This window comes from Anomaloglossus baeobatrachus, chromosome 1 (assembly GCF_048569485.1).
Source record: "Anomaloglossus baeobatrachus isolate aAnoBae1 chromosome 1, aAnoBae1.hap1, whole genome shotgun sequence".
Taxonomy (NCBI): Eukaryota; Metazoa; Chordata; class Amphibia; order Anura; family Aromobatidae; genus Anomaloglossus; species Anomaloglossus baeobatrachus.
The window spans coordinates 973,306,710-973,445,649 of NC_134353.1; the positions used below are offsets into that span (position 1 = coordinate 973,306,710).

Here is a 138,940-nt window from a genome sequence, read left to right on the forward strand (position 1 = left end):
ATGTGCTTGATGCAAATCAAAACATCCTGTTTGCAACTAGGGCACAAGTGCTGCCACTGATAAGGTGTCTGTGTGGCCCAATTTTTGGAAAAAAGGGAGACTCCGCTTGGAGTAACCCTTGCTTGCTGTGTTTTTAAAAGAAGCCAAGATGAACAGAGCTGGGATCAGGAAAGACTTTGCTACCTACCCCGGTGTCATCCTGGGGACGGATAAGAATAGCGTATTTTTGAATGTGCTTGATGCAAATGTAGCTGTGAAGTGTACAACTGGGGCACAAGTGCTGCCACTGAAGGGGTGGGTGTGTGTGGGGCCCAATTTTTGGAAAAAAGGGAGACTCCGCTTGGAGTAACCCTTGCTTGCTGTGTTTTTAAAAGAAGCCAAGATGAACAGAGCTGGGATCAGGAAAGACTTTGCTACCTACCCCGGTGTCATCCTGGGGACGGATAAGAATGGCGTATTTTTGAATGTGCTTGATGCAAATGTAGCTGTGAATTGTACAACTGGGGCTCAACTGCTGCCACTGAATGGGTGGGTGTGTGTGGGGCCCAATTTTTGGAAAAAAAGGGAGACTACGCTTGGAGTCACCTTGCGGTGTTTTATATTATTTTAGAAGGGCGTGCCATGCCTATATCTGTGTGTCCTCCTCTTTTTCCTTGTCCAGCTGTTTTGTTTTCGCATGAGTATATGTCCTTGTCACTTTCCCATGTGTTTCAGTTGTTTGTCACCTTTTGGACACCTTTGAGGGTGTTTTCTAGGTGTTTTTCTGTGTTTGTGATTGCCTGCCATTGTTTCCTATGCAGTTCGAGTTCGGTTCGTCGAACGTTCGACGAGCCGAACTCGAACGGGACCTCCGTTCGGCGAACCGACCTCGAGCCGAACCGGGACCGGTTCGCTCATCTCTAATCTTCACATCTTATCAATGATTGTGCAAACATTTGGGTGAAACAATTGAGTGACAAAGGTATTCCAGAACCTGCTGAAGTCATTGCTCGAGGAGCAGACAATGTGCTGACAGTTATGAAACAAGAAAAGTGGGAATACATCCCAACTGACAGATGAGTAATATGTGTATTTTTGTCCCTTTAGATCAAACTCTGGAAATGTTGCATCATTGGCGCCACCATGGGCATGGATCTACTTCCGTCAGAAGCCAGGCAACCTTCAGACCGAAAACACAGAGACCAACCGTGGAAAATGTGGCCTTATTGAAAACCAAACAGAATCTATGGGTTTACCTGGCTCAGCTGATGAATACGAGCCATTTTTGTATAACAAAGACTACCAGTGATGACAATATATGAGAAACTTGTATCGAGGCGCTACTGACCCCTTTACATAAATGAAGACCTAGAAGAAGAAGATGTGACCCAAAACTTCATCTCCAATCTGTATTGTGCCTATATGAACTGCACTGGGGAACATTCTCTAACAGAAGAGATGATTGCCCTAAGGACTCAAAGGGTTACATGAGCTGATCTATCAGAGGACTTGTTAAAGCAAAATAGGCAGATGTCAACAATTAAAAATACAGAATAAGACAGGGCATAAACAGATTGCTATTATTTGTGTCTCTCATACAAAAAGAAAATGCAAACGTATGAGGGCAGGAAATAATATGAGATTAACAAGATAATGACTGTTTCATTATATAGAAAAAATGTAAAATTGTTAACGAAATCATAGATACAAGGATTATCTATAATAATTGTAGGAACACTCACTGTAGCAGCATATGCAGCTAAAGCAATAGGACGATTCTCTTGTTTGGTGGCTATATTTATCACAAGTAGAGATGGATTTATACTAGATTAATTACATTACACAAGATAATGGTAGATGGTGGGAATGTGTATTTTCTTAGTTACCTGATTTTTGGATATATGCATTATATATATTAGGAATAATTTTTGCTATTGTGCATGCATTGCTTTGTGTTGTTGTATCATCCACTAAAACTATGCCGTTAGGGTATGGGACATTGTATAAATAATGTATAACTCAAAATAGCCAAGGGTGGAATGTATTGCAAATATAAAAATGGCTATTTTTGAGTTTATAAATTATGTTATACTATAACATTGATTAATCAGACAGACAAAGTGTACATGGTTACAAAATCTTGTATATACTTAAGGATTTCTGTGTGTTTGTCTTGAATATGCAGACAAACAATATATCCATTTACCTAGCTCAAATACCTGATGTGTATTCTTGGGAGACTTGAATGCTGTGGGTTTATTACCCCATTGTCTGATGTGTGGTGTATCTCTGGTTCATCTATGCCCAATGACTGGCCATCAAAGGGCATGGATCAATAAGACTACAACACATTAACTTTAAGGCTTGTAATATTGTTCAAGCCTCTATAAGATCAGATGAAGTATAGCACAGACAGAAGCTCGTGTTACCTGTACCGAGATGTCCGGTCAGTGTTGGGATTTCCAGGAGTCCTCTGTCTATGTCATGCTTCTCTGATTCTTAATATTCCAGACAGATGATGTTCAAAGCTCCTTGGTGATGTAAGTATTTAACTGTACTTAACCTTTGTATGTTGATTATACAAAAGTGTACGCAATATCATACTTTTCCTTTAAGTTTGTATTTCATATTAACCTTTATAATAAAATTACTTATTTGCCTTCTTTAAAGCCATATCTGAACCTTAGTGTTAAAAATATAGCAAAACAGATGGAGAAGGAATTAGAGAAATGTGGTGACTCCCAGATGTCCCACAATAATCCGGTAAAGGTCTGTGTGGCACCATGTTGTTCTGTGAGCTGAATCCATATCTCGGATGTAGGAATGTCTATACCCAGGGCCAGCGTCAGCACCCGGCACACCCGGTCAAATGCCAGGGCCCTGGGCTGCCGGGGGGCCCACTTGCGGTGACAGGAGTGGCGTACCGCTACTCAGGGGGGTCCGGTGCCCGCGCTGTCACTGGCCTCCCCCTCACCGAGGATCACGCTTTCAATTGTATCGGCATCGCAGTTGCCGATGCAATTTAGGGCAGTGATGAGATGGAGCGGCGCGCTCCCTCTCTCATCATTCTCACCGCTGCGTCTCACAGAGCAGCAGCGAAGCGCGGTGATGTCATCACTGTGCACCTGCAGTGAGGTCAGAACAACAGCAGTGGATGCATTGAGGAGACCAGAGAGCAGCGGAGGAAAGAGGAGAAGTGAATATGTACAATCACTGTGGCCAGGCGACCATGGGGGTGCATTAAATTATATGGCGGCTGTATACTACATGAGGGTGTCTAATGCTATCTGGGTCTGCACTGCGCTATATAGGGGCTGTGTACTACAGGAGGGTGCCTAATGCTATCTTGGTCTGCACTGTGCTATATAACGGCTGTATACAACGTAAGGATTACTAATACTATCTGAGTCTGCACTGTACTATATAGGGGCTGTGTACAACGTGAGGATGCCTAATGCTATCTGGGTCTGCACTGTGCTATATAGGGGCTGTGTACTATGTGAGGATGCCTAATGCTATCTGGGTCTGCACTGTCCTATATATCGGCTGTTTACTACATGAGGGTGCCTAATGCTATCTGGCTCTTCACTGTGTTATATATCGGCTGTTTACTACATGAGGATGTCTAATGCTATCTGGCTCTGCACTGTGCTATATACGGGCTGTTTACTACATGAGGGTGCCTAAAGCTATCTGGCTCTGCTCTGTGCTGTATATTGGTTGTTTTCTACATGAGGGTGCCTAATGCTATCTGGCTCTGCACTGTGCTATATACGGGCTGTTTACTACATGAGGGTGCTTAATGCTATCTGGCTCTGCACTGTGCTATATATCAGCTGTCTACAACATGAGGGTGCCTAATGCTATCTGGCTCTACACTCTGCTATATGCAGGCTGTATACTACATGAGGGTGCCTAATGCTATCTGGATCTGCACTGTGCTATATGCGGGCTGTATACTACATGACGGTGCCTAATGGTATCTGGATCTTCATTGTGCTATATGGGGGCTGTATACTATATGAGGATGCCTAATGCTATCTGGGTCTGCACTGTGCTATATATCGGCTGTTTACTACATGAGGGTGCCTAATGCTGTCTGGGTCTGCACTGTGCTATATAGGGGCTGTATACTACATGAGGATGCCTAATGCTATCTGGGTCTGCACTGTGCTATATAGGGGCTGTTTACTACAAGGGTGCCTAATGCTATCTGGGACTGTATTGTGCTATATGTGGGCTGTATACTACATGAGGGTGCCTAATGCTATCTGGGTATGCACTGTGCTATATGCGGGTGTCGCGGGCGGAGGAGGTGCACAGCGCTCACCCACTGCTCGGGTCCGGCTGCTGCTGCTACTGCTGCTCGGTGGTGGCTCGAGCGGTGGGCCGGATCCCGGGGACTTGAGCGGCGCTCCTTGCCCGTGAGTGAAAAGGGGAATTGGTTGTGGGGATTTGATTGTCCGTGACGCCACCCACGGTTGTGATGAGATTGGTGACACCACCGCTGCTCTGGACAGGGATCCCGGGAGCGATGACAGGGAGCAGCTTGGATGTTGGTTCTCCCCTCCGTGGGTAGGGGGGTTGGTTGTCCCGGGGCCCGGTGAGGGTTAGGGATGGCAGGCGGGTTACGGGGCCTGGTGAGGTGCAGGGTCGCGGGGGCAGCGCGGTGCCGCACGGCACGGTAGTACTCACTCAGCCAATGACGAAGACAAAGTCGTTGGTAAAACACATGGCTGGAAGGACGGGGCCCACTGACGGCTGCGGTGGTTTCTGCTCCTGGTAGGTTGATGGTGACTACCTTTCCCTGCACCTGTGTTGTGTTACAGTTCCAATGACTTCCCACCGGTAACCCGCTCCCCAGCTTGGATGGATGCTGGGGGAGCCCCTTTTGCCCGCAGGCTCTGGCCCTGGGAACTGTAGCCTTGGCGGTGACTATGTTTCCCTTCACGGTTTGAGCTGTCGCCTTCAATCGGGACTTGACTGTTGGGAAACCCCGGAGGTTCCCTTCGCTAACGGATTTGACAATTTGGACGGTGACTCCTTGCCTTGTTGGGGTCCGTAAACCCTGCCGAATAGTGCTGGCTTCTCTTTGCTCGCCGGTCCGGTACCGCCGGGCCACCTTCCGTCCACTGTCCTTTCGGTTCGCTCCAATCGGCCTCTCCTGCAGACGGTCACCACCGTCTGCCAACCTTGCTGTACCGTACGGGCCACACACCCGGACACGGTCAGACAGTTGCTCCTCTACCACTTCACCCCTCACTCCTCCAACTCCAAAACTCATCTGCCCTTCTTCCCGCCTCCAGGACTGTGAACTCCTCGGTGGGCGGGACCAACCGCCTGGCCCACCCCCTGGTGTGGACATCAGCCCCTGGAGGAAGGCAACAAGGATTTTGTGTTTGACTTAGATGTGCCTAACCGGGTTGTGGGGTGTGTTGGTTTAGCTTTGTGACGACCTGGCTTGTCCAGGGCGCCACACAGGCTGTATACTATATGAGGGTGCCTAATGCTATCTGGATCTGCATTGTGCTATATGGGGGCTGTATACTATATGAGGGTGCCTAATGCTATATGGGTCTGCATTGTGCTATATGGGGGCTGCTTAATGTTATATGGGGGTTGCATAGTGCAATATGGGGGCTGCATAGTGCAATATGGGGGCTGCATAATACTATATGGAGGACTATGGGGGCTTCATAACACTATATCGAGGAATATGGGAGCTGCATAATACTATATCCCCAGAGTTGTTGTCGCCTCCACCCCGGTGCTGTATACCCTCTCAGAGCTGTATGTCCTTCCACCCCAGTGCTGTATACCCCCAGAGCTGTATGTCCCCCCCCCACCCCAAAGCTGTATACCCCAGAGCTACATGTCACCCCCCCTCAGGGCTGTTTGTCCTCCCACCTCAGAGCCACTGCCCCCCTCTATGGCTGTATGCCCCCCATTGCTGTATACCCATTTCCTCAGTAATATGTATGTCCCCCAGTAATGTGTATGTCCCCAGCCTCTCTTGTGATGTATATACAGTAGTGTTAGTGTGCTCTATGTGCGGCCATGTCTGTTAGTGACTGCCACCAATCTAGGAGGAGCTGGATGGAGACAAGCGGGGGTGGTGAATGAGGCTGTAGCCGGCTTCCCAATATTAGAAATATATATATAAAAATATAAAAAAATAATGTGTCTGTATGTGCATGTATGATGTATGTCAGTGTATATGACTGTGTCTAGATTTATGTCTATTTATATGTGTTTTTGTGAATTTCTCTTTAAATATATGTGTACGTATGCCTGTATGTGTATATCTGTGCATTTCTATGTGTGCATGGGGCACACTGAGACTCTTTTTCCCAGGGCCCACAAGCACCTGGAGCCGGCCCTGTCTATACCCCACCCGGGCCCCCAGAATAAACACCACACAATGCAGTCAAACATTTTATTATATCACTGGATGAAGAAACAAAATCACAATTATGAAATCTTCATTCTGCTCAGAGTATATAATGATCAAGAATGAAAACGGTGCCTTACACATTATAAACGGATTTATCATTACAGAAAGCCGGATATTATAAAGGTATAATAGGAGAATCTCTGCTCCACACAGCTGTACACAGAGGTAATGTATGGAGACGCCATGGACACTGCACACAGTAATGTGCAGGCCAGGAGATGGCGCAGAACAGATTGTGCCAGAACCGTCCTTATAGAATCAGATATCATGGCAGAAAGGGACATCGGGGACACAGACGTCTCTCCTTCATCACATACTACTGTCCTCATAGAATTGGATATTGTGTCAAAGAGGGACATCGGTGACACAGACGTCTCTCCTCCATCACATAGTACCGTCCTCATAGAATCAGATATCATGCCAGAGATGGACATCGGGGACACAGAAGTCTCTCCTCCATCACATAGTACTGTCCTCATAGAATCAGATATTGTGGCAGAAAGGGACATCGGGGACACAGAAGTCTCTCCTCCATCACATAGTACCGTCCTCATAGAATCAGATATCATGGCAGAAAGGGACATCGGGGACACAGAAGTCTCTCCTCCATCACATAGTACCGTCCTCATAGAATTGGATATTGTGTCAAAGAGGGACATCGGGGACACAGAAGTCTCTCCTCCATCACATAGTACTGTCCTCATAGAATTGGATATTGTGTCAAAGAGGGACATCAGGGTCACAGAAGTCTCTCCTTCATCACATAGTACTGTCCTCATAGAATCAGATATTGTGGCAGAAAGGGACATCGGTGACACAGAAGTCTCTCCTCCATCACATAGTACCGTCCTCATAGAATCAGATATCATGGCAGAAAGGGACATCAGGGACACAGAAGTCTCTCCTCCATCACATAGTATCAGATATTGTGGCACAGATGGACATCGGTGACACAGAAGTCTCTCCTCCATCACATAGTACCGTCCTCATAGAATCAGATATCATGGCAGAAAGGGACATCAGGGACACAGAAGTCTCTCCTCCATCACATAGTATCAGATATTGTAGCACAGATGGACATCGGGGACACAGAAGTCTCTCCTTCATCACATAGTACCATCCTCATAGAATTAGATATTATGGCACAGAGGGACATTGGGGGACACAGACGTCTCTGTTGTATCACATAGTGTGGTCTGTGGCACAGATTATGTGACCATACAACATGGTGGATGAAATGTCCCATAAACATGAAGCAGATCTGCAGTGAAATCATCGTCATTATCATGTAGTGAATGATCAGAGCTACGATTAGTAAGGAGTCAGCAATCATCAGAATGGCACCGCACCGACTTACGGAAAAGACTGTAAAGTCTCACTCACAGACTTCAGCTTCAAGGACATCAGATTCTGCCTTTGGTGTGAGGGGCTTCAGGGACCTCGCTTTGTATGGCCATCCACAGCAAGAGAAAAGTGGTATATATTCTCCGGCCACAGCGATCATCCTGTCACCCTTGAAATATTCTTCAGAGTACAGGATCCAGGCTCCGCTCTTCACCGTCAGGGATGAGGCCACACCATTGAATCCATAGGGTTGCAGTGAAGTGGCAGCCTTTTCCAGGTCCACTGCTCTTCCATTATAGTAGATGTTCTCATACAGTGTTATATTGGGCTGATAAAGGCCATCTTTAACCCTGCGGGCGGAGGTGATCTTCTTAGCCAAACTTGGAATTGAGCTGTAGTCTCCTTCGGAGAAGCATTTGAACAGTCCCCAGTAATAGGTGTCTGTGAACACAACCCAAGGATCTCCGTGAACTTTCAGGGACTGAGCTTTCTTGTTGAATCCAACAATGGTGAGGTCTGCATTATCACCGTCCAAAGACACCGAGTCTCCAGTGAAGTTTGGAAACTCAAATAGCTCGATTGTGTTCATGATGGTTGCCCTTGTGTAGGAGGTGCACCGTCGTCTGAAGTCTCAGAGTCTTTCTTCCCTGTGGATCTCTTACACATTATATAGGCTACAACTTGGGTGTTTCCCGGTAAATTTCTCAGGGATTAATTTCCTTTTCTTCAGAATTTCTCAAGAAACTGCTGATTAGTTCTTGGCTCATCACAAGGTGATGATACTTTATAATCTTTTCAATAGTTGACAAGACTTATAAGGTTCTTTATTTTGTAAAAAAAAAAACAAACATAAAAAGTCTACGTGCAGTGCTGTAGGTTTCCTGATGTGCGCCAGACTCAATCAATCAATGTATCAATGACTTCTATTCTATATCACGCTCCTCACATCAAATCCTCTTTTATTCTCCATTACTAATACCTGTTGTCCAGTATTAGCGATGAGCGAGTGTAATTGTGCCTCCCCCATGCCAGCAGCCGGTGCTGCTCGGATCCGGATCCACGGTACGGATCGAGGGGTTCTCTGGACCCGGGGGTCGCGCAGACACCACGAATAAAAGGGGGGCGTATTTGTACGGGATTGGTTGTAAAATGTCTGTGACGCCACCCACGGTATGTGGTGAGATGTAACACCGCTGCTGCCGTTGCAGGGCTCCCGGGGACGTTGGGCTGGCATCTAGCTGTTAACCCCTCCGTGGGTAGGGATGGATGTCCAGGGGCCCAGTGTCTCTATGCTTAGGATGGTGATTGCAGGGGCCGGCGCACCCGGTCAGGCCGCGGGTGTTACTCACGTTCGAATAAAGCACATAAGTCCGGTGGTAAACAAAGGTGATGGTGGCCGGCTACTGCAGATGGGCGTATCTGATCCCACACCCAGATTGGTAGTCAAAGTCTCTCTCCTCTGCACTCAGTGTGTTGTAGGTAGGACTTCCCGGTGTGAAACACGGGAGTCTGCTCCCGGTCCTTTGGTCCTGACGCTGACCCTTTGGATCTACGGGCCCTGGTGGTTGCCCTATCCCTGTCGGTGGGTGGTTGTCTACTTTTCGGGACTTAGGTTGGAACAGGACCTAAAATCCTGCCCTCGATTTGTTAATTTGCTAGGCCGTCGGTGCCGGTCCTGGCTTCAGGGTCCAAGTACCCCCTCTGTGCACACGGTTTCCGGGTCGGTTCTCCGGTGTCGGTACCGGCCGGCTACAATCCTGCCCCGGTCCACCTCGGATCTCCGGCAGCCGTCTTCCCATGTCCTGCAGACTTTGGCTACCGTCTGCCACCTAGCCAGCTCGTCAGGGCTCCATCCCTGACGCCGGTCAGTTTTCACCTCCTCACTCCAAACTTAAACTCGACTGACTGTTTTCCCGCCCCGAGTTCTCTAGACCCCTAGGTGGGCGTTCCCTAACCACCTGGTCCCGCCCACTGGTGTGTCTGTCCTACCCTAATGGGGAGTGACTAGGGTTTTAGGTCGGCTGATTTAACCCTATGTGGGATTGGTGTTATGCAGGGGCCTATGTGTGTATCTACCTGGTTTTCCAGGGCGTCACTGTTAAAAATATACTCTTAAAATATATTTTTCTTCAAATACGTGATAAGACGCATGAATGATGGACTTCAAAATGTGTAAGAAATAAATGTATTTTATATCTGATAAAAATGGTTGGCTTATTATAAAGTTGCAGTTCAGTTACATTAAAGAAAAATATACTTCATTAGTAAAAGAGATTCAATTAGTCTATATTAATCAATAGAAATCTTCATTCATCTTTCTTGAGTTCTTGAATAGGCTCATGCTGGAGGCCTGACAGCATATGTCTTGCTTCGTTGAGGCCTGGATGGATGGATGGAGGGATGGATCCAGCTTCCAGCAGGCTGGTGACATATGTGAGAGTGAGCGAGAGCGAGAGCCCCCTCCCACCGGGTGGTATATATGGCAACTGTCCAACCCATATAGGGAGATTTTAACACATGAGGTCATTCACTAGCAGCATGCAAAGAGCCTATATATATGTACCATGCTATGTCAGCATCTATCCATATTCAATACAGATACCTTAATATTTATTCCTTATAAGAACTTTATCAATAAGCTTGGCCCTCCAACATAAACAGAACTGTGAACATATATAATGTCCTATTATTAAGTGTTTGATAACTAGATGTATTAATTTTAATGTTTTTACAGTCACTTAATCGTTACTTTTCCCTACTCGCACGGATAGTACGGTATTCAGGTTACTCGTTATATTGCAAGTTTTTGTGTATTCGCCTCCAGATAGTCGTATGTCCCGCCCAGCAGGTTTGGCGCCTGATTTGCATCCACTAAACATGCTGGACTTCTTAACCAATCACAGTAATGCAGCAGCCATCTTGTTTGTGGCATTACTGTGATTGGGTGGCCGTGCTTCATACTTACCTATCACCGCCGTGGCCGGGAGCGCAGGCGGGGAGCGGAGCAGAGAGAGAGAGAAAGAGAGAGAGAATTCTCCAGGCTCTCCCCATTCAGTTTTATCACTTTCCCATCTGTGATGGTGGGATGTGGTGTACTGTGTATCATGTTGTGTAGGTTTGTATTTTACTTTGGTTCACTGTCCATTATTTGTATTGCTTGTGTGTACATTGTTTTGTCTGTAGGTAATCACCCCCTGTATTGTTGGTGTCCCTAAGTATGGGAAAAGCCTGGGATCTACCTAAACTCTCTGTTTACCTGGGTGATTTGTGATGCCGGGTTACACTCACAAGAGAGAAGAAGCACTGAGTCTGGCTGAGCAGGAGAAGAGAGAAGCAGTCTGTTTGAGAACTTGAGAGAAGGATGAAGAGTGATCCTCTGGGCTGAAGGTGCGGCTCCCCAGAGAGACCTGGACATTTATTTATCGCTTTCTAGACTATATTCTTTTTTCTTTACTATTTTTACCCTCTGTATGGTGGATTATGTTATGGACCATTTGATTTGTTTGGAATAAATGCTCTTTGGATTGTACAGCCATCTCTCGCTCTGTTGATTGTGTGATATTGGAGAAGGAACCCGTCACACCATCCATTTCAGCCTTTTCCTCAGGCTCCCAGATCTTGTTGTTGGGTCCAACAGAAAATTACTCGCATTTCCCATTGACTTGCATTGTACTCGCTATTCGGAATGAATGTGCGAGTATTACAAAGTACTCATTGTAGCGAATAGGAATATTCCGGTACTCGCTCATCTCCATCCAATGGGTCCCGTTCTGCCGATATCACATCAGTTCCATCACATGACTGCATGCTCCATGTTTTACACATTTCTGTTTGTGTTTTCTCAGACGCCTATCCTACAACTATAGATTTGTTATTGTCTCACATCACAAAGTGAGTAGAACAGGACTGAAGGGCTGAAAGATTAAGGGTATCTGGCTGCATGTAAGAGGGTAACAAATGGGCAATGTTTTACAAATAGTAAGGACTTATTCTATAAGAACCTCACTGTCGTGTTCTACAGCACAGGGGGTCCCCAACCCTTCTTACTGTGCCCGTCACAATTCAGCCCCAAGAGACGGTCGTCATGACTCGCCCACCCCAGGGCTATGGTACACCCGGTGCCGGGCCGGACTAGTCCAGGGGTCGTCAGTGGTGGCGGGGCCCGGCTCCGTGGCCCTGGTGGGTGTCAATTAATATGGCTGGTGACTTGGGGTGAATAAAGTTTATATTTGTCGTGACGCCACCTGTGGTTTGCGGCTATTAAGCCGCTGCTGCTGTATGAGGCCCCCGGGGTGATGGAATAGCAGCAATAGTGGTACTGCTCCCCACAGGTGGGGCGGTGCCCCGGGGACACTGTTGGTGCTCGTGAGTCTATGGTGTAAGATGTAGTGCAGGGCCGACAGGCGGTGAAAGGACCGGACACAAACAACAGTCTCTTTACCTTCTCCTCTTTTACTTCCCAAACGGTTAGTCCTGGGAAACCGTCACAGGTGGTAGAGGGCTCCGGCCGGCCTGGAAGTAACTGAGGTATCTTTTTGGCCAGATGAGTATGAGGCCTACTCCTGTTCTTTCCTTACTGTTATAGGACCCTGCTCTCTGGATTGGCAATGGCCCTCTTGCTGCTGGGACCGGTGGTTCGTCCCTTTTTCTGTGTGGTAGGCTGCGCAGGCCCTCTCTGGTGCTTCTCTGCTGGAGTCCACACCGGGCCCTTGAGATGCAGCTGTACCTTCAGATTGCTTCTGGGCCAGGTGCTTGCAGCTCTCCTGCCCTCCGGATTCGGCTACCAGGGAAGGATTTTACACCCTGGCAACCACAGACTCCGATGTCCGAGTCTCTTCTGTGCCTCTCTGCTCCTCCTGCTTCACTGGGCCAAGCTACTCCAGCTCCAGGCCCCAGTCCACAGGACAGCACTACTCTGCGTCTGCTCTCTCTCCTTTCTCTCTCCAGACTGAACACTAACTCCTCCCTCAGGTCAGACTTAAGGAATGCTCCCTGGAACTCTAGGTTCAGAGCTCCCTCTGCTGGCCTGAGGGAGAAACTGCGTTGGATGTTAACCTTACTGGCCAATAGACCTCCCAATTACCTCCAGGCTCAGCATTAACCCTTTGGAGGGGCAATGCTTTTGTGGCAACCAGGTCCTCGGGCGCCATAGTCAGACACATGAACCGCGCACGTGTAATGGTAGAAACACCACAATTCTAATGTGCTCATATATTACAGCCGAGGGGTTGTGCTGTGGTCTATTGAGATGCCTAATGACAAAGTGGGGTCACAAGGAGAAATCACCCCATAAAAGCCCCACATGATAACATGAAAGAGCATAAAAGGTTCTTCACTCCCATTAACAAAAGTCAGACACCTGCAAAGTGTAATAGTAATGGAAAGTGATGGCACCTTCTGCTGCAGACTGGGGAGGGGAGAAGAACAGTGCGAGGATGGCGGTAAGGGCATTACAGTAATGGAGAGTGATGGCGCCTTCTGCTGCAGATGGGGGAGGGGAGAAGAACAGTGCGGAGATGCCGGTAAGGGTGTTACAGTAACGTAGAGTGATGGCATCTTCTGCTGCAGACTGGGGAGGGGAGAAGAACAATGCGGAGATGCCGGTAAGGGCGTTACAGTAACGTAGAGTGATGGCGCCTTCTGCTGCAGACGGGGGAGGGGACACAGGTAAGGGTGTTACAGTAATGGAGAGTGATGGCACCTTCTGCTGCAGATGGGGAGGGAAGAAGAACAGTGCGAGGATGGCAGTAACGGCATTACAGTAATGGAGAGTGATGGCGCCTTCTGCTGCAGACGGGGGAGGGGAGCAGGACAGTGCGGGGACGCTGGTAAGGGCGTTACAGTAACGTAGAGTGATGGCGCCTTCTGCTGCAGACGGGGGAGGGGAGCAGGACAGTGCGGGGACACAGGTAAGGGCATTATGTGAGGCCCTGGACTAGCCAGGTAGTCACAGACATAACACCACACACTCCCCCTCCCCTGGATTGTTCACATCAGTCAAACAAAACCCTTGTTGCCTCCCTCCAGGGTCAGGAGCCAGGCGGTTGGCCCCACCCACCGAGGAGTTCACAGGCCTGGAGGCGGGAAAAGTGACAGATTGGAGTTGGAGTTGAAAGTGAGAGGACAGAAACTGCTAGTGTCTTGGTCGGAGCCCAGGCACTGTCAGCAAGGTTGGCAGATGGTGGTGGCCGTCTGCAGGAGTTAGTGGATCTCTGCGGAACCGTAGGACCGGGGTCGGGTGACTCGACAGAAGGCAACAGTCCACACCGTGAGGATACACAGCCACCGCCATAGGCTAGAGATCCAAGGGCCAGCGCCTGCGGGCAAAACGGGCTCCTTCGGTACCTATACGCCGGGGAGCAGACTACCGGTGGGCAACCACAGGAGTCAGAACATTCAAACAAGGTGCAGGGAAAGACAGCCACCATCACCCTGTCCAGGGAGAGCACAAACACTGCAGCCGGCTGTGGGACCCATCCATCCGGCCGTTTGGTTTACCAGAGACTCTGTCATTGACTACCTGAGTGAGTACACCAGTGCCGTCCGGCACCGCGCTGCCCCTGCAACCCTGCACCCCGGCCTTCCTGCCTCTCCGTATCACCCACCGGGCCCCGGGATCAACAACCCCTACCCATGGAGGGGACAACATCCTAGCTGCTCCCTACCATCGCTCCCAGGATCCCCGTCATCAGCAGCGGTGGTGCTCATTATCACCACGACCCGTGGGTGGCGTCACGAACTATCTCCCAAAACCAAGCACCCCCTTTTCACTCGTGGGCGAGGAGCGCTGCTCGAGTTCCCGGGTCCGGCCTACCGCTCGAGCCACCAAGCAGCAGCAAAAGTCCCCGAACCGAGCGTAGCGAGTGCGGCCCCTCTGCCCGCGACAACTTGGCGTCACGAACAGGATAGAACCAATCTACCTACCGGTAGAAGTGCACCTTGCAGTCCCCGCCGGCGGCGTCCGGCCGAAAAATTTGAAGTGCCGCCATCTTTGGCGCGAAGATTTCCCGCTCGAGCGTCTTCCCCAAGCAGGGAAGGCGCGAAAGTGAAGCCCTGCCCCCAAAGAGGAAGTCCTAGAAAGAACCAAGGGGGGTGAAGGCCTGCCTCATGTAAACGAGGGTATAAAGAGCAGGGACGCCAGGACTCTGCGATACATCCGGTTCCTGGAAACACAAGCGCTAACATGTCCGTCCCGTCCGGCAACGCTGAGATCCCGGAGCCCACGCCAGGAACAGCGGCGTGGGTGGACGCCCGGACCACGCAAATGTGCTGCCGCCTGCAGGCCCAGGTCCGATTCCTAATGGAGCGGTGGGTGGCCGAAATGGATTAGGTAGCGGCGGCCGTGCGGAGACGCGAGGTGGAGACAGTGCTGGAGGAGCGGGTAAGCGACCCACGCCCCTGTGTCCCTGAAGGACCGATCGCTGCGGCTGATGGGCCCGGTCTGCGCCCGTTCACCCTGCAGCCTCCCCCGCCATCCGCACCTGCTGTTGCTGCCCCGCCACTAGGCCCGCTGCCCCCGACACCAGTAGCGGAGTTCAGCCCGTCCGCCCTGGAGGACCAGCCTGTAGGCGTTACTCGTGAACGGCCCGCACCCCTCCCGCTGCCATGGAAGATCCAGCGTGAGGGGCCCATCCGCGAAAAGAAGCCGTCGGCCCCAGAAGTAGCCGCACCCGAGACCGTCCCGGCTTCGGCAGTCCGTCCGGCTACTGGAGAGATGGAAGCCGTGAACCGGAAGGCCCACCATGTGAGGTCTGCTGTCCCTACATCCCACGCCTCAGCTGAGGCTGCGCCGGGTCGCCGCTGCAAAGTAGCAGCCCAGGCCGCATCACCGCAGGACCCCCAAAAGAGAGTACCGGTTGTGGCCGGTGTGGGGGAAGTCCAGCGGGGCCCGACCCGCGCGCAGGGGCACGCAAACGCCCCTTATTGGGACAGAGAGCCGAGCCAGCTGGGCCGTGAAATTGCCGCCAGAGAGCAGCAGAGGGCCGAAGTGCTGTCACGCATCATAAAAGAGAAAGACAATCTCCGCAACGCCACCTTTCGGGGGCCAAGTGAGGCGGTTTGATCCTCAGCGGGGATACGGCTTTGTCTACGAACCGGGCCTGGAGGCCGAGATATTTGTGGCCCGCCGTGATGTGAACTCCCAGTTACCAACGGGTCATCCTGGTCGCGACCTACAACCGGGCGACCTAGTGACCTACACCCGACATTGCGGGGAGAGGGGCTGGTTTGCCCTGGATGTGAAGCAGAGGGAAGGCCACAGTGTCCAAAGGCGGTCCCAGTCCCCTCCCCCACCATGCCGTCCAGATGTCGAGTTGGAGGAGGCATATGAGGAAGGTGACCTCAAATAATGGCAGCGGTCCTCCGTTGCACAACAGTTGGACTGGTTGGGACCCTCAGCACTTTGTTTCAGTTGAATGAATACTAATTAATCCGAAGACTTACCTGATTACCGTCCGTGAAGGAGAAAGTTGTCCCCGTTGGGACCATCAGTATGTTTACTTCGAAACAGCCCACATGAGAAACTACTCATGAACAAGGCCGAGAACTTGCAGGCCAACCACGAACTTGTGGCCTTGTAAATAAGCTGTGGGCTGTAGTCCATTGCCGCCTCCGGAGAGGCAGATTGGAGGGAGGACCCGCAGCAGAGTAGGCTGGGGTCTGGCCACCACCAGGACCGGTGTCCATCCTCCAGGGATCAGGGGTCCCCCTGGACGTGGGGTCCCCTGAGGTGAAAGCCGGGTGCGAGACACCGTACCCGTTCCCGCTCGGGTAACCTAGACCAGGACTGGGGTAAAGGGGTGCTGCCCGCTTCTTAGGGGCAGCATCAAGGTGTAGGTTGCTTGGGTGGGGGAGCGGAAGTACATGAACCCGTCCGTTAGTAATAAAAATGTTATTATTAATGTTTGTAATGTTGAAGCACCATGCCTCCCGCAAGGGAAGATCTGAATATGCATACTGTTCTTTGTTATTTATCTATTCAGAAAAATAAAACCGGTGATGGACGGGCAGCCCGCGGACGGTCTGCATTTCACCAAGGGGGAATGTGATGCCCTGGACTAGCCAGGTAGTCACAAACATAAGACCACACACACCCCCTCCCCTGGATTGTTCACATCAGTCAAACAAAACCCTTGTTGCCTCCCTCCAGGGTCTGATGTCCACACCAGGTGGGGCGGAGCCAGGCGGTTGGCCCCACCCACCGAGGAGTTCACAGGCCTGGAGGCGGGAAGTGTGACAGATTGGAGTTGGAGTTGAAAGTGAGAGGACAGAAACTGCTAGTGTCTGGGTCGGAGCCCAGGCACTGTCAGCAATGTTGGCAGACGGTGGTGGCCGTCTGCAGGAGTTAGTGGATCTCTGCGGAACCGTAGGACCGGGGTCAGGCGGTGGCCCGCAGGTACCGAACCATGGAAGTGGAGGGAAGCTAAGCACACAGGCAGGGCCATCGGACCCCGACTAGGCTTGGAGCCACCGACAACGGTCAAATCCGAAAGTGACCGGAACCCCAGGGGTTTCCTAACACCCAAGACCCGACAGAAGGCAACTGTCCACACCGTGAGGATACACAGCCACCGCCATAGGCTAGAGATCCAAGGGCTAGCTCCTGGGGGCAAAACGGGCTCCTTCGGTACCTATACGCCGGGGAGCGGAATTCCGGTGGGCAACCACAGGAGTCAGAACATTCAAACAAGGTGCAGGGAAAGACAGCCACCATCACCCTGTCCGGGGAGAGCACAAACACTGCAGCCGGCTGCGGGAGGGAGGGATGAGGGATGAGGGAGGGGAAAAGAACACTGCGGGGACGCTGGTAAGGACATTACAGTAATGGAGCGTGATGGTGCCTTCTGCTGTAGACGGGGGAGAGGACAAGGACAATGCAGGAATGGTGGTAAGGGCTATAAAGTAATGGAGAGTGATGGCACCTTTTGCTGCAGATGGGGGAGGGGAGCAGGACAGTGCGGGGACGCTGGTAAGGGCATTACAGTAATAGAGAGTGATGGCGCCTTCTGCTGCAGATGGGGGAGGGGAGCAGGACAGTGCGGGGACGCCGGTAAGGGCATTACAGTAATGGAGAGTGATGGCGCCTTCTGCTGCAGATGGGGGAGGGGAGCAGGACAGTGCGGGGACGCCGGTAAGGGCATTACAGTAATAGAGAGTGATGGTGCTTCTGCTGCAGATGGGGGAGGGGAGCAGGACAGTGCGGAGATGCCGGTAAGGGCATTACAGTAATGGGGAGTTATGGCGCCTTCTGCTGCAGATGGGGGAGGGGATCAGGGCAGTGCGGAGATGCCGGTAAGGGCATTACAGTAATGGAGAGTGATGGCGCCTTCTGCTGCAGACGGGGGAGGGGAGCAGGACAGTGTGGAGATGCCGGTAAGGGCATTACAGTAATGGAGAGTGATGGCGCCTTTTGCTTCAGATGGGGGAAGGGAGCAGGACAGTGCGGGGACGCCGGTAAGGGCATTACAGTAATGGGCAGTGATGGTGCCTTCTGCTGCAGACGGGGGAGGGGAGCAGGACAGTGCGGGGACGCTGGTAAGGGCATTACAGTAATGGGGAGTATTGGCGCTTTCTGCTGCAGACGGGGGAGGGGAGCAGGACAGTGTAGAGACGCTGGTAAGGGCATTACAGTAATGGAGAGTGATGGCGCCTTCTGCTGCAGACAGAGGTAAGGAGCAGGACAGTGACCCAATACCCAGTGATTTTAGCACTGCAGTATAATCACCACCTGTAATCACCGCTCACCAGTCCTGCACCGCGTCTTCACCAACCACATTACAATATATTTATTACACAGGATCTGGGATCGGCACCATCGAGGTTCACCATGGGGCGAACAGGTAACACAGGTTTAGAGGGGGCCATCACCTTCGGGCTGGGGTTCTCACCAAAGAAGACCCCAGTATTATAAATGCACATGGTACGTGTGGTCTGTGGACCGCGAGAACTGACCCGTGGGATCTTAGCAGGCAATTGTGGAGCCCTATCCCCCTCGTTGGGCTTCCGTCTTGCTCTCTGGGCTTGCTGGTGGGACAAGATGTGGAATCTTGTCCCCTGCTGGCTAATTGACAAGGGGCTTGAAGCAGTCCTCACCCTAGGGTCCAGGCACCCCGACTGTGCACGGCCTCCGGACTGGATTCCCGCTGTCGGCACTGGCGGGCTACAACTCTGCCCCGGTCCACTTAAGGTCTCCCGCGACTGGATCTCTGTCGCCTGTGGTCCTGTCTGCCGACTGCCACCTAGTCAGTAGACCAGTAGTCCAGGGGCTCCAACCCCTGACTACCTTGTCACTTCACTCCTTTCACTTTCTCTGTCAGCACTCCACTCCACTGTTCCCTCCCAGAACACCTCAGAACCCCTACGTGGGCGTCACCATCTGCTTGGTCCCGCCCACTGGTGTGTCCCTATTGTCATGGGGAGGTGACTAGGCTTTGCTGGCTGATGTTGTGTACCTGGGTGTGGGTTTGGTTGGTATGCCAAGGAGCATGGAGTCCTGCACCTGGAAGATCTGTGCAGTCTCTGTGACAACCTGGTTTTGCCAGGGCGTCACACACAGATTAGGACTAGAGTTGAGCGCGGTTCGAGGTTCTCCAGTTCGCAGCTCGAGTGATTTTGGGGGCTGTTCTAGATCGAACTAGAACTCGAGCTTTTTGCTAAAGCTCGATAGTTCTAGATACGTTCGAGAACGGTTCTAGCAGCAAAAAGCAGGGCTTTTTACAGCTACAGTGTGCAGGAGCCATCGCTGGCAGCCTGCCACAAGCTGGTAACCAAGATAAACATCGGGTATCCAAGCAAACCGCTTTGGTTAGTAACCCGATGTTTATCCTAGATACGTGCAGGAAGCCCACACTTCCCCGCTCAGCTCACTCCGCCCCCTCCTGCACGCGGCATGTACACACACACACACACACACACTCACACTCACCTGTCCCCAGCCAAGCAGTCCACGACACTGACGTCCTCAGCGCCACCCACTTCGCACTCCGCCGCCAGCACACATGGCTCCGCTCACCTGCACTCTGCACACATGGTCCCGCTCGGCTTACCTGCGGTGATGAAGTCCCGCCATCCCGACCTCAGCGCTGTCACTGTCCTCCATGGCCGCCGCTTGTCACATCACCTTCTCTCGCTTCCGACCCGAGACTGACTAGCGGTGACGTCACGGGCCTCTCGCGATACTTGAGGGGAAGGCGCCGGTCATTGACCTCAGTGACAGGGGCTGTCAGTGTGCTGGAGATCAGCGCAGGTAATGTACCTCGCTGACAGCAGCACTTGTCATCCCCTGCAGTGACCTGGACTGACCCATTGATGTTAGCTCAGGTCACTGCATTGCTCTCCCAGCCAATGGGGAACATCCTGCTCTTCATTGACTGGGACAGTGTGGATCGTCATGGCAACCCCTTGGATTACACCAGACCTGGATTTGTTTTTCTTTCTAATAAATTGGTTAAAGAGGGAATGTTTTGGGGAGTGTTTTTTCAAATAAAAATGTGTTTGTCGTCTATTTTTTTTATTACTGATTGGGTTGGTGATGTCGGGTATCTGATAGACGCCTGACCTCACCAACCCCAGGGCTTGATGCCAGGTGACATCACACATCTGGTATTAACCCCATATATTACCCCGTTTGCCACCGCACCAGGGCGCGGGATGAGCTGGGGCGAAGCACCAGGATTGGCACATCTAATGGATGCGCCACTTCTGTTTTTTTTTTTTAATTATTTATTTCATTTAAAATAACAGCGTGGGGTGCCCTCAGTTTTGGATTACCAGCCAAGGTGAGGTTGCCAGCTGTGGTCTGCAGGCTGCAGCTGTCTGCTTTACCCTAGCTGGCTACAAAAATATGGGGAACCCTACGTCATTTTTTTTTTCATTTTTTTGGCTAAATACAAAGCTAAGCACCCCTTAGTGCCATATGAAAGGCACCAAAGGGTGCAAAATTACAAAATGCAGGAGAGTGGGACATTATGTGTCTTTCTGCCATTATAATGACAGAAAAGACTGATATGAAGTGTACAAGCACAGGAAAATCACCAGAGCGCTCTACGCTGTGAAAAGCAGTAGAAAATGGCACTGGAGTGAACATGTGACCGCCTCATGTAGGATGAAGCTATGGATCCTGGGTAAATTTATGCATTTTCTCTCCTTCAGTTTTTTTGCAGTACACAAAAAAAACGGAAGGCACACGGATGACAAACAGATGACATACGGACCGTCTACGGAACGGAAACGGATGCCACACGGATGCACCCGTGAAAAAAAACGGACTGTTTTTTGCAGACCGCAAAAATGGATCGGTCGTGTGAATGTAGCCTTATTCTGATCTGCCGTTTATAAACAGCAGGCAGAAATAAGTGAATAGCGCCCCCCAGCGTCAGAAAATCTCCGGGGTTTCAGGGCTAGCTGAGACCCTGGAGATCATGTTTCAGGACGGTTTTTCCGGTCCCCGCTCACGTGATCACAGGTATACACCGTATACCGATGATCACGTTAGAGTAAATGACAGCGCCGGTAAAAAATTATTTATCTCCCATCTGGCATGAACAAACATGATAAATCTCCTCCCCGGTCCCCCGGTGTCGCCAAAGTGCCCCCCTGATGCCCTCCCAGAAATCCAAGATGGCCGCGCGCACAGCAGCGCGCCGGCCGCATTCACCCTACTCCTCTGATTTCTATCACATGTGCCATGACACATGCGACAGAAAACTCCTCCCCAGGCCCTGCCAGGTCACCCCCTATAACCCCACCGGTGTTCCCCGGTGTCCCACGGTACCTGTGCAGCGTTGATCCCCCGCGGCCCTCTCCTTCACAATAGACGCTGCCGCATGCACAGAGCGGCTGTCAGCTCAGCTTCCTGTGTTCAGACACAGTGAGTGGTGGTTATGCATCTGTAAGCTAAATGGGTGGCACGGTGGCTCAGTGGTTAGCACTGCAGTCTTGCAGCGCTGAGGTCCTGGGTTCAATTCTCACCAAGGGCACCATCTTCAAGGAGCTTTTATGTTCTCCCCGTGTTTGCTTGGGTTTCCTCCAGGTACTCCGGTTTCCTCCCACACTCCAAAGACATACAGCGCTATGGAATTAATAACGCTATATACAGTTAGGTCCAGAAATGTTTGGACAGTGACACAAGTTTTGTTATTTTAGCTGTTTACAAAAACATGTTCAGAAATACAATTCTATATATAATATGGGCTGAAAGTGCACACTCCCAGCTGCAATATGAGAGTTTCCACATCCAAATCGGAGAAAGGGTTTAGGAATCATAGCTCTGTAATGCATAGCCTCCTCTTTTTCAAGGGACCAAAAGTAATTGGACAAGGGAAGGAGTCTTGCGAGAATAATTTGCATATTCCCAGTGCCTTCTGGGATAAGTGAAGAGTCACCGCGAGCTCAAGGAGAACCGGGTTTTGGCCGTTACAGCCGGAAGGAAGACTTCTGAAAGCCAGGGAAGGAGTCTTGCGAGCATAATTTGCATATTCCCAGTGCCTTCTGGGATAAGTGAAGAGTCACCGCGAGCTCAAGAAGAACCGGGTTATGGCCGTTACAGCCGGAAGGAAGACTTCTGAAAACCGCGCGCCGCTAGGCGCGTGAATTTTAGCCTGTCTTCTTCATTGTGAGTGTGAGTGAGCAAAGTGTGAGCAAAAGTAAGTGTGAGTAGAATTGTTTGTATTTAGTTGTTTAATTACTTAACATTTGTTTAGTGCTATCCCCATTAGAAAATGTGCTCCACTATTGCTAATGCGATCCAGTGTACATCTTGTCTCATGTATGCAGTCCTTGAAAAGCCGTTCGAGGGTGCATACTGTTGTTGGAGGGTGCATACTGCTGTTGGAGGGTGCATACTGTTGTTGGAGGGTGCATACTGTTGTTGGAGGGTGCATACTGTTCGAGATGTGCGCAAGTTGCACATTTGGAAGCCCAGATACTGGATGTAAATGAGCAGCTGGCAACTCTGAGATGCATTAGCAATATGGAAAGGAGTGTGCTGCTCACTGAGCAGCAGCTTGCTGGGTCAGATGTGGGGGAGGATCGTAGTAGGGAGCGGCAGGACGGTGAGGTAGGTGGCTGGGTGACAGTTAGAAAGGGGGGTAAAGGGAAAAGTGCTAGGAAGGCTAGTCCTGAACTGACACACCCCAATAGGTTTGCAAACTTGGCAGATGAGGGGGATGTCATTACAGGGGTAGCATTGCTGCAGCAAGGCATGACCTCTGAACGCCAGAGGAGTGTCTGCTCCAGTAAGGGGGGGAATAGGAGTGCAGGGCAGGCAAGACAGGTACTTGTAGTGGGGGACTCAATTATTAGGGGGACAGATAGGGCAATCTGTCACAAAGACAGGGATCGCGGAACAGTGTGTTGTCTTCCTGGCGCTCGAGTTCGGCACATCGCTGATCGGGTTGACAGATTACTGGGAGGGGCTGGGGAGGACCCAGCGGTCATTGTACACATTGGCACAAATGACAAAGTTAGAGGTAGGTGGAAGGTCCTTAAAGATGATTTCAGGGAATTAGGTTGTAAGCTTAAAGCATGGACCTCCAAGGTGGTATTTTCGGAAATACTACCTGTGCCACAAGCCACACCAGAGAGGCAAAGGGAGATCAGGGAGGTTAACAGGTGGCTCAGGAATTGGTGTAGGAAAGAGGGTTTTGGGTTCCTGGAGAATTGGGCCGACTTTTCAGTTGGCTACAGATTCTATGCTAGGGATGGGCTGCATCTTAATGGGGAGGGTGCAGCTCTGCTGGGGCAGAAAATGGCTAGAAGGTTGGAGGAGTGTTTAAACTAGGAATGGGGGGCGAGGGTATTCACTTTATAGAAGGGGAATGTAGTGCAGATAGTGACCAGGGCACAAGTAATGAAATTGGGGGTGGTACGGGGGGAAGGGTTAGGACAGTTAATACAGTAAGCAGGAATACAGGTACAGAGTCATACGTAACGTGCATGTACACTAATGCCCGAAGCCTCACAAATAAGGTGGAGGAATTAGAATTAATATTGTTGGAAGAAAATGATGATATAGTGGGGATATCAGAGACATGGCTGGATGAGAGCTATGACTGGGCTGTTAATTTACAGGGTTATAGCCTATTCAGGAATGACCGTACAAATAAGCGAGGGGGAGGTGTGTGTCTATATGTAAAATCATCCTTAAAACCCATCCTGCGTGACAACATATGTGAGGGTACTGAGAATGTAGAGTCCCTATGGGTGGAGATAAGGGGGGGGAGAATGAATAATAAAATACTGATAGGGGTGTGTTATAAGACGCCGAATATTATGGAAGAGGTAGAGAATCTCCTCATAAAGCAAATTGATAAAGCAGCTAGTCTCGGAGAGGTAATTATTATGGGGGACTTTAACTATCCTGATATAAATTGGGGAACAGAAACTTGCAGTTCCAGCAAAGGAACTTACGTCCCTGTATCGATTACCGGGGACTGAACCAGATCACCGTGAAAAACAAATACCCCCTGCCTCTCATCCCTGAACTCTTCGATCGGCTCAGAGGGGCCCGTATATTCACCAAATTGGATCTCCGTGGGGCCTACAACCTGGTTCGCATACGCTCCGGGGATGAGTGGAAGACTGCCTTCAACACCCGGGACGGGCACTATGAGTATTGTGTGATGCCCTTCGGTCTTTGCAACGCCCCGGCTGTCTTCCAAGAGCTGGTGAATATATATATATATAGAAAAGGGAAAACGGGTTTTAGCCGCGCTAAAAAACCACTGGTGCAGGATTAATAAAGAAGTTTCTTTTTTATTTCAGCATTCCAACGCGTTTCAGAGACAAGGACCGTCTCCTTCCTCAGGGAAAAAAGAAATCCTGGTGAATGACGTGTTCAGGGACCTCCTCTACGTCTGTGTAGTCGTATACCTGGACGACATCTTAATCTACTCCCTGGACCTACTGACCCACAGAGAGAACGTGCAGCTGGTGCTACAGAGGCTGAGGAAGAATCGCTTATACGCCAAATATGAGAAGTGTGTGTTCGAACAATCGTCTCTTCCCTTTCTGGGCTATGTGATATCTGACACCGGTTTGCAGATGGACCCCAAGAAGGTTTCTGCCATCCTCGACTGGCCTCCTCCTTCGGGACTGCAAAGGAAATAGATTTTTGATAACAATGAAAGATAATTACCTTTCACAAATGGTACAGGACCCCACAAGAGGGGGAGCACTACTAGACCTTGTACTAACCAATAGGCCAGACCGCATATCAAATATACAAGTTGGGGGTTACTTGGGGAATAGTGATCACAAAATAATAAGTTTTCATGTATTCTTTAGTAAGATGTATAGTAGAGGGGCTACAAGGACACTAAACTTCAGGAAAGCAAATTTTAAACGGTTGAGAGATGATCTTAGTGCAATAAACTGGGATGATGTACTAAGTAATAAAAGTACACAAAACAAATGGGAGACTTTTATGAGCATCCTGAATAGGGCTTGTGCAGAAAATATACCCTATGGGAACAAAGATTCTAGAAATAGGAGGAAACCCCTATGGCTAAATAGAGCTGTAAGGGAAGCAATAAAAGAAAAACAGAAAGCCTTAAAAGAATTAAAGAGGGTAGGTAGTGATGAGGCATTATATAATTATAGAAAATTAAATAAAATATGTAAAAAGCAAATTAAGTTAGCTAAGTTTGAGACAGAGAGACTCATTGCGAGAGAAAGTAAAAATAATCCTAAAATATTCTTTAACTACATAAACAGTAAAAAACTGAAAAGCGATAGTGTTGGCCCCCTTAAAAATAGTCTTGGTGAAATGGTGGAAGGGGATGAGGGTAAAGCCAACCTGCTGAATGACTTTTTTTCTACGGATTTTATACAAGAAAATGCCATGGCAGATGACATGACCAGTGATGCCATAAATTGACCCTTGACTATTACCTGCTTAACCCAGCAGGAAGTACGCCGCCGCCTCGAAATCACTAAGGGTGACAAATCTCCGGGCCCGGATGGCTACACCCCAGAGTACTACAGGATTTGAGTTCTGTGATAGATAGACCATTATTTTTAATCTTCTCAGATTCCTTAATAACAGGGTCGGTACCGCAGGACTGGCGCATAGCAAATGTGGTGCCAATATTCAAAAAGGGGACAAAAACTGAGCCGGGAAATTATAGGCCGGTAAGTTTAACCTCTACGGTTGGTAAAATCCTTGAGGGTTTCTTGAGAGATGCTATACTGGAGTATCTCAAGAAAAATAACCTTATGACAGAGTATCAACATGGGTTTATGAGGGATCGATCCTGTCAAACTAATTTGATCGGCTTCTATGAAGAGGTAAGTTCAAGTCTGGACCAGGGAAATGCAGTGGATGTTGTGTATATGGACTTTTCAAAAGCTTTTGATACGGTGCCACACAAAAGGCTGGTACATAAAATGAGAATAATGGGGATAGGGGAAAATATGTGTAACTGGGTTAAAAACTGGCTCAGTGATAGGAAACAAAGGGTGGTTATTAATGGTACGAACTCGGACTGGGTCTCAGTTCATAGTGGGGTACCACAGGGGTCAGTATTGGGCCCGCTTCTTTTCAACATATTTATAAATGACCTTGTTGGGGGCATGCGGAGTAGAATTTCAATATTTGCAGATTATACTAAACTCTGCAGGGTAATCAATACAGAGGAGGATAATTTTATATTACAGGGAGATTTATGTAAATTGGAGGATTGGGCTGAGAAGTGGCAATTGAAGTTTAATGTAGATAAATATAAGGTCATGCACTTGGGTAGAGAAAATAACATTTATGATTATGTACTTAATTGTAGAACACTGGGTAAAACAGACACAGAAAAAGACTTGGGTGTATGGGGGGATGGTAAACTTCACTTTAGTGGCCAGTGTCAGGCAGCTGCTGCCAGGGCTAATAAAATAATGGGATGTATTAAAAGAGGTATAAGTGTTCATGAAAAAAATATAGTTCTACCTCTGTACAAGTCACTAGTGCGACCGCACTTATATACTGTGTACAATTCTGGTCACCGATATATAAGAAGGACATAGCTGAACTGGAGAGGGTGCAGAGAAGACCACCAAGATTATTAGAGGAATGGGGGGGCTGCAATACCAAGACAGGAAAAACGAAGGCTTAGGGGGGATCTAATCACAATGTATAAATATATGAGGGGACAGTACAGAGACCTTTCCAAAGATCTATTTACACCTAGGCCTGCGACTGGAACACGGGGGCATCCGCTACGTCTTGAGGAAAGAAGGTTTAATCATAATCATAGACGAGGATTCTTTACTGTACGAGCAGTGAGACTATGGAACTCTCTGCCGCATGATGTTGTAATGAGTGATTCACTACTAACATTTAAGCAGAGCCTGGATGCCTTTCTTGAAAAATTTAATATAACCAGTTATGTATATTAGATTTTATGACAGGGTATTGATCCAGGGAACTAGTCTGATTGCCGGATGTGGAGTCAGGAAGGAAATTTTTTCCCCATTGGAACTTGTTTGCCACATTGGGGTTGACTATGATACTATGATACTATGACTGAAGGCCATCCAACACTTCCTCGGCTTTGCTAACTACTACCGCCAGTTCATCCCCCACTTCTCGACTTTGATGGCCCCTCTCTCCGCCCTGACCAGGAAGGGGGCCAATCCAAAGGCCTGGACACCCAAGACCGATTCCGCCTTCTGCTCGCTGAAGCGGTCCTTTGCTTCCTCTCCCATTCTTCACCGACCAGAGTTAAACCGCCAATTCACCTTGGAGGTTGATGCCTCCTCCGCCAGGGCCGTACTTATGCAGAAGTCCTCCACCAGGAAGATGGTCACCTGCGGCTTCTTCTCCAGGACCTTTTCGGCTCCTGAACGCAATTATACCATTGGCGATCGAGAACTCCTGGCTGTCAAGATGGCGTTGGAGGAATGGCGATATCTCTTGGAGGGAGCGGTTTAACCGGTGATCATCTATACTGACCACAAAAACCTGGAATATTTACGCACCGCTCAAAGGCTGAACCCGCACCAAGCTTGTTGGTCTCTCTTCTTTGCCAGGTTTGACTTCCAGCTACACTTCCGACCCGCGGACAAGAACGTGCGGGCGGATGCCTTGTCCCATTCCTTCGTTCCGGTGGAGCAAGAGGAAGAGCCAAACCAGTCCATCATCTCTTCTAGCAAGATCATTCCGGTGGCCCCTGTCACTCTTGCACAGATACCCCCTGGGAAGACTTACGTCACAGAGACCGACAGACTCAAGGTCCTCCAATGGGGACATTCGTCGAAAGTGGCCGGACACACCGGTCAGAAGAAAACCTGGGGTGCTATCGTCCGTCATTATTGGTGGCCGTCTCTTCGTAACGATGTCACCGCCTTCGTCTCTGCTTGTTCCTCCTGTGCCCGGAACAAGATGCCTAAGCACCTGCCCTATGGTCATCTCCTGCCACTACCGACTCCTTCAGTTCCGTGGCAACACATTGCCATGGACTATGTCACGGACTTGCCCTTGTCCTCCGGTCATACGGTTATCTGGGTCGTTTTAGAGCATTTCTCGAAAATGGTCCATTTCATTCCCATGCCTCAAGAGCTCGCGGATGCCTTCATACAGCATATCTTCTGCCTACACTGCTTCCCTGCTCATATTGTGTCCGACAGAGGAACCCAGTTCACTTCACGCTTTTGGAGGGCTCTCTGCGAACACCTGGGTGTGTCTCTAGACTTTTCCTCTGCCTACCACCCTCAGTCGAACGGACAAGTGGAACGTGTTAACCAGATCATGACTAACTTCCTATGTTAATGCTGGCCATAAATTTACTGTGATGCAATCTAATAATCGTGCATCTACCTTAAACTGTCTGCAGTCCAAATTATGAGTCAATTGTGGTAGCATGCATACCACTCTCTTTCATACACACCAGAGACGTACTCGGATATGAATAGAAAGTAAGACTGATTTAATACGGAAGTGGAAAATACATTTAAAGGGAATTATTGGCTAGCAGCCAATAATACTTAACACGTCTCCTATTGGATAAAGTAGAACAGCTTATTCTGTGATATACAATATACTGTAATGTGCTTGCTTCCTCATTTATATTAAGCAATGTCAGCATGATTCACTCATCACATGAAAAGTCCAGACTGTCTGAGTCTTATGTCTGAATGCAGAACTAGGTGTGGTACACAGTCTCAAACAGCATCTTAAATCCTGGTTTTTGGATATCTTCATATATACTCCTAATAGTTCATAATCTTGTCCTTAACACCTACGCCACTACGTCAACGCCCATCAGGACAACTGGTCCACGCTGCTTCCTTGGGCTGAGTTCTCTCACAACTACCAGGTCAGCGAATCCACCTCCAGCTCTCCCTTCTATGTCGTCTATGGCCTCCAGCCTTCTGTGCCGTTGCCTGTATCCCCAGCCTCCGATGTACCTGCTGCAGACGCCCTAGCCAGAGAATTCTCCGCTATATGGGCCTCCGCCAAGGCCTCTCTTTGTCGAGCTGCTGCACGGATGAAGAGACATGCAGACAAGAGGCGCCTTGACCCTCTTCGCTTCTCTCCGGGGGCTTGGTCTGGCTTGCCTCCAAGTACGTCCGACTCAAATTTCCATCGTACAAGCTGGATCCAACTCCTTCCATGTGTCCTTGTTGAAGCCTGTTTTCCTTGGTTCCTTCTCCGCTGATGCCAGTCCTCCTCCTCCTCCCATTGCTGATGATGACATCTATGCGGTAAGAGATATCGTGGCCATGAGGACCGTCAGAGGTAGGCAGTACTTCCTGGTCGACTGGGCGGGTTACGGCCCCGAGGATAGGTCCTGGGAACCCTGGGAGAACGTGGGTACTCCTCTGATACGTGACTTCTTGTCCCGGCTGCGGGGAGGGAGGCGTGGGGGGCTACTGTCACGCTCCCCGGGTCTCGACGCCATTCCTCACACACCGCTCCGGTCCCCGGATCACCTGCCTCAGTCACACGTCCTCCTCAGCACCCTCCAGTCTCCCGGTCTTCCGCTCCCGGCGCTCCCCTGCGACCCTGGAAACCTTGCTTGGCTCCCCTGCTTCCTCGACACTGCTCCCTGCTCGGGCCTCCGGCACTCGGGCATCGCGCATGCGCATTAGGGCGTGCGCGCGGTCATTGACCTCCTCTTAAAGGGCCAGCACTCCTGAAACAGGATATTGCCTAAATCAGGACTAGAGTATTTAAGGAGCTCCCTGCCTTGAGGGCGTCGTCTGTTCTACAAGTTCTCTAGCTAGGAGTCCAGGTCCCTCTTGCTGTGTCTCGTTCCAACATTGTGTACTCCACAGAACCAGTCTTACTTAAGCTACACCTGGAACTGCTGACAACCTGTCCAAGAGGTTCTGCGGGGACTGTCCTGTCAAGCATACCGGGTCCTGATCGCAACCTGTCCGAGTGGTCCTCCGGGGATTGTCTGCTGTGACACTACCATCTGCTCCAGTCTGAACCCATCTCTTGACCTCAGCTTTTCCTGGCAACCTCTACCTCCTCTACCGGTTGGACTCTGCTCTTGTATCTTGTACCGCTTCGTGCTCCGGCAACCGTGCATCCAGGCCCTCTGGTGGGGTGACCGGACAGTCCCTGTATAGGGGTTAGCTCTGAGTTGCTCCACTGGGGGAGTCCGGTGCACGGCCCAGAGGATCCACCCCCCGGGCGTAACAGTAGCATAGATAAAGAGATCTACAGAGAAAACATTTCTAAAGATCGTTTATCTTATGCTATTGAGCACGAGGACTAGTCCCAAGGCGTTATATCCCCCGACTAGTCCACCATGTTATCATGTTATTATACCCACAGGGACGTGTCGCGGGCAGAGGAGGGGACGCTGCGCTCACCCACTGCTCGGGTCCGGCTGCTGCTGCTCAGTGGTGGCTCGAGTTGTGGGCCGGATCCCGGGGACTCGAGCAGCGTTCCTCGCCCGTGAGTGAAAGGGGGTGGTTTGGGTTTAGGGATATTGTCCGTGACGCCACCCACGGTTGTGGTGAGGTTGTGACACCACCGCTGCTCTGGACGGGGATCCCGGGAGCAGTGACAGGGAGCAGCTTGGATGATGGTTCTCCCCTCCGTGGGTAGGGGGGTTGGTTGTCCCGGGGCCCGGTGAGGGGTAGGGATGGATGGCAGGCGGGTTACGGGGCCTGGTGAGGTGCAGGGTCGCGGGGGCAGCGCTGTGCCGCACGGCACGGTGGTACTCACTCAGCCAATGATGAATGCAAAGTCTCCGGTAAAACAAACGGCTGGATGGACGGATGTTCCGTTGGAGCTGGAAGGTATCAGAGAAGTGCAATAGTAAACCCAGGTGGCGGACCACAGCGCCAAGCACCTCGACGCCCGTTTCGCCTCTTGCTTCGTCAGGAGGTCTCCTGACGAAGCGAGAGGCGAAACGCGCGTCGAGGTGCTGGGCGCTGTGGTCCGCCACCTGGGTTTACTATTGCACTTCTCTGATACCTTCCAGCTCCAGCGGAAGCTCAATTCTCCTGGCATTAGGTTGATATACATTCTTTTGAATGCTGTGATCCCTTTCCTTGAATGATACATTGTTGTAAATATTGGGAAATGTATTACCCTTATGATTGTGTTTACTCATATGTTTTGGGTTGCAGACCTGTTTACAATATGGTCCAAGGTGAATGTATAATCCTTTGAGCTGCATTTGCACTTTACTTTAGCGTTGTGATATTATCAGATTTGTTTATATTTATTGACACCCAGGAATCCATACACATATATGGCGTACTAATAACTAAATTGAGATTATGGCTGTTCCACAGCGCACCAGTTTTTTCTGTGAATGTTTTTATGGGGTAGGGTTCTTTTAAAATTCTGTGTGCACCAGCATTCAATAAACTTTGTACTGTAAATATGATGGAATACAATTTTGATAAATTCTCTAACTATGATGGATGCTTTATGGATTATTGAATATTCATACTTGCAGAATACCCCTTTTTTCGGTTCTATATATGCTTAATATGGTGGGATCTGCGCTTTTCAGTGTTTAGCCAGACAGATATGGCTCTCTATCCTCTTTTTTGGTTTAATATCCCTAACTGAACTGAACTGCTTTTCCCGCCTCCAGGACTGTGAACTCCTTGGTGGGCGGGATCAACCGCCTGGCCCACCCCCTGGTGTGGACATCAGCCCCTGGAGGAAGGAAACAAGGATTTTTGTGTTTGACTTCAGTGTGCCTAACCGGGGTGTGGGGTGTGTTGGTGTAGTTCTGTGACAACCTGGCTTGTCCAGGGCGCCACATTCCCCTTAGTAAAATGCAGACCGTCCGCGGGCTGCCCGTCCATCACCGGTTTTATTTTTGTTTCTGTAGAAAAGGGTAAAACATATAAAACATATAAACATTGGAACATAACTATTTTCATGAATCTTCCCATAATGGGAGGTATGGTACTTAAACATTGCACACGGTAACGGCTTCCGCTCTTCTCCCACCCAAACAACCTGGCCCTGATGCTGCCCCTAAGAAGTGGGCAGCACCCCTTGCCGCAGTCCATCACCAGGCTGCCCGAGCGGGTTCTGTCTCTTTCAGGGGACCCACGTCCATGGGGAACCCCTGAACCCCCGGAGGATCGCCACCAGTTTCGGTAGTGGCGGGCCTGGGCCATCACTTTCCTCCAGGCCCATCCTCCCAAATCAGACTCTCCGGAGGCGGTAACAGTTTCAAGCCAACAACATTTTTATTTACATTCCACTAAGTTTGTGGTTGCCCTGCAAGTTCTCGGCGCTTGTCCGTAAGCAGTTCCTTACGCAAGGATTGCAGAAAGTCCCTACGGGGACAACAGTGCTTCGTAGCCAACGGGCTACCACAAACAAAACTGTAGGGTCCCAACGGAGACTTGCCGTAGGGTCCCAACGGGGACTGTCAGCTGGGTCCCAGGGGCCATCCACAACACCTGGCTCCGGTACAGCTTCCTCCTGCAGCTTTCCCACAGTCCACCATCGAACAGCACGAGTCCCCAACGCCACCCTCACACAGGGGTGACACTGTCCCATAGGACTCCATTTTCAATTGCCGATGATGCGGGTACGACTGCTCCTCCAACCGGACTCCTTAGCCTTGAGGGCCATCTGGAACGTCAGCAGAGTCCCAATGGGGACTGACAGCAAGGTAACCGGGAACCGCTACCATGCTCCAACTTTTCTTTCTTAATCAGCAATCTCGCGGCGCAGCTGCCTTTGCTGCCGCTCCCGATGCGGAGCACTTTCTGCTTGCTCCGGTTCAGGCGGGGTGGGGGATGGGCCCAGCCGGAGTCCCCCCGTGCCGGCTACGACCGGTACCTTCGGTAATGAGGGACCCCGCTGTGACATGGCCTGCTCTGCCTCCTGGCAGCTGCATCCCCGCCGTGCCTCAGCCAAGGCCGGGTGTCTGGGAGCGGTCAGCGGGACTCGCGGTGCTGGCTTCTGGGCGAGGGTCGCCTCCGTTGCGGCCGGGCGGGCTGCCAGGGCCGTCGTCCTCTCTGTTGCGGCTGGGATGGAAGCCGGGACGGGTGCCAGGGCGTTGGTAAAGGTAGGGCCCGGGGGCCGCAGATCTGGGCCCTCTCCCACAGACACTGCGGGCTTCGCTACCGGTGGCAGGGCTAACGGGTCGGTCGGGGCGTCGGCCGCGGGCATGGGCAGTGAGGGAGGTAGCGTGGTGGACGGCAGCAGGCCGGGCCCCTCAGCCGTATCGACCGATCCTTTGGGGACATAGGGGCGTGGGTCGCTTACCCGCTCCTCTGAGACCATCTCCACTTCGGATGCCCAAACGGTTGCGGCCAGGCCCTTCATCTCCGACGTTCACTTCGCCAGCATGAAGTGGACTTGGGCCGGGAGCTCCTGGCACATCTTGCTTCTGGATCCAGGAACGTGTTTCAGCAGAGTCCTGGAGTCCCTGCACGCTGCAGCACTAGTTACATGCGGCTGTGACCACCGCTCCTCCAGCGGCTCCGTCGGGCGCAGACATCTTGTTTCCGTCCCCCTTAGTTTTTTTCCGGCTCCTCCTCTACAGGGGCGGGGTTTCGGGTTTCACGCCTCCACTGCTCGGGAAGACGCTCGAGCGGGGACTTTTCGCGCCCAAAATGGCGGCTTCTCAAAATTTTCGGCCGGACACCTCCGGCGGTCACATGGCGCATCTCTACCAGACGGCAGAGCGGTAAGATCCTGTTCGTGACGCCAAGTTGTCGCGGGCGGGGGAGGGGACGCTGCGCTCACCCACTGCTCGGGTCCAGCTGCTGCTGCTCGGTGGTGGCTCGAGCGGTGGGCCAGATCCTGGGGACTCGAGCGGCGTTCCTCGCCCGTGAGTGAAAGGGGTTGGTTTGGGTTTAGGGATATTGCCCGTGACGCCACCCACGGTTGTGGTGAGGTTGTGACACTACCGCTGCTCTGGACGGGGATCTCGGGAGCGGTGACAGGGAGCAGCTTGGATGTTGGTTCTCCCCTCCGTGGGTAGGGGGGTTGGTTGTCCCGGGGCCCGGTGAGGGGTAGGGATGTATGGCAGGCGGGTTACGGGGCCTGGTGAGGTGCAGGGTCGCCGGGGCAGCGCTGTGCCGCCAATGATGAATGCAAAGTCTCCGGTAAAACAAACGGCTGGATGGACGGGTCCCACAGACGGCTGCGGTTGTTCTCCTCCCGGTAGGTTGATGGTGACTGCCTTTCCCTGCACCTGTGTTGTGTTTACGGTTCCAATGGCTTCCCACCGGTAACCCGCTCCCCAGCTTGGATGGATGCTGAAGGAGCCCCTTTTGCCCACAGGGGAACTGTAGCCTTGGCGGTGACTGTGTTTCCCTTTATGGTGTGAGCTGTTGCCTTCAATCGGGTCTTGACTGCTGGGAAATCCCGGAGGTTCCCTTCGCTAACGGATTTGACCAGTTTTACGGCGACTCCTAGCCTGGTTGGCGTCCGTAAGCCCTGCCGGATGGTGCTGGCTTCTTTTTGCTTTCCGATCCGGTACCGTCGGGCCACCGCTCGTCCACGGTCCTTACGGTTCACTCCAATCAGCCTCTCCTGCAGACGGTCACCACCGTCTGCCAACCTTGCTGTATGTGCCCGGGCCACACACCCAGACACGGTCAGTCTCCTCTACTACCACTTCACTCTCCAACTCCCTAACTGATCTGAACTGCTTTTCCCGCCTCCAGGACTGTGAACTCCTTGGTGGGCAGGACCAACCGCCTGGCCCACCCCCTGGTGTGGACATCAGCCCCTGGAGGAAGGCAACAAGGATTTTTGTGTTTGACTTCGGTGTGCCTAACCTGGGTGTGGGGTGTGTTGGTGTAGTTCTGTGATGACCTGGTTTGTCCAGGGCGCCACAGACGTACAAAAATGTTATTCAATGCACATGGCCCAGCGTTTTCATTGGCAGTGACGCAAGTACCTGTGTCCGTTCTCACCGCTTTAGAATGCCAGGCTTAGGGTCTCTGCACATGATCAGAAGTCCTGCACACTGGACCTCTCTGAAGCCAGAGACGTGTACACCCAGCTTCACAGTGCACATGACCGGAAGTGCCAAGACTTTTGATCATGCGCAGTGACCCTAAACCCGGCATGCTGAAGCAGTGAGAACGATCACAGGTATGTGCGTCACTGCTGATGACGCTGGGGAATGGGCATTGAATAGCATGTTAGTATGGCGCTCCTGCGGCCTCAGGCGCCACAGGGTACTGCACCTCACCTGAGGTGCAGTATTCATCACAGATACGGAGGAGGTCGTCACCGGTAACAATCACAACCATACTCAAGCAACACATAGCATAAAGGTTGTGTCACTGGGACCAGGCTAGGGTAGGTGCTGGGGTGGTCATCACGAGGTATGGCATCTCATGCCCACTAGTTCAGGGACCCGGGAGGCGAGGCACCCACAGGGGAAGTGAGGATCCATCTGACACACAACAGGCAGATAGCACCAAATGGTGTCCGAGTCAGGTGAGACTCCGGAACAGACAAGCAAGCAATGACACGTAAAGTTTGGGGCCCGTGATCTGGAGCTCGACCCAATTTCATATTACTAATGTAACGCCCATATCGCACGTCATAAACAAGAGGCGGAGCGAAGATAGGGCCGTCCATATGACAAGCAGGGCACCGTTTACCTCCGCATTATGTGCTGAAGGGGGCATTACAGGCGGTCACATGATGCGTCATATGGCAACACATCATCGCCACATGACTCAAAGCGCCGGCCATCATATCACAGCAGTCCTGTACCACTGAGTATTGCTGTATCTTACAAAACGCCCACATTACATTCAGACCGGGGGCAGAACCTATGCAATATCAGCCATATTCTTAAGTGGATGATATACACTTCCGAATTACGTGCGGAGGGGGTCGTTACAAACGGCCACGTGACTGGTTACGTAGTGACGCATCATCATCACGTGACCTCAGGCATCATCCATCACGTCATGTACTGCTGGGCGTTCCTATTTCTCGTAAGACGCCCACCTTTTCAGATCACAGGCAGGGGGCGGAGCTCCTACGGTGCCATCCAAATGCCAGGCAACCATATACTTCCGCGTTACGTGTGGAGGGGGGGGCGCTACGAGCAGCCACGTGACCAGTCACATGGCAACATATAAAGAAACCAGGTATCGCTGGGCATTGTTGCTACTTATGTGACCCGTCACCTGACCTTGCATTACAGATACGTCTCCCCACACTCCATCCTGTCAGCATTACTTTGCTAAGCAAAAGAAAAATAATCTCCAAAAGAAACAGCATGACGTCCTTAATTATATAAATCCATTATGCCTGGATCAATTTATATGGGTAACAGCCCAGTGTGCAATAGGTTACAAGAAACCGCATTCAGGGTGGTAAAGATTATAAGGTCTCACATAGTGATCGGGATTAACTATATGACGGGGTTCACTGTCTCACCAGCTGTTCCTGATAGGAAACAGAATATCTTATTGGTATTTTTTGGCGCGATCCTACAGGGACTGGCGTAACAGAGAAAAACCGAGTATAGGGAACCGTCTTATTTAGGGCAAAGATAGAGCTGGAAGGTTCTCTAATCAGAAGGACAATGAGTTCGGGATCTGGCGGTCTCATAAAACATGCCTCAATAGCCCTTACTCCATACTAGAGACTTACCCTTCCTGTTACGGGGGGGCTGTCTGATAATAAACCTAAAGGAATGTCAGACAGTCAGGGTCCACCGTGCAAAGACTCTGCTGCAGACTATGGCAGAGGATAAGGGGTATATAAGTGTGCCACTGTAAATAGTAGTAGCACAAGTGCAGAGTGCAATACCTCTGTTAAACTCACAGAGGAATATAATTAGAAAATAAAGCAATTCCTCCCTTACTTGGAGGGCGTGTGGAATGGTCTCTGTTAAAGATCACAGAGACAAAAGCAGTGAGTGTGAAATGGCACCTACCTAGGTCCGTTCCTCTAGTGGTGCCAGGAGACGGACAGCAGCGTAAGCCGCACAAAGCTCCTACCTGCGTTCGCTCCACTAGTGTGCGAGGACACGAACCACTAGATATGGCACCTGCCTAGGTCCGCTCTTCTAGTGGTGCAAAAGAGACGGACAGCAGCGTAAGCCGCACAAAGCTCCTACCTGCGTTCGCGCCACTAGTGTGCGAAGATACGAACAACTGCCAGACGCAGTATAAGGAACGTTACCCTAGCGGCAACGTCCACCTACTAGTAGAATCACAAGACCCAGCCGGACCATGTGCCTCAGGCACCTGCCTATGTCCACTCCACTAAGAGGTAAGGATACGGACTGCAGCCGAAGCTGTAAGGTATAAGAACGCAACCCTGCCGGTAGCGCTCACCTAACATAGACAGAGAGATGGCTAGAGGGACGTGCACAGGGCGTCTACCCTCATGCATGAACCAAGAGGACTGAGCGCCGGGCAGCGTGCGTCAGGGTCTTATATAGACTCTGTGCCTCATCCAAGATGGAGGACAGCAGAGCCAATCCGCTGCCAGAATGACAGCAATGACGTCACGCTGGCCTATCACCGAGCAAAGCGTCACAAGCACATGACCAGCGACCAATCGGCATAGAAGGTGTCAGAGACATGTGACCACGTGCCACAAGCACATGACCAGCGGCCAATCAGCTTAGAAGGTGTCAGAGACATGTGACTTTGTGTCAGCGATGATGTCACCAGCACATGTGCAATGGCTCCAAGATAGGACTTAGTCTCCAGCGCTTGCACATGTGCAGTAGCAAGAAATCCGGACATAGTCTCCAGAGCCACAGCAACCGTAACAGTACCTCCCCCTCAAGAGCCCCCCTCCCGGCGACGCAGGTAATCGGCAACTAAGTCGGGAGCATGGACAGCCTCCTCAGGCTCCCAAGAGCGATGTTCCGGGCCATAGCCCTCCCAATCTATCAAGAAGAACCTGCGCCCTCTAACCACCTTAGAACCAACTATGGCTCGTACCTCATAGCTAGAGCGAGAGGAATCAGAGGCAGGAGAGTGCGCTTCATGAGCGTGAGGTAAAATAGCCGGCTTTAGCAGTGAAACATGGAATTTGTCATGGATCCTAAGATGGACGGGTAACTTCAATTGGTAGACTACAGGATTTACCTGTCGAAGAACCTCATAAGGACCCAGGAAGCGAGGAGCAAATTTGACAGAGCTCACTCTAAGTTTCACGTGTTTTGCAGAGAGCCACACAAAATCCCCTGGAGAAAAGACAGGAGCCGGGCGACGAAACCGATCGGACACCATCTTCATACGGTCCTTAGCTGCTTCGATCGACTCTTGAGTCCGATCCCAAACCTCTCTGGCATTAGTTGCCCAGTCGGCCACAAGAGGAGAAGGTTCAGCAGCGGGAAACGGTACCGGTACCCTAGGGTGTTGCCCATTATTGAGTACGAATGGTGTCTGCCCAGTGGCCTCAGCCAGCGAATTGTTAAGGGCAAATTCTGCCCAGGGTAGGAGGGAGGACCAGTTATCGTGGTTCTCAGCAACAAAGTGTCGAAGGTATATAATCATGGATTGATTGGTACGCTCAACCAAACCATTGGTCTCCGGATGGTATGCCGAAGAGAGATTCAACTCAATTTGCAGAAGGCTACAAAGATCTCGCCAGAAACGGGAAGCAAATTGCGGGCCTCTATCACAAATGATACGATCTGGCATCCCGTGAAGCCTAAAGACATGCTTGAGGAATAGTTTGGCTAATACCCTGGAAGACGGGATTCTCGATAACGGTACGAGATGAACCATCCGGGAGAAATGGTCCGTAATGACCCACACAAATCTATGTCCCTGTGAACACGGAAGATCACCCACAAAGTCCATGCCTACCACCTCCCATGATCTATCTAGCACTGGTAAAGGATGCAAGAGCCCAGCCGGTCTCTGCCGTAATGGACGGTTGCGAGCACACGAGTAGCAGGAACTGACATATCTCTTGACGTGGCTGGCTAAGTGTGGCCACCAATACCACCTCTCCAGTAACTCTCGTGTCCGCCTAATACCAAAATGCCCACCCACCTTTGAGGTGTGGGCCCACGACAGTATATCATTCTGTCGATCAGGCGGCACAAAGGTCTTGCCCGGTGGGATTTGGTCTAACGTCACAGGGGATAGCGTATGAAAAACCCTGGAGGGAAGGATAAGACGAGGTTCGTCAATCTCTTCCTGGGTAGAAACCATAGAGCGAGACAGGGCGTCTGCCTTGTTATTCTTACTCCCAGACAGATAGTTGATGGAGAAGTGAAAGCGGGAGAAAAACAAGGACCAGCGGGCTTGGCGAGGATTCAGACGCTGAGCGGTTTGTAAGTACGTCAGATTCTTATGGTCTGTATAGACCTGGAAAGGATGTTTCGCTCCTTCCAGCAAGTGACGCCACTCCTCCAAGGCTAATCTCAGGGCGAGCAGTTCCCTATCCCCAATGGTATAGTTTCTCTCTGCCGGTGAAAAGGTTTTAGCAAAGAAGAAACACGGCCTTTTTCTACCTGCACCGTTCTTTTGATACAAGACCGCACCAGCACCCACTGAAGAGGCATCAACCTCCAAGAGGAAGGGCTTATTCTCATTGGGTCTTTGAAGAACGGGGGCAGTTGAAAAGTGTCTTTTTACTGCCTCAAAAGCCTGGGATGTCTCAGTAGACCAGACTTTTGGATTAGCACCTTTCTTAGTCAAGGCCACCAAAGGGGCCACCAAAGTAGAGAAATGGGGTATGAACTGCCTGTAATAATTTATGAATCCTAAGAAGCGTTGCACCGCCTTCAAGGAATGAGGTTCGGACCATTGCAGGACAGCAGAGAGCTTCGCAGGATCCATAGCCAGACCCTCTTGTGAGATAATGTAGCCCAAAAAAGGCAAGGATGACTGCTCGAATACACATTTCTCGAGTTTAGCAAACAATGAGTGCTCCCTTAAACGGGAAAGGACACGAACGACATCCTGACGATGAGTTTCCAGATCAGGAGAAAAAATCAGGATGTCGTCCAGATACACCACGACTGAGGATAACAGTAAATCCCTGAATACATAATTTACGAAGTCCTGAAATACTGCGGGTGCATTACATAAACCAAAAGGCATGACGAGGTATTCATAGTGACCATCTCGGGTGTTAAAAGCGGTCTTCCATTCGTCACCCTCTCGAATTCGTACCAAGTTATACGCACCCCGCAGATCCAACTTCGTAAAAACCTGAGCTCCCCTCAGTCTGTCAAAGAGCTCCGAAATTAAAGGTAACGGGTATTTGTTCTTTATTGTGATTGCGTTGAGACCCCTGTAATCTATGCAGGGACGCAAATCACCCTCTTTCTTCCGAACAAAGAAAAAACCAGCTCCCGCGGGAGAGACAGACTTACGAATGAACCCCTTCTCTAAACTCTCTCTTATATAGGTCGACATGGCCTCCGACTCAGGTATCGACAGGGGGTAAACCCTGCCCTTAGGTGGAACCGAACCTGGAATAAGGTCTATGGCACAGTCATACGGCCTATGGGGTGGAAGAACCTCAGCATCCTGTTTGGAGAACACGTCAGCGAAATCCAAATAGGGTGTAGGTATGGGAGAGAGATCAGTAGATGCAACCGCAATGACCTTAGGTGGTAAGGGAAGACATCGGGACTGACATTTCGAACCCCAACTAATAATGCTGTCAGACTCCCAGTCAATGTGAGGAGCATGAGTCCGAAGCCATGGAAGACCCAGAAGGACGTCGTCTATACCCTCAGGCAAAACAAGAAAAGAAATCTCCTCTATGTGACCCTGAGACAGGGAAAGGCGCAAGGGAACTGTCCTCAATGTAATGGAGTCAGACAACATAGTCCCATTAACAACACGGACAGGAATAGGCGCCTCTAACATGATAGAGGGAATATTGTGTCTCTTTACAAATCCTGAGGATACAAAAGTCCCGTCAGCTCCGGAATCCACAAAAGCCATAATAGGCCATGTATTCTCAGAGAATGAGAGCTGACCTGGGATACTACACTTAGAGGGTGCAGAAGACGTCTCTAGTAACCCCCCTCTAATGGTTACTAGGCCTGGGAGTTTCCCTGACAGCTAGGACACTTGTTGGCATAGTGCCCAGCCTGACGACATACGTAACATATAGGAGGACCAGACCTGCGTAGTCTGGAAGACGTATGACCTAACTCCATAGGAGTGGGAGATGTTTCAGATGCTGAGGAAGATGGTAGTGGAGCCTCAACAACTGGAATAGACCGATCAGATCGAAGCTTAGGGTGTGAAGAAGAGACCTTGAGTCTACGTTCCCTATGGCGTACGTCGATCCTCGTTGCTAATGTGATCAAGTCCTCCAGAGAAGCAGGGACCTCACGAGGAGCAAGGACATCCTTGACATAGCCTGCCAACCCTCTCCAGAAGATAGGAATCAACACCTTCTCTGGCCAATCTAGTTCTGCCTCCAGAGTTCTAAAAGCAATGGCATAAGAACTAGTGGATATGAACCCTGAGATAGATCTAACAGTCTCAGGGCCGCATCATGGGTAACCTGCGGACCCATGAATACCGCCTTAAGAGCATCAAGAAAGTCTTGATGTCTCAGAGTAACCACATCAGAGCGCTCCCATAGGGGAGTCGCCCATTCTAAGGCTTTGTCCTGAAGTAAGGAGATGATAAAGCCTACTCTGGACCTCTCCGTAGAGAAGCGAGAAGAGTTGACCTCTAGGTGTATCTGACACTGACTAATGAAACCACGACATGATCTGGCATCGCCAGAATATCTGTTTGGTAGAGCAAGTCGAGGATCATGTGCAGATGTCACCATGGTCTGAGGTTTATCCTCTATACTCTTGAGCCGCGACTCAAGTACTTGTATGTAACGGTGTAACTGCTGATATTCTGCCATAACTGCCAGACCCTTGGCTCAGTCCTAATGTTACGGGGGGCTGTCTGATAATAAAACCTAAAGGAATATCAGACAGTCAGGGTCCACCATGCAGAGACTCTGCTGCAGACTATGGCAGAGGATAAGGGGTATATAAATGTGCCACTGTAAAAAATAATAGCACAAGTGCAGAGTGCAATACCTCTGTTAAACTCACAGAGGAATATAATTAGAAAATAAAGCAATTCCTCCCTTACTTGGAGGGTGTGTGGAATGGTCTCTGTTAAAGATCACAGAGACAAAAGCAGTGAGTGTGAAATGGCACCTACCTAGGTCCGTTCCTCTAGTGGTGCCAGGAGACGGACAGCAGCGTAAGCCGCACAAAGCTCCTACCTGCGTTCGCTCCATTAGTGTGCGAGGACACGAACCACTAGATATGGCACCTGCCTAGGTCCGCTCTTCTAGTGGAGCAAAAGAGACGGACAGCAGCGTAAGCCGCACAAAGCTCCTACCTGCGTTCGCTCCACTAGTGTGCGATGACAGGAACCACTAGATATGGCACCTGCCTAGGTCCGCTCTTCTAGTGGAGCAAAAGAGACGGACAGCAGCATAAGCCGCACAAAGCTCCTACCTCTGTTCACTCCCCTAGTGTGCGAGGATACGAACAACTGCCAGACGCAGTATAAGGAACGTTACCCTAGCGGCAACGTCCACCTACGAGTAGAATCACAAGGCCCAGCCGGACCATGTGCCTCAGGCACCTGCCTATGTCCACTCCACTAAGAGGTAAGGATACGGACTGCAGCCGAAGCTGTAAGGTATAAGAACGCTACCCTGCCGGTAGCGCTCACCTAACATAGACAGAGAGATGCCTAGAGGAACGTGCACAGAGCGTCAACCCTCATGCATGAACCAAGAGGACTGAGCGCCGGGCGGCGTGCGTCAGGGTCTTATATAGACTTTGTGCCTCATCCAAGATGGAGGACACCAGAGCCAATCCGCTGCCAGAATGACAGCAATGACGTCACACTGGTGTTACGGTTGCTGTGGCTCTGGAGACTATGTCTGGATTTCTTGCTACTGCACATGTGCAAGCGCTGGAGACTAAGGCGGGCTTTGCACGTTGCGACATTGCACGTGCGATGTCGGTGGGGTCAAATCGAAAGTGACGCACATCCGGCGTCGCAGTCGATATCGCAACGTGCAAATCCTTTTTGATACGATGAACGAGCGCAAAAGCGTCGTTATCGTATCATCGCTGCAGCCTCCGACATTTCCATAATGCCGGTGCTGCGACAGGTGCGATGTTGTTCCTCGCTCCTGCGGCAGCACACATCGCTGTGTATGAAGCCGCAGGAGCGAGGAACTTCACCTTACCTGCCGCCGGCTGCAATGAGAAGGACGGAGGTGGGCGGGATGTTTACATCCTGCTCATCTCCGCCCCTCCGCTTCAATTGGCCGCCTGCCGTGTGACGTCACTGTGACGCCGCACGACCCGCCCCCTAAGGAAGGAGGGGTGTCGCCGGCCAGAGGGACGTCGCACGGCAGGTATGTGTGTGTAAAGCTGCCGTAGCGATAATAATCGCTACGGCAGCTTTCACTATATATCGAACGTGCGACGGGGGCGGGACTATCGCTGCAGCATCGGTAACACATTGTTACTGATGTCGCAGCGTGCAAAGCCCGCCTAAGTCCTATATTGGAGCCATTGCACATGTGCGAGTGACATCATCGCTAACACGAGGTCACATGTCTCTGACACCTTCTGAGCTGGTTGGCTGCTGGTCATCTGCTTGTGACACGTGGTCACATGTCTCTGACACCTTCTATGCCGATTGGTCGCTGGTCATGTGCTTGTGACGCTTTGCTCGGTGATAGGCCAGCGTGACGTCATTGCTGTCATTCTGGCAGCGGATTGGCTCTGGTGTCCTCCATCTTGGATGAGGCACAGAGTCTATATAAGACCCTGACGCACGCTGCCCGGCGCTCAGTCCTCTTGGTTCGTGCATGAGGGTAGACGCCCTGTGCACGTCCCTCTAGGCATCTCTCTGTCTATGTTAGGTGAGCGCTACCGGCAGGGAGGCGTTCTTATACCTTACAGCTTCGGCTGCAGTCCGTATCCTTACCTCTTAGTGGAGTGGACATAGGCAGGTGCCTGAGGCACATGGTCCGGCTGGGCCTTGTGATTCTACTCGTAGGTGGACGTTGCCGCTAGGGTAACGTTCCTTATACTGCGTCTGGCAGTTGTTCGTATCTTCGCACACTAGGGGAGCGAACAGAGGTAGGAGCTTTGTGCGGCTTATGCTGCTGTCCGTCTCTTTTGCACCACTAGAAGAGCGGACCTAGGCAGGTGCCATATCTAGTGGTTCATGTCCTTGCACACTAGTGGAGCGAACGCAGGTAGGAGCTTTGTGCGGCTTATGCTGCTGTCCGTCTCTTTTGCACCACTAGAAGAGCGGACCTAGGCAGGTGCCATATCTAGTGGTTCATGTCCTTGCACACTAGTGGAGCGAACGCAGGTAGGAGCTTTGTGCGGCTTATGCTGCTGTTCGTCTCCTGGCACCACTAGAGGAACGGATCTAGGCAGGTGCCATATCTAGTGGTTCGTGTCCTCGCACACTAGTGGAGCGAACGCAGGTAGGAGCTTTGTGCGGCTTACGCTGCTGTCCGTCTCCTGGCACCACTAGAGGAACGGACCTAGGTAGGTGCCATTTCACACTCACTGCTTTTGTCTCTGTGATCTTTAACAGAGACCATTCCACACACCCTCCAAATAAGGGAGGAATTGCTTTATTTTCTAATTATATTCCTCTGTGAGTTTAACAGAGGTATTGCACTCTGCACTTGTGCTATTATTTTTTACAGTGGCACACTTATATACCCCTTATCCTCTGCCATAGTCTTCAGCAGAGTCTTTTCACGGTGGACCCTGACTGTCTGACATTCCTTTAGGTTTTATTATCAGACAGCCCCCCGTAACAGCTGGCCTATCACCGAGCAAAGCGTCACAAGCACATGACCAGTGACCAATCGGCATAGAAGGTGTCAGAGACATGTGACCATGTGTCACAAGCACATGACCAGTGGCCAATCAGCTTAGAAGGTGTCAGAGACATGTGACCTCGTGTCAGCGATGATGTCACTTGCACATGTGCAATGGCTCCAAGATAGGACTTTTCTCTGTTTTGACCGTAGTTATGCTACAATTCTGGTGACTGACCATCACTGTACCATGCACGCCTGATTTTGGTTTGCTATGTATTCCTCCTGTTGGTAGCTGTTCACATTCAGTTACCTCACCCTTTCCACAGGCAATGCTAATTAAGCACCATTCTTGGATCTGGTCCGCCTTTATCAATGGTTGCTGTCTGGCACTGGGAGAGTCAGTTCTGATATAGTCCTGATATGTGTAGGGCTTGCTCCACATGCTGGGACCTGGGCTGGTCTCTATCCACAAGTGCCTTTTTTGCAACATGGAAGCGGCTATATACAGGTTACAGGTATGTGTGCTCCATTATGGTTCTGCTTTTAACTTTATCTAGGAGGCCGCATGGCACATGAAATACAGAATATAGAGTAGGACCCTCCTATTGAGATTTGCCGTGACGTTGGCAGGGGTGGCTCAAAAAATTGATCAATTATTTGCTAAAATCTCATTTTTTTATTATAGTACAGTTGGAATAAATCTGTGAATTTTCACTTTTTATATGATGCATGCCAATTTCAGATCGTGCTGGCTCCTTTTTTCCAAGATAGGACTTAAGCGGGCTTTACACGCTGCGACATCGCTAATGCGGAGTCGTTGGGGTCACGGAATTCGTGACGCACATCCGGCCGCATTAGCGATGCCGTTGCGTGTGACATCGATAAGCGATTTTGCATCGTTGCAAAAACGTGGAAAATCGCTAATCGGCGACACGGGGGTCCATTCTCAAATCTCGTTACTGCAGCAGTAACGAGGTTGTTCCTCGTTCCTGCGGCAGCACACATCGCTGCGTGTGACGCCGCAGGAACGAGGAAGCTCCCCTTACCTGCCTCCCGGCTGCTATGCGGAAGGAAGGAGGTAGGCGGGATGTTACGTCCCGCTCATCTCCGCCCCTCCGCTGCTATTGGGCGGCGGTTCAGTGACGTTTCAGTGACGTCGCTGTGACGCTGCACGGACCGCCCCCTTAGAAAGGAGGCGGTTCGCCGGTCACAGCGACGTCGCCGGACAGGTAAGTATGTGTGACGGCTGTGGGCGATGTTGTGCGGCACGGGCAGCGATATGCCCGTATCGCGCAACAGATGGGGGCGGGTACCCACACTAGCGATATTAGGACCGATATCGCAGTGTGTAAAGTAGCCTTTAGTCTCCAGCGCTTGCACATGTGCAGTAGCAAGAAATCCAGACATAGTCTCCAGAGCCACAGCAACCGTAACACTTCCTGGCCGCGGAGGTTGGCACCCTACCGTCACGTCATGGCGCCCCCCACTCAACGTCGTCTCTCCCTAAGTTGCCCCTACATTACCCTATTATAGAAAACAACCAAAGGTAAGGGTTTCATTCAAACCCAAAGGAACCTGAGTCTTAAAGGTATAGATCCAGTAGGCCTCCCTCTGAAGGAGATACTTATCCCAGTTGCCACCTCTAACAGGTGGTTTGATCGATTCTATGCCCATAAACGTTAGACCCTTTGTACTTCCTGCATGTATGGAATTGACATGTTTTGAGAGAGGGCTATCCCTTTTGTTTGTAATGTCACGTAGGTGTTCCCCTACTCTGCGTCTCAATTCTCGTTTGGTCTTCCCCACATATTCAACTGAGCAGGAACATGTGGCTTTGTAGACGACTCCAACAGTACGGCAATTTATGAATGATTTGATTGAAGACATTTGCCCTGTATTGGTGCTCACAAAATTCCTACCAGTAAGAATATTCTTTACCTTAGACACTCCCCCGCCATTTTCGCAGGTATCATGCATGTGATGCCAAGCTTCTAAAGGTTCGAGGTATTGACTTAGTCCACGGGGGAGTCCGGGGCGGCAATCTGCGTAAGACTCTCGCACAACGGGAGTCCAAGTGGATTGTCTCCCTAAACACCCTGGTCCCCCATGGTCTTAATGAGACGGTCAGTTACTCCCCTTTCCTTTAATTCCCATCATTTTTTATATACGTTTCTATTTATCTCCCCTCCCTTTTTCCATGTTTGCATCTGGACTGTTCTTCTGGCCCCATTGGGGCATTTCCCTTATGAATACTGTATGTCATCATGTATTGAACTGATTACATATATCTTTTGTCTATTATATTGTCCCTGTACATCATGTTGCACCACCGAAGTGAACGCAATTGTTGTTGTTTTTATGTTGTTTTTAATTTTGTCTCATGTTAATATTTTTCTTCTTTTCTATTTTGTATATGATTCACATATAGGTAATTCTTCCTCCTTTTAAATTGTGGCCATGACACCTCTACGGTTTTTTCATCCCTACTCTCTCCCTATTGGTGGATCCTTGAAATTCTGCAAAGATTGGATCCATCTCCGGTTGCTGTTACCGTCATCGTTAACTTTATATGGCGTACTTAGTTATTAATGTGGTTTCTGTGCCCCAATGCTTTATGTTTCCATATACAATTTATTGTTTGATTCTTACTGTACGACCGCGCGCGTCTGCCGGCAGGCTGATTGCTGGAGGTCGGTTGCGTGACGCTGCCCACTTTGGACGCATGCGCGGGAGTTGTGGAGACGTCCGCTCTTTCGCGCATGCGCCCTCTATATGGTGGTCTGTTGTTCTGCTCCGATCTCTGGCCTCCGCCGCCGGCGCATGCGCACTAGCGGCCTGGATATTAACATGATTCAATACACCTGTGCTTGACTCCTTATATGGCGTCGGCACTCTCAAACACATCACCTTCTTGAAAAAGCGCCTAAAGCGAAACGGACGTTGAAGTCTCCATTCCACCTCCCTGTCCTGCCAGTCATTAGGTAATTTCTCCGGCTTTAATTGGGCATTTTGCACCTCTATTTTCCTCCTTGTCATTCACCCTTTTTTTCATCACTTTTTCTGCATTGCTCCCTTGCGGTCGCGCCACTGCCCAACATAGCAGCACATTATTTTCCCCCTTTTTACCTTTGGCATTCCCTGTATTTACAGGCTTATGCATCTGGGCTGTTCACTCCTAATTGCTGCTATGTTCGGCACTGGTGCCCCTGCTCTCCACATCTTCCCTTCATTTTCTTACATTTCTCCTTACTTTTACACTTTTTTCTGTTAGACATTCTTTCTACCGGAGTTTCATCATCAGTCCCCTTGGTGGGCTGCATAGCTCCTAATTAGAGTTGAGCGCGGTTCGTGGTTCGAGGTTCTCCAGTTCGCGGCTTGAGTGATTTTGGGGCCTGTTCTAGATCGAACTAGAACTCGAGCTTTTTGCAAAAGCTCGATAGTTCTAGAAACGTTCGAGAATGGTTCTAGAAGCAAAAAACCAGCTAAATCCTTGCTGGCTTTCCGCTGTAATAGTGTAAGTCACTCTGTGACTCACACTATTATGACATTTCAGTGTATAGTGTGCGGGAACAGCGCCTTCAGATCACTGCTGTTTCTATAATGGCGATCGCCATTTTTTTTTTTTTTTCCTTGTCTTCCTTCCCTAAGCGCGCGCGTGTAGTGGGGAGGGCCAGCATGTCAGCCAATCCCAGACACACACACAGCTAAGTGGACTTTTAGCCAGAGAAGCAACGGCATGTGTGATAGGATGTCCATGTCACATGTCCCTGCATTATAAAACCGGACATTTTCCTCCAGGACGCCATTATCTGCCTTCTGCGTCTTTGGTGTCAGACATCACTGTCGCAGCTCCGTCCTGAGTCCTATCGCCGATACAGCTGTATACGCTCCATACACAGCGTTAGACAGCTTAGGGAGAGCACTTTATAGCAGTCCTTTTAAGGGCTCGTACCGGCAGGGTCAGAGCCATAGGTGACAGGTCCTGAAAACAGCGACAGCGTCTGTGTAGCCAAGGTCAGGGATTTCCTCGCTGCATTTCACCATTAGGAGGGATAGAAAGGCAGGCTTCCATTCCTCTACCCAGAGCACCACAATCCTGCCACTGTGCCCTCCTGTCCTCTGCACACTCCAACTCATTATAACTAAGCCATTATACTAGCAAACACTCAGTGTACCTAGTGGCATCCTATACGTGGCTATTGGACTTTGCTATAGTCCCACTAGTGCCAAGACATTTGCAGAGCACATCTGCCTGCATTGCACACTCCAACAAATTATAACGAAGCCATTATACTAGCAAACACTCAGTGTACCTAGTGGCATCCTATACGTGGCTATTGTACTTTTGTCAATTCACAGTATTGGAACGTTATTTGCAGCACGTCTGCCTGCATTGCACACTCCAACTTTTTTAAACTCAGCCATTATACTAGCAAACACTCAGTGTACCTAGTTGTATCCTAAACGTGGCTGTTGTACTTTTGTCTATTCACACTACTGCAAATCTATGCCCAGCACCTCTGCATGACAACCTCGTGCTCTGTTTTTAATAAGCTATAATGATAGCACAAAATACTGCCATTTAGTGGCATCATAGAACTGGCTGTTGTATTCCATTAGTGCCCCACTGGTGACAAGCTATTTCTAGCACCTCTACATGACACCCTCATGCACATTTTGCTACGCTAATGTTATAGCAAACTCATGGAATTCATTGCTGCATTTGATAATTCGGAGGGATAGAAAGTCAGGCTTCCTTTAGCTTTTCCTTCTGTTCATAGACAGCATCTCCAAGAGCAATTTCCCCTCCACGTGTAAGTGTGGAGAGGCAGCTAGTGCGCATGCGTGTGCCGATGTACCCCAGCTGCAGCATAATTACAGTGTTTCGCCTAGTGAGTATGCTCAGCCTGACTGTGTTATTCCTGACGCTAAGTCTTCTTTTCGGGATACAGCGCATGCTCCCACACTAAGTGTGAAAAGCCTCTTTGCACAGGTACTTGCATTCCGTGCCGGGTCTAAGTCCTGTTTTGGGCATAGACACCATGCTAAAGCTGATAGTCTTTTTTCAGAGACTGTATTTCATGCTACTGAGCATGCTCAGGAACTTACTGCATCAGAGACTAGGTCCGGTAATGAACTCTTTGGCCCTGCCCCTGATGTGGGGGTCCCATATAGACCACAGGGCATCAGGTGTCCTCCCAAATGGCTTGCAGAGGCCCGCCCCTATGACTTGTCACCGCATTATTGATGGTCAGACTATGACTGGTGAGGTGTTTGGGTCATGGCAGCCATGAGGTCATCATTGAAGTTGCGGTTCCAAATAGGACGCTAGTTATGCCACTCATGACGTGTCACTCTACTTTTGTCTCCAGGAGGTGCATTGTGGTCCACCCTGGTTTGGGGCGGACCCAGGTTATAAAAGGGGCTGGAGACAACAAGGAGGTGCGCAGTCTTCTATTATGCTCCGAAAGAGCACACCTCCATGTGTTGAACCCATTGCGGCTTTAGGCCAGAGGTAGGCAGGGATAGGGTGGTGGATGCAGGCCGCCACCACAGTTGGTAACGCAGAACGGTTAAGACCAGCTCCTGTCCTACAAGTCCTGCTTGTGCAGCCCAGTGGCATTAACAGGCCTGCTGCTGCTGATGCGCCTGCTGTCCACAGGTGTGCCCCTACGCACACGGTCAGCGTACTCAATGGCCCCTGTGTTGTTAACAGGGAGTTCCTGGGCTGGGTGGGCATGTGGACCCTGTGACGCTAACAGGGCTCCCAGTCTCCAGATCCGAGTGGCGTCTAACTTGGTTCAGGCTACTATTAGTTTCATAGCCACACAGCTCTGTATCCTCCACCAAACCTTCCAGTTGCCAACCTCTCCTTTTCCATCAGGGAGCACGGTGGACACTGACTGCTGATGGGGATATATACCTTTCTCTTTCTTTTCTTATTAATTTTCATTATATAGCGGTAACATAGTATATACCACCTTATCCAAATCTGCCAGTCCCACTGTAACAGATGGTGTTTCTTCATCAAATGTTACTGTTGCTTAACCACCAAACCCACGGACAAAAACTTTTTTCCCTTTTCCAACACACCTGTTCCCCTTTCCACCCGCATCTGTCCTTTTTCAACTCATTTTGGGATATGACCAAAAGTGCAACTGTGCAGGGACACCGTACTCAACGCCATCTCAGCACAGCAGCCATCCCTCGGTCCCTCCGATGTGGACAAGTAAAAGCCCATTTCCTCCTATCCATGACAAAGCGTTGAGATTCACTCTGTGCAGCACTGGTGTTTAGTGGAAAAGCAGATCTAAGATTGCGTAACACCTTCTGAAGATACTCCTGTACACGTGCGTCCATTTCTATGGCAGGAATTATTTCACCAAATTTTGTCTTGTACCGGGGATGTAACAGTGTGGCAACCCACTAGTCAGCATGACTTGTAATTCATACAATCCGAGGGTCATGTTGTAGGTAGTGCAGCAAGAAGGCGCTCATGTGTCTTGTGCATCCAGGAGGACCAAGTCCTTGGTGTGTTGGTGGCAGAGAGGTGAGAATCGTGCCTCCTTCCTCTGCCCTCTCCCCACAACCTCGCACAACCGAAATGTGAGCAAGCTCTCACTCATCTGCTGAGTCTTCCATGCCCATCGCCAGTTCGTCCTCCATTTCTTCATGGGCTCCTGCACTTTCATCAACACTTTTTGCTGATACTATGCGCCCTTGTTAATCCCTCTCCCTCACCATGACTGCCGCATAGGTGCCGCTGACCATCTGGACCTCGTAGATCTTGTTATCCCTTCCGCATATGACTCCTCCTGTACTTCCTCCCCTTCCTCTTGTCCCAACACCTGACTCCGAATAATAATTACAGTGTGCTCCATCATGTAGATGACCAGAATTGTCACGCTGAGAATGGCATTGCCAGTGCTAAACATCTTCGTCGACATTTGTAAACTGTGTAGCAGGGTGCATAGGTCCTTGATCTGACACCACTCCAGCAGAGTGATCTGCACCACCTCTGGATCAAGTTATCCCAGGATATATGTCATAACGTATTGCAGCAGGGCTCTGCGGTGCTGCCACACACGCTGCAACATGTGCAGATTCCAATTCCTGCGTGTCGGAACATCGCATTTCCGGCGTTTAACTGCCAGACCCTAAGACTTCCGGAGTGATGAAAGTTGTTGAGCTGCTGTGTGCGCACGATGGAAGTGAGCACATAGCGAGCGTGCACGCTGCACAAGGCCATGTAGGCCGTGATGGTGTTTTAAAAATTGCTGGAGAATCAGATTCAACACGTGAGCCATACAAGGCACGTGTGTCACATTGCCCTGAGGATGGCCCGCAGCCAGGTTTGCATCATTGCCGCACACGGCTGTTAAGTCACCAACGGAGTCCGCTCCGTCAATTTGTACTCCGGTCGCCAGGTGACAACGTGTTCCTTTCATGAATAGTGCTGATGATGGGAGAGGAGTCGATGCCAGCGGCGCAGGTGGACGCAGGTTATGCTCACCTACTGGGCTGCATTACCTTGACAGATGCAGAATCTCTGGCTGAATGTAGCTGGTGGGTATCTCACAGATGAAATACCATCATTCAGCTACAACCAATGGGAAGACACCACACCCTTTTTTATGCCCATCCTGTCTGCAGACCACTGCCAGACATAGCTATGAACCTCTGGTTACTTTTACCCCCAGTTCAGTTTTATGATTTTGTGTGCTTGTTACCTGACTACTTTTCCTGCTTGCTGTTTATGTACCTTGTTGGCCGATCCGCATTTCACCTCTGCTTGTTTTCTGATTAAGTCCTGGCCGTCCCATTCTGTTCCTCAATTAATGTTTTGACCCTGCCTAACTACTATTCTCTGGAATAGCGGTGTGACTCACATTTCCCATACATTTCAAAGTAAAACTTTGACCGCCTGATGGCATTGAGCTCTGCTGCCAGCATAGTAAGGAGGTGTGTGGTAGTCCTTGTGCGCAGTTACAAGGAAGGGTGGCCTGACCACACAGGGTTTGCGCCAAGGTGGAGGACCCACATGAGGTTGAAGAGGCAGAAGCAGTGTATTAACTTCTACATACAGAAGAAGGATTGAAACAACTCGTGGGGACGGCAAGACTTGTACAGCAGACCCTTCTCCATCTCTCACCATAGTTTGCCAGTGGCCAGTCAGTGACATGTAATGACCCTGTCTATGCTTACTGGTCCAAGTATCTGTGTTGAAATGCACCCTGTCGCACACAGATTTTCTCAAGGAAGTGGTGATGTTGTGTGCGACATGCTGGTATAGCGCGGGCATGCTTTTCTTGGAGAAGCAGTGGTGATTGGGCATCTGGTAGTGGGGCACAGCGACAGACATAAGGTCTGTAAAATCCTGTGTGTCCACTAGGCGGAAAGGCAGCATTTCGGTAGCCAACAGCTTATAGAGGGATAGAGTCAACCACTTAGCTTTGTCATGGGTCGCAGTAAGTGGCCTTTTATTTGACCACATCTGAGGGACAGAGATCTGGCTGCTGTCTGTAGACGGTGTTGAGTAGGGTGTCCCTGGAAAAATGCAGGTTTGTGAGGAAAGTGCAGGCGGAGACATGATGTTGCCTTCATCTTGCCTTCAGATCTGTTCATCTTGTATCATTTTTAAAAAACACAGCAAGCAAGGGTTACTCCAAGCGGAGTCTACCTTTTTTCCAAAAATTGGGCACACAGACACCCCATCAGTGGCAGCACTTGTGCCCTAGTTGCAAACAGGATGTTTTGATTTGCATCAAGCACATTCCAAATCCACAAGCATTTACTCTCCCCAGGATGACACAGGGGTAGTAAATTCCTTCTGGATCCATGACTTGTTCATTTGGATGAACGTCAGTCTGTCCACATTGTCACTGGACAGACGCGTGCGCTTATCTGTCAGCACACACCCAGCAGCACTGAAGACACGTTCAGAGACAACGCTGGCAGCTGGACACGACAAAATCTCCAAGGCGTAACTGGAGAGCTCTGGCCATTTTTCTAGATTTGAAGCACAAAATGAGCAAGGCTCCATTTGCAAAGTCATGGCATCGATGTTCATTTGGAGATACTCCTGTATCATCCTCTCCAGCCGTTGACTATGTGTCAGACTTGTTGTCTCTGGTGGCCTTGCAAAGGAGGGTCTAAAAAAATTATGAAAAGATTCCATAAAATTGCTGTTACCGGCACCAGATACGGTCCTACTGGTACGGGTAGACTGTTGAAGATGACGAGACTGTCCCGTGTTTGGCAAGTTACAACTGGGAGATTCACTCCCTGCACCTGCACGGTTGTTTGGTGGAAAAGCCGAGCTAAGATCGAGTAACAGCTTCTGCTGATACTTCTGCATACGTGCGTCCCTTTCTATGGCTGGAATAATGTCACAAAATTTGGACTTGTACCAGGGATCTAATAGTGTCGCAAGCCAGTAGTCATCATCACTTCTAATTTTGACAATACGAGGGTCATGTTGGAGGTAGTGCAACAAGAAGGCGCTCATGTGTCGTGCGCAGCCATGCGGACCAAGTCCACGCTGTGTTTGTGGCATAGAGGTGCTAACCGTTCTTTCTTCCTCTGACATCTCCCCCCAACCTCTTTCAACTGAAATTTGACCAAGGTCCCCCTCATCTGCTGAGTCTTCCATGTCCATGGACAGTTCGTCCTCCATATCTTCATGTCCTCCTGCACCTTCCTCAACATCTCGCCTGCTACCATGCGCCCTTGTTGATCCCTGTCCCCCATGGTCCCATGCCTGGCGCCTTGGTGATGATGAACGTCTGGACCTTGGTGATGTTGTTGTGTCTTGCGCATATGAATCCTCCTGTAGTTCCTCCCCTTCCTGTTGTCCCACCCCCTGACTCCGAATAGTGTTTAGCGTGTGCTCCAGCATGTAAATGACTGGAATCGTCATGCTGATAATGGCATTGTCAGCGCTAAACATATTCGTCGCCATGTCGAAACTGTGCAGAAGGGTGCATAGGTCCTTGATCTGAGACCACTCCATCAGGGTGATCTGCCCCACTTCTGCATCTCGTTGGCCCAGGCTATACATCATGACGTATTGCACCAGGGCTCGCCGGTGCTGCCACAGTCGCTGTAACATGTGGAGAGTTGAATTCCAGCGTGTCGCCACATCGCATTTCAGGCGATGAACCGGCAGGCCGAAAGACTTCTGGAGCGATGCAAGTCGCTCAGCTGCGGCGCTTGAACGGCGGAAGTGAGCAGACAGTTTTCGTGCCCTGTTCAGAAGGCCATCTAGGCCGGGATAGTGTGTTAAAAATTGCTGCACGACAAGGTTCAACACGTGAGCCATACAAGGTACGTGTGTCACCTTGCCCAGGCGAAGGGCCGCACCCAGGTTTGCAGCATTGTCGCACACGGCCTTACCAGGCTGCAGGTTGAGTGGAGACAACCATTTATTAAACTCGGACCGCAGAGCTTCCCACAACTCAGCCGCTGTGTGACTCTTATTCCCAAGACATGTCAAGCTAAAGACCGCCTGATGCCGTTGCGCTCTGCTGCCAGCATAGTAATGAGGGGTGCATGATTCCTTCTGCGCAGTGAGAACGCTGGTGGCCTGACCAGGCAGGCTTGGGGCGGAGGTGGAGGACCCAGATGAGGTGGAGGATGCAGAAGCAGTGGCGGAACTTGGACAGACAGAGGATTGACACACAAGTCGTGGGGACGGCAAGACTTGTGCAGCAGACCCTTCACCATCTATCACCATAGTTACCCAGTGGCCAGTCAGCGACATGTAACGTCCCTGTCCATGCTTACTGGTCCAAGTATCGGTGGTGAAATGCACCCGTTCACACACAGAGTTTCTCAAGGAAGCGGTGATGTTGTGTGCGACATGCTGGTGTAGCGCGGGCACACCTTTCTTAGAGAAGTAGTGGCGACTGGGCATCTGGTACTGGGGCACAGCGACAGACATAAGGTCTCTAAAATCCTGTGTGTCCACTAGGCGGAAAGGCAGCATTTCGGTAGCCAACAGCTTACAGAGGGATAGAGTCAACCTCTTAGCTTTGTCATGGGTCGCAGGAAGTGGCCTTTTATTTGACCACATCTGAGGGACAGAGATCTGGCTGCTGTGTGTAGACGGTGTTGAGTAGGGTGTCCCTGGAAAAATGCAGGTTTGTGAGGAAAGTGCAGGCGGAGACATGATGTTGCCTTCATCCAACGTTGGTGCTATCGATGTTTGAGAGAGCTGTACACAATCACTTGTTTCCCCTTCCAAACCAACTGACGACCTACCAAGCAAACTGCCTGTTGCGGTTACAGTGGTGGAAGTTGTGGGTGGAAAAACAGGTGTGACAGCTGTCCCCACAGTCCTAGAAGATGACGAGCGCGCGGATGCCCTGGAAGGGGCAGGCGGTGGATGGTTGGCTCCACTAGGCCGCATTGCAGCACGGTGAGTTTCCCACCAGGCCATATGATATTTATTCATGTGACGATTCATGGAAGAAGTTGTCAAACTGCTGAGGTTTTGACCTCTACTAAGAGAACCATGCCAAATGTTACAGATCACATAATTTGGGCGATCTTTTTTTATGTCAAAAAAGGACCAGGCTAGGCAAGGCTTAGAGGACATGCGACCTGTTGATCCACCACGAATAATGCTCAGAGGCAGAGTGGTGGCTGAGGATGCAGTTGTAGACGTGCTACCAGTGCTCCGACTGTGTCCAGGAAGGCGCAAGGTAACTTCGTCGTCGGTTGCATCCTCCTCCACCGCCTCTGTTGACCTCCTCGAGTGCCTGACTGGGGGTTGACAGTGGGTGGGATCTAGAACTTCATCATCAATTGTTGTGTTTGCACTCCCCTCCCCCTCAGACCGAGCCTCTTCTTGCCCTGACCGAATATTTAAGTTGTCATCCCAATCGGGTATCTGCGTCTCATCTTCATCAGTATGTTCCTCATTGTCTATAACCACAGGTGTTGGAAAGGCAGCATTTTGGTAGCCAACAGTTTGCAGATGCTGAAAGTCAACCTCCAAGCCATGTCATGCCCTTCTAAAAGCATGTAAAACACAGCGAGGGGACTCCAACCACAGTTTCCCCGTCGTTTACACTAACTGTGCCACACACACCCCACTTGACTGGCATCGGTTGAGCCCCCTTTTGAAAAAGAAAAAGATGCTTTGCATGAAGCACTCTCAAAAATACGCGTGCCTTTCCCGTCCCCTGGCTGACCCAGGGGAAGAAAAGTCCTCTGAGAGCCATGACTTGTTCATCTTGGTTCTTTTAGAAACACAGCGAGGGGACTCCAACCACAGTCTCCCTCGTTTACACTAACTGTGCCACACACACCCCACTTGACTGGCATCGGTTGAGCCCCCTTTTGAAAAAGAAAAAGATGCTTTGCATGAAGCACTCTCAAAAATACGCGTGCCTTTCCCGTCCCCTGGCTGACCCAGGGGAAGAAAAGTCCTCTGAGAGCCATGACTTGTTCATCTTGGTTCTTTTAGAAACACAGCGAGGGGACTCCAACCACAGTCTCCCTCGTTTACACTAACTGTGCCACACACACCCCACTTGACTGGCATCGGTTGAGCCCCCTTTTGAAAAAGAAAAAGATGCTTTGCATGAAGCACTCTCAAAAATACGCGTGCCTTTCCCGTCCCCTGGCTGACCGAGGGGAAGAAAAGTCCTCTGAGAGCCATGACTTGTTCATCTTGGTTCTTTTAGAAACACAGCGAGGGGACTCCAACCACAGTCTCCCTCGTTTACACTAACTGTGCCACACACACCCCACTTGACTGGCATCGGTTGAGCCCCCTTTTGAAAAAGAAAAAGATGCTTTGCATGAAGCACTCTCAAAAATACACGTGCCTTTCCCGTCCTCTGGCTGACCCAGGGGAAGAAAAGTCCTCTGAGAGCCATGACTTGTTCATCTTGGTTCTTTTAGAAACACAGCGAGGGGACTCCAACCACAGTCTCCCTCGTTTACACTAACTGTGCCACACACACCCCACTTGACTGGCATCGGTTGAGCCCCCTTTTGAAAAAGAAAAAGATGCTTTGCATGAAGCACTCTCAAAAATACGCGTGCCTTTCCCGTCCCCTGGCTGACCCAGGGGAAGAAAAGTCCTCTGAGAGCCATGACTTGTTCATCTTGGTTCTTTTAGAAACACAGCGAGGGGACTCCAACCACAGTCTCCCTCGTTTACACTAACTGTGCCACACACACCCCACTTGACTGGCATCGGTTGAGCCCCCTTTTGAAAAAGAAAAAGATGCTTTGCATGAAGCACTCTCAAAAATACGCGTGCCTTTCCCGTCCCCTGGCTGACCCAGGGGAAGAAAAGTCCTCTGAGAGCCATGACTTGTTCATCTTGGTTCTTTTAGAAACACAGCGAGGGGACTCCAACCACAGTCTCCCTCGTTTACACTAACTGTGCCACACACACCCCACTTGACTGGCATCGGTTGAGCCCCCTTTTGAAAAAGAAAAAGATGCTTTGCATGAAGCACTCTCAAAAATACGCGTGCCTTTCCCGTCCCCTGGCTGACCCAGGGGAAGAAAAGTCCTCTGAGAGCCATGACTTGTTCATCTTGGTTCTTTTAGAAACACAGCGAGGGGACTCCAACCACAGTCTCCCTCGTTTACACTAACTGTGCCACACACACCCCACTTGACTGGCATCGGTTGAGCCCCCTTTTGAAAAAGAAAAAGATGCTTTGCATGAAGCACTCTCAAAAATACGCGTGCCTTTCCCGTCCCCTGGCTGACCCAGGGGAAGAAAAGTCCTCTGAGAGCCATGACTTGTTCATCTTGGTTCTTTTAGAAACACAGCGAGGGGACTCCAACCACAGTCTCCCTCGTTTACACTAACTGTGCCACACACACCCCACTTGACTGGCATCGGTTGAGCCCCCTTTTGAAAAAGAAAAAGATGCTTTGCATGAAGCACTCTCAAAAATACGCGTGCCTTTCCCGTCCCCTGGCTGACCCAGGGGAAGAAAAGTCCTCTGAGAGCCATGACTTGTTCATCTTGGTTCTTTTAGAAACACAGTGAGGGGACTCCAACCACAGTCTCCCTCGTTTACACTAACTGTGCCACACACACCCCACTTGACTGGCATCGGTTGAGCCCCCTTTTGAAAAAGAAAAAGATGCTTTGCATGAAGCACTCTCAAAAATACGCGTGCCTTTCCCGTCCTCTGGCTGACCCAGGGGAAGAAAAGTCCTCTGAGAGCCATGACTTGTTCATCTTGGTTCTTTTAGAAACACAGCGAGGGGACTCCAACCACAGTCTCCCTCGTTTACACTAACTGTGCCACACACACCCCACTTGACTGGCATCGGTTGAGCCCCCTTTTGAAAAAGAAAAAGATGCTTTGCATGAAGCACTCTCAAAAATACGCGTGCCTTTCCCGTCCCCTGGCTGACCCAGGGGAAGAAAAGTCCTCTGAGAGCCATGACTTGTTCATCTTGGTTCTTTTAGAAACACAGCGAGGGGACTCCAACCACAGTCTCCCTCGTTTACACTAACTGTGCCACACACACCCCACTTGACTGGCATCGGTTGAGCCCCCTTTTGAAAAAGAAAAAGATGCTTTGCATGAAGCACTCTCAAAAATACGCGTGCCTTTCCCATCTCCTGGCTGACCCAGGGGAAGAAAAGTCCTCTGAGAGCCATGACTTGTTCATCTTGGTTCTTTTAGAAACACAGCGAGGGGACTCCAACCACAGTCTCCCTCGTTTACACTAACTGTGCCACACACACCCCACTTGACTGGCATCGGTTGAGCCCCCTTTTGAAAAAGAAAAAGATGCTTTGCATGAAGCACTCTCAAAAATACGCGTGCCTTTCCCATCTCCTGGCTGACCCAGGGGAAGAAAAGTCCTCTGAGAGCCATGACTTGTTCATCTTGGTTCTTTTAGAAACACAGCGAGGGGACTCCAACCACAGTCTCCCTCGTTTACACTAACTGTGCCACACACACCCCACTTGACTGGCATCGGTTGAGCCCCCTTTTGAAAAAGAAAAAGATGCTTTGCATGAAGCACTCTCAAAAATACGCGTGCCTTTCCCGTCCCCTGGCTGACCCAGGGGAAGAAAAGTCCTCTGAGAGCCATGACTTGTTCATCTTGGTTCTTTTAGAAACACAGCGAGGGGACTCCAACCACAGTCTCCCTCGTTTACACTAACTGTGCCACACACACCCCACTTGACTGGCATCGGTTGAGCCCCCTTTTGAAAAAGAAAAAGATGCTTTGCATGAAGCACTCTCAAAAATACGCGTGCCTTTCCCGTCCCCTGGCTGACCCAGGGGAAGAAAAGTCCTCTGAGAGCCATGACTTGTTCATCTTGGTTCTTTTAGAAACACAGCGAGGGGACTCCAACCACAGTCTCCCTCATTTACACTAACTGTGCCACACACACCCCACTTGACTGGCATCGGTTGAGCCCCCTTTTGAAAAAGAAAAAGATGCTTTGCATGAAGCACTCTCAAAAATACGCGTGCCTTTCCCGTCCCCTGGCTGACCCAGGGGAAGAAAAGTCCTCTGAGAGCCATGACTTGTTCATCTTGGTTCTTTTAGAAACACAGCGAGGGGACTCCAACCACAGTCTCCCTCGTTTACACTAACTGTGCCACACACACCCCACTTGACTGGCATCGGTTGAGCCCCCTTTTGAAAAAGAAAAAGATGCTTTGCATGAAGCACTCTCAAAAATACGCGTGCCTTTCCCGTCCCCTGGCTGACCCAGGGGAAGAAAAGTCCTCTGAGAGCCATGACTTGTTCATCTTGGTTCTTTTAGAAACACAGCGAGGGGACTCCAACCACAGTCTCCCTCGTTTACACTAACTGTGCCACACACACCCCACTTGACTGGCATCGGTTGAGCCCCCTTTTGAAAAAGAAAAAGATGCTTTGCATGAAGCACTCTCAAAAATACGCGTGCCTTTCCCGTCCTCTGGCTGACCCAGGGGAAGAAAAGTCCTCTGAGAGCCATGACTTGTTCATCTTGGTTCTTTTAGAAACACAGCGAGGGGACTCCAACCACAGTCTCCCTCGTTTACACTAACTGTGCCACACACACCCCACTTGACTGGCATCGGTTGAGCCCCCTTTTGAAAAAGAAAAAGATGCTTTGCATGAAGCACTCTCAAAAATACGCGTGCCTTTCCCGTCCCCTGGCTGACCCAGGGGAAGAAAAGTCCTCTGAGAGCCATGACTTGTTCATCTTGGTTCTTTTAGAAACACAGCGAGGGGACTCCAACCACAGTCTCCCTTGTTTACACTAACTGTGCCACACACACCCCACTTGACTGGCATCGGTTGAGCCCCCTTTTGAAAAAGAAAAAGATGCTTTGCATGAAGCACTCTCAACAATATGCGTGCCTTTCCCGTCCCCTGGCTGACCCAGGGGAAGAAAAGTCCTCTGAGAGCCATGACTTGTTCATCTTGGTTCTTTTAGAAACACAGCGAGGGGACTCCAACCACAGTCTCCCTCGTTTACACTAACTGTGCCACACACACCCCACTTGACTGGCATCGGTTGAGCCCCCTTTTGAAAAAGAAAAAGATGCTTTGCATGAAGCACTCTCAAAAATACGCGTGCCTTTCCCATCCTCTGGCTGACCCAGGGGAAGAAAAGTCCTCTGAGAGCCATGACTTGTTCATCTTGGTTCTTTTAGAAACACAGCGAGGGGACTCCAACCACAGTCTCCCTCGTTTACACTAACTGTGCCACACGCACCCCACTTGACTGGCATCGGTTGAGCCCCCTTTTGAAAAAGAAAAAGATGCTTTGCATGAAGCACTCTCAAAAATACGCGTGCCTTTCCCGTCCCCTGGCTGACCCAGGGGAAGAAAAGTCCTCTGAGAGCCATGACTTGTTCATCTTGGTTCTTTTAGAAACACAGCGAGGGGACTCCAACCACAGTCTCCCTCGTTTACACTAACTGTGCCACACACACCCCACTTGACTGGCATCGGTTGAGCCCCCTTTTGAAAAAGAAAAAGATGCTTTGCATGAAGCACTCTCAAAAATACGCGTGCCTTTCCCGTCCCCTGGCTGACCCAGGGGAAGAAAAGTCCTCTGAGAGCCATGACTTGTTCATCTTGGTTCTTTTAGAAACACAGCGAGGGGACTCCAACCACAGTCTCCCTCGTTTACACTAACTGTGCCACACACACCCCACTTGACTGGCATCGGTTGAGCCCCCTTTTGAAAAAGAAAAAGATGCTTTGCATGAAGCACTCTCAAAAATACGCGTGCCTTTCCCGTCCCCTGGCTGACCCAGGGGAAGAAAAGTCCTCTGAGAGCCATGATTTGTTCATTTTGGTTCTTTTAGAAACACAGCGAGGGGACTCCAACCACAGTCTCCCTCGTTGCCACTAATTGGGCCACACACACCCCACTTGACTGGCATCGGTTGACCCCCCTTTTGAAAAAGAAAAAGATGCTTTGCATGAAGCACTCTCAAAAATACGCGTGCCTTTCCCGTCCCCTGGCTGACCCAGGGGAAGAAAAGTCCTCTGAGAGCCATGACTTGTTCATCTTTGTTCTTTTAGAAACACAGTGAGGGGACTCCAACCACAGTCTCCTTCGTTGCCACTAACTGGGCCACACACACCCCACTTGACTGGCATCGGTTGACCCCCCTTTTGAAAAAGAAAAAGATGCTTTGCATGAAGCACTCTCAAAAATACGCGTGCCTTTCCCGTCCCCTGGCTGACCCAGGGGAAGAAAAGTCCTCTGAGAGCCATGACTTGTTCATCTTGGTTCTTTTAGAAACACAGTGAGGGGACTCCAACCACAGTCTCCTTCGTTGCCACTAACTGGGCCACACACACCCCACTTGACTGGCATCGGTTGAGCCCCCTTTTGAAAAAGAAAAAGATGCTTTGCATGAAGCACTCTCAAAAATACGCGTGCCTTTCCCGTCCCCTGGCTGACCCAGGGGAAGAAAAGTCCTCTGAGAGCCATGACTTGTTCATCTTGGTTCTTTTAGAAACACAGTGAGGGGACTCCAACCACAGTCTCCTTCGTTGCCACTAACTGGGCCACACACACCCCACTTGACTGGCATCGGTTGAGCCCCCTTTTGAAAAAGAAAAAGATGCTTTGCATGAAGCACTCTCAAAAATATGCGTGCCTTTCCCGTCCCCTGGCTGACCCAGGGGAAGAAAAGTCCTCTGAGAGCCATGACTTGTTCATCTTGGTTCTTTTAGAAACACAGCGAGGGGACTCCAACCACAGTCTCCCTCGTTTACACTAACTGTGCCACACACACCCCACTTGACTGGCATCGGTTGAGCCCCCTTTTGAAAAAGAAAAAGATGCTTTGCATGAAGCACTCTCAAAAATACGCGTGCCTTTCCCATCCTCTGGCTGACCCAGGGGAAGAAAAGTCCTCTGAGAGCCATGACTTGTTCATCTTGGTTCTTTTAGAAACACAGCGAGGGGACTCCAACCACAGTCTCCCTCGTTTACACTAACTGTGCCACACGCACCCCACTTGACTGGCATCGGTTGAGCCCCCTTTTGAAAAAGAAAAAGATGCTTTGCATGAAGCACTCTCAAAAATACGCGTGCCTTTCCCGTCCCCTGGCTGACCCAGGGGAAGAAAAGTCCTCTGAGAGCCATGACTTGTTCATCTTGGTTCTTTTAGAAACACAGCGAGGGGACTCCAACCACAGTCTCCCTCGTTTACACTAACTGTGCCACACACACCCCACTTGACTGGCATCGGTTGAGCCCCCTTTTGAAAAAGAAAAAGATGCTTTGCATGAAGCACTCTCAAAAATACGCGTGCCTTTCCCGTCCCCTGGCTGACCCAGGGGAAGAAAAGTCCTCTGAGAGCCATGACTTGTTCATCTTGGTTCTTTTAGAAACACAGCGAGGGGACTCCAACCACAGTCTCCCTCGTTTACACTAACTGTGCCACACACACCCCACTTGACTGGCATCGGTTGAGCCCCCTTTTGAAAAAGAAAAAGATGCTTTGCATGAAGCACTCTCAAAAATACGCGTGCCTTTCCCGTCCCCTGGCTGACCCAGGGGAAGAAAAGTCCTCTGAGAGCCATGATTTGTTCATTTTGGTTCTTTTAGAAACACAGCGAGGGGACTCCAACCACAGTCTCCCTCGTTGCCACTAATTGGGCCACACACACCCCACTTGACTGGCATCGGTTGACCCCCCTTTTGAAAAAGAAAAAGATGCTTTGCATGAAGCACTCTCAAAAATACGCGTGCCTTTCCCGTCCCCTGGCTGACCCAGGGGAAGAAAAGTCCTCTGAGAGCCATGACTTGTTCATCTTTGTTCTTTTAGAAACACAGTGAGGGGACTCCAACCACAGTCTCTCTCGTTGCCACTAACTGGGCCACACACACCCCACTTGACTGGCATCGGTTGACCCCCCTTTTGAAAAAGAAAAAGATGCTTTGCATGAAGCACTCTCAAAAATACGCGTGCCTTTCCCGTCCCCTGGCTGACCCAGGGGAAGAAAAGTCCTCTGAGAGCCATGATTTGTTCATTTTGGTTCTTTTAGAAACACAGCGAGGGGACTCCAACCACAGTCTCCCTCGTTGCCACTAATTGGGCCACACACACCCCACTTGACTGGCATCGGTTGACCCCCCTTTTGAAAAAGAAAAAGATGCTTTGCATGAAGCACTCTCAAAAATACGCGTGCCTTTCCCGTCCCCTGGCTGACCCAGGGGAAGAAAAGTCCTCTGAGAGCCATGATTTGTTCATTTTGGTTCTTTTAGAAACACAGCGAGGGGACTCCAACCACAGTCTCCCTCGTTGCCACTAATTGGGCCACACACACCCCACTTGACTGGCATCGGTTGACCCCCCTTTTGAAAAAGAAAAAGATGCTTTGCATGAAGCACTCTCAAAAATACGCGTGCCTTTCCCGTCCCCTGGCTGACCCAGGGGAAGAAAAGTCCTCTGAGAGCCATGTCCACATTGTCAGTGGACAGACGCGTGTGCTTATCTGCCAGCAGACCCCCAGCAGCACTGAAGACAGGTTCCGAGAGAACGCTGGCTGCAGGACACGACAAGATCCCCAAGGCGTACGTGGCAAACTCAGGCAATTTATCAAGATTGGAAGCCTAAAATGAGCAGGGCTCAAGTTGCACAATAATGGAATCGATGTTTCCTTGCATATACTCATATATCTGTGTGTCCTCCTCTTTTTCCTTGTCCAGCTGTTTTGTTTTCGCATGAGTATATGTCCTTGTCACTTTCCCATGTGTTGTGAGTTGTTTGTCACCTTTTGGACACCTTTGAGGGTGTTTTCTAGGTGTTTTTCTGTGTTTGTGATTGCCTGCCATTGTTTCCTATGCAGTTCGAGTTCGGTTCGTCGAACGTTCGATGAGCCGAACTCGAACGGGACCTCCGTTCGGCGAACCGACCTCGAGCCGAACCGGGACCGGTTCGCTCATCTCTACTCCTAATAAGCTTTTTACCGCAACCCTCTTGATCCACGACTATATTCATTGTATCAACTGCGTTTTTATGGGCGTTTGTAGTTTGGTCATTATATATATTATATTACAGCCTTACTCTTGATCCACGACTACACGCGCTTTTTGAAAATTGCTTTTATACAATGCGTATGGGTTGGCCATGATAGAGGTTTTTTGCAGCCTTACCTCTATGACCCACGGCTATCTCTACACCTCTACAGCCCTAGGGCTGGTTTTTTGGTTCAGTGGTGTTTTCCCAATATATTTTACCTGGACCCCCTCCCCCACCCCCTTCCCCCCCCTACATTCCCCTACTGTCATTCATGACTATTTTGCAGCTTCATGCTCCAATAACTTCACCTCATTTTTTGGGGGGTTTTACATCCCTTCCCCTTGGCAATTTTCACCTCTCTGATCCACGACTAGTCTCCTACTTGTTCCATCGGCAGGGTACAGGGTAGGTGTTTTGGGTTTATTATTGCGTTCCTTAGTAACCCATTGATTTTCCATCCACCTCCTTGGGCCTCATTTTCATATTTTTCTTGCAAATTACAAATACTTCATAACTGTTTTCTATTTATGAATAAATATTTTTGATGTTTAAATAAATACTATTTTTTTGCATACATTTAGTGCCTCCTCTCGTCCTTCCTCTTTGTTTACCAGTAAGAATAGCAGGCAGGACAGCCCCCAGCCACTAAACCTGAAAGACCCTGTTATTCTTGGAGTGAGCCAAGTGATGGTTTTTGGTGGGTCAAAATGACTGTGTACCAGTCTGTCCTGTAGGGATTTATTCCGACGGTAAGTACAATGGGGATATTCACCGACCAGATCGCTGACATCAGAGTCCATCTAAAGGACCGACCAATGTTTTTGAAGGATTTTAAACAAAGCGTGAGACCCATTACTGAAAGTCGTAGTAAACCGAAACTGTTTGTCATCAGTCCGCGAGGGGGAGGGGATCTTGCCATATACTGTCCCTTGGGGATACCACGTATTAATGGCGCAGGATGATTACTCTCCCAACGTAGTCGTGAGTTTGTTGCGGTGGGCTTCCTATACATTTTTGTTGTGATGATGCCAGCTTCATTCTTAGAGATCATAACATCCAAAAATGGAAGTTGGGAGGCATTATTTTTGCTGGTTAATGACAGGCCAATAGATTTGCTGTTAAGGCATTTCACAAACTGATCAAAGCTCTGTGCATCACCCTTCCATATGACGAAAATGATGTCGATAAATCTCGACCAAAATGCTATGTTCTCGATACCTGACGGACCATTCTCACCAAAAACAAGTGTCTTTTTCCACCAACGCAGAAGCAGATTTGCGTATGTGGGAGCAGAAAGGCTCCCCATCGTGGTGCCCCTGAGTTGGTGGTAGACCTGTCAGTCAAAAAGAAAATAGTTTCTGGTGAGACAGAATTTCAAGATCTGCATTAGAAAATCATTATGTCGATGAAATTGGCATCCACGTGTTCCCAAAAAGAACCCAACCACTCGAAGTCCTATTGAATGTATAATTGATGAATATAGGGATTCTACATAAATGCTACATAGGATGGTGTCTGGATCGTGAGTAATCCCCTCCAATTTGCGCAGTAAATCTGTGGTATCCCATGTAAGAGTTTATAGAACTCACAAAGGGACCAAGGACCTGATCGAGGTAGATGCCAACATTCTGACAAACTTCCCTTCCCACACACTATTGGCCTCCCCTTTAACGGGTTAAGACCCTTATGGATTTTGGGAAGGCAATAAAAGGTGGCTGTGACGGGGTGGGTGCGTAGCATGAATTCAAACTCGCTCTTGCTGATAAGATTATTGCTCAATCCATTTAGGAGAAGGGTCTTGAGTTGTCCTGAGAAAAGTTTTGTGGGGTTAGAGTCCAATTTGGCATACCCTGTTTTGTCTCTTAATAAGGAGCTGCAACTATCCCTGTACTGGGTCCAATCCATGACCACGACATTGTCATAAAACCCTCAGACAAGGGGGGCAATGTCGTGGTCATGTTCCAGCTCAACAAGAGCCTCCATTTCCTCCCGTGAAATGTTAAAGTTGGCATGTTGTTTCTTGGAGAAATGTTGTTCAATCTCCTCTGCAACTAATTGCGTGAATACGTCTATTGCCGACACATCGTTCTCAATGGGAGGTAAACGTGTGGTCTTAGGCTTAAGTTCAGTGAAGGGACCCTCACCTGTAGAGCCAGGGTCACTGTCAGCCAATCCCATCAACAATCGAATATCGGGAAGTAGGTCCTCTGAGATTCCCAACTCTCGACACTGAAGTCTATCATTACGCAAAAAATGTTTTCGCCATTTCAATTTGCGAATGAATAAATGAAGATATTTTACAGTGTCAAAAACATTAATCCTAGAGGTAGGCACAAATGATAAACCCCTACTTAAAACACACATGCCTGCTGTGCTCAGTGCTTTGGAAGACAGATTTATTACCTGAGTGGTTCCCCCAGACTCGTGTTGTGGGTTTGTTGTCTGCTCCGTAAAAAATGTGTATGGTCCAAAAAATGTGGCGTATAAGGTCTGCCACCTCGGCCTCGGTTAAAATTTTTATTTTTGTCTTTACCACTCTTAGGGCGTATGTCGCTCTCCGATTGTTCCGTTTCTGTAGAGGACAAATCTGACTCTGGTGGTGGCAAAGTAGCCTTACTTGCAGGAAAAATACTCAGTGGTACAGGGCTGCTGTGATATGATGGGCGGCGCTTTGAGGCATGTGGCGATGATGTGCTGCCATATGACAGCTCTAGTGACAGAGCCTTCAGGGAACAAGCGGCTGACTTACGGAAACGCTTTAGAGAGAGGGGTTACCCCGATTATATCCTGAGAAAAGCATACCATGAGGCCAGTAAGAGGGATACGACGAGTTTGTTGATCCCCTCCCCCTCGCGGACTGATGACAAACAGTTTCGGTTTATGACCAATTTCAATAATGGGTCTCACGCTTTGTTTAAAATCCTTCAAAAACATTGGTCGGTCCTTCAGATGGACTCTGATGTCAGCGATCTGGTCGGTGAATATCCCCATTGTACTTACCGTCGGAATAAATCCCTACAGGACAGACTGGTACACAGTCATTTTGACCCACCAAAAACCATCACTTGGCTCACTCCAAGAATAACAGGGTCTTTCAGGTGTAGTGGTTGTGTGGCCTGTCCTGCTATTCTTACTGGTAGGAATTTTGTGAGCACCAATAAAGGGCAAATGTATTCAATCAAATCATTCATAAATTGCCGTACTGTTGGAGTCGTCTACAAAGCCACATGTTCCTGCTCAGTTGAATATGTGGGGAAGACCAAACGAGAATTGAGACGCAGAGTAGGGGAACACCTACGTGACATTACAAACAAAAGGGATAGCCCTCTCTCAAAACATGTCAATTCCATACATGCAGGAAGTACAAAGGGTCTAACGTTTATGGGCATAGAATCGATCAAACCACCTGTTAGAGGTGGCAACTGGGATAAGTATCTCCTGCAGAGGGAGGCCTACTGGATCTATACCTTTAAGACTCAGGTTCCTTTGGGTTTGAATGAAACCCTTACCTTTGGTTGTTTTCTATAATAGGGTAATGTAGGGGCAACTTAGGGAGAGACGACGTTGAGTGGGGGCGCCATGACGTGACAGTAGGGTGCCAACCTCCGCGGCCAGGAAGGGTAAGTCTCTAGTATGGAGTAAGGGCTATTGAGGCATGTTTTATGAGACCGCCAGATCCCGAACTCATTGTCCTTCTGATTAGAGAACCTTGCAGCTCTAAATTTGCCCTAAATAAGACGGTTCCCTATACTCGGTTTTTCTCTGTTACGCCAGTCCCTGTAGGATCGCGCCAAAAAATACCAATAAGATATTCTGTTTCCTATCAGGAACAGCTGGTGAGACAGTGAACCCCGTCATATAGTTAATCCCGATCACTATGTGAGACCTTATAATCTTTACCACCCTGAATGCTGTTTCTTGTAACCTTTTGCACACTGGGCTGTTACCCATATAAATTGATCCAGGCATAATGGATTTATATAATTAAGGACGTCATGCTGTTTCTTTTGGAGATTATTTTTCTTTTGCTTAACAAAGTGATGCTGACAGGATGGAGTGTGGGGAGACGTATCTTTAATGCAAGATCAGGTGACTGGTCACATACGTAGCAACAATGCCCAGCGATACCTGCTTTCTTTATATGTTGCCATGTGACTGGTCACGTGGCTGCTCGTAGCGCCCCCCCTCCGCACGTAACGCGGAAGTATATGGTTGCCTGGCATTTGGATGGCACCGTAGGAGCTCTGCCCCCTCTACTGAGCGTAAGGTAACACCAGCTTCATTGGTTTGCGGTGCGATAAGCGGTGAGCAGAAATCCCACTGCTACCATTGATTTGAGCACATTTGTCACTTTAAATCGTTCTTTTTCTCCCTGTTTACCAATGACCACATGGTCATATGATTATAGATTATTTGCACATGGCCACCTTATAGGAGTGATCTCTCTGGGCTGAGTGCAATTGTGGAGGGAAAACGGTTTTGCACAATGTCACTTTACATGTTTGTGGAGTCACATGAGTATAATAGGAGTGATAATAAGAAAGCAGAAATCGCTCCCCTGGGTTTTGTCTCATGTACATCTACTTTGGATTTTTGATACACCTTGTGGTATCAATTGTTCGGTGTTTGGAATTTTTTAAATATATATTAATAAAGGTTATATTTTAATTACCAGTGCTATATACATTTTGATAAATTGGTAATAAGGTTTTTCATATAAAAAACCGCTGATGTGAAAGTAGCCTTGGCGCGGTTATTTGACCCTTTAGCTGAGGAAAACAGTTGATCCATGCGGTTGTTTAGGATCTTTCGGGGTTACTCTGGACTCAGAAGAAGGAGTGCAGGCTCCCGGTTATAACACTAGATAAGCTCAGGATGGCGCTGGTAGTAACGCTGGCCAAGGAAAAACCCTCTTTAGAGCGTCAGCCTGTGCGAGGGTTATTACATTTCACGTTACGGGTTATCCCGATGGGAAGGCTTTTTCAAGACAGCTTTATCACGCTGCTAAAGCCTTTCCGTCGCCAAGGGCGCATATTCGGTTGACAAAGTGTTTAAAGGAAGATTTATGAATTTGGCCAAAATTTCTGGATAATTTTAATGGTCGCAGATATTTGTGTCATCACATTAGCGTTATTTCCTGATGCGGCTGGTGGTCGGTTGCGGGGCCCTTCTTATTCGTCGCTGGTCTGCGAGGTCTGGCCTATGTATTGGGTTAATAATATTTTAGTTCTGGAATTATTCCCAGTAATTGTGTCTGTTGTTATTTGGGGGCCTGAGCTGAAGAGTAGGAGGATTTTATTCATTCGGATAATCGGGGGGTGTTTGCTGTAAATATCTTGTCCTCAAAGTGTAAGTGGTCGGTAAAATTATTAAGACGTGGTGTTATACAACTTAAGAATGAAGGTTTGGATAAAAGCTAATTATATAGAAGAAAAAAATATCTGCATAGCTGACGCTCTCTGACGTCAGTGGAAAGGTTCCGGAGGGTAGTGTGTTGCTCTGGGTCGCCTCTTGCTCCCTCCTCCTCCCGCTATTGTCCCTCAAAGCTTGCTGTCCTGGTCTCAGTGCCTTGTGTGGATGTGGACACCCCCCCCTTGTTACCTAGGTCCAATAGGACCCCGTATTCCCATATAAAACCCCTTTACTTCCTGGGGGCGTCCTCTTCCCCCATGGTATATTCAAAGAAATATGGTGTGCTCACAACCAAAAAATGAGTTTATGAGGTGCAAATGAGAGGACCACGGTCCTGGTTATCAGTCAATATTTATACACTGCACTCTCACGTATATACGAAGTAGAAAGAAGACTTGAACAAAGTTGATTCTTTAGCAAAAAAACGTGGATTTTTATTTATAAAGTGACAAGGGAGGAAGACGTTTCGGCCTAAATACGGGCCTTTCTCACGCCGGGTCACTAGGGAAGGGGGAAGAAAAGTAATAATCAATATTCTACAATATTATACATAATTTACATATATACAAGTATGACAGACAATATACATCGAGTATGAAAACCCATGGAGGGAATGAAGTGTACTCGTATTGATACAACGATGTCAGATACAGGCAAAAGGCAGATCTATCTCATAGAATTATACAAGGCATATAGCAGCAATGCAGTATAGAGAAGACAGCAAGACAAGCATGAATGGCATACCTCCACTAGGAAAAACAGATTCTCTCAAGAGTATTGCGGTATCTTATGTAGTCTGCAGTTGCAGGGATACAGATGAAAGGGGGAAATCCACCCAGGGTCTATCTGATTGGGAGTCAAGCTCTGTAGACAAATAGCACATAAGTGATTATAAAGTATCTGAGAGGGGAAGCTCGGGATCTGTTTCAGTACCTGTTCTGCGTATTCATTATATACGGACTGTTCAGATGTGGACGCACTTCCTTTGCAATAGACGTACTAGTATGGGAGATATTCCCTGACAAGATGCACCTTAGTAAATATAAAGCAGGTTACTGGTGGAACAAAGCATGTATTGGTTCTTAGTTATCGCATCACTAATATAGCTACCTGGTAGTTGTAGGAGATGGGGACAGCCGTATAGGGTATAGTTTTAGTTATAATATGCTGAGGAGGGCTTCCATCTATAACCAAGGTGACAGTAACCAGTGTTATATATGTGTTGGAGGTAGTCTATTACATGCATACAGAGTATGGAGGCAATCACATATTGTTGGTTTGCAGCAAGGTGAACAGTACAAATGCAAAGGAACAAAGACATATTACCTGTGTATTGCTCACAGGGGGTTTGATATGTATGGGTGGCATACAAAAAATCCTCTAGAAGGCAAGAGAAACAAGGGTATAGTTTAGGGTGGTGTTGGTATCTGGCTGGGTGTCAGTGGAGCTGTCAACATACCTTACTGCCGCCTTCCCAGGTTGTGGCTCAAATGTGCTATGTGCCGGGTTCTGCAGGCTTTTTAACGCTGTGACCCGGAAGCGCCGCACGCCGCACGCGCATGCGCAGTAGTAGTTTGCGTTGCTAATAGGATATCAGTGGTACCGTTGGGTTTAGAAAAGAAGCGCACGCGCATGTGCTTATATCCTATTAGCAACGCAAACTACTACTGCGCATGCGCGGGCGGCATGCGGTGCTTCCGGGTCACGGCGTTAAAAAGCCTGCAGAACCCGGCACATAGCACATTTGAGCCACAACCTGGGAAGGCGGCAGTAAGGTATGTTGACAGCTCCACTGACACCCAGCCAGATACCAATGTGAGGAAAGAGTTAACCTTTTTCACTGACTTGGAAAATAATAGAAATTCATTCTCCCTGGCAAGACCGAACCAGACTTATTTGCGTAATAAACTGTGAGACCAACGTCAAGGACGCAGAATGTTTAGACTTAGAGACGACTGAAAAACATTCTTGTTATGGAAAAAGAAACGTCATAGACTGTTATGGGAGTATAAGTCATTATGTTAATCTCTCTTGCTGGGAATATGCAATCCACGCCTTAATGAATGTAGATTAATGAATATGTATGTTGCATAGTTACGCCCTAATCAACTTTGTATAACTTTGAAATGTAAACAAAATAATACAGTCTTTTCTATTCGGAGCCGCACGTCTCCTAGCCTTTACGTGTATAACGGTGTCTGCCTGTTTTCATTGAAGGCTAAAGGGAGGGCAGAGGGGGGTCACCGGTACCCTCTCTGCATTCGGACATCGCTGGCAATAGCTGTGACCGTTAGGTCAACCTAACATTATCTGGCACCCGAAAAGCAGGGACCCGTGTTTTTTTAATCCCAGGATGCAGTGGATTGTCTTGCCATTCAGAGGAGGAGGTGACCAGACGTGGGGACCAGAAACACCTGGCCAGGTAAGAGTTGAACCTTATTCTTCTCTTTATGCTCCCCACATCTGATCTCCCCTCTCCTCAACGCGCAATAGGTACACTGTGAGTAGATACTGGGTTATTGGCAAGTTTCTACTGAACTCTGAGAGAGCCTTGCCAGCTGATGTTTTCTGTGCCTTGTTTGGTTGTTTGTTTCTCTGTGTTTCTCCGCCTCTCCGTGTGTCGCGTGTCTGCTCTCCTGCGCTTTGCTTCTGTGCTGTTGTCTTTGTTGGTAGTCATAGATCCCATACATCAGTGAGTGTTGAAAGGGAATAGTGTACCTGCTCTGTCCAATGGATGTGATATTCACTGCCCTAGTGTTAGTGGGAATAGCCCTGTTTGCCATTGCTATCGGATATAGAGTGTATCTCTGTTACAAGAAGGGTAACCCAGCGCCATTCAATATTCTCAGCCCCCTCTGAAGTTAGGACACCACCTTTCAGTAGGAATACACATCAAGAATCAGTCTTTGGGTACTTCCAGGAAAGGTGGTTCTAGACCTCACCTTAGGTAGGAATACAAAAGGAGTTAGTCTCTGAGTATCTCCAGGATAGGTAGGTTTAGTCCAAAGGACGTTCAAGGGTCTAAAAGCTGAAGAAGATAGAAGAAGAAGAATGGGGCAAGGAATATCAAAGGACAGAAGAGCTGAATGCACCCTGCAACATCTCATTACGTGTTATCATGGCAAAAGAACAGCCAGTCAGTCCAAGGAAGTTTTTTAAGACATTTGGATTGAAGGGGAAGGATCAATTGGACCCCAACAAATGGGACACAATAACAGCTACTAGAGCAGGAGTGATAGCAGATAAATCATGGACTCAACTGGTCAGAACTCTTTCTGACATGGCAAAAACAGCCCACGATCAAGGTTGGATATATCATGAAGAATCAGACACATGGGAAGAAGCTGGGAAGCAAGCTAATAAGGATCCGCAGCCCCCTCCGTACCTGTCAGCTACTCCTGGAACAGCTCCAAAAATAGCAGGATCCCCGGAATGGACCTGCACAAACTGTGGCCAACAAAATCCGGATTGGAGTGAAACATGCCTAGCCTGTGGAGCCCCACAGCACAAGCTACAAGCCACAGTGTAACGGGGTGCCAGGGGCGCCACTGGGCTTGTAGTCGTGGCCCCTTCTGTCAGGCTTACCCCTGGCTCCGCCGTCACTATCGGGACGGGAGATGTCTTGGTGGGGCAGAGTGTGGTGGTGCAGATGTCGTCCGACGTATAAACACTCTCCAGGCATGGTTCGATGCAAATAAAAGACATTCTTTATTTCACAACTCTTTCCAAAAACCGGCAGTTACAGATGACTTCACGTTCTTTTCTTAGCTGGGGAAAGCCTGCCCTGACGTCTCCTCCAGTGGGGATGTGCCCGGCTACTCTACTTCACCTGGCTCCCACTTCTGGCTACCCACAGCCCGGACCCATACCGGGACTGCTTCGCACTATGAGGTTCCGCCCGCTCCTTTTCTCTCCGGCTTCCCTGTTCTTCCAGCTCCCTTCTTTCTTTCTTTCTTTCTGCCCACTCAGCTCCACACTCTGCCCCTGGCTGTTTCTTCTCTCCCGTCCCGGACACAACTCCTTCAGCACACACTTCCTTTCCCCCTAAGCTGCCGGCTCCTCCTCCCTCCTCTACAGTTTCTATGGGGACAGCATTAACCACTTCAGAGAAAACCTGTGCTTCCTTGTAAGGGGTCTGCCCACCCCTTACATACCTCCCCTCTTTAAGCCTAAGCCTCCCGGCAAGGCACAAATCTAAAATCACATTTTAAAACTAAACAAAGTCATTTTAATGAAACTGCGAACATGTTCACCTGAGGGCACCCGCAAGGGCACACCAGTCCAGCGCCCGGAGTTCCTCCTGGAAGCTCCCGGTCTTAGTCGTGCCCGGAGGCCGTCGGCAAGCACTCCCGGTCTTAGTGGAGTTTCTGCCCGGAGGCTTTTGCAGCACTCACGGTCTTAGACGTTAGCTGGCAGGAACACAACTCGGCAAAAATCTTCTTAACGACGCGGAGGGAGCCCCTGGCTCAGTCCAGCATCAGGCTCTCTTCCGGGCTCAGCAACTTGAACGGTTACAAACAACACACCTTCTTCTGGCTCAAAACAACGCCGGTGTTGAACAAAAACAGGCCCGCCATCTTCCGGTCTTGAAAAGTCACTCCGGATGATATGCACGTTGCCATTCGGCTCGTTGGGCCTGCACGTACTCCGACAGGGACTGTCCGGGCAACCGGCGCAGCCTCCGGAAGGGCTCGTAGTTGGCGGGTTGCTCCAACGTCTCGGGTGGGAGAGTTCAGCTAGCACCGGTCTTTGCTGCGACCGCCGCCGGTATTGGCATTCCTCCCACTCGATTTCCTGTTGCCACTGTGCGGCCTCTTGTGTAGTGGGCCGCTCCGGTCCTCCTGGCACAGCCGGTAGGTTAAGGGTGGGTCCTTCCGCAGCCGCAGTCTGCTTCGGGCGTCCTCTGCCCAGGCTAGTAGCTACTAGTGCGGCTACCGCAGCTTGCTGTTTTCCTGGAGTCTCCATCTTGCTCGGAGTCAGTGTTTCTGGTAATGGCGTCGGGGTCAGTGGAGATGCTGGAGGAAGTGGAGGCGGGCTTACTTTTCCCGCTCTTGGGTATACTCCACCCCCAGTCTCACACATCAGGTCGACCCCTACGCGGCGGTTCTTCTTTTTCTCTGGAACACCGCCCACTTCACATATCTTCCTTCGTGCCCTGGGGCCGACACCTCCCCTCTTTGGGCGGAGTACTCCGAACTTCTTTTTCGGCACCGGCCAGCCCCAGGCTCTTCTTTTGGCGCCAATTCTGCGCGCGCTTTCTGTGTCTTCACAGACAACGGCCATCTTGCCGCCATCTTGTGCCCGGTCCAACGCCTTAGGCACTTCTTCCTCTTCCCACCATGGGATCGGGACTCTTTTCCAATAATCTGGATCCAGTGTCCTCGGCATCACTTGATCTCCTTCTTCTTGGAGCGGGACCCCTTGCATATGATTCGGATCCTGCCGACTACGCCACATGTAATAACCTGCAGGTACGGGATACGCAAGGACTGCATGGAACCACGGGGGTTAATCAATGCAAATTTAATAACATATTGCACAACACAGGTGGAGGAAAAGTGTGGGAAAGGAGCACAGCAGTAGAGATAATGCAATATACATACAACTACTTTGAATAGCTTGTCAATCTAGGAAGCCTCAGATTGTACTCCCAAAAGCAAAACACAGAAATCCTTATTAAACAAAAAAAATGCAGAGTCCTTGTTACCTTACTCGTATAACACTGTGCAGAGTCTTTTCCTATCTGTCCCTAACTAAAGTAGTGTGTACACTTAACTGCAGGTTTCAGCGTGGGGTACCTCGTCACCGTTGGGGCCCGTATTCCGCCGGCAGACACCTCTAAAGTTCAGTCTTTGTCCCGGATCTGTAATTTGCCCGTGCTGTCTGGCTCCTCGCTCCACATCCAGCCTTTCTTGGATCTGTGTCTTGGGGAGATGTCACGCAACACTCTAAGGTACTTGGACCTTGTTCAGCAGGGCAGAATGCGGCCTTGCCTTATTTCGCACGTCTGGACACACACCTCTCTGCATAAAAACAGCTCCCAAACCAAACTAGCTCCTCTGCACATCCTGTTCAGGACTGTACCAAGTAAATCAAGTAGCAGGGGTCTGTGCCCGCTGTTCTTTGTTTTGACAGTAGGTGGCAGCATAACAAGGAAAAGTCCACAGTCTTCTAACCTATATATGTAAATGTTAACAGATCTTACATTTCCCCCCCTCTTTAACCTCGGCCGTCCCGGCCGATACTCTCCTGCGGCGCTCTGCACAGGGGCACACGGTGGCAACTCCTGCCCTGCTTCACAACCTGGTGCTTGGGAGCCAATGTCTTAAAACAGGATCCAGTGACAGAACACACAAATTCATCTGCCAAGTACCGATCAGGGGGAATACCAGCGTTAGCCCGCTCAGTCCGGCGTGGTACTACGGCTAAGCCACCAGACGTCGGCGCCATATCAGGGAGTATAGTATTCTCGTCCCCATCGCTGGCGATTGGTGACTCCTGCTCTGCAGGGGTGGCACCTGTGTCTTGAATGGATGGGGGTGTGGATCTCTCCCAGTCTGCTGGGTTGGTCGGGGCCCGCCACCATTCTTCATCGTCAGAGTCCTCTTCGACGGTAACAGGAACGGGCACGGGCACCGTCTCCGAGGTACTTTGTCTGGTCCTGTCTTCTGAATAGCAGGGCCTCAGCATATTACGATGCAGGATGAGGGTGTCGCCTCTTCGCTCGCCTCTCACTTCGTATACTGATCCGTGGGGAGAGATTCTTCTGATCACAATGTACGGCTCCGTTTTCCAGCGCTCACTCAACTTGTGTCTCGGGTGTTTCTCTGCAACTAGTACTCGGTCTCCTGGCACGAACGGGGCTTCACATACAGGTTTCCGCTGCGGGTGTGTCTTTTCTTGCAGCCGCTTGGTGACAATTCGATGGAAAGTCTTCAGCCGTCGACTGTGACAGTCAACCCAGGAACCTACGCTCTGACCTTCGCTGATCTCGGGGGGAGCCAGGTTGAGCTCTTCAGTGCCTCTTCTGGCTCTTCCAAACAGTAGTACGTATGGGGTGTACCCAGTGGTGGAGTGGACACGATTATTGTACGCCCACACGAGTTCTGCGAGATAGCCGGGCCAGTGATTCTTACGATCATCCTCCAACGTGCGTAGCATTTGTAGGAGGGTCCGGTTAAATCTCTCGCAGGCTCCGTTGCCCTGCGGATGATAAGGCGTAGTCCTTGACTTCTGCATTCCGTAAATCCTTTGCAGCTCTTTCATGACACTGCCCTGAAAGCAAGCCCCTTGGTCAGAATGTATTCTTTTCGGGCAGCCGTACACCCGGATAAAGTCATCACTGATGGCTCGAGCAGCTGATTCAGCTGTCTGATCTCTGGTGGGTGTCACCACCGCAAATTTGGAGAAGTGATCTGTCATCACAAGGCAGAACTGATAGCCCCGGTGGGAGTGGCCAATCTTCAGATAATCGATCATGAGTACTTCCAATGGCTCTTTGGTTACAATAGTCTGTACTGGTGCTTGCTGTGGGGGAGCCTTACTTAACTCGCAGGAACGGCACAGTTTACAGGCCTTCTCTACTGCCCAAAGCATCTGAGGACAGTATACTATTCTTTGCAACCACTGGTAAGTCTTGTCCGGTCCGAAATGGGCTCCCTTCTCATGCGCCTCTCGGGCCAGTGGTACTGCCATCTTCTGGGGTATCACTACTTGCCACCGTACTTCCAACTCTGTAGCTAGGTGCACCTTCCGATACAGCATCCCTTCTTGCACCGACAGCTTATCCCACTGGCTGAGAATCTGGAGGGCCACGTGCGACAGTGTGGCCCGTATTTCCTTTCTAGGCTTGCTCTGCTGGATCACCCACTCTTTCACTTGAAGCAGTTCTGGGTCAGATGACTGGATTTTCACCCATTCCTCTCTGGTTTGGCCAAGCAGGCGTGATGTCGTGGACGATGTAATTTCCAGCATACGAGCCTTTACCACTTGAGCGGTGAATTTACTGAAGTCCGGAATTTCGTCTTCCTCCAACTGTTCATCTCCCTCCCCCACTGGGGCTTCGGTGGTAACACGAGAAAGGGCATCCGCATTCTGATTTTCATGCTTAGAGCGGTACTGCACATGATAATTGTATCTGGAGAGTCGTGCCAGCCACCTCTGTTCCATTGCTCCCAGTTTGGCGGTGGAGATGTGAGCCAGGGGATTATTATCCGTATAGACTTCAATTTGGGCTCCCGTGAGATATTCCGAGAACCTTTCGGTTATTGCCCATACTAGTGCCAGTAACTCCAGCCGAAAGGAACTGTAATTCTCGGGATTGCGCTCGGCTTCTCGCAACGTCCGACTTCCATCTGCAATCACCCGTTCAGTACCATTCTGTACCTGGGCCAGTACTGCACCCAGGCCGTAGAGGCTCGCGTCTGTATACAACCGAAAAGGGAGGTTATAGTCTGCATAGGCAAGCACAGGGGCGCTAACCAAGGCCTCTTTCAATCGGTGTAAGGCTTCTGCTTGTCTTGGTCCCCAGCAAATTTTCTGTGCTTTTGGTCCTTTCGCAGTCCCTCGGAGCAATTCGTGCAAAGGTTCTGCCTCCTTCGCAAAATCTTTGATAAAGATAATCTTACCGGTAATATCCGGCTAGCCCCAGGAAAGCTCGAACCTCTCGCACTGTGCTGGGTGTGGGCCATTGTAGCACTGCTCTCACTTTCCCATCGGAGGGCTGTACGCCGGCTTCTGACACCTTGTGTCCGAGATATTCAATCTCTTCCTGAAAGATCCGGCATTTTTTTGGTTTTAGTTTAAGCCCATGGGCCCGTAACCGCTGAAACACTTGGCCCAGGTTTTCTAGATGTTTCTCAAAGGTTGCAGAATACACTACTATGTCGTCCAGGTAAATCAATGTGGCCTTGAAGTTCATGTCTCCAAGGCAACTTTCCATGAGGCGCTGAAAAGTTCCTGGGGCATTATTTAGTCCAAACGGCATGCGATTGAACTCAAAGAGTCCCATGGGTACAATAAAGGCGGTCTTGGCCTTGTCTTTCTCTGCCACAGGGACCTGCCAATATCCGCTGGCCAGATCGAGGGAGAAGTAACGTGCCTTTCCCAACGCCGACAGGGACTCCTCTATCCGGGGCAGAGGGTAGGAATCACGAACCGTGCATCCATTAAGCTTGCAGTAGTCAACACAGAAGCGGGTAGACCCATCCTTTTTCTTGACCAGCACGATTGGGGCAGCCCATGGACTCTGACTTTCTCTTACCACCCCGCTCTTCAGCATCTGCGCCAAAAGCTCTTTTACCTCTTGGTAGTACTTTGGGGGTATTTGTCTGTACCGTTCCCTGATCGGTGGGGAATCTCCTGTGGGTATTTCGTGCTGAATCTTGTCAGTACAGCCGAAATCTTCTGCGTGACGGGAGAACGTGGCTTGATTCTCCCAAATAAAGTCCTCTATGGCTTGGGCTTGCTCCGAAGCGAAGGGGCTCAGGTCCACTCCCATCTGCCCTAAGATGACGCAACTGTTCCATTGATCAGTGGGTTTCTCTTTTCTTTCCATAGAAACAGCCCAAGTCCAGGCTTCCCCTGCCATGGGCTGCAATTCAATCGATTCTGCGGCCGCCACCTCTTCAGGCGCCAGGTAGACAGGGGCCAGAACAACTCCCGAGGTCAAGGTGTAGGCCTGTTCACCGGTGTTCACGCAACGGAAAGGGACCCTTCCATTTCTTACTGTTGCTAAAGTGCGAGCCACCAACGGTTCGTCTCCGTTCTCTTCACCACGGTAAGGCTCCACCAACACCTCCATCCCCTCGAGTTTACGGTGGGCCCCGACTGGCAAGGTGAGGACTGTCTCACGATTTGGAGGTAGAGTAATTGTTGTCTGTCTTGGGACTCGAACCCTCCCCACCGGGTAGCGGCTCCCACCATTCTTCCACAGTCCTCGGGCACGGATAAGGTGTTGGAAGACCTTTTGGGCGGGCCTGTTGGCAACTGTTGTCTTCCAGTAATCACAGCCCCCCTGGTTGAAGAGCAACTGGTCTAATTCTTTCAGGACGTTCATGCCAACGATAGCTGGCACCTTTCTGTCATACCGGCCCTTCGTTAACACAATCCCTTTTTTGCCTAAGTTCTGGCCACAGGCACGTATGTCCATCCACACGACCCCTACAACCGGAATGGGAAGATTGTTTACAGCCCTCAGTTTGATATGTGCCCCTTTGTCAATGGATACAGTTTGTCCAAAATGTTGGTAGAAGAACTGTTCTGGCATGGTGGTCACTTGGGACCCAGTATCCATCAGGCATCTTACTTCTTTCCCTTCAAATTCGGCCGTGATCGTCGGCGTGCAGGCTGCTATATCTTCAGGGCGTTGGTTTTCTCTAAGCTCAGTTGGTCTCCCCGCCATGTGCCCGGCTACTCTACTTCACCTGGCTCCCACTTCTGGCTACCCGCAGCCCGGACCCACACCGGGACTGCTTCGCACTATGAGGTTCCGCCCGCTCCTTTTCTCTCCGGCTTCCCTGTTCTTCCAGCTCCCTTCTTTCTTTCTTTCTTTCTGCCCACTCAGCTCCACACTCTGCCCCTGGCTGTTTCTTCTCTCCCGTCCCGGACACAACTCCTTCAGCACACACTTCCTTTCCCCCTAAGCTGCCGGCTCCTCCTCCCCCCTCTACAGTTTCTATGGGGACAGCATTAACCACTTCAGAGAAAACCTGTGCTTCCTTGTAAGGGGTCTGCCCACCCCTTACAACAGCACCAGTGCCTCTTTATCCCGTAGTGGAAAGAAGAGTTCTGATAAGACCACCTGTTAATCCACAAAACCCAGATGCTCCCAGAGATGCAGTTCCTCGTACGTATGATGACTACGTACCCTGGACTCCAGCCGAGCAGATGGCTTTCCTGCAAAATGCTCCAGACCCGACTAGAAACCCAGTCAGTTTTTCACGTTACCTGAACCAAATACAGGTCTCCTACAGAAGCACTTGGTTGGACATGGAAGGTTTGTGTAGAGTTAAAATGTCTCCCGAACTGTATGCCAAACTCACTGCCCACCTGACAGGACATGTTCTGGACAATACCCGTAATGTGGAATCGGGCCAAGATTTTATGATAAGACTCAATCTCTTCTGCGCCCAGGAGCAAAGAACTAAGGGCACAATGGGACCAGTGCATCAAGGTCCTGTGGAGAATGTCAGCTCATTTTACTACAGATTGATGCAGTCATTCGCAGATGAAGGGCTGGACTTACAAGCAGCCGCAATACGTCGCCTGATGGTAAGATCCTTCATGGATGGAATACATGCACCTCTGGCAGAAAGATTGAAAGCGTGCTGCCCAGAATGGAGGAACATGGAAGACATAGATCTTCTAGTCAACAAAGCAAGTGGCTTAGAAACCGACGCAAAGGATAAAAGGAGCAACAAGAAAGTTGTCATAGCAGCAGTGGACGGTCAGCCAGAAGGTACAAGAAGGAAGGCACCGACCTGCTACTATTGTGGGAGTCAGAGGACGTGATCAGAGACTGTAGAAAGAAGAAAAGGGACACTCAAAACCAACCCGAGAGTCAGGAGGAGAAGACTGCCTGACTTGCGGTAGCACGGGATAGGGATGCCAGAGGTCCATTTATACACGTCCCCCTTCACATTGGCAACAAGGAAATAAGAGCTTTGGTGGACTCAGGAGCCTCACGCTCCTGAACCCCAAGAACCTAGTGCCTGAAGGATCCATCTCATCTGAAGCTACTGTAGTATCCGGATTTGATGGACAAGCCCAGATAATCCCAATAACACATCCACTGAAGGTGAAACTGGGACCACACATGTTCGTGTCTAAATTCTTAGTGTCCCCCCTGGGTGGAGATGCCCTAGTGGGAGCAGATCTACTATCCAGACTGCAAGCTCAGATTGTCTACAATGAAGATGGATCTGCTATCCTGCAAATTCCAGAAGATATCCCAGAAGAAGTCCTGTGCACTCTCCAGATGATAGAAGATCAACCTAACATTATCTGGCGCACGAACAGAATCTGATGTTACACGTGAAGTAAACACGGATCCAATACTGCTACAAGTTCCTGCAAAACTCTGGTCCACATCAAAAACTGACCTCGGCACACTACCCGTGCCCACAGTAAAAGTTTCAGTCAAGCCTGGAATTACGCCACCTCAGCTGAGACAATCCCCCCTCCCGCTACCTCTCGCAGTACATCTACCAGTACGTGGATGATTTACTACTGTGTTGCCCTAGTGAAGAAAAATGTAAAACAGCTTCAATAAGTCTTCTTACCTTTCTGGCAGAAGTAGGATGCAAAGCGAGCAGAGATAAGTTGCAGTTCTGCAAAACGAGGGTCACTTTCCTGGGCCATTGCCTTTCTGCGGGACAAAAACACCTCAGCCCGGACAGACAAGAAGTTATCAGGAAAGCAAGCATTCCTAGAAATCTCAAACAGCTCAGAGGATTTTTAGGGCTAATATCATTTTGCAGACAGTGGATTCCCAATGCATCGCTACTCATGCAACCGCTGTATGATTGCACAAAGAATGTTCCTTTTTCCCTTACAGAAGAAGCTCGACAAAACTTTCAAAAGCTCAAGGAACTAGTGATTGATGCACCTGCTCTGGCACTCCCAAACTATGATCTCACCTTTAATCTGTTCGTAGCAGAGCTTCAAGGATTTGCCGTAGGAGTACACACTCAGAAGACGGACAAACATCACATAATCGGGTACTACTCCTCTCAACTTGACAACGTCACAAAAGCAGCACCAACCTGTGTCCGTGCAGTCACAGCAGTTTCAAACATACTGCAGAAAGCATCTGAAATCTCACTCGATTTCCCGACTACCATCCTTACCAGCCATGACATTTATGCTGTTCTCAATCAAGTGAAGCTGAAACATCTCTCCATGGCAAGATAGGTCAGACTCCAGTGCATGCTGTTGCTACCCCCAAACATCTCATTTGCTCGAGTTACAAGTCTAAACCTTGCTGATCTGCTGATCTTTACAAGTTTAGAAGGGGGGACAGAAGAGAGGACAGAAGAGAGGACAGAAGAGAGTGACAAACGTACCAGCGCACCATTTGATCATGATTGTCAGGAACTCATTGAACATGAGGCAAAGCCCCTGCACAATATTCAGGCAACACCGCTTACAAATCCAGACTTTGAACTTTTTGTGGATGGTAGCAGATACGCTGATGAAGCAGGCAAGTTCCACACCGGATTTGCAGTAGTGACTCTATATGCAGTCCTAGCCAAACAACCGCTACCTCCACGCATATCTGCTCAAGAAGCAGAACTTCTTGCTCTCATCTGGGCAATTGAGTTTCTGGAAGAACGAACAGCGAACATCTACACGGACTCAGCCTATGCACACGGCATTGTGCACGATTTTGGCACTATCTGGCAGACTAGAGGATTCCTCACAGCAACAGGAAATCCCATCAGGCATGGAGCCTCAGTGAAGAAACTAATGGAAGTAGCCTTGATACCAAAACAGCTAGCAATCATAAAGGTTGCTGCCCACACCAAGGCTCAAACACCCGAGGCAAGGGGAAATCGCTTGGCCGATCAAACAGCAAAACAAGCAGCCTTAAGGCCACTTTACACACAGAGATAAATCTTTGGCAGATCTGTGGTTGCAGTGAAATTGTGGACAATCAGTGCCAGGTTTGTGGCTGTGTACAAATGGAACAATATGTCCATGATTTCACTGCAACCACAGATCTGCCAAAGATTTATCTCTGCATGTAAAGTGGCCTTTACTCCCTTTGAAGGAGACGGAAACAGTGTCAACGACGGAGGAAGAAATGCAGAACCTCTTTGAGACACAAGAAAACGCCTCTGAGGAAGAAAAGGCCGGATGGCTGGGCAAGGGGGCAAAAAAGGTGGAGGGGATTTGGCGCCTAAACGGACTTCCCGTCCTGCCACGCAGTTGGTTCCCTGCCATTTTCCAAGTACTCCACTACCCCACACATGGAAGCACAAACTCAATCATGAACCAGATGCAACCATATTGGGTAGCCCCCGGCTTCAGACAATACGCCTCCCCGGAGAATAAAGGATTGTCACATCTGTCAACAACACAATCCAGGCCAGCTAACTAAAACCCCGCAAAGACACATGCCAAAGACGTTTGCCCCATTTCAAAGAGTACAAATAGACTATATACAGTTGCCAAAACATGGCATCTACGAGTTTGTACTTGTCTGTGTAGACCTCTTCTCAGGATGGCCATAGGCCTACCCTGTCAGTTCAGCCACAGCCCGAGTTACAGCAAAAAAATTGGCCTGTGAGCTGGTACCCCGGTTTGGACTCCCTGAAGTCATAGAGTCAGACCGAGGTACTCATTTCACTGGACAAGTTTTCCAGAACACCTGTGCCCTGTTAGGCATTCAGTCAGCCTTACACACGCCTTACCACCCACAGTCATCAGGGAAAGTGGAAAGGTTAAATGGAACTCTCTAAAGCTCAAATTAGCCAAGGCAGTGGAGGAGACTGGTAGACCATGGACAGAATGTCTCCCCATAGCTCTTTACTCTATAAGGACTACCCCGCAGGGAAAGCACAGGCTCTCACCCTTTGAAATACTCTTTGGTAGTGCACTCAGATTAGGATGCTACTTCCCGCAGGAGTTACACCTGCAATGTGATAGACTAACGTCTTATGTTCTTTCCCTGCAGAAGAGACTAACTGAAACCCACCAAAGGGTCTACTCTTCTCTACCCGATCCTGATGCCATTCCAGGAACCCACTCTCTAAAGCCTGGTGACCGGGTCTACCTAAAGAAGCACGTGAAAAAGACCCTTGAGCCACGATTCGAAGGGCCTTTGACTGTCCAGCTGACCACTCCAACCTCCGTCAAACTTGAGGGGAGATCGACATGGGTCCATGCCAGCCACTGCAAGAAGGCCCAATACTGCTGATAAGTATTTCTATGTGTACTCCCTTTTTGGGGCCTTCTACACCACGGCAGAATTCATTTGAGACCCATCATGAAGTGTTAGCTGAAAAACTTGAGATCACAGACTGCTGGATATGTACACACGCACCTGTGACAGCCTCTTCCATGCCATACTTAGCCATACCCGTCCCAATAAACAAAGTGTTTCAATGGGGAGGCTGTTACAACAGACTATCAGTGTTCCAAGTGTTACTCTGTTTACTAGTTGCTTATGTAGTGTTCAAGTTGCTAATGGCTTTGTTTTCCCGCTGCTTGAAGCAATGTAGATGCAATGATTATTCAGCACCCATATGAAATCACTAATATGCCTTTTTTCTCTTCTCTACTCTTTCCTCTAGAAATCACCTTGGCGTATCATGATGAGACTCCTATCGAGAGGCATGCAGGCAGTCCTGGGTGACGGATGTGAGACGACACTCCCTGAGCAACCCGCGACTCAGAAAGTATCTGGAGACTAGCCTGCTCGCTCTATAGTCCACAGCTTCTCGATGGCCCCCTGTCCATCAATCACGCCAATAGGGGGGATTGTGAGGAAAGAGTTAACCTTTTTCACTGACTTAGAAAATAATAGAAATTCATTCTCCCTGGCAAGACCGAACCAGACTTATTTGCGTAATAAACTGTGAGACCAACCTCAAGGACACAGAATGTTTTGACTTAGAGACGACTGAAAAACATTCTTGTTATGGAAAAAGAAACGTCATAGACTGTTATGGGAGTATAAGTCATTATGTTAATTTCTCTTGCTGGGAATATGCAATCCACGCCTTAATGAATGTAGATTAATGAATATGTATGTTGCATAGTTACGCCCTAATCAACTTTGTATTACTTTGAAAGGTAAACAAAATAATACAGTCTTTCTATTCGGAGCCGCACGTCTCCTAGCCTTTACGTGTATAACGGTGTCTGCCTGTTTTCATTGAAGGCTAAAGGGAGGGCAGAGGGGGGTCACCGGTACCCTCTGCATTCGGACATCGCTGGCAATAGCTGTGACCGTTAGGTCAACCTAACACCACCCTTGTTTCTCTTGCCTTCTAGAGGATTTTTTGTATGCCACCCATACATATCAAACCCCCTGTGAGCAATACACAGGTAATATGTCTTTGTTCCTTTGCATTTGTACTGTTCACCTTGCTGCAAACCAACAATATGTGATTGCCTCCATACTCTGTATGCATGTAATAGACTACCTCCAACACATATATAACACTGGTTACTGTCACCTTGGTTATAGATGGAAGCCCTCCTCAGCATATTATAACTAAAACTATACCCTATACGGCTGTCCCCATCTCCTACAACTACCAGGTAGCTATATTAGTGATGCGATAACTAAGAACCAATACATGCTTTGTTCCACCAGTAACCTGCTTTATATTTACTAAGGTGCATCTTGTCAGGGAATATCTCCCATACTAGTACGTCTATTGCAAAGGAAGTGCGTCCACATCTGAACAGTCCGTATATAATGAATACGCAGAACAGGTACTGAAACAGATCCCGAGCTTCCCCTCTCAGATACTTTATAATCACTTATGTGCTATTTGTCTACAGAGCTTGACTCCCAATCAGATAGACCCTGGGTGGATTTCCCCCTTTCATCTGTATCCCTGCAACTGCAGACTACATAAGATACCGCAATACTCTTGAGAGAATCTGTTTTTCCTAGTGGAGGTATGCCATTCATGCTTGTCTTGCTGTCTTCTCTATACTGCATTGCTGCTATATGCCTTGTATAATTCTATGAGATAGATCTGCCTTTTGCCTGTATCTGACATCGTTGTATCAATACGAGTACACTTCATTCCCTCCATGGGTTTTCATACTCGATGTATATTGTCTGTCATACTTGTATATATGTAAATTATGTATAATATTGTAGAATATTGATTATTACTTTTCTTCCCCCTTCCCTAGTGACCCGGCGTGAGAAAGGCCCGTATTTAGGCCGAAACGTCTTCCTCCCTTGTCATTTTATAAATAAAAATCCACGTTTTTTTGCTCAAGAATCAACTTTGTTCAAGTCTTCTTTCTACTTCGTATATACGTGAGAGTGCAGTGTATAAACATTGACTCTTCCCCCATGGTACTGGGATTCGGCCGCACGGTTTCCCACCCTCCCTCCCGGAGAACTGTTAATACCAATGTTGCAGGTAATTTATACTTTTCCTTTTGTTTACAGCTCTGTATTCTGCTTAGTCACAGCTGCGTAGTTAATATGGAGAAATGGTGAGAGCGGTGTGCCACGCCGTCCTGTAACAGCGATGTTAACCCTTCTCATCAAATGCTGATTTTGTTTATAAAAGAAAAGAAATTTGTGGTTTAAAGAACATTTTGGAGTAAAGCTGTGACCAATGTCCCTCCAAGACGTGGTGTCTGTGGTTTATTTGCGGCGTGGGGTGGAGGGGAGAGGTGTGTTTGTGGCCGTCCTCGCAGTCCGGTCTGTAGCCCCGGAGGCGGACGTAGAAGGGAAGCCTTAATCTGGGACTAATGCACTTCTTTATAGAGAGGTCATTAGCGGAGAGAACATGGCTGAATATTCGCCTGCAGGGTTAGAATGGGAAAGATTTTGTGATGTGGTAAAAACGGATTTTATTAACCCCTTAAGGACGAGGCCAGTTTTGTACTGAATGCCCAGGCCATTTTTTGCAATTCTGACCAGTGTCCCTTTATGAGGTTATAACTCTGCAGCTTCCACGGATCCCGGTGATTCTGAGGTTGTTTTTTCGTAACATATGGTACTTCAGGATAGTAATAAATTTAGGATGATATTTTTTGCTTTTATTTGTGAAAAAATAGGAAATGTAATAAAAATTTTGAAAATTTTGCAATTTTCAAACTTTTAATTTTTATGACCTTAAACCAGAGAGATATATCATATTATATGATGTAGTTAATAAATTACATTTCCCACTTGTCACTTTACATCAGCACAATTTTGGAAACCATTTTTTTTTTTTGTTAGGAAGTTAGAAGGGGTCAAAGTTCATCAGTAATTTCCCATTTTTTCAACAAAATTAACAAAACCATTTTTTTAGGGCCCACATCACATTTGAAGTGACTTTGAGAGGCCGAGGCGACAGAAAATACCCAAAAGTGACACCATTCTAAAAACTGCCCCCTCACACTGCTCAAAACCACATCCAAGAAGTTTATTAACCGTTCATGTAACTCACCAAAACTAAAGCAATGTGGAATGAAAAAAAATCTGTATATCTACTTTACATAAAAATGTTGCTCTTGCGCCAATTTATTCACTTTTTAAAGAAGTAATGTGGCGCCCCTGCGGTTTCAGGTGACACAGGGTACTGCACCTCACTTAAGGTGCAGTATTCATCTTGGATGAGGTCAAGGCCGGTAACAACCACAAACAACACATAACACTGGGAGTTCTGCCACTGGGACCGGGTTAGGGTAGGTGCTGAGGTAGCCATCACGAGATATGGGACCTCATGCCACTAGTCAGGAACCCGGGAGGCGGGGCACCCACAGGGGGAAGTTAGGAGCCATCTGACACACAATAGGCAGTCTGCACCGGACAGTGTCCGCGTGTGGTCGCACTTGGGAGGAGCAGCAGACAAGGAACAGTTGGGGGCCCATTGTCTGAAGCTGGAGGCTCAATCTGGGTTCTTAGAAAAGGAAGGGAAATCCCAGGGCTTCCGGGGAGTGCAGCAGGCACCCGTGACCTGTTCCACAGTCCAGGAGCTGGAGTGGAGGGAGACCATTGAAAGGAGACTAACAAAAGGGACCGCCGGTCACGACCTTCAAAGTATCCGGAATCGGCTGGAGCCCATCACAGCGGGGATCGGCACTTTCCAATGGCTGAATGTGTGAGCAGTGAGTAAAGAGACCTTGAACTGCACCGCTTGTGTCATTCCGTTATGCCGGTGCCAACGCCATCGCGCCCCCAGCGCTATTAGTGTCTGAGTGACTACCCCCACCATCATCCTCCCTGGGGCCACAGCTCTGCCTGTGGAGATCTGAACCATCCGAGCTGCTTAGTTGTCCGTCCTTGCAGAGAAGTCCTGCAGCGGCGGCTAATATTGGCTGCACACCACAGGTGGCGTCACGAAAAACTACGTCCATCGTCCCCATCCCCTGCCATTTTATTGACACCCGGGGTCACGCAACCGGGTAAGGCAACCGCAGCGTCCCAGACAAAGCACCGCAGCCTGGCGACGCGTGACCCCCAACCCCATGGGAGCATCCGTAACACAACAAAATGGAACTCAAAATTTGTTACCTAATTTCTTCTGAGTGCGCTGATACACATGTGGTCAGAAACCTCTGTTTGGATAAATGGGACGGCCCGGAACAGAAGGAGCAATATTTGAATTTTGGACAGCAAATTTAGCTAAAAAAGATTGCAGGCACCATGTTGAATTTGTAGGGCCACCAAGGTACCTAAACAGCAAAAACCTCCCACAAATGACCCCATTTTGGAAACTAGACCCCTCAAGGAATTTACTTAGATGTTTTGTGAGAACTTTGCACCCCCAGGGCTTCACAGAATTTTGTAACGATGAGCTGTGAAATTAAAGAAAATACATTTTTACCAAAAAATTGTTATTTCAACCAAGTAGCTTTTTTTCCTGAGTTCGCCAGTACCTCATATGTGCTGGAAATTAATTGTTTGGATACATGGCAGGGCTTGAAAAGGGAAGCAGTGCCATTTGACTGCAAAATTGGCTGGAATCATTAGCGGACACCATGTTGCGTTTGGAGAGCTCCTGAGGTGCCTTAACAGTAGAGTTCCCCCACAAGTGACCCCATTCTGGTAACTAGACCTCTCAAGGATTTTATCCAGTGGTATACTGAGCATTTTGAACCAACATGTACTTCACAGATGTTGATAACCTTAGGTCGTCATATTGAAAATGTTCTTTTTTTTCACAAAAATCTTGCTTCAGCAGCAAATTTGTCACTTTTTCAAGAGGAATCACCAAAAAGTGCACTCAACAGTTTGTTATCCAAATTCTTATAAGCACAGGGATACCCCACATGTGGCCAAAAACCTCGGTTTGGACAAACAAGAGGTCGTGAAATGGATGGAGCACCATTTGAATTTTGGAAAAGCTGAAATAGATAGCGGGAATTTGTAGGACCCCTAAGGAACCTATACAGTAGAAACCCCCACAAGTGACTCCAATTTGGAAGCTAGACCACTCAAGGGTTTTATTCAGGGGTAGAGTGAGCATCTTGAACCCCCAGGGGCATCACAAAAATGTTGGTCTAGCAGCAAATTTCTCACTTTTAGGCTATGTGCCCACAATCTGGCAACACTGAGTCTGTGGAGATGTGAGGTTTGGGACGCTGCTGACTTTAGCTCTATTCTCCCTGCGGAGAACACTCGTCTCCATAGCATAAATTGACATTCTGCAGTTCCAGACAGACAGTCAGACAGACAGATGCCAAACACATATATAATGTCCCACCTCCCTGCATATTCTAAGCTGGCACCCTTTAGTGACTTTTATGAGGTAATAAAGGGGTGCCTAGGCTTGTAATTAGCCAAAAAAAAAATAATAATAAAAAAATGTGGGGTCCCCCTCAGTTTTGATAGCCAGCTAGGGTGAAGCAGATGGCTGCAGCCTGAAGACCACAGCTGTCAGCTTCACCTTGGCTGATGATCCAATTTGGATAAATAATAAAAAAAACAAAAAACGTGGGGTCCCCGCCAAATTGATTCACCAGCTAAGGTAAAGCGGACAGCTGTGGTCTGGTATTCTCAGGGTGGGAAGGTCCATAGTTATTGGCCCTTCTCAGCCTGAAAGAAAATAGCAGGCTGCAGCCACCCCAGAAGCTGCACCTCCATTAGATGCACCACTCCTGGTGCTTTTCCCCAGCTCATCCCGCTGCCCTGGTGCAGTGGCAAACGGGGTAATATATGGGGTTGATACCAGCTGTGTAATGTCACCTGGCATCAAGCCCTAGGGTTAGTGATGTCATGTCGTCTATCAGATACCCGACATCACAGACCCAGTCAATAATAAAAAAATAGACAACAAAAAAAATGTATTTGAAAAAACTCTCCCCAACACATTCCCTCACCAATTTATTGAAAAGAAAAAAAAAATCTGGTTCCCTGTAATCCATTTTGGAAGTCCCACGATGACTCTGTGTTTCAGGATATGGGGATACACTTAGGGAACGTATCCACCATTTTGTGAAAGTATAGACCCTCCATGTGAGGAGTGTGAGTGCAGTGATACTGGGGGTCCACAGCAAGCCAATGAGATCCTGCACTAAGCTGTGTCCCTGCGTGCAGAGAGCCGGCTGACAGCCGCTGTCTGCGCATGCGGCCAGCATTTCTTCTGAAGACAAGGAGAAGGAGGGGTGCAGGGGACCGACATTGCAGGAGGTAATGGGGGAAACCAGAGGAGAATGGGGGGTGACAGCCTGACAGGCGGCGACCTGGGAGAATCTTTCTGTGCCAACTGCCATGCCAAATGGCACAGAAATCAAGGTAGAAGGATGCATGCAGCTGGACACCACTCATGCGGCGGCCATTTTAGATCATCGGAAGGGGGACGGGGATGGGGGATGGAGACCAGATAGGGTGAGGAGACTTTGGCCACACCAGGGACCGGGGGAGGACATTCATGTCCCATCGGACTTGTTTGATCATGCCAGATGGGAGATGAATTATTTTTTTACCGGCGCTGCATTAACTTTCACGTCATCGCTGTTACATGGTTTGTAATGGCAATCAGATGACTGGGCACCGGAAAACCCGACCCTGATTGTGATCTCTAGGGTCTCAGCTACCCCTGGTAGCTGAAATCCCGGAAATGTTCCGACGCTGGGGGGGCGATATACACTTTTATCCGAGCGCCATTAAAAAATGGCCCAAAGGATAAGTACCCTCTAATGCCGCTGTTAAAAGGCGTATTGGTGGTCATTAAGGGGTTGATAATCTGCAATATGCGTTGCTGGTCGTGGAGAGACTGATGGCCGAGAAGCCGTCTTTTTCAGCAGTAGCAAGGTTAATAGCAGGAGTGTGATTCTCTCTAGTCTTAGCAGGTAAGCCTCCGATAAATAGATCTGTTCTATGAAACAAATTTTGAAAGGATAAAAGAAATTGGTCTTTAGATTAGATGTGAGGCGTCCAATATCACTTAGTTTAATACTGACCTTTTGGCTGGTTTTGGTTGGAGTATGTAGGGAGGAGTACGAGGCAGGATTGTTCAGGACGGCATTTGTTGTGGCTTTCTGTGAGGCTCTTACAGTAGGCGAGCTGCTGGTATCCTCTAGTAAAAGGTCAGATCTAGTTTGTGTTTAGGGGATGTCTTCATTGTTGAAGGCTCCGTGGTGATTGTTAGAAGAAAATCTAAAACAGATCAGATGGGAAACGGTCGTTCCATAAAAGTAAACACTATGCGGGATTTCCAGGCTGCCCGGTGGTAATGTTAAGAATCGGCTGGAAATGAGACCATTACTCATTGCGGCTTCTTCCCGCACAGAGGTCTATCTCCTACAACCAGATTCCAATTAATGCTATCTAGAGAAAATGCCTGAATTAGGTACGGAGGAGGTGAAAATATCATCGCACTCGTTTAGGATCCGGGCGGCGACCGAAGCAGCAAGGTTAGGCCTAAGGAGGAACAGATCAGGAATATTGGGTGATGGCAGTCGTATATACAATGTGTAATGACTAATATTCATCCTCTCAGGCCCGTTAGTAAGATGGATTATAGCACATTCATGTATATATTGGGCCCAGAACCCGCAGCAAAGAGAAGGAACTCAGAGAAGTTCTCATTTCACCCAGAGACTTTAACATTTCACAGTATCCGCGGATTAAAACGGGTGAATGATAGTAAAGAGTTAATGAAGTTGTCTTTGTTCTGGCTAATCCTGACCTTGTTATTTCTCATGTAGGAGGTAATGACGGAGCCAAAGTCAAGAGCTGGATCTTATCTGGGCAATGACCGGCTATGTTTAATCCTGGCTTCCTAACACTGTTTGTTATTTCAGATATTGTGCCAAGATTGGCGTTCTCCGGTAAAGAAGGCGCAGATTGTGAAAAATTAAGAAAAGAATGAATAGAATTCATAGTTCTATGTAAGAAGGATTGTCTTACAGGTCCGGCAGGATTCACTCGGGTGTTATACACGGGACTTGCTTCATGTGTCGGACACCGGCATAGATATTATGAATTTGGGTCTTCCATCGGTGATTGATAAATGGCTGTGGTGCTTTGGAGGCCATGTCTCTGAGGCACGGCGTATGGATAACCGCCAGCTATTTGCTGGGTGGATTTGGTGCTGCCATGTCTCTTATTGTTTATCCTAAGAGATATATTCACGACTCGGAGGTGATGGGATTAGTGCTGAGATCACTGGACACCAGTAATATGGAGTTACTGTAGTTACAGTTGTTATCTCATGAAAATAGCACTGCGTCCCATGTGCAGGTGTGAACAGGGCATTACACTAAGCTGGTAAAGGGAACCTGTCAGGTGTAATCTGCCCCCGGACCACGAGCAGTTCTGGATGCATATTGCTAATCCCTGCCTGACCGTCCCTGTATACACTAGCATAGATAAAGAGATCATTAGAAAAAGTATTTCTAAAGATCCCATATGATATGCTAATGAGCGTGGGGACTAGTCACAAGGACGTTATATCCCCCGACTAGTCTCCCCACACACCATATTACTACACCCACAGGGGCGTGCTAACATGCTATTCAATGCCCATTGCCCAGCAGCGGTGGCGCGCATACCTGTGTTTATTGTCACCACTTCAGATGACAGATTTAGATTTTGCTCAGAAATGCCTGATGCAGATAGCACATGATATCAGACTGAGGGTAGGACCCTGCATTAAGAAGTAATTTCTTGCTATGTCCTGGAAGGCCTTCCACTCCCATTGTACTGGGTCTACCCTGTACGGTGAAACATAATCCTGTAGTGGATTGGCAATCCAGGGAAATTGTGGAGTGGGGAAACTACTGTATTGATAATTATGTGAACACTTCTCTCTCTGAAGTCTTTACGGAGACCTTACCTGCATTTTTTCTGGGTCTGGAGATGTATTTTCGGTGAGGGAGTGTCAGGATTTGCCTCCCCATCATCTATTAATCTGCCTCCTGGAGTAAAACTTCCCAAGTCGGACTGTATAATCTTTCCGGCCCAGAGAGACAAGCCATGAAAGATTACATTGCTGAAAGTCTGGAGAAGGGACATATCAGACCCTCCTCTTAGCCCGTGGCCGCGGGCTTCTTCTTCGTTAAGAGGAAAGGCGAGGGTCTCCATCTTTGTTTTGATTTTCAGGAAATAAATCAGATTACCATTTAAGACCATTATCCTCTCCTCCTGGTTCTGTCTTATGGTCAGGAGACCACAAAAAGATCTACAAAAATTCCATTAAGAGGTTGAAAATAATGCACAAGAGTAGTTGGAAACTTACCTGGCTGCAATCCCCTGACTACAAAAGCACTACTAGAAGTAGTGGTGGAGCGTTCCTAACCAACTAGACACCTCGTTACCGCCGGAGAACTAGCTAACCTCAAAGATAAAATGAGAAATCCTGACTTGCCTCGGAAGAGCCCCAAAGGAAAGTAAAAAGCCCCCAACATATAACAACGGTGATCTAAGAAAAAACAACACACAGATGGAAAGTATAGGGTTAAGCAAAGTAAGGCCCTGCTAGTAGATACAAAAGGATAGGATAGATTACTGGTTGCAGCCAGCAAAAACCCTGAAAAAATACCAATACCTGATAATAAAAAAAATATTCCCTTAAAGACCTCACAATCTGCCACCCTCTATATCAGGAACTCTTGTGCAAATACATTTAAATGGAAAATGCAAATGTAATAGAAAAGATCATAACTACAAAAACACATGAGATACTAAAATACAAATCCTGATCAGACAGGGAGTAACAACTCCCTTTCTTGCTGGGAATAAATCACTCTCCAAAAATGGTGCAGGAAAAGTACTCAGTCACCAGCAAGAAACAAAAGCTAATATTCCCAAACACAGGTTCAGGAAAAGGCATAAATCAATCAGGAAAGCCCTCCAGTGCAAATTCATCCTCAGCCAAACCCAGGCCTAGGGAGCAAAATACTTATCAGGCATTGCTGCAGATCCAGGATGACATGGGAACAGGACCGATACAAAGGAATGAAAAACCGCTGTTGAAAGCATCCAGGAGAATCCAAAAAAAGGCTCAAAAGGTAAAACAAAAAAATAAAGAGGCAGGCAAAAAGCCCAAAGGCTGGAGGACAAGGATTCAGTACATATTCCCATGAGGCAAAAACAATTATCGCCGGCAAAGGTTAGACAGAGACAGCTTTCCTTTATACCCCCAATCTGGACTCAATAGGCTAGCTGAAACAGCAATCATCTTCTACACCTGTCTGAGCAACAGATGCAGAATTCGACCCTCTACCAGCACTTGCCACCAGAGGGAGCCCAAAATCACTCCCAGGAACAGCACCATCTCTGATTGAATTCACAAAAGCCCCCTCTTGAGGAGGGGTCACCGAATCCTCACCAGAGCCACCAGGCTGCTCAGGATGGGCATGATGGAAAGCACAAATCATTCTGTCAACATGAATGTCTGAAGCAAATACCCAAGAATTGTTCTCCTGGCTGTAACCTTTCCACTTAACAAGGTACTGAAGCCTCCGTCTATTAAGACGGGAATCCAAAATTTTCTCCACTTCATTCTCCAGATCTCCTGCTACCAACACAGGGTCAGGAGGTGCAGCAGTAGGAACTGCAGGTTCAACATGTTTCTTCAACAGAGACTTGTGAAAAACATTATGAATCTTAAAACACTCGTGAAGAGCCAAACGAAAAGATACAGGATTAATGATTTCCAAAATTTTGTAAGGACCAATAAATCTTGGCTTAAATTTAGGAGAAGAAAACCTCATAGAAATATTTTTAGATGAAAGCCAAACCATGTCTCCCAACGCCGGTTGGCAAATCTTTGAGCATTCTCCTGGGACAAAAACAATGTGTCCAATACTTGATTCCAAATCTGTTTCATTCTGTTAACCACAGTATCAATTTCCGGACAGGCCGAAGCCTCAACCTGCCCAGAAGAGAACCTGGGGTGAAAACCAAAATTACATAAAAAAGGAGACATCAAAGTAGCAGAGCTAGCCCTATTAGAGCAGACTCTGCCAATGGCAAAAAGAAACCCAGTTATCCTGATCCGCAGATACAAAACACATCAAATAAGTTTCCAAAGTCTGATTTGCTCTCTCAGTCTGACCATGAAAAGCAGAAGAGAAGGACAACTCAATTCCCAATTTGGAACAAAATGCTCTCCAAAACCTAGATGTAACGCCCTGGGCAAGCCAGGGGTCACAGGTAATTACACCACCACACCCTACACCCCAGTTAGGAACACCAAAGCTAAACCAAAATCCTTGTTGCCTTCCTCCAGGGGCTGATGTTCACACCAGGGGGTGGGCCAGGCGGTTGGCTCCGCCCACCGAGGAGTTCACAGCCCTGGAAGCAGGAAGTACCAGGCAGATAGAGTTTGGAGGAGGAAGTGGAAGGAGTGGAGATTAGCCCAGGCAGGGCTCGAGCAAAGTTCAGTTTAGGAAGTGAAGGAAGTAAAGTGGTAAAGGAGGACAGTAAGAGTGGTGACAGGAAAGAAAGAGTGTGGAAAGCCTGAAGTTGGTCCAACTGTGTGCAGGACAGAGTCAGCAAGGTCAGCAACGGCGGTGATTGTCCGGAGGGGTGACCGTTTGGAAGTTTCTGGAAGGACCGCGGACGGGTGGTGGCCCGGCGGTCTGGAGCAGTGGACAAAGGACAGTCAGCACCAGGCCAGGGGCCTCTCGGACCCCGGCAAGGCTAGGAGTCGCCATAATTTGCCAAATCCGTCAGTGAAGGGGACGTCGATCCCCCAACAACCAAGTCCCGATTGAAGGCAACAGCCCAACCATTACAGTAGAGACACCGCCACCGCCAGGGCACCAGTTTCTCAGGGCCAGCGCCTGCAGGCAAAGAGTAGAGCTCCTCCGGTCCAGCTTGAAGCCGGGGAGCGGGTTACCGGTGGGAACCCATCGAGACCATCAACAACATTAGGTGCAGGAAAAGGGACATCACCGTCACCTACTGGGGAAAGCAAGTGCAGCCGTCCGTGGGAACCGTCTTTCCAGCTGTGTGTTTTACCGAGAACTGTGTCAACGTCTCAGGCTGAGTGAGTACCACAGTGCCGCAAGGCACAGCGCTGCCCCCGCGTCCCTGCGCCCACCAGGCCCTGCATCTCCCACCTCATCACTGGGCCCCGGGATCACCAACCCCTACCCACGGAGGGGCAACACAACAACTTGCTGCTTCACATCATCACTCCCGGGATCCCCACACCGAGCAGCGGTGGTGCTAACAAATCACCACAACCGTGGGTGGCGTCACGGACAATAGACAATATCCCCACAACCCAATCCCCTTTCACTCACAGGCGAGGAGTGCCGCTCGAGAACCCCCGGGATCCGGCCCACCGCTCGAGCCACCACTGAGCAGCAGCAGCCGGACCCGAGCAGAGGGGGTGAGCGCAGTGCTGACACCCTCCTCCCCGCCTGCGACATAAACACAAACTGAACCCCTCTATCTGACAACATTCTCAGGAATCCTATGGAGTTTAACCACATGTTGAAAAAACAAAGGAACGAATTCTGAAGAAGACGGTAACTTGGGCAATAGTACCAAATGGATCATCTTAGAAAATGTATCAAATAACTGTCATCCTCTGAGAAACAGGAAGATCCGAAATAAAATCCATAGTGATATGAATCCAAGGTCTCCTGGGTACAGGCAATGGTGACAACAGCCCACTAGAACGTAAGCAATAAGGCTAGGATCTTGAGAAAATCTCACAAGATTGCACTAACGTCCTAAGATAAAGAAGGCCACCAAAAAGACCTGCTCACCAAATCCCTAGTACCAAAAATCGCAGGATGACCAGCCAAGACCGAACAATGAACCTCGGACATAACTCTACTCCTCCACTGATCAGGAACATACAATTTTCCTAAAGGACATCTCTCAGGTTTTTCCCTCTGGAACTTTGTAAGTTCTAACCTTAAATCTGGTGAAATAGCAGAAAGAACCACACCATCATTCAGCATGGTAGATGGTTCATCAACATCGAGTGAATCCGCCAGCCAAAAAACGTCTAGAGAGGACATCGGCTTTAACATTCTTGGTACCCGGAAGAAAAGAGACCACAAAATCAAAGCAAGTAAAAAATAAGGCCCACCTGGCCTGCCTAGAATTCAGTCTCTTGGCTGATTCAAGATAAGTCAGAATCCTATGATCGGTGAGCACTACAATTTGATGTCTCGCCCCCTCCAACAATTGTCTCCATTCTTCACAAGACCACTTCATTGCCAATAATTCCCAAGTACGCACATCATAATTTCATTTAGAAAGAGAACATTTCTGAGAAAAGAAGGCACAAAATTTTGATATAAAAGTTACAGGATCTCTTTGAGACAAAACAGCTCCTGCCCCAATCTCTGAGGCATCAACCTCCACTTGAAATGGAAGAGAAGTATCTGGTTGCCTCAGGACTGGAGCAGAGGTAAACCTCTCCTTAAGCTTGTGAAAGGCCTTAATAGCCTCCGGAGTCCAATTCTCACCATCCGCCCCCTTCTTAGTCAAATTAGTCAAAGGCTTGACAATACCAGAGAAATTTTCTATAAATCTTCAATAGAAATTAGCAAAGCCAACACATTTTTGAAGGAACTCAAAGATGTGGGCTGAAGCCAGTCATGAATGGCCTGAACCTTGTCTGGATCCATCCCAATAGAAGACGGGGACAAAATAAACCCCTAAAATGAAATATTTTGCACGCCAAAGAGACATTTAGATCCCTTAACGTACAATGCATTTTCCCTGAGTACCTGAAAGACCGTATGAACCTGTTTAATATGGGACCCCAGTCATCGGAGAAAATCAAAATATAATCCAAGTATACAACCAGAAATTTACCAATAAACTCCCGTAAAATATCATTCATAAATGACTGGAAGACGGAGGGGGCATTAGTGAGCCAAAAAGGCATCACTAAGTACTCAAAATGCCCCTCAGGGGTGTTAAAAGCCATTTTCCATTCATCCCCCTCCTTGATTCGAATGAGACTGTACGCCCCCCTTAAGGTCAAGTTTCGTAAACCATTTAGCCTTATGACAGCATATACCCAATTAATTGTTTAAAGGGGTTATCCGGCTTATTTTGACTTTTTTTATTTCCCTATTGGGCTACATTGGGGCAGGTAAGTAGATAGTGAGCACTTACCTGCGCTGCTGTCAGCCCCTCGCCCCCGACTCAGAGTGGTCATGTGACCGCTCCTGCCGCGATTTTGCTGCTTCCGGTCATTTCATGTCAACATGGGCAGGACCATGTTGACATGCAAATCTGGAACAGCATGTTGCCCCCCTGCTGGGCGGGTACAGTGCGTGAGTCCCCTCCCCCTTCCCTGGACCCTCCCACACATTCCCTCGCACCCCGTACTCTCCCCGCCCACGGTGTCACCGCCAGCACCGGGCCCCCTGCTCAGGAGAGCAGGAGTGCCCGTGCAGTCTGTGTCCCGCTCCAGCCCCGTTACTGCCTTCATTGCAGTGTGTGTCTACCCGCATGCAGGTTCTCACCCTGCAGTGCAGGCAGCCGCGGGGATAACGAGCGCTGCTGTCAAGAGGCAGATGAGATAATTACCTGCTTTGACGATCTCCTCTTCACTCCTGACGTCAGCACTGTCACTACCTTCTATGCCCGCTGCCTTCTCACATCACTAGCGGTGATGTCACGGGCGATACTGCTGAGAACGCGGCGGGCATAGAAGGCAGTGAAATCGCTGACAGGAGTGAAGAGGAGATCGTCACAGCAGGTAATGTACCTCGCTCCTGACAGCAGCGCTCATCATCCCCTGCAGTGACCTGGGCTGACCTATTGAGGTTATCTCAGGTCACTGCATTGCTCTCCCAGCCAATGGGGAGCATTCTGTTCTTCATTGACTGGGACAGTGACTATGGTATGGATAGTCATGTGTCCCCCTTATTGGATTACACTGGACCTGGATTTGATTGTTCTTTTCAATAAATTGGTGAAAGAGGGAATGTTTTGGGGAGTGTTTTTTCAAACAAAACTTTTTTTGTTGTCTATTTTTTTTATTACTGACTGGGTTGGTGATGTCGGGTATCTGATAGACGCGTGACATCCCTAACCCCAGGGCTTGATGCCAGGTGACAGTACACATCTGGCATCAGCCCTATATATTACTCCGTTTGCCACCGCACCAGGGCAATGGGATGAGTTGGGGAAAAGTGCCAGGATTGGCACATCTAATGGATGCGTCACTTCTGGGGCGGCTGTGGCCTGCTATTTTTAGGCTGGGGAGTGTGCAATAACAGTGGACCTCCCTAGTCTGAGAATACCAGACCACAGCTGTCTGCTTTACCTTGGCTGGTGATCCAATTTGGAGGGGACCCCATCTTTTTTGTTTTAAATTATTTATTTAATTTAAAATAACAGCGTGGGGTGCCCTCTGTTTTGGATTACCAGCCAAGGTGAAGCTGCCAGCTGTGGTTTACAGGCTGCAGCCATCTGCTTTACCCCAGCTGGCTACAAAAGATAGGGGGGACCCCACGTCGTTTTTTTTTTAATTATTTATTTATTTTTTGGCTAAATACAAGGCTAAGCATCCTTTAGTGCCACATGAAAGTCACTAAAGGGTGCCAGCTTAGAATATGCAGGGGGGTGGGAAATTATATATGTCTTTCTAATCTATCCATTATCTATCTATCTGTCTATCTATCCATCCCTCTATTCATTCATTCATTCATTCCTCTATCTCTGTCTCTATATCTATCTATTCATCTCTATATCTACTCATCTATTTATCTTTCTTGCTGCTTCTGTTTTTGCGGTCCGCAAAAAAAAACGGAAGGCACACGGATGTGCGTGTGTGTGTGTGTGTGTGTGTGTGTGTGCAGAGCCCTATGTGGGGTTGTTATTTCCATTGCTAGAGTGATAACAGGTCAGGTGCTGGGGCAGAATACTGACAGGGAATATGTGTGCAGGGGACAGGCAGGGGGCGGGGCTGGACAGTGAGGGCGGGCAGAGGGCAGGGCTGGACAGTGAGGGCGGGCAGGGGGCGGGGCTGGACACTGAGGCTGGGCGGTGCCAGCTGTGACTGGGAGGTTTAACACAGGAAGTTATCATGTTTGCTGGAGCTGAATGTAAACAAAGAGCTGCAGAGAATAAAGGGATAATTCAAGAGGAACAAAAGTTAGAAAACAAAAAATAACAATGTAGGTGTGATTTATATGACAATACAGCACAGATTAGCTTACATTTCTTGGTAAGCTAATGTCGGACAACTCCTTTAAACTTACATTTTATTGATATATATTAAAAACTCAACTCAAACAAAACACACATAAAAAACAGTTTCACAACGGGAGGGTTATAAATAATTTCTACTAAGTCACCAAATAAGTGAGGGAGGAGAGCGCTCATCCATTACATATCTCACACAATGTATAAGGAAAAGCTTCTTTCAGTTGAAAACCATCTTTATCTTAAATCCCTAATGAGGTCTTTTCCTACCTATCCATGGAGTGCATGCTTATTCTAACGATGCCCCCAATCCTCGGCGACTCCCCCTTGTCTCACCCTCTCTTATCTTCCTCAGTTGTGACAGGATAAAATGAAAAATACTCCTATCCCATAACCATATTCACAACCCGTCACCAGCTGTCTCCATGCACAATAACAAACTATTTCTTATATAGGTGCAGAAAGGAATGTATACAGGGGGGAATATACACCTAGTTTAAAGGGGCTGCATGTATTTACATAAATTAGGCATTAGGTTATAGATTTTTTTCATACTAGGCTATCCCTCAAATATATTGCCCCTGCCTACCAATGGAGTGTAACATCCTAATTTTTATGATGCCCCCATTCCTCGGCGGCTTACCCTCATAATCCCTAGGTTCCCTTGTCACAATCAAACAGGGGTTTCCCTTGCTTAAACATAATGGACTATAGGGAGGTTATAATAAACTAGAAGGTGGCCGGATTCTACGCATCTGTGACGCCCTGGGCAAGCCAGGGGTCACAGGTCAAAACACCACCACACCCTACACCCCAGTTAGGAACACCAAAGCTAACCAAAAATCCTTGTTGCCTTCCTCCAGAGGCTGATGATTCACACCAGGGGGTGGGCCAGGCGGTTGGCTCCGCCCACCGAGGAGTTCACAGCTCTGGAGGCGGGAAAACCAGGCAGATCAGTTAGGGAAGTGAAGGAGTAAACAGCTAAGATGAGTTGAGGAAGTGAAAAGTAGAAGGAAGTGATGTGGTAGTGGAGCTAAGAAGAAAAGCTGAAGTGACAGAAAAGTGAGAGTAGTAAAGCCTGAAGTTAGTCCGGGTGTGTGCCCCGGGCTGAGAGACAGCAAGGTCAGCAGACGGCGGTGATAGTCCGCAGGGGGACTGCTCGGAGGTTGCTGGAAGGACCGCGGACGGGTGGTGACCCGGCGGTCTGGAGCAGTACACAAAGAACAGTCAGCACCAGGCCAGGGGCCTTTCAGATCCCGGCAAGGCTAGGAGTCGCCATAATTTGCCAAATCCGTCAGTGAAGGGGACGACTGTCTCCCAACAACCAAGTCCCGATTGAAGGCAACAGTCCAACCATTACAGAGAGACACCGCCACCGCCAGGGCACCAGTTTCTCAGGGCCAGCGCCTGCGGGCAAAGTAGGGCTCCTCCGGCCCATATCCAAGCCGGGGAGCGGGTTACCGGTGGGAACCCATCGCAACCATCATCATCTTAGGTGCAGGAAAAGGGACCGTCACCGTCAACTACTGGGGAAAAGCAAGTGCAGCCGTCCGTGGGAACCATCTTTCCAGCCGTGTGTTTTACCGAGAACTGTGTCATCGTCTCAGGCTGAGTGAGTACCACAGTGCCGCAAGGCACAGCACTGCCCCCGCGTCCCTGCGCCCACCAAGCCCTGCATCTCCCACCTCATCACTGGGCCCCGGGATCACCAACCCCTACCCACGAAGGGGCAACACAACAACTAGCTTCTCCCTACCATCATTCCCGGGATCCTCATACAGAGCAGTGGTGGTGCCAACAAATCGCCACAACCGTGGGTGGCGTCACGGACAATAAACTATCCCAAATCCCAATCCCCTTTCACTCACGGGCGAGGAGCGCCACTAGAGTCCCCGGGATCCGGCTCATCGCTCGAGCCACCGAGCAGAAGCAGGCCGCAGCAGCCGCGGCAGCCGGACCCGAGCAGTGGGAGAGCGCGGCGTCCCCTCCTCCGCCTGCAACAACTTGGCATCACGAACAGGATCTTACCGCTCTGCCGTCTGGTAGAGGTGCGCCTTGTTACCGCCGGAGGTGTCCGGCCAGAAAATTTCGGAAGCCGCCATCTTTGGCGCGAAAAGTCCCCGCTCGAGCGTCTTCTCGAGTAGCAGAGGCGCGAAGGCCAAAACCCCACCCCGATAGAGGAGTGGCTAAAGAGAAGCTAAGGGGGACGCGATGGCGGCTGGCTGCATGTGAGTGTGGCGGTGCAAATAGAAACACTGAGGCCCCACGACCCCCCGACCTTCGCCGGGAATGTCCGCCCTGCCGAGTTATGCGGAGGCGACCGAGCTGGTGCCCGGGACGGCGGCATGGCTGAGGGCCTGAGCGGCGGGGATCTGCCGTCACTACCGGAGCCAGATCTGCGGGCTGATGGAGCAGTGGACCGCAGAGGTGGAGGCGCTGGTCACTGTGGCGCGAGTGTATGGAGTGGAGGCCACGATGGAGGAGCTGGTGGGTGACCCACGCCCCTGTGTCCCTGAGGGACCGGCCGCTGCGGCTGAGGGGCCCGGTCTGCCCCTGGCCCCCATGCCACCTCCCTTCTCCGTGCCCGTGCATCACGCTACGTATGAACCGTCCAGTGTCCACCCCTCCGTGACGGTGGCTGAAAGAGTGGCGAGCCTGGAGGCTGCGGAAGCTGGCAGCAACCCGCTTGGCGCAGGGGCAGAAGATAGCGACTCCGGGCCTGACACCGAGCCCGTGTCGGAGGAAGATGAGGGAGTCGTTGCTCTGCATGGCATGGAGGCCACGTATGTCCCCTGAAGTGGAAACAACGGGTATCGGGCGGCCCTTCCGTGCCGTGCTTGCTATGCACTGGAGGGGCTGGTGCCTGTGTTCTTCCACCCGGAGCCGGGTGAGGAGGACGAAAATGCCCAGTAATGGCAGCGGATGCCCGCTGCAGCAGTCCCCGTTGGGACCATCAGAGTTTTGTTTGAAAAAGTTGAAAGATGATAAGTAAATGATTACCGAAGCCTCATCTGATTCTACCGTGATTTGCAACCGGCCGTTGCCGGCACCGTTGTCCCCGAGGGGACCGTTTAAAAAGTTTTGCATGGAAGACTTTCAATGGACAAGCCCGTGAACTTGCAGGGCAACCACAGACGCTAGTGGCTTGTAAATAAGTTGTTTTCCCATTACCGTTTCCGCATTGCCGCCTCCGGAGAGGCAGGTTGGAGGGAGGGCCCGCAGTAGAGCCGGCTGGGGCCCAGCCACCACAGGGACCAGTGGCTACCCTCTGGAGGGGAAGGACAGATCCCGCTCGGGTGACTTGTGCTGGACTTGGGTCAAGGGGTGCTGCCTGGGCTTTAGGGGCAGCATCAGGGCCAGGTTGCTTGGGTGGGAGAGAGCGGAAACCGTAACCGTGAACCGTTTTGCAACGTTTAAGAAATGTGCCTCCCGTTGTGGGATGATGTTATAATTTGTATCATGTTACCGTTTACCTTTTTATATATTTTACAGAAAATAAAACCGGTGTTGGACGGGCAGCCCGCGGACGGTCTGCATTTTGCTAAGGGGGAATGTGACGCCCTGGGCAAGCCAGGGGTCACAGGTCAAAACACCACCACACCCTACACCCCAGTTAGGAACACCAAAGCTAACCTAAATTCCTTGTTGCCTTCCTCCAGGAGCTGGTGTCCACACCAGGGGGTGGGCCAGGCGGTTGGCTCCGCCCACCGAGGAGTTCACAGCTCTGGAGGCGGGAAAACCAGGCAGATCAGTTAGGGAAGTGAAGGAGTAAACAGCTAAGATGAGTTGAGGAAGTGAAAAGTAGAAGGAAGTGAAGTGGTAGTGGAGCTAAGAAGAAAAGCTGAAGTGACAGAAAAGTGAGAGTAGTAAAGCCTGAAGTTAGTCCGGGTGTGTGCCCCGGGCTGAGAGACAGCAAGGTTAGCAGACGGCGGTGATAGTCCGCAGGGGGACTGCTCGGAGGTTGCTGGAAGGACCGCGGACGGGTGGTGACCCGGCGGTCTGGAGCAGTATACAAAGAGCAGTCAGCACCAGGGCAGGGGCCTTTCGGATCCTGGCAAGGCTAGGAGTCGCCATAATTTGCCAAATCCATCAGTGAAGGGGACGACTGTCTCCCAACAACCAAGTCCCGATTGAAGGCAACAGTCCAACCATTACAGAGAGACACCGCCACCGCCAGGGCACCAGTTTCTCAGGGCCAGCGCCTGCGGGCAAAGTAGGGCTCCTCCAGCCCATATCCAAGCCGGGGAGCGGGTTACCGGTGGGAACCCATCGCAACCATCATCATCTTAGGTGCAGGAAAAGGGACCGTCACCATCAACTACTGGGGAAAAGCAAGCGCAGCCGTCCGTGGGAACCGTCTTTCCAGCTGTGTGTTTTACCGAGAACTGTGTCATCGTCTCAGGCTGAGTGAGTACCACAGTGCCGCAAGGCACAGCGCTGCCCCTGCGCCCCTGCGCCCACCAAGCCCTGCATCTCCCACCTCATCACTGGGCCCCGGGATCACCAACCCCTACCCACGGAGGGGCAACACAACAACTAGCTGCTCCCTACCATCATTCCCGGGATCCTCATACAGAGCAGCGGTGGTGCCAACAAATCACCACAACCGTGGGTGGCGTCACGGACAATAAACTATCCCAAATCCCAATCCCCTTTCACTCACGGGTGAGGAGCGCCGCTAGAGTCCCCGGGATCCGGCTCATTGCTCGAGCCACCGAGCAGCAGCAGGCCGCAGCAGCCGCGGCAGCCGGACCCGAGCAGTGGGAGAGCGCGGCGTCCCCTCCTCCGCCCGCGACACATCGGGTATTCTAGAATTTATTGTGTAGTTAATGTATGATTTTTGTTATATATATATAGATGTTGTTGTGTGCAGTTGCCAGTGTTTGTGTAGGCGCTGTAAATGTTCTGGGTGTTGTCTGGGTGTGGCGGGGGGTGAGAGCGGTGTTGTTTGTGTGTTGCGTTATGTGTGTTGCGTTGTTTGTGGAGCGCTGTGTGTCTGCAGTGTTCTGTGTGTGTGGTGCTGTGTATGTTGCGCGGTTTGTGTGGGTGTAGGTGTGGGGTGCGTGTGTGTGTTTTGGGGGGAGGTATGTTTTGTGCAATGTGTGTGTGTTGCGCGGTATGTGCGTATATTTGTGTGTGCCGCGGTGTTTGAAACTGATATCTTCAGAAAATCCACTTCTACCAACGCATTTTTACATGCCCAGTCGTCTCATCCTAAGGGAACTATTAGAGGGATCCCAATTGGGCAATTTTTGAGAGAAAACAGAATTTGCTCTACAGAGGACAATTTTTGCAAGCAATCAAAGGATCTACAGTGCCTACAAGTAGTCTTCAACCCCCTGCAGATTTAGCAGGTTTGATAAGATGCAAATAAGTTAGAGCAAACTTCAAACAAGAGCAGGATTTATTAACAGATGCATAAATCTTACAAACCAACAAGTTATGTTGCTCAGTTAAATTTTAATACATTTTCAACATTAAAGTGTGGATCAATTATTATTCAACCCCTAGGTTTAATATTTTGTGGAATAACCCTTGTTTGCAATTACAGCTAATTATCGTCTTTTATAAGACCTGATCAGGCCGGCACAGGTCTCTGGAGTTATCTTGGCCCACTCCTCCATGCAGATCTTCTCCAAGTTATCTAGGTTCTTTGGGTGTCTCATGTGGACTTTAATCTTGAGCTCCTTCCACAAGTTTTCAATTGGGGTAAGGTCAGGAGACTGACTAGGCCACTGCAACACCTTGATTTTTTCCCTCTTGAACCAGGCCTTGGTTTTCTTGGCTGTGTGCTTTGGGTCATTGTCTTGATGGAAGATGAAATGATGACCCATCTTAAGATCCTTGATGGAGGAGCGGAGGTTCTTGGCCAAAATCTCCAGGTAGGCCGTGCTATCCATCTTCCCATGGATGTGGACCAGATGGCCAGGCCCCTTGGCTGAGAAACAGCCCCACAGCATGATGCTGCCACCACCATGCTTGACTGTAGGGATGGTATTCTTGGGGTCGGTTGCAGTGCCATCCAGTCTCCAAACGTCACGTGTGTGGTTGGCACCAAAGATCTCGATCTTGGTCTCATCAGACCAGAGAACCTTGAACCAGTCTGTCTCAGAGTCCTCCAAGTGATCATGAGCAAACTGTAGACGAGCCTTGACATGACGCTTTGAAAGTAAAGGTACCTTACGGACTCGTCTGGAACGGAGACCATTGCGGTGGAGTACGTTACTTATGGTATTGACTGAAACCAATGTCCCCACTGCCATGAGATCTTCCCGGAGCTCCTTCCTTGTTGTCCTTGGGTTAGCCTTGACTCTTCGGACAAGCCTGGCCTCGGCATGGGAGGAAACTTTCAAAGGCTGTCCAGGCCGTGGAAGGCTAACAGTAGTTCCATAAGCCTTCCACTTCCGGATGATGCTCCCAACAGTGGAGACAGGTAGGCCCAACTCCTTGGAAAGGGTTTGTACCCCTTGGCAGCCTTGTGACCCTCCACGATCTTGTCTCTGATGGCCTTGGAATGTTCCTTTGTCTTTCCCATGTTGACCAAGTATGAGTGCTGTTCACAAGTTTGGGGAGGGTCTTAATTAGTCAGAAAAGGCTGGAAAAAGAGATAATTAATCCAAACATGTGAAGCTCATTGTTCTTTGTGCCTGAAATACTTCTTAATACTTTAGGGGAACCAAACAGAATTCTGGTGGATTGAGGGGTTGAATAATAAATGACCCTCTGAATAAACTTTTCACAATTTAAAAAAAATAAATAAATAAAAAAGAAATAACATTCTTTTTTGCTGCATTTCACACTTCCAGTCTGATGTACAGTCCAAATGTCACAATGCCAAGTTATTCCGAATGTGTAAACCTGCTAAATCTGCAGGGGGTTGAAGACTACTTGTAGGCACTGTATACAGTCGATTTCAAGAGAGAGGGTATAGCCACCGGAATATTCGGAATGGCCTTAAAAGAGCAACACAAGTGTCCTGGAATGAACTGCTCTATAAACCATCAAATAAAGCAGTGGCTCCCAACAATGAGGTAAGGCTTATTGCTAAATTTAATAGCCAGTGGACACGGTTGAGAGAAATTATTCAAACCCATTGGGGAGTGTTGTTTACTGATCCGATATTGAGAAAGATCCTTCAATCTGAACTTAGGATCACGGCTCGCCAAAGTGCCAATCTCAGAGATCTACTGGTGAAGAGCCACTATCAACCAAGGAGCATAGGTCAGTCAGGTGAAATTAAAGGCTTCTTTCCTTGTGGTTTGTGCAAGGCATGTTTAAATTTAAGAAAAAGTAAGGAATTCTCTAATAGTGATCAAACACGCACTTATAAAATCTTACACCAATTAACCTGCTCTTCCAAAGGTGTTGTGTATCACGCCACATGCCCCTGCAAGAAGGTATATGTTGGGATGACCACTAGAGAGCTTAAATTTCGTGTCAGGGAGCATGTACGTGATATCGAGAAGGCAAGAAATTCTAAATTTGATGAACAGCTAAAAACAATTGCCAGACATTTTAAACTATGGCATAATTGCGACGCCAGTAAACTCCATTATTGCCATTGATCAGGTCTCACTCGGTAAAGGGGTGGTAATCTGTTCAAAGCTCTGTCACAAGTAGAGAGCAGATGGATTTATAGATTGAATACAGTTGCACCAAAGGGTCTTAATGAGAATTTTGGTTTTGCGTCATTTTTATAGATATTTATAGTATTTTTTAGATTTTATGAAGATTTTTTCGGACTTTTTTAGGGGTTAGGGTTGTTATGTTTCATCAATTTTTGATTTTAATTGTCTTATTATCTCTTTTCACTGTAGTTGTGGCCGTTATTTTTCTCTTGACGGGGATTTGGATGTGGACCTGGATGTTGGAATTGAGAAGATCCCTATTCGTGTTGCCCTATTGATTGCACTTTATATGTGTTTATTCCAGTTAGTTTTATATACAATATTTTATGTCTCACGTTAATTATGGATGTGTGTGCATATAATATGCGCATATATTTATAATTAATTATACATATAGTTTTATTTATATACACATTACTGTATCTGCATATTTGTACTTGCATAATTATTCATTTTCACATGATTAGCACAATTTTCACTGCTTTTTGTGAATGTGTGTGTATGCGCTATGCACATACATTCATAAGTTGTCACCTTTGCACATATAAGTGTATTTGCATAATTGTAATCCTAGTACTGTTTTACTGTTATATATATACAGTGCCTACAAGTAGTATTCAACCCCTGCAGATTTAGCAGGTTTACACATTCGGAATTAACTTGGCATTGTGACATTTGGACTGTAGATCAGCCTGGAAGTGTGAAATGCAGCAAAAAAGAATGTTATTTCTTTTTTATTTTTATTTTTTTTTTTTAGATTGTGAAAAGTTTATTCAGAGGTCATTTATTATTCAACCCCTCAATCCACCAGAATTCTGTTTGGTTCCCCTAAAGTATTAGGAAGTATTTCAGGCACAAAGAACAATGATCTTCCCATGTTTGGATTAATTACAGTTAGGTCCAGAAATCTTTGGCCAGTGACACAGTTTTGGCGAGTTGGGCTCTGCATGCCACCACATTGGATTTGAAATGAATCCTCTACAACAGAATTCAAGTGCAGATTGTAACGTTTAATTTGAAGGTTTGAACAAAAATATCTGATAGAAATTGTAGGAATTGTCACATTTCTTTACAAACACTCCACATTTTAGGAGGTCAAAAGTAATTGGACAAATAAACCAAACCCAAACAAAATATTTTTATTTTCAATATTTTGTTGCGAATCCTTTGGAGGCAATCACTGCCTTAAGTCTGGAACCCATGGACATCACCAAACGCTGGGTTTCCTCCTTCTTAATGCTTTGCCAGGCCTTTACAGCCGCAGCCTTCAGGTCTTGCTTGTTTGTGGGTCTTTCCGTCTTAAGTCTGGATTTGAGCAAGTGAAATGCATGCTCAATTGGGTTAAGATCTGGTGATTGACTTGGCCATTGCAGAATGTTCCACTTTTTTGCACTCATGAACTCCTGGGTAGCTTTGGCTGTATGCTTGGGGTCATTGTCCATCTGTACTATGAAGCGCCGTCCGATCAACTTTGCGGCATTTGGCTGAATCTGGGCTGAAAGTATATCCCGGTACACTTCAGAATTCATCCGGCTACTCTTGTCTGCTGTTATGTCATCAATAAACACAAGTGACCCAGTGCCATTGAAAGCCATGCATGCCCATGCCATCATGTTGCCTCCACCATGTTTTACAGAGGATGTGGTGTGCCTTGGATCATGTGCCGTTCCCTTTCTTCTCCAAACTTTTTTCTTCCCATCATTCTGGTGCAGGTTGATCTTTGTCTCATCTGTCCATAGAATACTTTTCCAGAACTGAGCTGGCTTCATGAGGTGTTTTTCAGCAAATGTAACTCTGGCCTGTCTATTTTTGGAATTGATGAATGGTTTGCATCTAGATGTGAACCCTTTGTATTTACTTTCATGGAGTCTTCTCTTTACTGTTGACTTAGAGACAGATATACCTACTTCACTGAGAGTGTTCTGGACTTCAGTTGATGTTGTGAACGGGTTCTTCTTCACCAAAGAAAGTATGCGGCGATCATCCACCACTGTTGTCATCCGTGGACGCCCAGGCCTTTTTGAGTTCCCAAGCTCACCAGTCAATTCCTTTTTTCTCAGAATGTACCCGACTGTTGATTTTGCTACTCCAAGCATGTCTGCTATCTCTCTGATGGATTTTTTCTTTTTTTTCAGCCTCAGGATGTTCTGCTTCACCTCAATTGAGAGTTCCTTAGACCGCATGTTGTCTGGTCACAGCAACAGCTTCCAAATGAAAAACCACACACTTGTAATCAACCCCAGACCTTTTAACTACTTCATTGATTACAGGTTAACGAGGGAGACCCCTTCAGAGTTAATTGCAGCCCTTAGAGTCCCTTGTCCAATTACTTTTGGTCCCTTGAAAAAGAGGAGGCTATGCATTACAGAGCTATGATTCCTAAACCCTTTCTCCGATTTGGATGTGAAAACTCTCATATTGCAGCTGGGAGTGTGCACTTTCAGCCCATATTATATATAGAATTGTATTTCTGAACATGTTTTTGTAAACAGCTAAAATAACAAAACTTTTGTCAGTGTCCAAATATTTCTGGACCTAACTGTATCTCTTTTTCCAGCCTTTTCTGACTAATTTAGACCCTCCCCAAACTTGTGAACAGCACTCATACTTGGTCAACATGGGAAAGACAAAGGAGCATTCCAAGGCCATCAGAGACAAGATCGTGGAAGGTCACAAGGCTGGCAAGGGGTACAAAACCCTTTCCAAGGAGTTGGGCCTACCTGTCTCCCCTGTTGGGAGCATCATCCGGAAGTGGAAGGCTTATGGAACTACTGTTAGCCTTCCACAGCCTGGACAGCCTTTGAAAGTTTCCACCCGTGCCGAGGCCAGGCTTGTCCGAAGAGTCAAGGCTAACCCAAGGACAACAAGGAAGGAGCTCCGGGAAGATCTCGTGGCAGTGGGGACATTGGTTTCAGTCAATACCATAAGTAACGTACTCCACCGCAATAGTCTCCGTTCCAGACGAGCCCGTAAGGTACCTTTACTTTCAAAGCGTCATGTCAAGGCTCGTCTACAGTTTGCTCATGATCACTTGGAGGACTCTGAGACAGACTGGTTCAAGGTTCTCTGGTCTGATGAGACCAAGATCGAGATCTTGGGTGCCAACCACACACGTGACGTTTGGAGACTGGATGGCACTGCATACGACCCCAAGAATACCATCCCTACAGTCAAGCATGGTGGTGGCAGCATCATGCTGTGGGGCTGTTTCTCAGCCAAGGGGCCTGGCCATCTTGTTCGCATCCATGAGAAGATGGATAGCACGGCCTACCTGGAGATTTTGGCCAAGAACCTCCGCTCCTCCATCAAGGATCTTAAGATGGGTCGTCATTTCATCTTCCAACAAGACAACGACCCAAAGCACATAGCCAAGAAAACCAAGGCCTGGTTCAAGAGGGAAAAAATCAAGGTGTTGCAGTGGCCTAGTCAGTCTCCTGACCTTAACCCAATTGAAAACTTGTGGAAGGAGCTAAAGATTAAAGTCCACATGAGACACCCAAAGAGCCTAGATAACTTGGAGAAGATCTGCATGGAGGAGTGGGCCAAGATAACTCCAGAGACCTGTGCCGGCCTGATCAGGTCTTATAAAAGACGATTATTAGCTGTAATTGCAAACAAGGGTTATTCCACAAAATATTAAACCTAGGGGTTGAATAATAATTGACCCACACTTTTATGTTGAAAATGTATTAAAATTTAACTGAGCAACATAACTTGTTGGTTTGTAAGATTTATGCATCTGTTAATAAATCCTGCTCTTGTTTGAAGTTTGCTCTAACTTATTGCATCTTATCAAACCTGCTAAATCTGCAGGGGGTTGAAAACTACTTGTAGGCACTGTATATCTTCACTTTTTCATCTTTTTATGATTTGCTTTTTATACATTGCATATTTTGCACATTTTCATATATATTATGTTAAATATATGTGTACCTGTTTTCACATATAATGCATATGTTATGTACACCTTGTAGTTTTTATGTATTCCTATGTGGGTTCTCCCGTTTTTATGTGATCTTCATTTTATGGTTATATCCACTGTGGCAATACGGTCTATTACACTATATTAACTAAGTCCCAACCTGGAGTCTGCGCGCATGCTCCAAAGCACGGCCGTGGGTTGACATGTCGGCGGCTACAGGAGCTGGAGCGCAGGCGCCGTCTCCATGACGGCAGCCGACGCTTTTTCTCCGCTGTCCGCTGCCTTGTCTTCCCTGATTACGGCTCTTGTGGAGGATGTATGCGCCGTGATGTGACTCACCCGACATATCAGCTGACTGGCGCTCAGCTGTTCACTGGCCACCGATGTGTTTAAATACCATCCCCCTACCCTTCCAACACACGCTCCCTGAAGAAGTTCTCACGAAACGTACGTTGGAAGCGTGGGTGTGGGACAGAGGTATTGTACGCTACTTATAAGCTGTTTACTCTTACTGTCACTGTGCTAAGATTTAGAACTTGTTTCGCTTGCTCTATTCAGCAGTCTCCAGCCTTTTGTATGCGATGTTTGCACATTTCAATACTTATATTCTCCTTTATGGTTGCTCTGTGGTTTACTCTTATTTCACTTGAATCATACATGTAGTAAATATTTGAGCTCCCCCTGCTGGTTTGTTGCTGCTAGAGCCTGCAATTTGCACTTTATCCTCTTTTTATTGGGATAGAACAGCCCTGGATGTTTATCCAGGCTATTTAATGGGCACTATGCACTTTCATATGTATTTATAGACTCTTGGATATATTTATTGGACTTTTTCTATCCTAATTTATTGTATATCCTCCTCTGTCCTCCCCTTATATCTGTTGGCACCTTGTAACCCTATGTTTTTTAATGTGATTATAAATTGTTTAATAAAATTGTTAATTTTTGTGGCCTCATACTTCATGTCTTTGTTGTATATATATTTCCAGTTTTCAGCCTATATTTATGTATTTAAAAAGGTATTTTGTGGAGGCTAAGGCTTGTACCAAATTTGAAATTGGTGAACCTTTATCAAACAGGATTGCTCATCTCCACCCACCAGATCCAATCACAATCCACAGAGAAAACACAATGGGACGCAAGAAAAGGCAATATAGTATAAGGTTCCAAAGTAATAAAACATATATAAGATCATCAGCCATTGACAATAGTCAGATTCCCCACCAGGAGCCCAGACCTGGCCTTTGAGCTGTGCTACTACCTCAATGTCCAATTATCACACATGTGAGCAGAGAGCCAGGATTCCCATAAACTCAGGAGTCAGAGTGGGCACCATCTGTACGTTGAGGGGAGATGTCCATTAGACGTTTGTGTTCACACATCCTCAGCCTCCTATAAGATGATGATTGGGGTCAGAGATATTTTGCAATTTCTCTAGTCACTGATGAGATGATGAAATCTCGAAAGGGAAGTCCTCACTATCTGTCTGTAGAGATCCAGAAATCCTATAGATTACACACTGGACTCCATCATTGTTGGTTCCAGATGGAGCTCTCACATTGACCCCATAGTTGACCAGTTGACCACACAGAGAATGGAGGCTGTGGACATTTGGCTTATTCATCGATGGTCACATGAAGACTTACAATTATGAAATTAGTCTTCAATTGTCACTAAGCTGTGCATGAGCACAGAACAGAGTGAGAGAGCCCAAAAAATAGTCCAGACAGCGCCAGCTTACAAAAATCAGAGCTGCAGTTCAGCTTTCTATCTAGAATACATGTTAATGATACAGAGGCGTTTCCGAGCATATACTTAGATGTTGCCCTACTTTTGGTCACAGTGCCCTATTTTATGTCATTGTTGAGTGCTCTAGTTACACTGATACTGGATGGGCAGAGCTCAAAGAAGCGTGGACTGTGAAAGCCTCCAGATCGTCAGAGACTAGCCATGGAGGAGACTGTGCTTTACGCTCAGATTAATCTACCTGGAGCAAGATCTCCACTGCCCGAATCAAGATCACCTCTCAGAGGTAAGAAAATGCTGCGCAGTGCTGTGCGCTATATATGAAGACTAATAAATCTAGTTTCCAGGATTAGTAAAGATAATATTGATAAACGCCACAGTCAGATTTCTGGGAACATCATTCTCAGGTGCCTGGTGATGTCACGGTTAGGTCTCTGGCAATGTCATGTCAGCTTTCTGGTGATGACACGGTCAGGTCCACCATGGAGTTTGTCTGCAATGCGGTCGCACAGCTTTGGGGAGAAAGTCAGGGAGAGCTGTATAGATGGGAGCCTTTGTTGCTGACCTCATCACTAAAAGGCAAAGATTTTTAATATGATGGTATATCATTTCGAAAAGAGGACCGGGATTATTATTATTTATTATTATTATTTATTATTATAGCGCCATTTATTCCATAGCGCTTTACAAGTGAAAGAGGGTATACGTACAACAATCATTGACAGTACAAAACAGACTGGTACAGGAGGAGAGAGGACCCTGCCTGCGAGTGCTCACAGTCTACAGGAGGAGAGAGGACCCTGCCCGCGAGGGCTCACAGTCTACAGGAGGAGAGAGGACCCTGCCCGCGAGGGCTCACAGTCTACAGGAGGAGAGAGGACCCTGCCCGCGAGGGCTCACAGTCTACAGGAGGAGAGAGGACCCTGCCCGCGAGGGCTCACAGTCTACAGGGAATGGGTGATGGTACAATAGGTGAGGACAGAGCTGGTTGCGCAGTGGTTTAATGGACTGAGGGCTATGGTTGAAAGCCTATCATGTCTGGCCACCCCATCAACTACGACTCTTGCCAGGATCCGGCAGTTTTGCAGGGCTAATAAAGAAGGGGGAGGAATGTGATGACACATTGTTTGGCCACTTGTGTGAAGGAGAAACTGTTCTTTAATAGGCCAGACATATGGGTCCTATTCTTTGTTAAATCAAGAGAAGATAGCCATTGTCCCTTCCCAGATGGAAATGTGCATTGCCTCAGCCCCTCTGATGGCATAGTTCAGAGGAAAATTATTCAGTCGGACTGACCTTGCAACCAGTAAGACAACAGCCATCCCCACCAATCCTGTAAGACCCAATACCCCGAATTGAGAATAGAGAGCCATCAGATGACCTTTCTCTTGCCACCAGTGTATTATTCTTCATGCCCCCAGCCAAGGAACTTTGGATCCACCTGGGGAAAGATTCTACATCATTTCAGCCAAGGAGCTTTGGTTCCGACTGAGGAGACACAAAACTGCTTCCTAAACTTGCTGCTATCTATTCTCAGTGGGTGCCCACTAAAACCAGGGTTCTGCTGGACTGGGATAGTTGGCCCTGGAGGCCCAAAAGTGACAAGGACTCTAATCCCTGGTGGGCCAGCAGAAGGGTGAGACTCTGTTGCTTGTAAAATCTTGTGTTATTGCTGAGAATATACTATATGTTTTTGACTGTTGGTGACCAATAAAGTCTTACCAATGTGTGGTTCCCTCACCCTATGTTGTCTGAGTAGTGTTTTGCCAATGGGGAAGGGAAGCAAGTGTTCAGTGAGATGAGCCCTGGTCCGTGCAGTATTTCTGAAGATAGCCAAGCCAGAGGATGAGAACACCCACTGACCCTCATGTCTCCACAGTCAGGTCTCTGGTAATGTCATGGTCAGATTTCTGGTGATGTCGCAATAATGTCTCTAATGATTGCATGGTCAGGTCTCTAGTGATTGCATGGTCAGGTCTCTGGTAACGTCATGGTAAGGTCTTTGGTGATGGCATGGTTAGGTCTCTAGTGATAGGATGGCCTGACTAGTAACATCTTGTTCACATTTCTGGTGATGGCATGGGCTGGTCAGGTCTCTGGTAACATCATAGTCAGGTCTTTGGTGATGGCACGGTCAGGTCTCTAGCGATGGCATGGTTAGGTTTCTTGTAACATCATGGTAAGGTCTTTGGTGATGGCATAGTTAGGTCTCTAGTGATAGCATGGCCTGACTACTAGCATCATCTTGTTCAGATTTCTGGTGATGGCATGGGCTGGTCAGATCTCTGGTAACATCATAGTCAGGTTTTTGGTGATTGTACAGTTAGGTCTCTAGTGATAGCATGGCCTGACTAGTAACATCTTGTTCAGATTTCTGGTGATGGCATGGGCTGGTTAGGTCTCTGGTAACATCATGATCAGCTCTTTGGTGATGGCACGGTCAGGTCTCTAGTGATTGCATGGTCAGGTCTCTGGTAACGTCATGGTCAGGTCTTGGGTAATGGAACTGTTAGGTCTCTAGGGATGGCATGGCCTGACTAGTAACATCTTGTTCAGATTTCTGGTGATGGCATGGCTGGTCAAATCTCTGGTAACATCACGGTCAGGTCTTTGGTGATAGCACGGTTAGGTCTCTATGGATGGCATGGCCTGACTAGTAACATCTTGTTCAGATGTAGTAGTAGAACTTATCTCCTGTAGTCGCTCTTTACATGGACCTAATGTTCCCTGTTGACTCTTGTGGTCACTCTGCACATGGACCTAATGTCCCCTGTGGTCTCTGTGGTCGCTCTTTACATGGATCTAATGTATGCTTTAGACTCAATAGGTAATAAATCCGAACTCAACTGGGAGATTTATTCTGGAGAGTAATTTATGAAGTGAACATAATGGTCAGTCTATGGTGAAGAACGAAACCTGAGCTGGAGCTCTGTGATTTGCATATCGTGCGGCCTCTCAGATGCTCCACCAGGCTCTTTCCTGTAGAACTGTCCTCTGCCACCAGCTATGGACTCCACTCCACTCCACACTTTTGAAGGCCGATTTCTCTTGAGCCTCTTTTGTGAGTGGGATCTGCCAGCATGCCTTGCTTAAATCGAGGATAGATATAAACCGAGATCTCCCTAACCTATCTAGTAGTTCATCCACCCGGGGCATGGGGTAAGCATCTGTAATGGTGACCTCATTGAGCCGTCTATAGTCCACACAGAAACGAGTACTCTTGTCCTTTTTTGGCACCAACACAACACTGGCAGCCCATGGGCTATGAGTGGGAACTATGACTCTCCTCTGCCACCAGCTATGGACTTCCCTCCAGGTCTACCAGATTTTTTTTTTAAACTGATAAGATCATGGAAGCTACCAATATAAACCTTGGCTTGTACTGTAGATCTAACCTAGGATTACCTATGTGATTTCTTGCTGCCCTGACACTTTTTATGACTCTACTTTAGAGACCCAGATTCACCTACCCACCCTCTTTACCACTACCATTCATCACTGCCCAGACGTACTACTCTGAGCATCACAGCCCATGGCTTCCCTGGGAATAAGTCCACATCTTCGTGAGAGTTTGGCCTACCATGCTGCCCGAGCTTCATCCCTGAAATCGTCTGCTCTGGTTAGCAGGACACTCTCTAATCTTATAGAAATCGTGTTTGGGAGTGACCCTTCCTGGACAAATTCTTTCCCTTTTCTAATGAGAATAAATGTAATAATCCTAGTAACCTTCTGATCCATGTCGTTGGGTGGAGGTGGATCTCTTGTGGGAGAAGGTAGTGTGACGCCCTGGGCAAGCCAGGGGTCACAGGTCATAACACCACCACACCCTACACCCCAGTTTGGAACACCAAGGCTAACCTAAAATCCTTGTTGCCTTCCTCCAGGGGGTGATGTCCACACCAGGGGGGTGGGCCAGGTGGTTGGCTCCGCCCACCGAGGAGTTCACAGCCCTGGAAGCGGGAAAACCAGGCAGATCAGTTAGGGAAGTGAAAGTGAGAGGAGTAAAGTGGTGGAGGAGCAAAGGAGAGGAGCTGAAGTAAGGGAAAGTGACAGTTAAGACAGCCTGAAGGTGGTCCGGGTGTGTGCCCCGGACTGAGAGACAGCAAGGTCAGCAGACGGCGGTGACTGTCCGCAGGGGTGACTGCTTGGAGGTTGCTGGAAGGACCGCGGACGGGTGGTGGCCCGGCGGTACCGGAGCGGTATACGAAGAGCAGTCAGCACCAGTAGCAGGGGCCTTTCGGATCCCGGCAAGGCTAGAAGTCGCCGTGAATTTGCCAAATCCGTTAGTGAAGGGGACCTCTGGGTCTCCCAACAAGCAAGTCCCGATTGAAGGCAACAGTCCAACCGTTACAGAGAGACACCGCCACCGCCAGGGCACCAGTTTCTCAGGGCCAGCGCCTGCGGGCAAAGTAGGGCTCCTCCGGCCCATATCCAAGCCGGGGAGCGGTTTACCGGTGGGAACCCATCGAAACCATCATCATCTTAGGTGCAGGAAAAGGGACCGTCACCGTCAACTACTGGGGAAAAGCAAGTGCAGCCGTCCGTGGGAACCGTCTTTCCAGCCGTGTGTTTTACCGAGAACTGTGTCATCGTCTCAGGCTGAGTGAGTACCACAGTGCCGCAAGGCACAGCGCTGCTCCCGCGTCCCTGCACCCCACCAAGCCCTGCATCACCCACCTCATCACTGGGCCCCGGGACAACTACCCCCTAGCCACGGAGGGGAGGACTAACATCTAGCTGCTCCATACCATCAGTTCCCGGGATCCCCATACAGAGCAGCGGTGGTGTCAACAAATCACCACAACCGTGGGTGGCGTCACGGACAATAAACTATCCCAAAAACCAATCCCCTTTCACTCACGGGCGAGGAGCGCCGCTCGAGTCCCCGGGATCCGGCCCATCGCTCGAGCCACCGAGCAGCAGCAGCAGGCCGCAGCAGCCGCAGCGACAGCCGGACCCGAGCAGTGGGAGAGCGCGGCGTCCCCTCCTCCGCCCGCGACAACTTGGCTTCACGAACAGGATCTTACCGCTCTGCCGTTGGGTAGAGGTGCGCCTTGTGACCGCCGGAGGTATCCGGCCGGAAAATTTCAGAAGTCGCCATCTTTGGCGCGAAAAGTTCCCGCTCGAGCGTCTTCTCGAGTAGTAGAGGCGCGAAGGCCAAAACCCCGCCCCGATAGAGGAGGGGCCGGAAAGAGGCTGAGGGAGACGGAATGTTGGCTAGCTGCATGTGAGCGCGGCTATAAAAGCAGGGACGCCAGGACTCTGCAGCAATACTGAGTTCCTGGAAGGCACGATTGCCAAGATGTACCATCCAACCCCCCATGAGGAAGCCCCCGCGCCCGGCACGGCGACGTGGCTGAGAGACCGGACCGTCCCGCTGAGTAACCGTCTGCAGACCCTCATGCAACTCCTCCTGGAGGAGTGGGAGACCGACATGGCGGACGTGGTGGCTGCTATGCGGAGACGCGAGGTGGAAGAGGATTTGGAGGAGCGGGTAAGAGACCCACGCCCCTGTATTCCCGAGGGATCGGCCATTGAAGCTGAGGGGCCCGGCCTGCTTCCGCTCACCCTGCCTCTCGCCCCGCTACCCGCGCTAGCTGCTGCCGCCCCACCACTAGGCCCGCTACCTGCCCAACCGGTAGCGATACCCTGCCAATCCGCCCCGGTGGACCAACCGGCTGCAGACACTCAGGACGTTCCCGAATCGTTCCCGGGGGAACCGCTGGAACCGCGGCCCTGTAATGAAAATGTGCCAGAAGCTCCGGCAGTGATTGTGCCAGACCCCGAGCCCGGGACCGTGGCATGGATGAAAGCCCGGGTGATTCAATTCCACCAACGTCAGCAGGATCAGATCTTCAGGATGATGGAGCAGTGGACCAACGAGGTGGAGATGCTGATTGCAACTGCCCCAATGTACGGGGGGGGGAATAGATGTAACAGAGTCGACTGGTGACCCACGTCCCTATGTCCTACCAGGACCGGCCGCTGCGGCTGAGGGGCCCGGCCTAGTCTCGGCCTATGCATCACCCTTGCTGTTACTTATGGGGCGCCTCGGTGTGAACTCGCCTGATCTGTTGCTTCGTGCTACTGCAGAAGGGTCTGAAGTGCTAGATGCTGGAGGCCAGGAGGCTGCGGCAGCTGGCGGTAACCCGCCTGGCGCAGGAACAAGAGATGATGACTCTGGCCCCAGCCCCGGGTCCGCTGCTGAGTTTGAAGAGGCAAGTGAGCGTTCCCGCTATGTAGGAGACCCCGTGGTTTTCCATACCCCGCGCACCGGTGGAAATGGGTACCGGGTACCCCTGTCACAGCAGGCATGTCAGTGCATGTTTGATATGCTGGTGGCGGAGGATGGGTCCGCCTCAGCAGAAGAATCTGAGTGAGGCAGCGGAGCATCGTTGCACTGTCCCCGTTGGAACCACCAGTGTGTTTGTTTAAAGTGTGTTTGAAAAGTTTTGAAAATGAAGAATTGATTACCGAAGCCTAACCTGATTATCTACCGTGATTGGAAACCGGCCGTTGCCGGCACCGTTGTCCCCGTGGGGACCGCTTGAAAAAGTTGTTTGCATAGAAACTTCTATGAACAGGCCCGAGAACTCGCAGGGCAACCACAAACGTTAAGTGGGTTGTAAATAAATATGTTGTGCAGCTACCGTTACCGTCTCCGGAGAGGCAGGTTGGAGGGAGGGCCCGCAGTGGAGCAGGCTGGGGCCCAGCCACCACAGGAACCGGTGGCTACCCTCTGGAGGGGAAGGACAGATCCCGCTCGGGTAACTTGTGCTGGACTGGAGTCAAGGGGTGCTGCCTGGGTTTTAGGGGCAGCATCACGGCCAGGTTACTTGGGTGGGAGAGAGCGGCAGCCGCAACCGTTTAAAAATGTTTAGCAATGTTTAAGTACCGAACCTCCCGATGTGGGATGATGCCATAAGTTGTATTATGTTACCTTTTTTTTTATATATTTTTAAGAAAATAAAACTGGTGTGTTGGACGGGCAGCCCGCGGACGGTCTGCATTTTGCTAAGGGGGAATGTGACGCCCTGGGCAAGCCAGGGGTCACAGGTCATAACACCACCACACCCTACACCCCAGTTAGGAACACCAAGGCTAACCTAAAATCCTTGTTGCCTTCCTCCAGGGGCTGATGTCCACACCAGGGGGGGTGGGCCAGGTGGTTGGCTCCGCCCACCGAGGAGTTCACAGCCCTGGAGGCGGGAAAACCAGGCCGATCAGTTAGGGAAGTGAAAGTGAGAGGAGTAAAGTGGTGGAGGAGCAAAGGAGAGGAGCTGAAGTAAGGGAAAGTGACAGTTAGGACAGCCTGAAGCTGGTCCGGGTGTGTGCCCCGGACTGAGAGACAGCAAGGTCAGCAGACGGCGGTGACTGTCCGCAGGGGTGACTGCTTGGAGGTTGCTGGAAGGACCGCGGACGGGTGGTGGCCCGGCGGTACCGGAGCGGTATACGAAGAGCAGTCAGCACCAGTGGCAGAGGCCTTTCGGATCCCGGCAAGGCTAGGAGTCGCCGTGAATTTGCCAAATCCGTTAGTGAAGGGGACCTCTGGGTCTCCCAACAAGCAAGTCCCGATTGAAGGCAACAGTCCAACCGTTACAGAGAGACACCACCACCGCCAGGGCACCAGTTTCTCAGGGCCAGCGCCTGCGGGCAAAGTAGGGCTCCTCCGGCCCATATCCAAGCCGGGGAGCGGTTTACCGGTGGGAACCCATCGAAACCATCATCATCTTAGGTGCAGGAAAAGGGACCGTCACCGTCAACTACTGGGGAAAAGCAAGTGCAGCCGTCCGTGGGAACCGTCTTTCCAGCCGTGTGTTTTACCGAGAACTGTGTCATCGTCTCAGGCTGAGTGAGTACCACAGTGCCGCAAGGCACAGCGCTGCTCCCGCGTCCCTGCACCCCACCAAGCCCTGCATCACCCACCTCATCACTGGGCCCCGGGACAACTACCCCCTACCCACGGAGGGGAGGACTAACATCTAGCTGCTCCATACCATCACTCCCGGGATCCCCATACAGAGCAGCGGTGGTGTCAACAAATCACCACAACCGTGGGTGGCGTCACGGACAATAAACTATCCCAAAAACCAATCACCTTTCACTCACGGGCGAGGAGCGCCGCTCGAGTCCCCGGGATCCGGCCCATCGCTCGAGCCACCGAGCAGCAGCAGCAGGCCGCAGCAGCCGCAGCGGCAGCCGGACCCGAGCAGTGGGAGAGCGCGGCGTCCCCTCCTCCGCCCGCGACAGTAGCAGTGGGGGAGCTATTAAGCCCTCAGTGACACCAGGGGTGGGGGAATCACAGCATGGAGGCTCCTGTATTGTCCCAGTTGTCTGACCATGATGGTATGGTTTTGGGAGGTAGATTCAGCCTCACCGGGTCACCAAGAGATTGGGCTGGTGGGCCCCGCAATCTAGCATGGTGCAGTGACAGGACTCGATGAGTTAAACTGAAGCCGGTTTATGACTTATTGGACTCTTTCTCACAGTCCGGGGCTGCCGGCTTCTCACAATACTGACCACAGTTTCCTTTCCTGTCGCCGGTCACAGATGACATCTTCTCAGACTGCCCCAGACCACAGCAGCCGCTGTCACCGCCTTCGCATTACAACATACTCCCCAATCTTGATGAAGCCTTTATACAGAAAGTTTCTTTTCATAACTTTTCTCCTTTTCACGGCCTTTTCCGGGGCCCAAACACACCGTCTGTGTATTTAGACCCCCGAGGCTCAGACTGATGGAGCATCATTATCACAAAAAGTCTCCAGAAGTGCAACATTACGTGACAGCCATAAAAGTCAATAAAATAGCAGAAAATAGCAAAAAGTTATTAAAAAACTGCATTCTATAGTAAAAAAAACTCTTATGCTGCAGACATCATATAAAAACCTGACCCTATGCTCATATTGACTATCCACGCGACCGTAAGAACCAGAAGATTAACTCCACCCATCGTCTATTGGAAAATGTCATCTGAGAAAAGCTTCCATGGTAAAATTAGAAAACAGAAAAGGGAACTCATCAATTGTTTCCATATTCAATATTCTGTAAAAATGAAAAGCACTTCACACGTTATACCCATATATTATTGCTTGGTAAGGCGTTATTATTACTTTGTATGTATTTTATGCTCAATAACAAGTTGGTGGCTAAACCTTAGAATTTTGGCCGGGGGGAGTGTTCCCTAACTGCAGGGCCCCTGGCTGCCATAGCGCCCCTGAGCCATCCTGTCAAAGATGAAGGGCCTACCCCCAGGAACCCAGAAGACTAGTGGCGGTAACACCAAAACATTCATATAATCACTGTTTTTCTCCCCCCCCCAAAATTGGTGAAGGGCTAGGGTTGGACTCAATGGATGGCTACTTAGGGGTGGAAGCGATCCAGTCCACTAGACGATAACCAGGGTGGAGGGGTCAGACAGTCAGTAAGTGAAAGTGAAAGGAGACGGACGTAACGGCACTGACGGGAAAGTGTACCAGTGACCTGTCAGGCTCAGGCATGTGGTTGCCGAAGGAGTATGGTGGAGTACTCTCGTAACCATAGCACCGGCGGGGTGCAGAGCCCTAGGTCAGGAAAACGCTCCAGGCAGACCTGATAAAATCTGCACGGTGAGGGGACCATCCAGGACCTCACCGACCTAAAAGTTCAAGGCACAGTAACGACAGGAGAACCCTGGAACAAGACAGAGATCTGGCCCAGCCGCACGGACTAAGACTGAAAGACAACCAATAGGGGACCCCCAGATGCTCCAAGCAACGGGGACCCAACAACCAGAGACAGGTGCAGAGGAAAGAAGCCACCAGGTCACCACACCGGCACTGAAACTAAGGGGACCAGTGGTGAGGACCAGACTCCATCGGGTTGCCAGCAACAACAACGCCGTGAGTAAAAAGAACCAGTTACACTGCAATCCCTTGTGTGGCCTACCTTCTTTCCGCACCCGATATTATCAGCATACCCCAGCAACAAACACCATCATCTATCCCCTGGTTCCTAGCCCTACTTGCGGAGGGCCCAAAATCCAGGCTGCCATTAACATCAGCCCCAGCAGTGAGAGATTGTGCAGCGGCGGCTCCATACATATAGCCGCAACCCGCAAGTGGCGTCACGACACTTTATTATCATTCTCATGTACATAACCCCTTTTAAGTGACCCCCAGGGTCACGGAACCAGGCAACGGCCACCCAGTGAACTGTCCCAGTAAATATATGGCCCGGGACCGAGTATCCCAAAGCCCTGAGGTGCGTCACTGCCACCAGTCATTGTGACTATTTGCATTTGTCTTTGGATGAGTAATAAACCCCTAAACAATGGGATAAAACTGTTGGATTCTTCAGATAAAGACAGAAAATCAACCCAAGAACAATCGCTGAAAGAACCCGAACCGGCGGAATAACTGAATAACAACTAATGGGAATCTGACTTTGCTCGTGAATCCGGGTTCTACAAAAAATCCAAAAACAAAAACTAATGAGCCTGTCCTACACAATTATCCACCGGTGTAACTAGGGTTTGACAGGCCCCGGGCAAAATGTTGCCCCTTTCCCGCATGTTGGGCAGATGCATGCGCCTGTAAGAAAACTGACATACCGCCCACGCTCCCCCTTGAACACACGAGCACTGTTATGGAGCATAATGTGTATTGTGACATGAGCCATTAGTGATAGATTGTGTTTTCCCGACAGTAGGGAGAGTTAGAGGTGATGCTTGGGCCTAAACTCCAGAGTGGGAGGCGCTAAAGTGAAGAGACAGTTTCCTGTCCGGAGAGCAGATAGGACCCAGCGTGCAGCAGTGAGGGACCTAAGGTCTGACTGGTGAGCAGAGCCACATGGCGAAGTAGAAAAAGTGGAGATTCCAGCACCGCTCAGTAACATTTAAAACATAGCTTTATTAGTAATAAAAGTTAAAAGCCTATTAAAAAAATGTCCGGCGGCCTCCATTCCTCATCATACGGGCAGCCTCCATTTCTCATTATACGGGCGGCCTCCATTCCTCATCATACAGGTGGCCTCCATTACTCATCATACGGGCGGCCTCCATTCCTCATTATACGGGCGGCCTCCATTCCTCATCATACAGGTGGCCTCCATTCCTCATCATACGGGCAGCCTCCATTTCTCATTATACGGGCGGCCTCCATTCCTCATCATACAGGTGGCCTCCATTCCTCATCATACGGGCAGCCTCCATTTCTCATTATACGGGCGGCCTCCATTCCTCATCATACAGGTGGCCTCCATTACTCATCATACGGGCGGCCTCCATTCCTCATTATACGGGCGGCCTCCATTCCTCATCATACAGGTGGCCTCCATTCCTCATCATACGGGCAGCCTCCATTTCTCATCATACGGGCGGCCTCCATTCCTCATCATATGGGCGGCCTCCATTCCTCATCATACGGGCGGCCTCCATTCCTCATTATACGGGCGGCCTCCATTCCTCATCATACAGGTGGCCTCCATTACTCATCATACGGGCGGCCTCCATTACTCATCATACGGGCGGCCTCCATTTCTCATCATACGGGCGGCCTCCATTCCTCATCATATGGGCGGCCTCCATTCCTCATCATACGGGCGGCCTCCATTCCTCATCATATGGGCGGCCTCCATTACTCATCATATGGGCGGCCTCCATGACTCATCATACAGGCGGCCTCCATTACTCGCATGGCCTCCATTCCTCATCATACAGGCGGCCTCCATTACTCATCATACGGGCGGCCTCCATTACTCATCATACGGACGGCCTCCATTCCTCATCATACGAGCGACCTCCATTACTCATCATATGGGCGGCCTCCATTATAATGTGTATCGTGACATGAGCCATTAGTGATAGATTGTGTTTTCCCGACAGTAGGGAGAGTTAGAGGTGATGCTTGGGCCTAACCTCCAGAGTGGGAAAGTGTAAAGTGAAGAGACAGTTTCCTGTCCAGAGAGCAGATAGGACCCAGCGTGCAGCAGTGAGGGACCTAAGGTCTGACTGGTGAGCAGAGCCACATGGCGAAGTAGAAAAAGTGGAGATTCCAGCACCGCTCAGTAACATTTAAAACATAGCTTTATTAGTAATAAAAGTTAAAAGCCTATTAAAAAAATGTCCGGCGGCCTCCATTCCTCATCATACGGGCAGCCTCCATTCCTCATTATACGGGCGGCCTCCATTCCTCATCATACAGGTGGCCTCCATTACTCATCATACGGGCGGCCTCCATTCCTCATTATACGGGCGGCCTCCATTCCTCATCATACAGGTGGCCTCCATTACTCATCATACGGGCGGCCTCCATTTCTCATCATACGGGCGGCCTCCATTCCTCATCATATGGGCGGCCTCCATTCCTCATCATACGGGCGGCCTCCATTCCTCATTATACGGGCGGCCTCCATTCCTCATCATACAGGTGGCCTCCATTACTCATCATACGGGCGGCCTCCATTTCTCATCATACGGGCGGCCTCCATTCCTCATCATATGGGCGGCCTCCATTCCTCATCATACGGGCGGCCTCCATTCCTCATCATATGGGCGGCCTCCATTACTCATCATATGGGCGGCCTCCATGACTCATCATACAGGCGGCCTCCATTACTCGCATGGCCTCCATTCCTCATCATACAGGCGGCCTCCATTACTCATCATACGGGCGGCCTCCATTACTCATCATACGGACGGCCTCCATTCCTCATTATACGGGCGGCCTCCATTCCTCATCATACAGGTGGCCTCCATTACTCATCATACGGGCGGCCTCCATTTCTCATCATACGGGCGGCCTCCATTCCTCATCATATGGGCGGCCTCCATTCCTCATCATACGGGCGGCCTCCATTCCTCATCATATGGGCGGCCTCCATTACTCATCATATGGGCGGCCTCCATGACTCATCATACAGGCGGCCTCCATTACTCGCATGGCCTCCATTCCTCATCATACAGGCGGCCTCCATTACTCATCATACGGGCGGCCTCCATTACTCATCATACGGACGGCCTCCATTCCTCATCATACGGGCGACCTCCATTACTCATCATATGGGCGGCCTCCATTATAATGTGTATCGTGACATGAGCCATTAGTGATAGATTGTGTTTTCCCGACAGTAGGGAGAGTTAGAGGTGATGCTTGGGCCTAACCTCCAGAGTGGGAAAGTGTAAAGTGAAGAGACAGTTTCCTGTCCAGAGAGCAGATAGGACCCAGCGTGCAGCAGTGAGGGACCTAAGGTCTGACTGGTGAGCAGAGCCACATGGCGAAGTAGAAAAAGTGGAGATTCCAGCACCGCTCAGTAACATTTAAAACATAGCTTTATTAGTAATAAAAGTTAAAAGCCTATTAAAAAAATGTCCGGCGGCCTCCATTCCTCATCATACGGGCAGCCTCCATTCCTCATTATACGGGCGGCCTCCATTCCTCATCATACAGGTGGCCTCCATTACTCATCATACGGGCGGCCTCCATTCCTCATTATACGGGCGGCCTCCATTCCTCATCATACAGGTGGCCTCCATTACTCATCATACGGGCGGCCTCCATTTCTCATCATACGGGCGGCCTCCATTCCTCATCATATGGGCGGCCTCCATTCCTCATCATACGGGCGGCCTCCATTCCTCATTATACGGGCGGCCTCCATTCCTCATCATACAGGTGGCCTCCATTACTCATCATACGGGCGACCTCCATTTCTCATCATACGGGCGGCCTCCATTCCTCATCATATGGGCGGCCTCCATTCCTCATCATACGGGCGGCCTCCATTCCTCATCATATGGGCGGCCTCCATTACTCATCATATGGGCGGCCTCCATGACTCATCATACAGGCGGCCTCCATTACTCGCATGGCCTCCATTCCTCATCATACAGGCGGCCTCCATTACTCATCATACGGGCGGCCTCCATTCCTCATCATACGGGCGACCTCCATTACTCATCATATGGGCGGCCTCCATTATTCCTCATACCGGCGGCCTCCATTCCTTGTAATAATCTAGTTGCCCGCCTTTGAACTGACTATAACTTATGAATGTCCTTTTTAAAATATGGAGCCCAAAACTTGATCCCATATTCCAGATGTGGCCTTAGGCTATGTGCTTGTGTGGCCTACCTTCTTTCCGCACCCGATATTATCAGCATACCCCAGCAACAAACACCATCATCTATCCCCTGGTTCCTAGCCCTACTTGCGGAGGGCCCAAAATCCAGGCTGCCATTAACATCAGCCCCAGCAGTGAGAGATTGTGCAGCGGCGGCTCCATACATATAGCCGCAACCCGCAAGTGGCGTCACGACACTTTATTATCATTCTCATGTACATAACCCCTTTTAAGTGACCCCCAGGGTCACGGAACCAGGCAACGGCCACCCAGTGAACTGTCCCAGTAAATATATGGCCCGGGACCGAGTATCCCAAAGCCCTGAGGTGCGTCACTGCCACCAGTCATTGTGACTATTTGCATTTGTCTTTGGATGAGTAATAAACCCCTAAACAATGGGATAAAACTGTTGGATTCTTCAGATAAAGACAGAAAATCAACCCAAGAACAATCGCTGAAAGAACCCGAACCGGCGGAATAACTGAATAACAACTAATGGGAATCTGACTTTGCTCGTGAATCCGGGTTCTACAAAAAATCCAAAAACAAAAACTAATGAGCCTGTCCTACACAATTATCCACCGGTGTAACTAGGGTTTGACAGGCCCCGGGCAAAATGTTGCCCCTTTCCCGCATGTTGGGCAGATGCATGCGCCTGTAAGAAAACTGACATACCGCCCACGCTCCCCCTTGAACACACGAGCACTGTTATGGAGCATAATGTGTATCGTGACATGAGCCATTAGTGATAGATTGTGTTTTTCCCGACAGTAGGGAGAGTTAGAGGTGATGCTTGGGCCTAACCTCCAGAGTGGGAAAGTGTAAAGTGAAGAGACAGTTTCCTGTCCGGAGAACAGATAGGACCCAGCGTGCAGCAGTGAGGGACCTAAGGTCTGACTGGTGAGCAGAGCCACATGGCGAAGTAGAAAAAGTGGAGATTCCAGCACCGCTCAGTAACATTTAAAACATAGCTTTATTAGTAATAAAAGTTAAAAGCCTATTAAAAAAATGTCCGGCGGCCTCCATTCCTCATCATACGGGCAGCCTCCATTTCTCATTATACGGGCGGCCTCCATTCCTCATCATACAGGTGGCCTCCATTACTCATCATACGGGCGGCCTCCATTCCTCATTATACGGGCGGCCTCCATTCCTCATCATACAGGTGGCCTCCATTCCTCATCATACGGGCAGCCTCCATTTCTCATTATACGGGCGGCCTCCATTCCTCATCATACAGGTGGCCTCCATTCCTCATCATACGGGCAGCCTCCATTTCTCATTATACGGGCGGCCTCCATTCCTCATCATACAGGTGGCCTCCATTACTCATCATACGGGCGGCCTCCATTCCTCATTATACGGGCGGCCTCCATTCCTCATCATACAGGTGGCCTCCATTCCTCATCATACGGGCAGCCTCCATTTCTCATCATACGGGCGGCCTCCATTCCTCATCATATGGGCGGCCTCCATTCCTCATCATACGGGCGGCCTCCATTCCTCATTATACGGGCGGCCTCCATTCCTCATCATACAGGTGGCCTCCATTACTCATCATACGGGCGGCCTCCATTACTCATCATACGGGCGGCCTCCATTTCTCATCATACGGGCGGCCTCCATTCCTCATCATATGGGCGGCCTCCATTCCTCATCATACGGGCGGCCTCCATTCCTCATCATATGGGCGGCCTCCATTACTCATCATATGGGCGGCCTCCATGACTCATCATACAGGCGGCCTCCATTACTCGCATGGCCTCCATTCCTCATCATACAGGCGGCCTCCATTACTCATCATACGGGCGGCCTCCATTACTCATCATACGGACGGCCTCCATTCCTCATCATACGGGCGACCTCCATTACTCATCATATGGGCGGCCTCCATTATTCCTCATACCGGCGGCCTCCATTCCTTGTAATAATCTAGTTGCCCGCCTTTGAACTGACTATAACTTATGAATGTCCTTTTTAAAATATGGAGCCCAAAACTTGATCCCATATTCCAGATGTGGCCTTAGGCTATGTGCCCACGTTGCGTCCAGTCCCTGCAGAAATTTCTGCAGCGATTTGAACAGCACACGTGCGCTTCAAATCGCTGCAGAAACACTGCGTACTGAAAAGCCGATTTCATGCGCTCTGGATGCAGCCCCCTCCATAGACAGAGCGGGGGCTGCATCCAGAGCGCACAAAAGAAGTGACATGTTGCTTTTTAGAATGCAGCGATTTGGCAGCATGCAAATCTAAAACGCAACGTGCGCATGGATAATGCACAATCTTCATAGATTGTGCTGGGGACGCAGGATGCATGCAGTTACGCTGCAGTGCAATACAGAGCGTAACTGCATGCAAATACACACACGTGGGCAAAGAGCCTTACAAGTGATTTATAGAGGGGGAACAATACGTTGGGATCACGGGATCTAATCTCTCTTTTTATACACCCTAGAATCTTGTTTGCTTTAGCAGCTGCTGCCTGACATTGATGCTGCTGCTCAGCTTATTTGTAATGAGAATACCCAAGTCTTTCTCCTGTTCTGTAGTCCGGAGGTTACTTCCATTTAATGTATACGCAGCTATAGGATTACTCCGTCCTAGGTGCATTACATTACATTTATTAATATTAAATCTCATTTGCCAAGTATCTGCCCATTCTGACATCTTATCCAGATCTTTTTGTAATATTGTACTATCAAGGTCAGTTTTTCATGTCCTACATAGTTTGGTGTCATCAGCAAAGACTGACCCTTTACTATCAATCCCATCCACAAGGTCATTAATAAGGAGATTAAAAAGAATCGGTCCTAGCACAGATCCCTGCGGCACCCCACTGCTCCCAGTACAGATCCCTGCGGCACCCACTGCTCCCAGTACAGATCCCTGTGGCCCCCACTGCTCCCAGTACAGATCCCTGCAGTCCCCACTGCTCCCAGTACAGATCCCTGCGGTCCCCACTGCTCCTAGTACAGATCCCTGCGGCCCCCACTGCTCCCAGTACAGATCCCTGTGGCCCCCACTGCTCCCAGTACAGATCCCTGCAGTCCCCACTGCTCCCAGTACAGATCCCTGCGGTCCCCACTGCTCCCAGTACAGATCCCTGCGGTCCCCACTGCTCCTAGTACAGATCCCTGCGGCCCCCACTGCTCCCAGTACAGATCCCTGTGGCCCCCCCTGCTCCCAGTACAGATCCCTGCAGTCCCCACTGCTCCCAGTACAGATCCCTGCGGTCCCCACTGCTCCCAGTACAGATCCCTGCGGTCCCCACTGCTCCCAGTACAGATCCCTGCGGTCCCCACTGCTCCCAGTACAGATCCCTGCAGCCCCCACTGCTCCCAGTACAGATCCCTGCGGTCCCCACTGCTCCCAGTACAGATCTCTGCGGCCCCCACTGCTCCCAGTACAGATTCATGCGGCCCCCACTGCTCCCAGTACAGATCCCTGCGGTCCCCACTGCTGACTATAGCCCATTTAGAGAATGTACCATTTATGACTACTCTTTGTTTCCTACCTTTTAGCCAATTCCTTACCCAGTTGCATATTGTGTCCCCTAGTCCTTGCTTCTGGAGCTTTAGTATAAGGCTATTATGTGGTACAGGATCAAATGCCTTTGCAAAGTCCAAATAAATCCCCTCAGCTGCATTACCAATATCCAGGTCTGCACTTACCCCCTCATAGAACCCCAACAGGTTGGTTAGACACGACTTATCTTTCATGAATCCATGCTGTCTGTCAGTTATTATACTATTTTCTGCAATATATTTTTGCATGTCATCCCTTAAAATGCTCTCAAAAACTTTGCACACTACTGATGTCAGGCTTACTGGACGGTAGTTGCCTGGATCTTCCCTCTTACCTTTCTTAAATATCGGTACCACATCAGCAATCCTCCAATCCTGAGGCACCAACCCTGTTACAAACGAGTCTAAAAAGATGAGATACAGCGGTCTGTCGATAATGGAGCTCAATTCCCTCAATATTCGTGGATGAATGCCATCTGGCCCTGGGGATTTGTCAATGTTTAATTTACTCAGACGTAGGTGTACTTCTTCTTGTGTTAAATTAATTATATTGGGTGGTGAACTTTGATTTTTGACTTGTTGAATGATCCCTGGAAGAGTCAGTTCCTTGTTGAACACAGATGAGAAGTGCCTGTTTAATATCTCAGTCTTTGCTTTGTCCTCTATAATTAACTTATTATATTTTAAAGGGCCAATACTATTCTTTGTTTTCCTTTTGGCATTAATGTATTTATAAAAGATTTTGGGATTTATATTAATGTCATTGGCGATTTTTGTTTCAGTAGCTAATTTTGCTTGTTTGATTTCTTTTTTACATTTCCTATTGATATCTTTATACTCCTGCAATGCTATTTCTGTATTCTCAGCCTTCAAGATTATAAACACCCTTTGTTTTTGTTTTATTATACTTTGTACAGTCTTATTTATCCATAGTGGTTTCTTTTTATTTCTGGACATTTTATTACCAGAGGGTATACGTTTTTTACAGGACTCTAGCAGTATATCCTTAAACTTACCCCATTTATGTTCGGTATCCCCAGTTACCATGACTTTGTCCCAATTTACACAGTTAAGCTCTTCCCTTAATTTGTTGAAATCAGCTTTCCTAAAATTCCAGGTTTTAGCATTCCCCCTTTGAAATGTTCTATTGAATATTACGTTGAAGCTTACCATATTATGAGCGCTGGTGCCCAAGTGCTCCCGGACCTGTAGATCTGAAATTGTATCCGGTCTATTTGACAGGACCAGATCTAGCAGATTATCTCCCCTGGTCGGTTCACCTACCATCTGAGAGAGGAAATGGTCTTGAATGGTAGATAAGAACTTACAGCTTTTAGCAGAACCAGAAGATTCTATGTCCCACTGTATGTCTGGATAGTTGAAATCCCCCATAATAAGAACCCGATTATTATTATTAGCTGCCTTTTCAATTTGCTCCAGCATTTCACCCTCTATTTGTTCAGGTATGTTAGGAGGCTTATAGCAAACTCCAATTAGCATTTTTCCATTATTCCCCTCCCCATGTACATTTACCCATACTGACTCTACATTGTTGCTGTTCCCCTCAATGTCATCATACAACACAGGTTTTAGGTTAGATTTAATAAATATACACACCCCACCACCTTTTTTGTCTTTCCTGTCCTTCCTAAATGTACTATAACCCTGTATGTTTGTCACCCAGTCATGGCTTTCATCCAGCCAGGTTTCCGTAATGCCCACCACATCATAATCCATGGTTGACATAAGAGTCTCCAATTCATTCATTTTGTTTGTAGACTTCTTGCATTTGCCAGTAGACATTTAATCCTATTAACACATTTATTACTCCTAGCCTCCCTACGTTCCTTGCATGTCCCATCCCCCCCTAATCCTTCATTGACCGCTACCGTCTCACTGTCTGTATCTGCCCTATCTATCCTTTTACCCTTCTACCTTCTACCTTCCTACCTTCTACCCTCCCTTCCCTAGATCCCAGTATAAATGTTTCAGCTGTGAAGGCATCTTCTCCAGATTGCAGGACTCAGCTCCAACCACAGATGTTCTGTAAGATTTAGATCAGGGCTTATACTCATAAAAGCCTCTTCAGAAGAGTCTGGGGCCTTGCTCACATCCTTTTTGTTATGTTTTTAGCTGTTCTGGGTCATTATTCTGTTGGAGGAGCTATGACCTGTGGCTCAGACTGAGCTTTCTGACCCCGGGCAGCACATACAGTATCTCCTCAGAATGTCTCGATTGTCCTGAGATTTCATTGTGCCCTGCACAAGACACCCGGTGCCAGATGCACCAGAGCAGACCCAGAGCATCCTAGAGCCACCTCCATGTGTCACAGGGGGAAATGTTCTGTTCTTTGCGTCTGTTCACACATAGCTGATGTGCTGCCAAAACGCTCCAGTTCAGTCTTATCCGTCTACAGGACGTCCTCCCAGATTTGCGGCTCGTCAATGTGCATTTTGATGAATTTCAGTCTGGCAGTTTTATGTTTTGCCTTTAGTAGTGGTTTCCTCCTTGGTTGTCCTCCATGACCTCCACTTTGGCCCAGACAGCGCCAGATCATGCAGTCTGTTACTCATGGACCCCGATCTTGGAGATCTTCTCTAACCTCTGTGATAGTTGTTTTGGGCTCTCTGTTACCATTTGTATTATTCGTCTCTACAATTTGCTATCAGTTTTCCTCTTGCAGCCACATCCTATAGTGGAATAAACCTTAAACTTCTGAATAATATGTGCAGCTGCAGTGCCAGACACATCCGGCTGTGTGGAGACGTCTTATAGCTTTTACCTCTAACATGTTTGTCTATCATTTTCTTTCTAATCTCCTGAGACAACTCTACCCTCAGTTTGCTTTGCCCCATATTCAGTGCAGTACACACTGTGATAACAAACAGCACAGTGACTACTTTTCACCCTGTACATAGGCGACTGACTGATTAGACGTCTGCAGAGAAATGTGATGCTAATTACAGGACAGGCTTTAGTTTTACATGATTAAATTAATGTCAATCATTTTTAAGGAAACCTTTATTTTTGTGAAGGTCGTGTTTATTAGTTCTTCGTTACTTTTCTGTTGAAGCAAAATTCAGAAGAAAAATTTGCTTTTCATTAGTTGTTCAGTAAATCTACAATGAGATGACTGGTGCAGGTTATTCAGCGAGTGTTTGGGGTTTCCCTCTTTTATGGATGATGCTTCTATAACAGCTTTTCCTTGAGTTTCTTCTAGTAAGCAGTCGATTTATTCATTTATTACTCTGCTAATGGTGCTGTCAGCCCTGCAGCATTTTATCTCAGTTATTGGCTGAAGTGATGTCCCATCTACAGCTCCCATCACCGCTGCAGCCAATCACTAAGTTCAGCGGCTCCTAATGTCTGCATTGGTTGTGATGACACATACACCCACCATCCGCGGTCAGAGGTTATGTCTCTGATATCTAGGACACATACAGGAGGTAGAGAATAACCGAAAAAGAGATGATGAAGAAATAAGAGTCAGAAGTAAAAATAGCCCAGACCCTCAGAGACAGCCCAGGACAAGCAGGTTATAAAGGTATGAACCCATCACTGCTGGCCAAACATCGGGGGCTCCATCAAGACCCCCAGACGCTAGGTACTAGTACATGAGCGTGAGTGTGAGGGATGTGATAGCTCATGACCACTCGCAGCCTCATCCTCAGCTTTACTACAGCTCTGTCCTGTACTGGTGCTCAGCCCGGTACATATAGTGCTGCAGGGGATCAGGGAACAGAATGGGATAGAAATCGAACATCATTATAGAGAGAAGTAGAAAAGTAAAAGAAGCTTGATGTAGATACAAAGCTCTGGGCAAAATCCAAGGGGGTGAAAGCACAGCATGTGAAGGAGTCTTCTCTCCTGTAATGTATATATTCTGATCAGCGAGCTCCTCTCTCTTCTTTAGGCCCCCTTCACACGTCCGTGAAAAACACGCACGTGTGTTACGGGCCGTTTTTCGGGTCCGTGTCCCGTTTTTGTGTCCGTTTTTATGGTCCATGTGGCACCTGTGTGAATTGCGTATGCTAGCCGTGTTTGTGTGTAGAACGTCCGTGTGTGCGTGTGGAATTAACGTGTATGTGTACGTGGAATGTCCGTGTGGAATGTCCGTGTGGAATGTCCGTGTGTGTGATGCACAATGTCGTTTATAAATGTCGGCTGACAGCAGACAGAGTTGCGCGATGAGAATGAACTCGGGTGAACTTCACCCGACTTCATCCTCATACCGCGGCTCTGTCTGTGCCGAGTACTCATTAGCGGTCACCTGTGAAGGATTCACCGGTGACCGCTAATCCCCCGAGTGACTGAAGTTTCCCCCCCTCTCTCATACTTACCGTTCCCCGATCCCCGGCGCTGCACGGCATTCACACTGCTGAGGCGGCTTTTACTATTTTGAAAAAGCCGGCCGCTCATTAAACAATCTCCTATTCCCTGCTTTCCCCGCCCACCGGCGCCTATGATTGGTTGCAGTGAGACACGCCCCCACGCTGAGTGACAGGTGCCTCACTGCACCCAATCACAGCAGCCGGTGGGCGGGTCTATACTGTGCAGTAAAATAAATAAATAAATAATTAAAAAAAAACGGCGTGCGGTCCCCCCCAATTTTAATGCCAGCCAGATAAAGCCATACGGCTGAAGGCTGGTATTCTCAGGATGGGGAGCTTCACATTATGGGGAGCCCCCCAGCCTAACAATATCAGTCAGCAGCCGCCCAGAATTGCCGCATACATTATATGCGACAGTTCTGGGGCTGTACCCGGCTCTTCCCGATTTGCCCTGGTGCTTTGGCAAATCGGGGTAATAAGGAGTTAATGGCAGCCCATAGCTGCCACTAAATCCTAGATTAATCATGTCAGGCGTCTATGAGACACCCTCCATGATTAATCTGTAAATTACAGTAAATAAACACACACACACCCGAACAATCCTTTATTAGAAATAAAAAACACACACATATACCCTGGTTCACCACTTTAATCAGCCCGAAAAAGCCCTCCATGTCCGCCGGAATCCAGGATGCTCCAGCGTCGCTTCCAGCGCTGCTGCATGGAGGTGACCGGAGCTGCAGCAGACACCGCCGCTCCTGTCATCTCCACGCAGGTAATGAAGACAGCCGCGCGATCAGCTGCTGTCACTGAGGTTACCCGCTGTCACTGGATCCAGCGGTGGCCGCGGGTAACCTCAGTGACAGCTCAGCTGATCGCGCTACTCACCGCCGCTCCGGTCACTTCCACGCAGCAAATGAGGTGAGTAGCGCGATCAGCTGAGCTGTCACTGAGGTTACCCACGGCCACCGCTGCATCCATCGCTTGATCCAGTAACAGCGGGTAACCTCAGTGACAGCTCAGCTGATCGCGCGGCTGTCTTCATTAGCTGCGTGGAGGTGACTGGAGCGGCGGTGTGTGCTGCAGCTCCTGTCACCTCCATGCAGCAGAGCTGGATGCGACGCTGGAGCATCCTGGATTACGCCGGACATGGAGGGCTTTTTTGGGGCAGATTAAAGTGGTGAACCAGGGTATATGTTTGTGTTTTTTATTTCTAATAAATGATTTTTCGGGTGTGTGTGTTTATTTACTGTAATTTACAGATTAATCATGGAGGGTGTCTCATAGACGCCTGACATGATTAATCTAGGACTTAGTGGCAGCTATGGGCTGCCAATAACTCCTTATTACCCCGATTTGCCAAAGCACCAGGGCAAATCGGGAAGAGCCGGGTACAGTCCCAGAACTGTCGCATATAATGTATGCGGCAATTCTGGGCGGCTGCTGACTGATATTGTTTGGGTGGGGGGCTCCCCATAACGTGGAGCTCCCCATCCTGAGAATACCAGCCTTC

General features: G+C 49.2%; 1 protein-coding gene and 1 long non-coding RNA gene across 4 annotated transcripts; one reads left to right on the forward strand and one right to left on the reverse strand.

Annotated features, from left to right (window-relative positions):
* Positions 1–7,808: 7,808 nt before the first annotated feature.
* On the reverse strand, positions 7,809–8,366 carry LOC142266264 (epidermal differentiation-specific protein-like). The gene has a single exon (XM_075332306.1). The coding sequence runs from the start codon at positions 8,364–8,366 to the stop codon at positions 7,809–7,811; it is 558 nt and encodes a 185-aa protein (XP_075188421.1).
* Positions 8,367–17,579: 9,213 nt separating this feature from the next.
* On the forward strand, positions 17,580–87,876 carry LOC142302985 (uncharacterized). 3 transcript variants are annotated; one of them, XR_012752980.1, is made up of 3 exons: positions 45,182–45,520; positions 85,584–87,541; positions 87,785–87,876. It is a non-coding gene; the product is annotated as an uncharacterized LOC142302985 (long non-coding RNA). The 3 variants fall into 3 exon arrangements; XR_012752981.1 differs by lacking the exon at positions 45,182–45,520 and adding an exon at positions 17,580–17,663 and having other exon boundaries at positions 85,584–87,876; XR_012752979.1 differs by having other exon boundaries at positions 85,584–87,876.
* Positions 87,877–138,940: the final 51,064 nt, after the last annotated feature.

Bases quoted from the DNA above. Each gene is read 5' to 3' on its own strand.
- LOC142266264 (XM_075332306.1), bottom strand. From the start codon at position 8,366: ATGAACACAATCGAGCTATTTGAGTTTCCAAACTTCACTGGAGACTCG.